The sequence below is a fragment of the Alosa sapidissima genome, chromosome 5 (assembly GCF_018492685.1).
Source record: "Alosa sapidissima isolate fAloSap1 chromosome 5, fAloSap1.pri, whole genome shotgun sequence".
NCBI classification, from domain to species: domain Eukaryota; kingdom Metazoa; phylum Chordata; class Actinopteri; order Clupeiformes; family Clupeidae; genus Alosa; species Alosa sapidissima.
In genome coordinates this window covers 28,795,355-28,939,533 of record NC_055961.1, presented here as the reverse complement: position 1 = coordinate 28,939,533, position 144,179 = coordinate 28,795,355, and the positions used below count along the sequence as shown (strand labels likewise).

The 144,179-nt window shown below is 43.9% G+C and overlaps 2 protein-coding genes across 2 annotated transcripts; one reads left to right on the top strand and one right to left on the bottom strand.

The window, feature by feature from the left end:
- The first annotated feature begins 350 nt into the window (after positions 1–350).
- On the top strand, positions 351–1,355 carry LOC121709761 (trace amine-associated receptor 13c-like). The gene has a single exon (XM_042093364.1). The coding sequence runs from the start codon at positions 351–353 to the stop codon at positions 1,353–1,355; it is 1,005 nt and encodes a 334-aa protein (XP_041949298.1).
- Positions 1,356–71,571: 70,216 nt separating this feature from the next.
- pcdh1a (protocadherin 1a) lies at positions 71,572–138,939 on the bottom strand. The gene is made up of 5 exons (XM_042093678.1): positions 138,316–138,939; positions 132,151–132,972; positions 128,330–130,513; positions 93,257–93,476; positions 71,572–73,716 (listed from the first exon to the last, which is right to left on the bottom strand). The coding sequence occupies exons 1-5, from the start codon at positions 138,382–138,384 to the stop codon at positions 73,307–73,309; spliced, it is 3,705 nt and encodes a 1,234-aa protein (XP_041949612.1). The 5' UTR covers positions 138,385–138,939; the 3' UTR covers positions 71,572–73,306.
- Between the last annotated feature and the right edge of the window lie 5,240 nt (positions 138,940–144,179).

Genomic DNA, 144,179 nt, shown 5'->3' with positions numbered 1-144,179 from the left:
ATACTGTGAATATCACATTGCAGTTTTCTGCTTTTTTGCACTTCTGGTTAGACGAAAAATGCATTTTGTTGTCTCTGTACTTGTACTCTACACAATAACAATAGTGAATCTAATCTAAATCTGAAAAGAGTGTAGCAATGCCACCCAGTGGAAACTAGGAGAGCATCATTTCAATAATTCATTATTATCCTAAATGTCACACGCACCAATTGGGTGGGGATTATGTCCAGACTATAAAAGCCATGGACTACAGGCTACGAAAAGATAACAACACTGAGGACACTGATGTGTAGGACAAATGCACTGTGAAATCATTGTAAAAGCTACGTGCTAACTTTTTTCATTGTCAAATGGAATATTATGATGATAAATATGACATTATAGAATATTGTTTTCCTCAAAGTAATTTATCTTGTACTCGGAAGGCTCGGACAAGAAGTGAGTTTGTTGTAATGTATGTTTTCTTTTCATCAATATCAGTGTTCACAGTCTTTGTAAACTTGCTGGTGATCATTTCCATATCTCATTTTAAGCAGCTGCAAACTCCAACCAACCTCTTCATCCTTTCCATGGCTGTTACAGATTTATTGATCGGTGGAATTTTGATGCCAGTCGAAAGCATGCGACTAGTTGAGTCGTGTTGGTTTCTTGGGGAGAGCCTTTGTAATTTTTACCCAGCTGTAATGACCATACTTGTGTCAGCATCACTTGGGCATTTAGTGTTTATAGCTGTGGATCGTTATTTAGCTGTTTGTGAGCCCTTGTTCTATGCATCCACAATGACAGTTGGAAAATCTGTGACATGTATAGTAATATGCTGGCTCAGCTCTGTTCTGTATAACTTGACTCTTTTGAATGTAAATGGGAATATGAACAACCCTCATAGACAGAGTAGCTGTGTTGGAGAATGCTTGTTAATTATTGACTTTACATGGACCATGAGTGATGTTGTAATCTCCTTCATATTGCCATGTTCCATATTGTTCACTCTATATCTAATTATTTTCTTTGTGGCCAGAAATCAGGCAAGGGTCATAAATGCCCAATCAGAGAGTATTTCAAACAATGCAAAATGTGTCATCTCAAAGAGCTCTGACAGGAAAGCAGCCAAAACACTTGGTATTGTGATTTTTGTTTATCTCTTGGGCTGGATCCCATATAACATCAGCATTCTCACAGTAGAGAGTGATTCTGTTGCAGCGTATGTGTTATCATGGCTCCTGTACATGAATTCATTTGTAAACCCTATTATCTATGCCTTGTTTTACCCATGGTTTAAGGTGTCAGTTAGATACATTGTTACTTTAAAGATTCTGCACACATCATCATCTCATCTGAATCTGTTACCGTCATGATCCTACTTGTTTATGTTTTGGGAATTATTCAATTGTAATAACAGCTGAGTATTGTATGCATACATGAAGGTGCCAGTCTATGTGGTAGTAAGTATGTTATTGCTGTGGCTTGTAGTCTATTTAGTATGTACTGTATGCATTCTCTGTTTACTTTGAACCATTCACTGCCAAAAAGGGGTTTCTAAAGTAGCTTTAAAAGATTAATGTAAGAAACTGTACATTTCAACAATAGAAAAGTGAGTATGCTGGAAGCATTACATTTATGTTTATGTGAACATTATACATTCTAAATACATCTTTGTAAAACTGCTTGTTGGCCTCCTTGTAAGCACATGTTACACAATCAGGTTCTATACTTAGGGCATGAAAACCCATTAAACATTAATGTCCCTTGTATGTATTTTAGCACTATCATGGTTATTATTATGTTTTATTTACGTTTATTTGACAGGGACAATGCTCAATATATACAGTTATTGGACCAGATTATAGCCACAACAAGGCTAATTTACATCTGTTGTCCCTGGGGAATGCATGTGGCTCTCATGAGCCACACAATGAGTAACACTGGTTTGTTGTATTGTATATTGTTTCAGATCAATACTGAGTTCACTACTACTTCTCCAGTCAAAGTTTGTGCCACAGTTTGACTAACACTCTGTAAATCTGCTGAGGGTACTTGCAAGGTGATCTAGAGGGCAGGGCAAGAGGTGGAGAAACTACAGTGGCTGCCAGGTGGCTGCCATGATGACTGCAATGGCTTGGGCACACTGGGTGTGTTGCGTATAAGTATAAGTATAAGTATAAGTATAAGTATATATACTTTTTTGATCCCGTGAGGGAAATTTGGTCTCTGCATTTCACCCAATCGGTGAATTAGTGAAACACAAACAGCACACAGTGAACACACAGTGAGGTGAAGCACACACTAATCCCGGCGCAGTGAGCTGCCTGCTACAACAGCGGCGCTCGGGGAGCAGTGAGGGGTTAGGTGCCTTGCTCAAGGGCACTTCAGCCGCGGCCCACTGGTCGGGGCTCGCACCGGCAACCCTCCGGTTACAAGTCCAGAGTGCTAACCAGTGGGCCACGGCTGCCTGGCTGCGTGTGCACCATGTTCCGTTGCTTTACCAACAAAGAAAATAAAGGAATTAGCAATTGCTGAACTGCAGACATTCTCATTGTTTTTGTCCCTACTGAACGTTTGTACCCAAAAAAATAAAAATAGTAGCCTAGAAATCTAGACACACCTTAGCCGCAGCAAATGTAATTTGCAGTCAGGGTTGTCTAGCAACTCTCCAATGGCTTGTGAGCTGGAAAAATTGAACTTCAATCAGGCCAGTCACATTGTGTATAGAGTGGGTGGGCGGGCTTAACATAATGATGGCAGAGTTGCGACGGTTCCATGTGAATTCCCTGCTTGAAAACAAAGAAGATGGATGCTGCTGCTGGTGCAACACTAGTTATGTTTTTTTTAAGTTGGCAAAATGTGGGAAAACGCATGGGACTCATAAGTTGTAGTGCTATCCTATCACATGCAGAGGTAATCTGAAAGACAACCATTTATCCCTCCCCTCGGATTGAGCACTGCGAATGGTGAGTTCCAAGACCTTACATCGTGATGTGGGTCTGGCTTGTCAGGCCATAAAAATAGGGCCAAGGTTGTAAAAAGATTGTCCTTTAATTGTCCTCATACGATAAAGATAGGAAAGAATCCTGTACAATTTTATGCAACCAATGATTCATCACTCCATCACCATTGCAGCAAAAAAGCCAGTATGTTGTTAATAAAAGATGCTTTGAAGGCTATGGACTCTAATAGGTACAGAGGCCAGGTCAGGGCCTATGACATACCCAAGGAATGAGAGGTGTTGTCTGATGGAACTCACACTTTGGTCTGGCAGCTGCAGTGTGCTGGTGTGGCATACTGTACATTTCTAAATGTATTTTTGGATGTATTCTCATTTTACTCTCTCTCTTGGGTGTTTTATAATTAAGCAATATAGCACGAGTGAGATTGGTCATGGATATTCCCACGGCTGTTGTTGCCTGCGCCACTCGGCCTCCGGCCTCGTGGCTACGGCCGAACAACACCCGTGGGAATATCCATGACCAATCCCACGATCACGAGTGCTATATTGCTTTTATACAACAATTCTACAACAAACTAAATAATCTGAAAACACCCCATTATTGTTTAAAAATGTTAATTTCGACATCGTTCTTACGCATCAAAAATAGTTCCCTTTTCAATAGACAGCATCTTGGTTGCTAGGTAGATCCCTCGTTACGGGTCTTGGTGGTTTACATTGTTTTCTTGAAAGAAATGTTGAAAGTCGGGCTGAAATCACATTCATATCTAGGTTTGCTGAATGCATGTTACAAGGACAATGGGCCATGTCATGTAAGGGACATGGTACTGCAAAAAAACGGAAACATTGTCTACATTGCAGAACCACTCAACTTTATTAATTTATGGTGAATAAATGTTATATTACTGTGCACAACCTGACGTGACGATGCTCGCACGTTAGCAGCGGTTAGCTAATTATGCTAACGTTAGTCTCCTCCAAGTGACAATCATATTATACACAATGCTGGCAATGCTAAGAACAATTAGCATCCTCGTTTATCTTACTTACATTGAGTTGACTGTGTGGCTTAATCCACAGATGAGGTGAAGCACTGTTTCGTTATGGTTTGCTAAGGACCCATTGTTTGAAATAGTGGAGAGCTGGGATGAGAACATTGTGTCAAATCTTCGCATTGTATCGCGGAGTGATTTATTATTAGCTGTGCAAAGTCTGAGTTGAAATGTCCAGGGATATTCCAACTCATGGAACGTCTCTCGGCCAATCAGAAACAAATAAATAGTTCCATAGAACCCAATTGTTGTATAAGAACAGTCAAGATCACATTAAGAGCTGATTTATTTTCACTTGACAAAAAGAAATACATGTCTTATAGTACACTGACATGGATAAACTGCAATTAATAGGTTAAAATAAGTTTGAAATTCATCACTTGCTAAATCATTTAGAATTAGCAGCATTGTTCATTTGAACTATTGCACACCAGTAGCAGGCTATCCCCCCATGTTTAAGGTTAAATTGTCCTGCCTAATGAAAATGTAAGCTCAGATAATGATAATGAGCCTATTGGTGATGATTAGCATAATCACCTACTGTATATTGATCATATTATAGGAGCTGCTTGGCCAAAATGGACAATGTTAGTATGTTTTTAGGGGTTACTGGAGATGCTGAGTCCATATCTGACATTTTCAAGATTCAAAAGCACTATTTAAACATGGTTTGGTCACGTTCTTACTCTCATTAAGCTGATTTTGCTTTGAGTTTTTGGGGGCAATTTAGATGGATTTTTGGAGGATAAAAATGTTCAGTGTTTACTGTAGGAATAATTTGGATCCTCAAGTTATTTCTGAATTCCATAATAATTTTGGAAATAGCTATTCACTGGCCCTCTGCTGTGACTCACAATTGAGTAACAAAGGGAAGAACTAGCCTCTAATACTCCTCACTGTCCTCATCCGTTGTCCTGTCGTCATCTTCTCCAGAATCTTCATCCCTGTCCTTCTGCTCTTTTTGCTGTGTAAATATATTGCCACATGTAACATCACTGCCTTTGCAGAAACAATAGCCTAATTAGTACAGGCCAGGCCTGCAGCTGCACAGCTGCACTTTCCAAATGTACACAGTTTTAACCCGGCTTTGCAGTTACAGCTGATAACATCTAACAAATCAGGAGGAGCAACAGGACTTGAATCGAGGGTGGGCGAGTTCCTCTCCTTTCTTCATACCTGTCTTCTTACTCCATCCAAACGCGATGATATCCACAGCCGGTGGATCAGGACGGTCTGCTGCTTTCCAAAGCAGCACCTGTAGATGGGCACGTTTTTCATGGAGGAGCAAGTTGCATTCTGTAGGAGACAGTGTCTTCAGTGCTGGAGGAGCCGGGAGTGGGAGACCTCACCGCCAGGGATGGATTACTGCACGGGCCTACCGGGCCCAGGCCCAGGGGCCCAAGGGGTGAGGGGGCCCTGAAGCCCAAGCCTTTGCATGAAATCATTGCCTCAATATCAACACATAAGGATGTAGGCTATGAATCTGATTGAATTTAGTATTGGCCATCCCCAAAATGCACTAGAATACAGGAAATCACATCAAACAAATTAAAACATTTCTGAGGGAGAACCCCCAAACCCCCCTTCTACATATGCAACAATTAGTGGGGGGCCCTTAATACATCTGGGCCCAGGGGCCTGAAAGTTCATAATCCGTCCATGCTCACCGCTAGGTGGAGGCCCAAGCAAAAGGATCCGAAGAGAGCCCTTGTAAGGGGTACTAAAAAGCTTACAGAGGCCTTCAGTAGAAGCCGCAGGAGGAGACCAGCTGTCGCCTGGGCCTAGCTACGGGAGAAATGCTTGCCTGAAGAGGGTCTCGATGCAGTGGCCACGGCGGAGAAGGACTTCATGCGACCTGGAGAGCGGCCTGAGGAAGCAGCCTTGGAAGATGAGGTGGTGACGCCGGCCTGGGCGCTGACTTCACCGAGAGAAGACCTGGAGCCACTGCCCCCGCCAGGCGGCTTTAGGCTGGAGTTGGCTGTGGCCCTGGCTGCGGAGCAGAGCATCCGGGTCACGGCACCAATGTAACCTGCGTTGTGTTGAACCTGCGCGATTCAGCCCTGCACACGCCTGGACTCGAACCCGCGAACAGCAGCACCTCGGATCGGGAGGCGAGCGTGCTAACAATTGAGCCAATAGCCCAGGCTACTGGCTCGCATGCCAGCAGCACTCTTGAGGAGTGAGGTTTACCAACGTTCCACAAGCACAGCTAAGCTAGCTGGCATCCGTTACACCTTGAGGACAAACGGTTGGTGGAGCATGTTCGATTCGGCCTGTTTGCCAGCGCTCTTTAGAAAAATAAGAGGAAAAAAAAGTTTGTTGTGTGAAATCCGATGGTACGAGCCAGAGAGAAGGTCTAGGCCTTGACGCGACCGTGGCGGAGTGGAGCGGCCGGAACAGCGGAGGACAGCTCTGCGACAAAGCAGCAGAGGAGTGACACCAACGTCAGTAGCTGTAGCCTGATTGCGCAGCGTGGTCAGGCTGCGATGGAGCTGGAGTCTGCTGCCCCGACTGGCGAGACGACGGAGTGGAGCATCGGAGGTGCAGTGCCAGTTACGGTGCTCAGTGCCGGGGAGTCTGTGGCAGTGGAGGCTAGGCCCCGCCAGGTGTTGGAGGAACGTTGCGGTGGTGCACACTGCGAAAGTGCGACATGAGGGCGTTCGCTGAAGGAAGCTGGGGACGAGCGGCGACGGCCAGGTGACTGCCAGCACGCCCGCATTGGGCCGCTGGTGGTTGTGGTTCCCCGGGGTGAGTAGGGCTCTTGCGGTGTGTGCACCCCACCTGCTGTGTGGCAGTGTCAGAGACTTTGCTGGACTGAATGTGGGAACGCCCGCGCCGAGGACGGCAATGGCTTGTTGGGGGAGCTGTGTAACGTCAGCTTGCTGGACTGTGCTTGAGATTCCCACGATGTTTCGCGCTGGGGATTCTGGAAGAACTTTGGGGTTGTTATTGTGTGTGCTTGTGCCTGTGTGGCTGCGTCCAACCCTATGTGTGTAAGATGCGAGTGTTCTTGACTTCCCTAGCGTGTGCTATTTTTGTGCCTATGTCCCTGCTCCCGACCTTTAATAAAGCTTTTGATTAGACAACGCTGTCTTATCAATCGTTACACTATTAAATCTGCTTAGCATCATTAGCATGCTGCACATATTTGTTAAAGCTGTTGCATTCAAGTTGAATGATCATCTCAATACCAATGTTTCTCAAAAGAGTTTCCCAACAGTATTACCTTAAACACACATGAGGAAACTGAACAGTCCAATCAGTAGACTATGATAAGCTAGCCAACTATGCTACTTTGTTTACAATATTTCCAGGCTTCAACCGAACAGCTGAATGTAGTTGTAATAGAAATAGTAGGCCTAAGCTATAGGCTAATCTGCATAAAGTGTGCTGTCATAAATATCAGACATTCAGTATTCTCTCTTTATATCAGGATATAAAATGATACAGATATATTATATTGTAATCCTCTGGTGTTCTAAGGTAGGCTATTGAAATGTCTAGCCCCCTTCCAAAAAAAGGAAAAATCGAGGTTCGTATCAAACCGTGGGTCAAAAATCGCGATACTAATCAAATTGTTAGGTTGGTGTATCGTTACGGCCCTACTGTATATCGCTACAGCCCTATCTTCCAAATATCTGTCTAAATTGGACCAAAAAACTCAGCAAAATAAGCTTAATGAGAGTAAAAACGTGACCAAATCAAGTTTAAATAGTGATTTTGAATCTTGAAATGTGAGATATGGACTCAGCATCTCCAGTAACCCCTAAAAATAAACTAACATTGTCCATTTTGGCCAAGCAGCTCTTATAATATGATCAATATAGGTGATTATGCTAATTTATGCTAATTAGCTCAATTACACAAATTGCCCAACATATGCAAATTAGCATCCAGCAGTTTCTGCATGCTGGGAACCCATACTGTATATATTTCCATCATAAAACTTTGGTGTACTCAACATTTCTGGGTCCACAATGGGGCTCTATGGGCTGTCAACCGGACTACCAGGCTATTTTCGTTTTTTAATAGTAGGCTGAGGCCTGATGGCCTATATTTTTTGCCTAAATAGCCCAGCTTGAAGGGGTGAAATGTAACCAGCTGCTGGGAGCCGGGCTATATTTGGGCTATTGGGCAATATTTTCTCGCTTGGTGTGGACTATTTTATTATACGTTTGAACTGCATAGTCTCTTAAAGGTAAACTATGCAGTATTAGCAATTTCCTTACTGTTTTCTTGGTTTTTGCTTCTTTTTCATGACGAATGTCTGAGAAACTCCATCGCTACCTTTTTCTAGCCAGTGCCTGGCGTGTATGTGTATGAATGCAGTAAACCAATTTGTTACACTCGTTATACTTCCTGACACTGAGGCCGTCGGCCTGCCGGCCCACAGTTGCAAGGGTGTTTTTTTCCGCTCACAGGCACTAGGGGGAAGTGAGACGGCCACCATTCAACCCGAAAAAGTGCATATTAAGCTAAAAAACCTGCATAGTGTGCCTTTAAGCATTGCCCATGGCGGGTTAAATGATTGCAAAATACATGTTTAGGTTAGTTTAACAAGTGTAATTTCATGTGCATATTATTCAGGACTAGCCTACTAGATGGCTATTTGCCAAGGCTACATAAAGACCAAACTACCAAAATCTACATATTTTATCATCACAATTTCTATTAGGCCTTCCTTATTTGGTGTGCTGAGTAGGGACAATTAATTAACAAAAATAGGCTATTCATCACTATTTCAGTATCTAAGAAGGCTAAAGTAATTATATATATATACCTCCCTGAAATGGCTTATTGCAGGTTGGGATGTCTGCAAACATCTTAATCTGATTATGAATTACCATGGAATGGGCAGTTCGAAAATCACACACACACACACATATACACACATATGCACACGCACACGCACACACACACACACATACAAATACTGTAAGTTGAAGCAGTGCACTCAAGTTTATACACACACACACACACACACAGGAATGCACACACATAGGAGCGTGCAAACACACACACATGCACACACCACATTACCCCCACACACTCACTCACAACCGAATACACACACACAGAGAAGCACACAAAAGCAAACGCACACATGCACACTCTCGTTTACAAACAAAAAAGTTGCAAGAGTAGGGGATGGAGTAGGAAATGGAGATAAATTGACAAAAGTGATTTATTTTGGCGGAGAGAATGTGCAGGTCTGAGCGGCGGTCATATGTTGTAGCGCTTTGAGGTACATCTACTGTAGTTCAATTTCTTCTCTACTCTTCATGAATATGCTCTCACTGTTGCCCTCTAGTGAACCTTCTGATACTTTGTTAAAGCATAATTTAACTGTCTAACAGTACTTGTGCAGATCAATTGCCAGTTCCAAAAACATACTGTATCCAATTTATGTATCTCTTTACATGACAAAAAGCACTAAGATACTGATAAAAAAAAAAAACACACTGCTCCATTACTGTACAGTACTTTTAAAAAAATATATGGAATAGAACTGAGTTCAATGCAAACAAACCAGCTAATAGGCTAACTGAAAAACACACCATGCCAATCTCTAGGTATGGTGAAGGGTATGTGATGATGTGGGGTTATTTTAATTCCAAAGGTCAAGGGAACTTTATCAGGATGCATATCCTGGATCCATGAAATAAGTGGCCTTTAAAAATAAAAAATCTGCCTGCCTCTATGGGAATTTAACATAGGGGTCAAATACTTATTGCCCCTGTAATTTAAGGAAGAACATTTATTTATTTATGATGAATACATTCTTCATTCACTAAGAAAATTGGTATCCTTAAAGGTTGGATTTTACTAATTTTTTTAATTAAGGCATTAAGATAAATTTCTAACAGATGATCAAAGTCAACTTTAGCATGGGTTCAAATACTTATTCTCCCCACTGTATATATGTATATATATATATATATATATATATATAGACAGAACAAAACAGAACAACAGATAAATAATCAGAGGAAAGAAATGCCACTGATTACAGCGTTTATCTGCCTGTGAGTGCTTGTGAGTCTCCTAATGATCGGTGGCGTGCAGAAGATCATGGGCTCAGGGGCCGCTTAGAGCTCTGAACTGATCTGGAAGCCGGGCCCCACTCAGCTGCTGCGCTGTGCTGCACCACCTCGTGTCGCACCGCACTGCCCTGACTCTGTCTCATGCTTGGCTGAAGCCCAGGCGGAGTGACATTTCACTGAGGCCCGGGGGCAGGGGGGTCACCGAGAGGACCCCTCACTCATGGAGCGATGACAGGGGGACAAACCTGCGAGAAATGTCACTGAGAGCCATGCCACGCTGAACCGTTCAGACCACACACACACACACACACACACACACACACACACACACACACACACACACACATACACACACACACACACACACACACACACACACACACACATTTTCACCCTCTCTTAGTCTGCTTACATCTCTCTCCCTGTCTGCTCCCCACTCTCTTTGTCAGTCATCGTGAGGCAGATTGCCACCCAGGACTCCCTGCCCAGCCCAGCCTCCAGTCCACCTGCTGTTGCGGTTTGTGTCGCCAGTGTAGGCTGCATCCCTGAGATTAAATGTCAATCACCCAGATCTCTGAAGTTAGGTTGTTGTGGTGTGAATTCTGCATCTCATTTGGATCAGTCACATCAACACAATGTGTTTCAATATAGTCTCTCACATAAAATTAACTTGATGTACCCAGACACACCAAAAAAAATCTTTATCTAAAGTTATTTATCTCTGAGGCCCTCTGTGTGAAGCGATAAAGTACATATAGATGGTAAACATGCATGTCCATTTGTGAGTTTACATGTGTAAACATTACAAATGCATACTGATGTTGATGATGTCATGTGAGTTGATACCATAGACATAATAGAGATTCTCTCTATTATGTCTAAGTTAATACCAGTGCAGTGTGGAGTGCTCTCAGTGCCGTCTCTCATGGAGTGCATTTTGCTCGGCTGTTTTTTGCTTTCAAATACCAGCTGCCAGCTGCAACCTATGTGACCTTTCTCACCCCGCATCTAATCCCCCAGAGCAGTGGGAAGCTGACATTTCCAGTGCTCGCGAGCCAGGAGCCATGTTCGCTCCCATATTACAGCGGTGGGCTTTGTGATATTTAAGCTAGAAATGAGAAAGCCTTGATCTTTGACAGACAGACGTAGTGTAGAAGATGGTCTGTCATACTTTTAGCTTGGCACGGGAGGGGGATGGTGTGTGTGTGTGTGTGTGTGTGTGTGTGTGTGTGTGTGTGTGAGTTGAACATTTCTGGGAAAAAGCACTTGGGGGTGAACGTGTGCCACACTGTGAGATAACAGCTGGCCAATAATTATGTTGGTGTATTGACAAGAGATTACCATGTTGAATTGAAAGACCAAGCTGCCTTTTTTGATTACTTATACTTCAAAGTAATAATTAACGCATACGCTGATACAATGATTAATTGAATAATTCCAGTCCACTAGTGAAGAGGGGGCGGCATGGTTTTTAGATTATTTTCTCGTCATATGCAGCAAATTCTTTACATTTTCCAGAGGATGCAATGGCAACCCCAAATCCACTAGATGGCAGTCAAAGAAGGTGTTTTGTGTAATCCTCTTGATGAGGCTGGTCAAAGGAGCCTACCTTCCTCATCTCATCTCCATGGCAATAAGTGTGGCAGCCTCACTGCATAAACTACGCCAGATCTGCCTTGCCTTTTATAACACACACCCCATATTTTTTCTGTTGAAGTGCAAATCCATCACTGAGGAAAAGGGAACCAAAGGGTAACTCAGCCAGCCAGTGCAACACTCATGATATTTTTGGATACTTCAGAATGATTGCAGCTCTCGAGTTTGGGTTGCTCAGATGTTAGCGATGTCTGCCGCCAAAAGTAAAAGTGCAGCTCCGTCTGCAATTATTTTGGAGCTTTGCAATGGCAGAGAAGTCACTGATAAGTCAATTCATGCTGGACATTAAAAGACCACCTCAACCAGTCTGCTTGCCAGTTCACTGCCCTTTGTTCTGGTGAGGAGAATGGAGCCCTCTACCACAAGAGGCTAGAAACTCTCTTTTTGTGTGCATACATTAGCCACCAGCAGTAATTAGAGTAATCAATAAATTCATTGATGAGTGTCCTGCTGAAGGTTCACGCAGCAGAATAAATAGGATCCTTTGGGCAATAACCTGGAATTAAGAACTGGCTACAGGGTAGTGATTGATCCCAAAGACTGGTGGGAGTTCAGTATGAGTGATGGCTTTATCTGATGTCATCTTCCTTGAGTGAAGGTACTTCTAAGTTGTTTTTTTTTCCTTACACCAACCTTACCCATGTCACTTTAAAAGAAGATAGAGAATTTTTAACCATACTCACAGAATAATGTATAACTATGATGTGGTTTTGCGATGTAAGGTAATAACAGCAAGAAGGCCATCACAGGAGCCCAAGTGGTGAGCTCAATATTTAGTGGCAGTTGTGTAAGAAAATGTTTTATCCAACAAAAAGAGACAGAGGAGAGAGAAGGAGGGTGTGTGTGTGTATGTGTGTGTGTTTCTGTGAGTGTGTGTGTTGGTGGAATATTTCTGTAATATTTGCAGAAGAATAAAACTGTTGAATAAAAGCTATGTTTCCCCTCTAAAACACACTGACATAGTTCCCTAGCAACAACTGCTGATGGGTACAGCAGTGCAGTAAACATTTGAACCCCCCTCCCTCCCCCAGAAACACACACACACACACACACGTGCACACAAACAAACACACAAACACACACACCTACACAAACATACCCCTTACATTTTAGCTTAAGGTTCAGTGTGAATCAGTAAACAGACTGCTGGAGTGAGTACATAAGTACAGTTGTACACTGGTTAACAGCCATAGGTTATGCCAAGTATCATGACAGTACATTCCCCCCCAGAAAACTATAAGAATAAGTGCAACATTACAAACCAGCATTCCCCAACAGTACATGCTGTTTGCAGACACACTGTGCATATTTCAGGGAAAGACATTGCTCTAAGGGGGAAAAGCATGGAGGTATACACTAATAATAACATAGCCCAGAACAGTGTTTTGGTATGATAGAGAAATTCAAAAAGACTTGGTAAGGTAGCACTATCTACCTCTGATGATGGCAGACACTAGGGGCTTTTTGAATGCCTGCCTTGCACAACAGAGCCTGTCAGCTTGGAAGGCATTCAAGGTTTGATTCCCCATCTCCCTCAATGCTCCCCTCGCTCCCCCCTCCTCTATCTCTCTCTCTCACTCACATACACACACACACACACACACACACAGACAGACACACACACACATACAGTAAACACACACACACACACACGCACACACACACACACACACACACACACACCAATCCTTCCATCCAGCATTTTGTTCAATTTGAAAGTTTTACGCCACAGTGCTGCGGGTCGCATGACTCGAGGGAGAGCCCTTTGGTCGGGGCTCATTCAGGATGAAGAAAGCACAGACAAAACAGAAACAAATTGCAGAGCAGAGCATTAACACTGACGAACACAACATGACAAGAAAATGGTAGAGAGCCGCGCCTCTCCGCTCCGATTCCCTGCCCAGAGAGATTTAAATAATAAAAAGCATCAGCCTCTGAACAAACAGGATAATTATGGCCCCCAGCCTTCCTGTCGCGCGTCCAGAGCCGCAGAGCAGAGCAAAAACACTCCATTACTATCTAAAGGTTTCTTCACCAGGAATTAGGGGCCGTAAATGTTCTATTGAGGTCTGAGCCTTTTTGGATGGATTTTTTTCTCTCCCCCTCTTCCTCTCTTTTTGTGAAATTAACACATTGTTATCGGGTCAGGCTTAGCCCTTTTAGAATTTCCCGAAGAGGGGAAGAGTTATTCTCGTCTGAATTGTGAGAAAATAGCATTTTGGTGCCTTTGATTTCCAAACTGTGGAATAAGGGAAGAGAAAGGGAAGAGGAGGAAACATGTAATTGAAAATGTGTGCAGAGACAAATTAAATAAGAAAATTATGAGAATTTGTAAATACCATATGAGTTTGAAGTCCATGTAGGCATAATTAAGAAAATTAATCTGAAATAGAATAGGGCAAATATTATATAATTGATGCCAAACCTTTTGGTGTACAGTTTGTGAGGACAGAAGTGTTGAACAGTGCATGCATTCCAATTATTATCTTATTCATGAGAGAGACTACAGTACAGTAACCTGAAGGCAGTTGTCCTGGCAAACCGTGTACAATAGAGTAGGCAAAAGCATTTTGCATTTAGATTATTGAAGGGATTTCATTTTTCATGACTAAGTAATTACCATAGCCCTGCATATTTGCTCACTGAACATTGCCAGAAGTAGAATTAAAATACCTACAGATTGTTGGGGAAAAAGAAGAAATCTTCAAAACTGGAATTTGAATTCTGACCTGACCTTGTTAGCGAATTGTGGCTAAATGAATCATTCACACAGATATGTCCAGTTACATCTTCTCACGTCGCACTTTAATAATGTATACACACTGACCTGGATTATTCATGAACTAGAAGTGCAAATATTTTAAATGGCACTTAATGTGATGTAAATGGATTTATTTTAAAAAGAAGAAAAACAGTTATCAAAATGGTGGCCCGTAATGAAAAAGCGCACAAACTATGATGGTAGAGAGTTGAAAAGATTGTTGAATGAATAATAAGGCACAATGAATAATAAAACAAATTCCAATCACCAAAGTCAACCGATGACCTCCTGACCCAGTAGACTCCCTGAACTAACCACTAACTACCATTGCTTAGGCTACAGTGTATTGGCAGGGGGTTAAGTCCATCAGGGAGGACTTTGGACAAATAATTGGACCCAGAAGGCTAATCCTTTTCCTGGTGAGGGAGACAGTGCCAGACCTGGATCAATCTGACCCCTCTGAAACCTGTCTGTCTGGAGTTGGTGGCTGCGGTCTGGATCCAGCAGAACGTGCCTGGCTGCCGAGTGCGGCGCGGCACTCCAGATGGCGTCTAAGAAGAGCGATTGGGTCCCTGTCGCTGCCACCCATCACCCGTCTGATGCCTCTGACAAGGCACGCCGACTGTTGCCATGTTAGTGGCAGCTCTGTGGAGATCACAAGGTTCCGCCAGCCAGCACTGCTGTAGCGTAAAGAAGCTATTTCTGACTCTCCTTCTGTCTCTCCACTCCAGACACCTATTCATCAGTCATCTATCCATCTATGGATTCCTCAGACATCTTCCTATCTACCTACCGACCTACCTATCTGTCTATATTGATCTATCGATCTATCAATCCATTTGTTGATCTATATCTATCATAATATTTCCATGTAATAGACACTTAATTACATGACAGAGTAGCATCAAGTGAACTTAGGAACTGCTCTGTTTGTCTGTTACTAAGCAAAGGGAAGAGCTGTCTATCGGTTTTTACTTTGTTTTAAAGTCAACATGATGTGGCAGTTGAAAAGAGCCATCAAGACAGACAAAAGAACAGTCATTTCACTTCAACCGATTGTCTTCATGGACTTTGACTATTTTACAGCTTGTCTGACCTTACCTTGCTTTAGAACTCTCAAAAATCTTTATTGTCAAGCCAGCCCTAAACTAATTCCAGATCACAGAGACAGTTGGAATGCTAACCTACTGTAGAAACAGCTGCGTCATTCCAGGAGCGTAATTCCCATTTCCTGAGGGTGAAACACCTTCACCTGTTCAATTGGCTGCAGTCGGCATTCTGTACCTGTGCTGATGTCTAAGTGCCAACTTTATGTTCGTAAAGTAGTGCCACAAGCAAGTGAAAAAAGCAGGGTACTTTGGTCCTTCATATATTCAGCTGGAAGCTTTGCAGAAAAATTGTGTTAAGGCCTTACTTTGAATTTAAATGAATATTGCATGCTCTTTTTCAAATGTCATCTTCCTTGCATGCCAAGTTTACATTTTCTATTGCATATTTAGCCAAAGGAACACGTACAGACCTTTCAATCAAGGAAAGGCACCTTCCTACGGACTTTGTATTAATTATGAAAATGCATTCAGGGCAAGGCCATCCAGATGTCTAGTGGCAATTGGAATTTAAAAGCTTTTTTGCTTGTTATTTTCAGCTTCAGACTCTGGGAAATCCCCAATGCATTACGAGGGATTGCTTCCACAGACCAATTAGCATTTTGGGTAATTACAGCAGAAAAAAAGGCCATGGTCATTTCTGCAGCAAAAGATGTTTTTTTCTGTCAAGTGTCAAGAGAACTTGATGGGACAGGAGGATCTGCTTGAGCTTGTGGAAGTAGACTAAAGTGGACTATATGGAAGTGAGTGGTATGGCATGGAGTCAGATAACCAAGAGGGGATTGATAAGTTACAGAGTATGTAGTGATGGCCAAAAAGATGCATCATTGTAAAGGATGTAAAAAAAAAAAACTCATTAGCTGTACATCTGCTGTGTTCTCACTTAAAAGTGCAGGGAATGTGTGAGTCCACACTCTGGGTTTGGCCTTGTCTAGAATGAGGCTGCCATCTTAAGGGAGTTGACAATGTGTTGAGTGCTGAATGTGCTAGGAACATATCCATGGAGACCCCCCACCACACACACACAAACACACACACACACACACACACACACACACGCCTCCTTCACATCCTCCCTCCCTCGCCTGCAGTGTGCTACTTTCCTCCTTTTTTCCACTGCAATCTTTTCTTCCCCTCTTCACAGCCCCTTTTATCCACAACCTATCAAAGACCTGTGTCTCACCCGTGCTCTGTTCGCCTGCTCCTGTCCCCAAATGTGTCTGTGTTTTATTCAGGAGGAAAAAGAAGAAGAAGAAAAAAAAATGAAAAAGGGATAGAAGGAAGGGAGTGGAGAGAAAGAGGGGGGGGGGAGGTGTTTTAATTGCATTTCCATGTAGGCGTTTACTGAGGCCGGGTGGCTCTCCCCTGGCAGTGGGGAGAGTGCTCCGAGACCGAGGGGGCCACTCCCCCGAGAGGGCCTGAGCGGCCGGTTCTACGGGGACTCCAGAAAATGGAAGAACAGCCAAGGCTATAAATACATTTATGGGCAGAGCATTCTCCTTGTGGACACAGAGGCTTTAGACCATTTTTCCCTATCCCAGGGCTGGTGCCACACACTGTAAATGTATGAAATATATTTTAGATGGAGGAAGAAGAGAAGAAAGAGGGACAGAAGAAAGAGGGACAGAAGAAAAGAAAAAGAAAACAAAAATATCTATCAAGCTCCCAGCCCCTCTCATCTCACCCTTTATTTCAGCTCTTTAGGAGATTTACTGAAAATGTAGGGACATAGGACTCACTCTCACATTTCAGAGTTCTAAATAAATTTCATAAATATAGCAACGTATATTTAAGATTTATCATTAAATCAAATTAAATGAAACATCTGTATACAAAAACACAGTAATTATCTGAGGAAACTCTCTGTGCGATTGTTTTAAACCACTATGCATCCCAGAATCAAAACAGGTAATTGATTCATTATTCTGTAGTGAAAGCAATTATAAAGTTTACACTGGCCACATTAGAGAGAGCAGTGGGGTTGTTGATTGTGCAGACACAGTTTGGGCATTAGGCAGGATAATTGCTCATTAGGCATGGACGTGGTGGTGAATTTGCAGTCCGTCACATGGACTGAGTGATCACAGAGGGAAGGGGGCTGTAGGATCAAGGGGCCTTTCAGCTTGACCCTCAACCCCCACGGTGCCTTGCTTGATCCGACAACAAAACAATTAACAAAAGTCCCATGATTACCCGCAAATCATCATTTGCAAGTTGTTGGTAGTAGTGGTGGTGGTGGGGTGGTGGTGGTGGGTGGGGGCGGGAGTCTTGGTTCAATCAAAGCAATTAGTTTCAGTCGTGTCCTAAACCAAAGCATTTTAAGATATTTTACGTCAGTGTGTAGGTGTGATATTGAGGTGGTCGGATATATACACCAGCAATGTATTTTGTATTATTATTGACCAACAAGGAGGTCTCTGGCCATGGTTAATGCCTGTTTTGTGCCATTTTCTGAGGTATTGCTTATAGGACCCCCTCGCCCCTGCTGGTAACACTCTCTCTGCACGTTTCATCTAACTAACATCACCACTACTTTGTCAACGGCTTTTGTCCGCAGTGTAATAAAGTTGATGCCACATAAACAATGATGCACATGCTGAAAGAGAGTACAGACTCCACCACATATTGATGAGGTTCGGCTGAATGTTTAATGGCCTTTCTGGCTGGTTATCTCAATATGAAATTAATGACTGCCTCTCGGGGTGGATAATAACGCGTCGATAAAAGTCCTAACCCTGGGAAAGAAGCATGATGCACATCGCCGACAGGTCGATTAAGATGTAAAAACATTTCATCAGGCATTGAGCTCCTTCATGTCTGATTCCTCATCAGACTCATTCATTCCAATCACCAGGGAGCCAGGCCTGTGAATGAGAGATTGAAGATCACGGAGGAGAAAAAAAGAGACGTGTTATTGGCAGGTCTGCATGCTTAAAAGTGAGACATTTTCCACCATTTTCTCACGTTTAAGCATATTAGGATATTAGTTCATATTTGTCTTCAAAGCTCACAGTATTGCTACTGTAATTTTAATCGATCAACAAAATATAATATAGTGAAACATGATGTGTATCAAACTGAGCTTTATGAGAGAGATTACTTAGAGTACAAAGAGATTACTATCTGCTTAATATCAATGTATTTCTATATATATAATATAATTAGGGCTGTCAATCGATTAAAAAAAAAAATCTAATTAATTACATACTCTGTGATTAATTAATCTAAATTAATCACATATATATTTTTTGCTGAGAAAGTATTTTAAATATTTAAATTCAAATGAATCATTGAATAATCAGCATTAGTGACATTAAAGTTCAAAAACTATTTTATAATTATTTTCACTGTTCAAATAATGACCATAATAATCTATGATATGACCTAATATGCTGAGGAAATAAATTCAAAAGTGCTTCGGGAAGAAGTTTTTTTCACATACAAGGCATTTCATGCCACAGATATAACCTAGGGGATACAATGAACAATGAACACTCCCATCAATGTCAACACTATTTCGGTCCATTGATGTGCGACTTTAGAGTTGACAAACTCCAGTGATATGCAAATTCCTTGCTGCAGACATTGCAGAAGACTTTATTTTAATCAACACTTTATTTTTGTCAACACCATCAGGCCGTTTTTTAAAAGTAAATGTTCCAATCAATGATCTAGGCAGCACATTTTCTTCTCTCTCCTTCATTTTACAGTAATGGTTACTAACTAGAACGGCTCGGGGTCAAAGGTCATACGAAATCGATTAATCTGCGCAATTTTTTTTAATCAGTTATTTTTTCTCAAATTAATTAATCGAAATTAATCAATTATTTTGACAGCCCTAAATATAACACATTAATATAATTCATATATGGACTGCAGAAACATTACTTGAATGACATAGTGTTAAATTGTCATTATGTGAATGATCCAGTCATCTAAATCAGCTAAACACTATATAATAATGATGTGGCACTGTAATTAACCATTTAGCTGCCATTCAGATATTCACTCTCACATGCAATCAATGACAGAGTGCCTCTTATTTGATTGTTGACATTACCAAGATGTTTCAGATGCCTTATTATATGGAAGTGGGAGATACAGTAGGAGACAACAGATCATTTTAAACCTGGTTATCAGAGATGCATGAAGCATCAAGCAAAGCTCCTGAGCTCCTTGTTTCAACTCATCGTACTGACGCCTGTCATGCTTGTCATATCATAGACATAGTTATTTAGTCTCACTTGGGAAATGAGCAGTTTGGTGTATCCCTCATCTTCTGCTTGAGAAAACACTTATTAAAATAAAACTAAAGCACGCACACTTTCTTTTCCGTCATTGTTGAACATAATCATGCCTTTAGACTCCTGCCCATCGCCAGCAGACAGTACTTGGCATCTGGTGAGGTCTTCCCCTGACATGTGCTGAAAACAATGTCTTGCTTGACTGACAAGAGTAATTGAGGAAACAGGACATGAAGGAGATATTCATTTGAGGAGCTTGATTAAGCTCTGCCAATTTCACACACGCACACACTGGTGAACGTTTCGATTATGTGGGAGGTGGGGGTGAGCGGAGGGGTTGATGGGTGGGGGTTGGGGGGTTCTCACCTGTGTTTTGGTGTTGTCTGCACCCGTCCCAGGTGATTTGTTTATTTGTCAAGGAGGCACGTAAACAAATTGAAACATGGCTCTTTGATGACTCCACATTGTTACATCAACATTTCTTGCTATTTGTCAAAGTAGAAATGTTGAAATTGTGTTTATGGTCACGGTAAATGAACAATGAAACTTGCCAATGCTCAAAAAATGAATATTCTGATATTGGATCTGATAAAGATCAAAGTTAACTGAGCCATAAAAAGGAGCATTCTAATGACTTCATGTGAAGAAATCATGACTGAAAACTTCATACATCTTAATCTTTATTGGCTTAAATTCTTTTCTCAGTTGTTTTGGGAGCCAGCTTCGACTGGTTGCCAACTGTTGTTTGGCAGACTCATTATTATCTAAAAGTGAGAAGAAAATGGGGAACAAATATAATATATAAATTTGAGCAGTGCTGCCAAAATAATGAAGAGTACTTCAACAGCTATAACTTTGGCAGCAAGAAATACAGCCATTGCAGCAATGCATTCTGGACTCACCTGTCTGATTCTTGAAGGTTCTGTTCAGGTTTGTATTCCTCAACACAGCAGTTGTTTTGGACATTCTAATTAATATTTCATTTACAGGGTTAATGTCAGACACTGGTATATGCCCTTTTTCCATCTAGGCAAGGTCAGTATAGCCTGACCACGTTGGACTTGACTCAGTGAACACATAGGCTATAGCTTACACTACAAAATGAGCAAGGGAAATGTCCCCAGTGTGTTAAGACTCTAATTACAATGTGTAAGGCAGACTGCTGCACTGAACTCTGCCTAAAGAAATAGGGTAAATGCCACCAAATAGCTTCTAAAATATCAGAAGTGAATCATTAGGCAGCCTCACCAGCGGCCAAGTGAAAAGCAACTCAACTGTGTCATTTCATCCTAGGCCATATCGTTCTCTATCAGCAAATAGTCAAATGGAATGATATTGTTAAGCAGTTTTGTCAAACTGTCCAATATGTGAACTTTTACTAGCATTTAGTCAGTCAGCTGAAAAAATAACATAAAATTTAAAAATAAAGCAGTAATCTTTTTATGTGCTTTTATGACTTGGCGAAGGAGCTAGGATGGACTCCAAGACTGTGTCAGAATGAGGTGCTCAAGTGTCCGTATTACGAGCCTCTCTCCCCCAGAGCTGCTGAAAGACATCCAGGACACATTGTCTGCCCGGTGGTCTAAATTTGAGCACTTCGACACTCTATGAATCCCACGACTGTCTCTGTCTACTTCAGGAGGACGGATAATGGGACTCATGCATATGTGTGTATGTTGTATATACATACACGGGGGATAGGGAGCACTTAATCACATTGAATTGTTTTGACAGAGGTGTTGTACATGTTCGGTCTCATTCTGAAGCAATTAGTCCACCATGTAGTTTTCCAATGATAACCTTGGTGTTAAGACTGCGGACTGCCAGACACAAGCCTCTGGAGTGTCTACCTTGCTTGTAATTACTACTGATGTGATTGTGGTTTTTAATTATCCACCTCTTAGTTAAAGGTCGCCTGTAATTATTCAGCGGCATCTACTCCAGTGCGATCACCCACAAATGTGGCTGCAAATTATCATCTGTCCACACCGAAAGCAGACATTGCACTCAGAGGCATTAAGGCTGACTCATTTGTCCCCATCCATGGGATTTTTTGTCCTTTAAAAATGCATGGAAGTCCTTTGATTTTCACTTTCATTTATTTATATTTTCACGTGTTTCCTCAGTCATAGCAACAGCCAAGCCTTGAGATGAGCCTCGAAGTACATGTAGTGCTCAGGTGAAATAGTTATGCGTCGCATTTCTGGAACTTTGATCCTGTCAGCATTGTCACCAAACAAAATCCCATTTCCTGCAGATGGTGATGGCGGGGACACGACAGCCATGTCACCGAACTACTCATACTCATTACCTTTAGGTCAGCGGAAGGAAATTGGCTTCAAAATTGATTATATTTTATCCAAAAAGGGGAAGAGAAATAATCGACCTAGCTGGCATCCTTGCTAATGTGTTTCCTTATTGTGTCTCTGAGCACTTATCTACTTTGTTGAAAGAGATAGACATCTTTAAATGTGGACCTAATGATTGGGATGTGTGTACATTGCGGGGACATAACAGTTTAATAGAATAAAACATAATAAGAGAGGACAGCACTTCATATTGAAATCAACGACTCACCTCCTCAACCATTTTCCTACTGTTCTTTAAAGGAGTTCTAAGCGATGCTGGGTAACGTCACTTCTGTTGACGTTCAAACAAAACAGAAATCTAGCTCGCTACTTCCTTCCCCTCCCTCCCGTGCAATTGAAACTCTCCTAAACGTGCATCTTGTCTGTGATTTGCTGAAACAGTTTATGTTTTTATGGGGAAGGTTTGCACAAGTTGTTTTGTGGCTGTTTATGGAGCCTGGGTTGTCCACAGAGATCGCATTTTTTTTACAGTGTATTCAGGACACAGGCAGCTAGCGGATGGTGAGGTGACGTTTGCTTTAAGTGACAAAAAATGTTTTACCCCTAAAAAAATGTATGACATCGCTTAGAGCACCTTTAAGTTGATGCTTCATGACCATATCTACATTATCAAAGTTAATATTAGCGTTCTACAAATCATCATCAAGATCTCACAGAGGAATCAGTGTGCACTGTGTGTAACCTGTAACCCGTATTTAATGACATGCTCACAAAATCTCTTTCAAGAGTATTATGTTCTATATTCACTATTCATTTCTCCAAGTAAGACTCTGTAAGGCATAGCTTCAGTATACAGTATCATGTGTTGGTGTACTACTTCACTGGGAACTGAACTCAGCATCCACCTTTATTAGTGGACATAAAATAACTTTTTTATGATAAGCACTCAATACCAATAATTTGCATGGGGAAATACAATGAACATTGTTTTGCAAAGGCGAGAAGCTTAACTGGGTTGTGCAACTCAGCAGTGTTGTAGTCAAGTCACTATGCCTCGAGTCCGAGTCCAGGTTCAAGTCCCCAGTGTTCAAGTCCGAGTCAAGTCCAAGTCATTAAAAAAAAATTCCAAGTCAAGTCCACTACTCATCCGAGTCAAGTCCGAGTCAAGTCACTATTGATCCACGTCGAGTCTGAGTCGAGTCCCTATTGATCAAGTCGAGTCCAAGTCCAGCACTAAAGTAAGCATAGCCTACATGTCGTTCCATTTTTTCCCATTGCAGATGAAATCCTTAAAAGCAAAACGGACAATCTTCTGTCTCCAAGCAGGGGTGCCATCACTTGTGTGAAAGTAGTATTGCCAAATTTCTTGCCAAACCCAATGTGTTGTATTTATTATATCGGAGAGAATACCATACCATAGCTATACCATAGCCTATAGGCCTACTCATAATAAATTAGCAATCCACATCCCAATCACACAGGCCATTAAGTCACATTATGCTGTTACTGACTGCTGACAATTGTATAGTGTTGTAGAAGTTCATACTTCACAAGAGCTAGATGGACGTTGGAGTAGGCCTATTTTGTTAGCCTGGTCCTTACCGCCTGTGACTACGTTTCTCTTCGTCATACAGTCTGGAACAAAGTAATAATAATCTGTCTCCGTAATGGGCGGATGCTTATTTTGAGGTTTAAAATCATTGGAGTTCCCTTAACCAATCAGCAACGTTTGGTAATGACGTATGCTGTGCGCCGGAGTTCAGGCTCTTACGCTTCCCACTTCTGCTCTCAGTAGTAAATAGACCGCTGGCTAGTTTGTAGGCTACCTGACCGCCAGGGCAGTCTCTTCGTAGTGGATATATCTCTAACTTGCGCCAGCCACAGACCGAGAGTTGTATACCAAAAGCGTCATGTCGCGTCACACGCCAGTTTTCCCTCTTATCTCTTCTCGCCACTTATCAGACGATTGTTGTTCTACGCAGCCCGGTGACTTCGTCAGAGCTTACTTCGTTCTCCACGGGCTGTTCAGACTACACTCTCGGATAAGTTGGATTGTACTGATGACCTACGTGTTATTTAACCTGGAGCTTGCTCAGTTAAACTAACAGTTGTTCGGCATAAAACAACGCAGCCTACCTTGAGCCATGCTCGGTGACTGGCTAACGTTACTGTCCACAAGCACGGTAGCCTCGCCTGGAGCCCAGCTCAGCCACAGGCTAGCCTCTGTCAAACACAAACACGGAGCGGTTTACCTTGAGCCCAGTTCGGTTCCGCATCATCACTCAACTGTTCGCTGATTGGCGCGGTCGTACGCGAACCGCATACTGTGGGTTGGGCCAGATTACGTGCGAGGCTGAAATCAAATTTTGGCCGGAAGTACGTAGGATGGTAACACCAGGCTACTATTTTGTAAGGGGTAGTGTGGCTCATAAAAGGGCCACCCCCAGGCATTTTTTAAAAATTCTGGCTGTTAAATAGCCTACACAATTTTAGCGCAGTTTGGGAGGGACATAAACAGAGCAGGGCCCGTCTTGGTAGCTTCTTTCTGACTCCCATGACGTGGCTACCTGCAACTGCATAATGTTATCACTTCACTGACACTATGGAGACATATTTCACGTCAACAATAGAGATGAAAACTAGCTTTCGGTTAACGGAGATGCCGATCATCTGCCTAATTAATTTCTTTGCGCAACAGGCCACATTCTACGTTCATTTCCGCGAGATGAGTGAAATACATGTTTTTTTAAGCTGCCATCGCCATAGGCTAGCCTACTATTTGCTACGATATTCACCTGTTAGAAGTAGAACAAGTTGCTATTTCCTTTTTTTCGTGCAGTGGATTAGGCTATCAAATCGCTCGTTTGAACAGTAATTCGTGGTTTTAAATACAGTTGTTTCTGGCCTACCCACGAGAGGTTCAGTTTGTCAGTTTCACTTGCGCAGACACGTAGGCCTACATTGACACTTTACATGGACACTCTACTAGGCAATTTAATGTTATGCTTCTATATTTTATGACACCAAAATTAAGAAGTATGCTATATCTTGATCGGGAAAACTTTCAGTTTATTTTTCTTTCATCCGATAATAGCCTGCTGCAAATTAACAGACAGAAGCATGGCAGGGCACGCCCCAAATGAAAATGAATGAATGGAACTTCGCTCCTCGCGTCAGTCAGGAAAAACACTGTTCACCAAGTCACGATGATCAGCTATCCAGCAGCAGTGTGTGATGTTTAGCCTAGGCTGAGGGTAATCTAATCTTACGTAATGTCATGTCATGTATGAGAACTAATATTGCCTGGCAATACTACATTGAAATAGCGGCGGCCATGTCTCCAGGCATTTTGGTGTTAAAGTTAACGTTAGTTTGCTTTGCATGTGAACATGATGTGACTTGCGATGTACTATGACACGAAGCAGTAGCCTAACATTCCCTTGAACTAAAATTAGTATTACAAATAATTTAGATATTAAAACCATATAGCAAATTATAGCCTAATGACATACTACAATTATAGCCTTATGATATATTACAACAAAAAGTCGAGTCCTCGACGAGTCATCGCGAGTGCGAATGCACGACTCCGAGTCCAAGTTCGAGTCATTCAGTGCTCAAGTCCAAGTCAAGTCACGAGTCTCTAAATTTAGCTAATGACTCGGACTCGAGTTCGAGTCTCGGACTCGAGTACTACAACACTGCAACTCAGTTCACTATAAAAAACAGTACAAATAAAGGATTAAACAATCATGAGAACCAATTAGTAAACAATTATTAAGTAGAGTAATCGGATGACTGCCTCCATTGCCCTGAGGAAAGTTGTATTAGCCATATCAGTGCAAGAAAAAAATAATACAAATTAGGAACACTGTTGTCTGCAAGCTTTTGCTTCAAGTTTTTAGCTTCAAGCATTTTGCTAAGCCAACTCATAGATATGCAGATATTCATTATGTGTGTTCCATTGACCTCATATGAGCACAGTTCCCTACCAGCTAGGCGACAGGAATGCATACAAAGTGGGCATTAGTTGTAGGGGCAAAGACCTTTTTTAAAAGTATTGCCCTTTTATGCTTTTTTATGCTTATTTATATTTTTTTGTTTACGTAAAGCACATTGAATTACCCCTGTGTATGAAATGCTCTATGTAAATAAACTTGACTTGACTTAAAAATGTATTTTATTGGACTCACAACCACAACCACCTACTGCCTTTTTCTTTCAGTGCTCCCTTGTTCCTACCCATCATGAAGTGAAACGTCAGGCTTAATGATGGAAACAAGTACTGTGTTCACCTTATAGAAAATTCTCTCTGAGGTTTCAAAGAGGATTTCATGGCTCCCCCCCATACACTCTTCCCTTCACTACACCCCCCCCCCCCCCCCCCCCCAAAAAAAGAGAAAATTGACATAATCATCCTTAGCCCTTTTGATCCAACAAAACGTACAAGCTATTGATTTCCAAACAGGATAAGTTCCGTGTTAAACCAGAGCCCCTGTTGGGGGATGAGGGACATTTTGGTATCTCAGCGTAAAGACCCCTCAGCAGCAGTCCCTCTTTTCATCATGCTTTCAAGCAATGCTGCGCCAAGGGCATTTTGCCACAGGCTGAGTAACAAACTATATTATTCATAGCCCTTAGGAGAGATGACACAATAGCCCATGCTTCTGGGCGGGCCAATTGTGTGCAATCACATACGTTAGACCTCTTCCTCTCTCCCCCCCTCCCCCCCCCCTTTTTATATCCGGCACGTTGCTGACACCCTGTTGACAAATCTGGGTCATTTTCGTAACGCAGTGCAGATAAGTCTTTGTGGCGAGGCTAATTTTCGCTCCACAGGGCTCAGGGCCCCGATCTCAGCATCGCAGGAGCTGGCCAGCCGGCCAGCCAAGCGGGCAGGCAGCGCCTGTTCGTCGAGCCCCGCTAAATAGCCCCCGACAACATTTCAATGGAGTGTCTGCCTTTCAAGGCGAGGCGGTTTACAATGGCACTTCATGTGCTGGCACACCTCCGCGGGGCCTGGCTCTGCAGCTGAGCAGACACGAACAGAAAAGCTCGCTGCGTGGCGGAGCCCACACAGTGGATAACATGTCGCCCTGCTGGGCCCAGGCCAATGCAACCCACAGCGCTATTCAAAGTTTCAGGAAATATCTCGAAGCAGCCGGCCCACGGTGAAGTGCCATGAATATCATAGCAGACAGGCGACCTCGGGCAGTCTTTATCTGATTTCCTGATTATTGCATTTATGATTTTGTTTTTGGCATCCTATTAATATTACTGCACAGTTCAAATAATCAAAATATCATTCAAATAATAACATTAAAAATACATGCACAATTTATTGATACATTTTATTCAGACAAATAAATAAATAAATAAATAAATAATAACAAACAAACTACATTTTAAGACAGGAAACTTCACTTGTCACATCCTTTTTTCCCTCTTTCGTTTCCAGACAGGGTTTTCAAAAGGTATGTTAGGCTGTCTAGACAGCCATCTTTCCCAGTTCCACTGTTGAACCTGTCGCTGCCGGTGACTGTCACAGGCACTCTGACACTCTAATCAACTTGTGCAAGAGGTGCAGCAGTAATGGAGGAGTGAAGAACAGAGAGAGAACAGGCTGAGGCAACTGTAACGTTGACATGCAAAGCAAACCAAAAAGACAAGGTGAATTTGGTACACGTATGAACAGTTTTTGGAATTCAAATTTTTGTCTTTTTCATGCAATTATAAAATTGACAGTGCTGTTCTGCTTGGTGTATTAGGTGTATCTCTGTCAACCATACTGTTGTGTGTAGACTTTATCAAGCCCCTGAGTGGACACACAATACTAAAAACATTATTAAATACCTGATTGTTCAATTTCAAAGCTGATGTGTGTTTTTTGCATTATACTATTCAGTTCTGTGACTAGTGGTCTTTTGGACATTTTGTGTCAAGATGTTTTATCGATTACAGCTTTTTGTGCTATGTTTTTATTTCATCTAATTGTATGGTGGAGATGACTATCCTTGAACAAAAACCCAAGTGGTTGCCATGGTGAGCTGCTTTATTATTGTTGAAAAGCACGAAAGACGGGAAAGACAGGAACATCACAAGGTTATGGTAGCGTGGACGTATGAAATGGGCCTTTTTGTATTTTTTTTAAGGAGCTACATTTAGAATATCGCCCATTTCCATTCACACCTCCACCTACCTTGTTTCATTAATATTGCATTGATTCCATGAGTAGCTGTTCTTGTACTTTCTGGATAGGGATGATGCATTTAGCCTAAAAGTTTGAGTAAGGTGCCGGGGTGGGATGCTACTAAAATCACAGTGCCCAGTATTGATGAGCGTCAGGTTAAGCCATGAGCACTGTGCCAAGCCCAAGTGTTAGATATCATCCTAGACAGGAGCGACGTGTCAGAGCGTGGTCAGAGTCCAGGCCTGACTCAGGCCAGATCTGGCCCACAGCACAGCCGTGGAGTCTTGAGGAGACTGAAGTGTAACAGAGAAGAATGAGACAGCTTAAGTGACCATAACTCATGTGCTGTGTGATGCATTTGATGCTACCACCACAACTTTGAAATTTAACATTTCCTGATTAAATTTAATCTCATCTATAACAACCTGCCATTTTGCAATGTCACATAGACAGAGACAAATAGAATTTTGCCAACATTGTCCTCAAGGGACGACATGAAAGATTTTAAATGAAGTCATAGCAATAACCGCAACTTTCACAATGCATCAATGCACTGACAAAAAAATGAAAATGTAAATCATCTACTATCTATCTAAATCAACATAATTTGTGTCTTGTCTCAGATAGACATTAGAAATGAGTAAAGTTTAATGCTTCAATTACTTGAATTTTCTCATGTAAAACCAGTCTGTCCCACACACATCCATGTAGTTATGTATATCAAAATATACCTCACATGTATAGCTTCTATATTTGAAGACCCTGTTTTATCAATATGCAAACTTCCAAGTGTGTCTGCAAGAGCTGGTGTACAAAGGGGCAAGAGTTCAGTTCCAAGGCAGCTAAGACATAACAGTTTCTGCCTTGTAAACTTATATTTGTAGATACACTTAGTACTCTGTTTGGCTTGTTCGACAGAGCCATCTTACTTCTACTTTCCCTCAAAGTTCCCTCAGAACAAGGTCAAGCATTTAATTGTCCACTCTGCCCACATATCCGGGCAGTCCTAAAGGCATGCTTTTGTCTGTTTCAGAAGTGAACGGATGAATTACTTGAAATAACGGGCCTTATAACGACTTAAAAAAAAATAGCCTTAGTTGGTGGATTTAGACATCAAATTTGAAAAAATGAGCTTTAACACAAATTTGATATTTAGACTGTAAAAAAATGGGCTTTGTAGGACATTGTGTCCATGGCTCCCTTTGCTCTTGGCCATTATGATTTTGGAGTCCTGCACAGAGCAGGACAGATCACCCCTGCAGCCATCCAATCTGCCAGCTATGAACTGTGGGCCATTAGCATCTTTGGTTGATACTGTATATGAGGCCCTGCAGGATTGATATTATTTTCACCGTTGATGTTAAGAAGATTGCTTATACATATTATCTCTATACTGAAATATGCTGTGAGGAAGGTGAAAGCCACTTCCTCCCTGATTTTAACTGATGTATCATCACATGTCTGTTTGAACACTACTCTCAACTTTTTGTAAACCTCACCTGACAGAAAGCCTTAGCCTAGTTTTCCGCCCTCATCAAAGGCTCACAGAATCTGACTATTTAATATTTGACTATTTCATGTCCCACTAATTTAAGAAATCATGCCTAAGTAAATCATTTGTATGCTGAAGTTTAACTTTAAATACTCAATGTGACCTAAAAAGTGTTTGTTTGAGTGAATGTATTTCCCTTTAACATGCTGTTGCCATTAAAAAAAAAAAAAAGAAAATGGTGCAAAGTCTCATTTGTCAGTGTTGTTTCTGGACCAGAAAATGGACTATCAGAATAAAATGGGACCAAATGCGTTGCTGGTCTGGCACAAGGTTTTCATGTTTTGCTTTCTCCACATTATTGACTGTACACTTTAAAAATGACCATGAGCCTACTCAAGACAAATGCAGGAACACGTATACCTGTTTGGTATTGGTGTAAGCTAGATAATGAGTAAAAACGGCGAATATCTTGCTCTACAGATCTCTATGAATCAGTCACAGGTCATTGGTAAACAGGTAACCATCATTAATGTCTTGTCCCACATGCTTGCTTGCTACTAAATCTATCTCCTATTGATCCCCCTTATGTGTGGAAATCGACAGCTGGCCTTGAAAGTGCAGACAGATCTGCACCATGGTTCTTGAAAAGGTACTGTTTGGATTAATAGTGTCTAAAACCTTCCTGTGAACTCATTCTAACCTGTTCTTGGAGTGTAACCAATGTTGACACAAGCAGTTACTTTTTTTTATTGTATCCTGCTCACGTTACATGGTTTGGTGAGAAACATACGAAATATATTTGTTTTGAGACTTATAAATAAGCACTATCCAGTGCTTTAAATGTGCATTAAAAGTATTTGTATAATTAAAGAATAAGGAATTGACGGATGACCATGTTTAAATTACTGAAGTTAATTTGTTGAGATTACTGTTCCTAAGGTGTGTGTGTGTGTGTGTGTGTGTGTGTGTGTTGTGTGTGTGTGTGTGTTCCCATAATTCTCACCTGCTAAAAGCAAACATAAATAGCTCTTTCTGAAACTGCAATTACAGTTCACAGTACAATCACTTGATATTGGGGTAAACCTGTTCCTCATGTAGCGCTTGTTTTCACATAGTTGAAAATTATTAGATACCAGGTCATTATGGGCCAACTGACTCGTGATAAAATGCCATTGACATAGTCATGGATGCTTAATTCCCAATTATTTGATTTCCGAACTTCAAAAAAAAATAAAAAATGGAATAGTCATGATGCGTTTATATTTTAACTTGAAAGCTACCTTAACTTGCTTTGATGAATCAGACTGGACTACAGTATATCCAGTAATTTATCCGAATGTCCTCATGTAACACGCAAAGCATTTATTCCTTGGCTGCATCTTGGCTGCAGTATCACAAGAAAAAATGAAACCTGAATAGTTCCTGTCACCGTTGACCCTTTTCAATGTGTCCACGGCGCCTGTGGTCATCCATGATCTGAAAACATGTCATGGCCAGGCTCCTTCCATCCTGTTGCTGAGGAGGAAAAGATTTTTTCATTTTCATAAGTAAAGCAATAACACCACCTAACTGCAGCCGGCTCCACCAGCATATGTGTTATTAGCAATCCCCTCTTGTCCGTGAGGAGGTGTTACATGGTGAAATTGGATGTATAGCTCGGGTTGAAATGAAAAGCAGAGAGGCGCTGACCCCGGCAAGAGAATCGTTTTGACACCTGTGATATGAGCAGTTGTGTACGTTTTTACCTCGGTGTCGCCTGCCCTCGCTTCCAATTCTATTTCGCACCAGCTGACCCCCCGTCGTGCCACGCCACCTGTCTCTGTGTTCCTGTCTGAGGTGGATTTGGCAAACACTCCTGCCCTCTGGATCCCCAGGCAAAAACACCGCACGCGTGGCGAGTCAGTGCCAAGCCGTCGGACTTTGAGCACTGTGCCCATGCCAATTTGATCTCCATTTTGGATCAATAAATATTTTGGAAATTGATTAGACATGGTGGGATGAAAGATGTGGTCCATTCCACTGCGGCAAGGAAGGAAAATAAAAATCAGATAGTGGCGTTACACAAACCTGATACAGTAAATTCTCTTAATTTCATATACCATAATAAACTGTTCTCTTCTCATCTCCTCCTATTTAATATGCAGCTGCTGGGTGCTTGATGACCCGTTGTATTCTGGCATAAAAATGCTCATGTGCTATAAAAAGCACGTACTTCATCTAAACTTCTGATCTTGAATTGTTATGGCATTTGTGCGTTATTATTTGGGTGAGGCACGATTAGACCCAAGGCAAGGCTTTTCGTCAGCGTTGTAAAGATGTATTGATGTATTTCCATACAATGCTGGCAATGATGTGATTCACACGGTCAGAGTCAGATTTTCAGCTTTCATGGATTCGTTCATTACGTTATTTATTATAGCATAAAAAATGAAGGTATTTCAAAAGGCTTTTGTGATAGTAGATTGTCTGCATGTCACTGGGAGGCTGAATGAATGTTCTCTTCTCTAAATGGATTCCTCCAGCTCCCCTGTTGCCAATAGCAACAGTCCAGTTCAACAGTCATAGCATTGTTCCATTTATTTGCATATGAAATATCAGAGAATTGCAGTTTTAGCCTAGAATGGTGCCAAAACATGGGATTATGTGGTGCACAAATACACTCCGCACGACAAGGAAGCATTCCGGTAGAATGCCACAGGTCATGAAATGATCCAGACTCGGAACTTCCTCCAAAAACCGATATCCGAAGGGATTGAAACATCCTAAAAAATCATGTCCTTTGCCATCTGAACCACTGTCTCAAATGCACAGACCTTAAACAATTATTTGACTCTGGCTACACTAAATGGGCGAATAAATCTGCTTTATTTATGAGCATGATCATTTTCACAATTTATTACATTTATAGCTTTAAAATTGTACCCATTGTCGAGAAGATGTTTAAAGGCTAAATCCATTGAATTGGATTTCAGGGTGTTGTTATTCTATGCTAAAGCTGTAATAATTACCCAAGCAAAGTCTAACTGAATCATTCATACTCGGATAAGCAATTAGGCTAAGCGGTGAGTGTGATGGAGGAAGAATGTACCATAGCCTCACCCATTAGCTTGTTCTGGTCTACGCAATTCACAGGGTGCTGTGAGTTCCCAGGACTTCCTAGTCCAAAATAAAGCCTTCGTTTCTTACCTTCTCTTTTTTTTTATCTCTCATATTCTCTGACATTCTCCTCAATTTTTTGCTCTCTCTCTCTCTCTCTCTCTCTCTCTCTCTCTCTCACACTCTTGCTTTACCTTCTCTCCTTCTTCGTTCACTCTATCAGTCCCTATAGGCAATTATATTGAAAGTACAGGGCCGGAATTGGAGAGCAAGTGTTACTTTGAGCCAATGTAATTCACACTGGGAAACGAACCTCTAATTGGCACACATCCAGCTGCTAGTGAATTGAATAAGGATGTACTATGTATTCAGTCACAGAAGCTTTCTCTCTCTTTCTCTCTCTCTATCTCTCTCTGCACTTCCCAGTGTCACAAGGGTTGATGTAAACTCAAAGGAAAAGATGTCATTTGTCCCACATTCATGGTTCTTTCTCGTAATGATAAAGGGACTAGCATTTGAGGAATAATTCAACCTTTGCTTCAGAATTTTAATACCTCCTCCCATTAGGATGCTTCCTTCTTCCTCAGCTCACATGGAACGAGAGAGAGAAAGAGGGAGAAAGAAGGAGACAGGGAATCCATGAAAACATTAAATCAGTCCTTCAATCTTTTAACGCCGGAGTTTGGCAGCCCTCCTTGACAATTCTGACAATCACAAATTACCATATCAGCCTCTCATAACCCATGGAGAGGCGAACGAGGAGAAGTCAGCCAGTCGGTGTGCTAAAAAGTGTGTGAGGGGGGAGCACCGAGACACAGTCTAACAGCTTCAGGTTTTTGGGCACACCGGGCTAATGTTGTGGCCCCCAGTGGAAAATTTATGGTGTGCAGCAAGTGTCTTTAAAGTCATGTCTAAACTGTTCCATGTCTCCATTTTCATATCATAGTTATCCCCTGTCTGGCCTCCCCACATGCTGTACGGCAGTCTCTCAGATCTCATACCACGGTGTGCATGAACACGCAGAGCAAGGCACGGATCACAAGCAGATACACATATTATGTCCTGTCTGATACACAAGTGTTCACACACACACACAAACACACACACACACAAACACACACACACACGCACATATCAATAACTATGTATGATCATCTGAAATTCATTCAAGTCAATTAACTGGTCCCAAGTACAGTAGGTTGCATTCCTTCTGTGTTAAATCAGTGCATATATGATCACTTTATCCTGCAACAAACGACACGCACACACACACACACACACACACACACACACACAATGTCAATGGCCATATAAGTTGATGTGAGATACTGTGACTTTGGACCCACTTTTCACACCCTTTTCTGTTGAATTAAAGGAGCAGACCCAAGTGGTGGCAAATGAACATGCCTTAAACACAAGTACCTCGCCTCACGCCTGTTTGTAATGGGATTTATCAAATGGGGTGTGCGTGTGTTTCGGCAGAATCCACATAAGCTGGGTTGAGTGATGTATCGGTGCATAAGGAGGCTCAGAAAAATGAAGACTCGCTGATGAGGATTAACTTTCCCTGTCACCCCAGATCTTACCTGACTCTGGCTCATATGCCAACGCCTGTGTCAGCACTCCCCGGCGATTATCACTCATATGTTAACTAATGTCACATTACCCTTGCACTTCTTCTCCTTGTAGACATACTTCTTTTTTCATCTCACCACCAGCTTGAATGCTAATGTTATGGGTTTCTGTCAGATGTATTGTTATGTGTTTTATGTACTGTATCTTGACCTGCATTAGCAAATGCGCACAACTGTACACTGTTGCACTTCTACTCCTCATAGATATACTTGTTGTTTGTTTTGCCACCAGCTTTAAAGGCATCCTAGGCCATTAAATATAACAGCTTCAAAGTCACTTTGATGGTAAACTCAATAGGGAGAAGGGCATACCTTCCACAGCCGTAGCTTACCCGTGTACGGAGAATCAGCTTGCGACTTCACTCTCCCCCGACCCAGAGATTCACAAACTGTTTTACGGCAACTGTGGAATACTGTGCAACTGTGATATTGATGGCTTTTTGGAGATTATCTTTGCCTCCAGCTTCAAAGTCATTTTGATGGTAAACTTACTTGTAACCGACCCAGAGAATTCAGAGTAGCAAATTGCTTAACAACAATTCTGCCCTTACAAAGCCAAAGAGCAGTATCTGCAAAAATGCCAAACTGAGAAAAACAGCTTTTTGTGTTTTTCTTACACCAAGTATAAGCATCAAATTATATTCAACAACAAGGGGTATCATTAGATAGATGAAAGTGAGGTGAACATTAAACATTTTGTTTTTTGACATTTAGGCAAAATTTGATAGTTTTATAGGCTATACTGTGCTTTGCCTTTGCATTACTGCTTATACTTACATGGCCATACAATAACATTTTGCAGTAAGTGTAGCAAGTGATCATAATCACTCAGTTTTTATATTAATTGAGGAGGTACTTACTACATTTTTAGTGAAGATATGCTGCTTGATGCCTTAACAATGGCAACTCTGTCATTTATAAACATTTATGTAAAAATGGAACAAAATCAATCGGGTATTCTTGTAGACTTTCATGTCAAGCAATATTGCATTGCTGCACACCAAAACCTAACCTTTGACACCTTTGCACACTGCTGCTTATATTTGTCAAAGTATATGTTAATTACTTTTTGTAAAATCTGACTGACTATTTTGAATGAATATGATACTTTCACTGGCATTTAATATTGTGAGACTGTATTATGATAGACACCTAATGTGTGTGTGAGTGTGAATGGTAGTGTGCCTTTTTAGAAGAAAGTCCAGGGCCTTTTTTTAGTCCCAGTCTGTCCCTGTGCACACACACACTCACACACACACAAACACACAAACACACACACACACCCTATTAGAGTAAGGGCAAGTGAAACAAAGGCAGAATGCAGTAATGGCAAGTGAAATCAAGGCAGTAAGGGCAGATACTGCACTCTGCCTTGGTTTCACTCTACTTTTCTATACAAACTGCAAACTAAAAATGTAAATTTAGCTAAGAAATGTATTAGGTAGCCATATGAAATTTTAACAGATTGAAGAGCAGATCATGTACTTCTTATTTGTGCAATTTTTTTTTTAAAAAAGTGCAGATACTGCTCTTAGCCTTTGTAGGGCAGAATTGTGCAATAGCCTACTATTTGTACGAAATTGTTTAATATTTGTATGCATACTGTATGTTGAATCAACTTCAACAAAAAACACTGGGAATTTATGCTGAATAATAATGAAGGTTAAACAGAAACTGTCCATAATTACCATAAACCATAAAAATAATGCTGTTTCTCTTTTTTTCTTTGAGAATGTTGACTTTTAATGTATATGTGAATAGCTTCTCCCATTTGTGGACAATTATTTTTTTTTTCTTTTTTTCTTTTTCTTAATTGATGGGCTCATTGCTTATAATTAAAGGGTTGAGGGGGCTTTTTGCCATTCGTGGTACAAATATCTAATCTGCTTTTTGTGACCTTGCAGTCCCTTTACAGTGCATTGTGGGTAATTAGCATACCAGTGTTTCATTTTCTGCTTGTGAATGGAGAGGTCAGTCCAATGAAAGAGAAGCAACTTCAATTACCACGAAAAAATATGTGGATTTAGCCTTTCAATTAGACTACTTCAGTATTCTATCAAGTGATAATGAAATGCTCCAATTTGAACAGGAGAGGCAATACAATGTGTTTGGCTGTTATCATCAAAATACTGATTTGCAACAGTGTTTTGTGGCTGCGTGACAAAATGGACAAGTATGGAGATGATAATGGGGATTTTAGATTTAGCGCAAATGGGGCAAAAGGGCCAACAAACCCATAATAACAAAAATTGTTGTGTTATTCCTGCAAATGTCCTTTTACAAGTTTAGTCATAGTTATCATTCATTTAACCACAATCAATTACGGTGAACCAGAGGAGTGCAAAATGAAAATTTCATGCAACTTGTACAACATACAAATGAGAACTCAGGCTCATTTGAGCACCCAGGCCTTTGCTTTAGACATATAGATCACTTGCAATGCTGACATCATCTTACAGTACATACATACATACATACAGTACATACATACATACATACGTATGTAACACTTGCCTTAAAACCCTGTCCTTTAAACCCACTCTGGCATTGATTAATCAGCTTTGTGTCTCAAAATTGCATATTTACATACAAGTTTTAATTCATTTATAATAATTCCATCATGCCCATGAAGTGGCTTGGATTTAACTCTACGCCTTTGTCTCATTTATGATTCATTTTGCTTATTAGCCCTGTCTCTGTCAACAGTCTCACTCCAAACTTGTCGTATACGAACCCTTTGGGCATCCCACGTCCAAGTGAACAGGATTTGTTCCTTGTTTGTGACATAGGAAATCCAGGCTGTCAGATATTTTCATTGGATCACTGCACTTCCAAAGTGGAAATACTCAGCCAAGGACTTGACTGCTCATTTTGCACCTGTGTGCAAAAACAATATAAAAAACATCATATGAACATGTATGTTAACAAGATTAAAGACTTGATTTTCACCAGGGGGTGAAAAATATGAGGCGAGAATACATGGTGATCCATGAGTTACTCAAAAATGCTCATTTTACGATAGAGCTTATTGAAATTCAGACTGATGGCAGCCTTTTGATTTCAAAATGGTGATAAAAGCCTGCAGATATATCATCCAGCATGTAATTTCCTGGGTCATCCAAAGATTGCATTAATGCTCAATACTGTACACAACAGAAGTGCCTAATGCTCACGTCTGGTAAGGAAGAAAATGAAGGGAAGCAGTTTAAAGAAAAGGGTAAATGAATATTTTTTTAATTGCACAGAGAGCTGGTTTGGAATTCACTCGAAAAGCCATTATGGAGAAGAAGGTGTTGGTGCAGTTATCTGAGTCATCTAAGTTATCGGAAAGAGCAGCGCCTCATCCGTCTGGGTTTGTATGCAAGGATTAATCCACAATCTCATCTGCTCACAGGGGGCTGTGGCCTGTGAATCTCTGCCATCAGTCATCCAATATCTCGCAGACCCACCCACAAACACACACACACACATACACACGCCAAACTTCAGTATCTCTCTCTCTCACCAAACACACATAAATACACACACACACACACACACACACACACACACACACACACACACACACACACACACACATGCCAAACTTCAGTATCTCTCTCTCTCACCAAAACACACATAAACACACACACACACACACACATGCATGTGTGTGTGTGCATGTACACACACATATAAATACCCCCACCCACAGGTCAACACAGATCACCTCCTGCACCAGCACACACAGAAGCCAAGCCCATGAAAGGAATAAACATATGCAAACAATGTTCAGCCATGCACGTATGCACACACGCTCACTCACACTCACATACAAAGGTACACTGAAACACATACACAACCAAAACACACACAGACACAAACACTTGCGTGCGCGGTGACTGAGAGAGTAGTCTTATCACTGCTGCCCGTGCTAGTGCAGCGCGGGTAGCAGTTTGTTTACCTTGTTCCTCATTTTCGCCTGTCACTCCTGATGTGACCACACACTCTGACATATGTTTGAGTGTGCATTCTCAAGGGAAACAGTGTGTTCACACACACACACACACACACACACACACACACACACACACACACACACACATACACACACACAAACCAGAGCTGCCTACTTTCAGATTACAAGACACTTTTCAAAAATAAAGGGAGGAGGGGGGAATGCTTCTCAAAGTCAGCTCTCCCACAAAGGATGACTCCTTCAATGCAGTTGATTGACAGGAGTTTGCCGATGTTGCTGATGTAGATACAGTCAAAGATAAAGGCATGTCAAGTCATATTCAGTTTGCTGGGATAAATAGAGGCATTATGCCGAGGGAAAGGAGTGCAGAACATGTTTAGGCACTTTCTTTCAAATTGCACATTTTGATAATAAGTATGAAAGTAAACATTTGGCCTGACATTTACCGGGAGTTAATTAGTTTCAACTGGATGATGGCATCAATTTGTGCGCTGAATATTGATGCATGGTTCACAGCTGCGAAATTAAATCCAAATTGTAATGACTGGTCATTTCTAATGTGTTGCAGGAAATTGAGAAATTGAATATGAAATCGTCGGAGAGTAGGCCAGAAGTGCTGTCAGCTGAAGCTGAATCTGTACAATGGTGGATCTGAAGGCCCTCTGACTGAAGACTGGAAACTGACATTCCCTATTGTATTGGTATTTTTTGGCAGATTTCACAAACAATCACTGACATGGTTAGGGTCAAAATTGTCAGGTGCGATGCAACTAGCATCAATTATACTGTTAATATCAATAAATAAATGCATTTACTTGCATTATTCCCTTTTAAGTTTGTCTTCAGACAGCATGTGAACATCTGAAGACTGAAAGTAAAATGTCAGGAACTGTGGCTTGTAGGACACAATGTTTTTGCCATCCAAACAAATCTTGGTAGCGAAAAGTTTTCTTTCCTGTGCTAAATGTTCTGACAGTGGTCCGTCATATGACTAGCCTGGTTTTATCAAACCCATTCCACAATGGACTATGTATCAATGGGGAGGAGGTGGAGAGGGTGGCAAGCTTTAAGTTCCTGGGAGTATACAAAGCCCAGCAGAAGATGTTCTTCCTAAAGACCCTGAAACGCAATGGGCTCCCTCAGGAACTTCTGACACGCTTCTACCGCTGCACAACTGAGAGCACCCTGACATACGGCTGCACTGTGAAGCACTCCAGCTGCACAGCAGCAGAAAAAAAGCACTTGCAGTGGGTTGTCAAGATGGTTGAGAGGATCATTGGCTTCCCCCTACCAAACCTGAGTGAAATATACTCAAGCCATCTTCTCACACTGGCCACAAACATCAGGCAGGACATCTCACACCCTGGACACTTCCTGTTCACCACTCTCCCCCCAGGTAGACAGAGAACCCCCAGCACACGCACAAACAGACCCCGAAACAGCTTCTTCCCCAGAGCTGTGAACATATTACAGAAATCATACACACATCCACACATACAATCATAAAAATATACACACACCCTACCCCCTCAGTGCAATCAGACTCTGTGTAATAACTGCTGTGTTTACTGTTTCTGTTTATTGCTGCTATTTATTGAGAACATGGAATGAATGTGTAGGCTATGTGCGAGATGAATGTGTATGTGTGAGATGTGCTTGGGTGAGAATGTGCTGGTGTAAGTGTGTGTATATATATGTACATCTTTTTATCTTACTCTATGCTGCTATGTGGAGAAGATGGCTCCAACAGAATTTTGTTGTATCACATACAGTGACAATAAAGATATATCTGTCTATCTGTTCACTTTGTGAAATGAGTTTGAGAACACTTCTCTAAGAAATGTTTCCAGTCGTAGCATTCGAATGAGCATAGACTTTGTGTTACCGTTAATTTTGAAATCACATTGATCGGGGATTGGAAATCTTGGTCCAGAATAACCAGTCACATTGAACAGTGATTTGTTGAACGTGATTGGTTTGTGAATGATTGTGGGTGGCTTTTTTTGGCTTTTTTTTTGCTGCCTATGTGTTTACTGTGCAAGTGTGCAAATGTGTAAGTCTGACTGTATGTGTAAATGTAGTCTCTAATTTGTGTGGTGCATGCACTGATCCTACCGTGGCCCAGAAGGGTCATACATAATTTACATTTCAGAAAACAAAATGACAAAACTAAAGACAAATTTACATTTCAAAATGACAAAACTGAAGACATATTTACAAACTACCATGAGCGGAACACATTTACATTCAGAAAACAGAAATACAAATGTAAAAAAAAAACAAATGTACAAGATGTGATACACTTTTACCAAGACGAACAAAAGGTATTGGTAGGTAAAGAAAAGGTAACATGTGTGTTAGCCTCCTTAATTATGAAAGGTAATTCAGGCACCCATTACCTCCTGGCACTCGAAATTTAGCAAAGGCTACAGCTACACAACAGAGTTTTAAACTATTGTGATTGGCTCAGCAGCTAAGTAGAAGGGTGACATGAATGTATAGATCTCTATTAATTGACTAGGTTCGTTTAGAGACAAGTTCTTAATGTCAATTTGTTTGTTCAGTCTTTCAATCCAGTCAATCAAGTCTTTGTGTCTTTTGGAGAAATTATAAACCCAATGACATGCAATTCTGTAATTTTTCTCATGCCATAAAGTAACAAATTAACTCTCCAGTCTTTTATAGCCTACCTATTTGATAATTATTTATACAATTGGATACTATAGAATGGAAAATAACATTTTAAATTAAGCAAATGTTAAGAACTGTACTGCATTTTGGGGCCTTATCACCGCATCGTATCGAAATATACCGAATCATATTCAAATGTATCGTTTCTGAATCGTATCATAGCTTATGCACCTAGATACAAATTGAATCGTCCTATAAGGGAGAGATGCACATCCCTAGATGGTAGGCCACTTCCTACTTCACATCACACACACATTTACACATTCTTCCGTGTAAGGGCATTGTTGTCCCTGGAGCAACTCAGGGTTAAGCGTCTTGCTCTAGGGCACAACGGTGGAGGCCTGGAATTGAACCCACAACTTGTCTGGCTACTGCATGCTACCCCACTTTCTTAACCACTATGCTACCACCGCCTCAACATCTGTCTCTACCTCTGCCACCACTTTCAATCTCAAAAATGCATTGTCATCCCCACTGGTCAATGATTGGTCCAATGGTGGCTTAGTGAACGCTTATATGAAGAGGATTTCCAGACTGTAATCTGTTACAAAATTAATTGAGTTACAGGCAGGCGCAACCTGGCTAAACTATGACAACTGAAGGAACGACTGGACTACCCAATTAAAGGTGCATTGCATGATCATATATCAGCATGGCATTGCCCTCTGAACAGTAGCATTCAGTCACTGCAACCTAAACTGAATGGGATGAGATCATTGAGCCACTGACACCAGAATAGTTAAAGGACCAAACAAATGATCAGGAAATAGATAACATGCTAATAAGTTCTCACCAATTCTACACCACTCAAAACAGGTGCATTAGATCACAACAGGACGGACCTCATATTGAGCCATGAAAAACTCTGTAATTTGATACATTATGGTACCTCGTGTACTTATTTTTCCTTTATTTAACCAGGGGGGTCATATTGAGACTATAGTCTCTTTTTCAAATGGTCCCTGGCCAAGAAAGATTGTGTGTAAAATATAGTGTACAGCCGTGATTTGTGCTTTTATCACCACACTATAATACCTCATTTCTATTCAATAAACCTAAATGAACCCAGTGTGGCTGATTAGGAAAAGAACTGGAGGGTAGATCTCGCTGAAATGACTGGTCAGACACCTTTGTTCCCAGCTGTGTACCTTGATGAGTAAATTGCTCGGTTATTAGCGCAAATCATGCGTGTGCACAACCTTGGGGTGACAAGGGAGCTGTCTTATTTTTAGTATAGTGGTGGAACGAATGAAATGATGCAAACAAGGACAGATAAACACCCTTGTAATGCACTATACTGGCATGTGGTCTTCTGGTGTATGCCTGTGTGAATGTTTTGTGTGTGTGTGTGTGTGTGTGTGTGTGTGTGTGTGTGTGTGTGTGTGTGTGTGTGTGTATGTGTGTGTGTGTGTGTTGGGGTGGGAGGTTACAGTCAGCGAGGTGGGTGTTTTACCAGGAAGTTACGGTTCAGTGGAGATGTAGTGCAAGTCCTTTATTTGGGATTACTTCATTAAGAGGAAGTGAATGGATGGCTGGACCTGGTCTTCAGGTACATCCCTCCCAGGGATTATACAGTCACTCTAATGGATTATGGCTCTTGTCAAGTGCCCAAATAACTATGCTCTCAAGTTAATACCCTGGAATGATGTAACTGGGATTTTACATGTTAAAAATCAGAATTTTTAAATTAAGCAAGTGTCAGGGGTTTTATCATCTCGAGTGTAACCCTGTAGGTTATCGTGCTGTTACGCTTATTACAGTGTGAGTGAAGAACTTTATATAGACCCCCCTAAGTACGAATTGAGTCAAGCAGCATAAAATAGCATAGCCGAAAGTCATGTGTAGCAGTTCATTGAGGGCTCCTACGCATTACAAAGACAAATGCTAAACGGATGAAATATTTGTGTAAAAAGGCAGAAAATAGAAATGCAAGAGAAAGTACCCAAAGAGAAAGGAGGAAGGAAAAAGTTTTCAAACATAAAAAGCACATCTTTCTGGGGGGGGGGGGGGGGGGAAAGAGAAATAACAAAAAAAGAAATGTGGCTGAGCGGTGGCAAGAGGGGGAGCCAGATGAATATTTTAAGTGGAAATGCTTTAGTTCTGCTGCGGTGCAGAAGGCACTTGAGAGTTTAAACATGTTGTGAGTCAGTCCGGCAGGGACTCGGGGGCTCTGTGCTTGCTTGATGTTTCCCAGCACTTTGGCTTTGGCGTGAGTGTGGTGTGCATATATGTGGTGTGTGCATCAGTGTGAGTGTATGTGTGTTGTGTGTGTGTGTGTGTGTGTGTGTGTGTGTGTGTGTGTGTGTGTGTGTGTGTGTGTGTGCGGGCACGTGTGTGTGTGTGTGTGAGTGTGTGTGTGTGAGTGTGTGTGTGTGCGTCTGTTGTCGGTAGAAGGCAGTGGACGCGGTCCAGCTGAGATAATGGAATTGGTGTGTTCTCCCCGGGTGTAGCTCCTGGCAGGACTTAATTCTGTTAATAGCATGAGTTTCCAACCAGCAGACCTTTAGCACAGCTCAAGCCTCAGCTCACTGTGGACACACGAGAGCACGGAGGCCAGGTACAGTGTACAGTGTGGCGCTTCAGTGGATGTATAATGTATGAAACGAACGGGTCGTAATTGCTCCTCGAGCCACTAATGTGTGGTGAGAGAGCGCAGGGGCCCCCGCCTCTCCATGGGAAATGGCCCCTCGACACAAAGCCATCAGGAGAAGGCAGAAAAGACTGACTGCCCACGCCCCACACCAGAACAAAAAGAACTTCTGTGCTTCTTTAGGATCCCAGGGGCTTTACCTTTCCCGAAAATGACATATCCTGTTTTTTTTCTATTTTTTTCCTTTCTGTCTCTTCTGGTATTGGCTCTCTCTCTCTCTCTCTCTCTCTTTCTCTCTCTCTCTTTCTCTCTGTCTCTCTCTCTATCTCTCTCTTGCATACATATATCCTATTAATGCATTTCTGCTACATACTTTTAACCTTTATATGAAGACTACCGAAGGCTTAGAGAGAAGTTCACATAATAACATAGCGCATATATGCGTCATACCACCCACTCAGGGCCACATGAACAAAAGAAATGCATTGAGTGTGCAACATTAAACATGATTATTAGGAGCAGTGGTGTAGTCTACATGATACGCAGGACTGCACAGCATACCCACATACAAGGCATCACCATCTCAGTATACCCACTTAAAATAGGCAAGGGTATACATATTAACATTTGGGGTTGATCACAGTATATCCACTACAGCTAAACACCACTGATTAGGAGAGCCACCACTGATAAGCGAAAGCATCACATTCGGCTCTCGCAACTGCAGCCAGTTGGAAAACTCCTTATTCTTATTTTCCATTTTGTTCCAATTAAAATTTTACTGAAAATAAAAACAGCACAACTCACTTTATGTGTTGTGTAACAATTCTGTCAGGCATCCTAACCAGAAACTTGTTCTAGAAAACCTCCCCCATTGTAGCATGACACCTCACATCACCAGTTGATCTGCCTTGAGGCTATGTTCTTAAGTGCTAGGAGAACAGAGACAGACGTGGTTTTTCCCCAGGAATCAGTTGCCAACTGCAGAACGGAACCCTGCTTCATGTTGTGGTGATGATTAAATTTGCACAGCCATGTCTTTGTAGTGTATCAGCTTTTTATGTTTTATTGCCTGCCGTACTAGGTTAGCTGGTCCACTATGCGCCACACACACACACACAAAAACACACACACACACACACACACACACACACACACACACACACACACACACCACAGACACACACACACACACACACACACACACACAATGCTCTCCCCCACATATGCACTGAGTCATTGCCTCCACATGAAGGATATGAATTGATCTACTACCCAATGCTCTGAGAATGACTCCTCTCCTCACAAACTCTCTGTGCTGGGCATGTGTCTAACCTCACACAGTCACACAGTGTACTGTAGATCACATAGGCAGCGCTGTGATTAAAATCAAAAGGGTCGGAGTGCACAAATCCACTCAAAGCGCAGTGCCCGTCAGTGGCCATGAGTCTAAAATGACATCTCTCCTGGCATGTGACTTGACTGCCTCTAGTGTACACGAGTACACTATGAGCTGCGGTGCTATTGTGTTTTAAAAAAAAATAAAAACACAGGAAGAACAGAAAATGGAGGGAAAACTCCAGCATATCCCCCACAGCAGAAGAATGAAGAATCAGCCTTCCAAAGCATGTCTTGTCAACCTGTTGGCGGTAATTAAATGATAAATGTCTGCCATAGAAATCATAGATTGGGCCTCTCCCCAGTGCGTACAAATGGGCATGCCAGTCTGATGGCTGCTCTGCTGCTGTAAATATTGACAGGAAATGCCAGCTGGATAGATTAGTATGCATTCCTGTTTGTGGTCAATCCCATTCTCCCGTCTGTGTGGGCCGGGGCTACAAATGAGCATCATTGTCTCAGGGCTTAACGCCCGTGTATGAATCCGATATGATTCACGACGAAGGACAGAGTCGTAATCTTCACCTCCGGTTAATTAAAGCCACTAAAACAACCATTATGGACCACCAGTCAAGGCTCTGCGACCGGATGGGAACTGCAGGAGGAGGAGGGGGGAAAAAGAAAAGGAAAGAAACAAAATGAAATATTGAAATGAGCACATTTACCCTCCAGTTTAATTGATTTAAATCACAAGATGTCTTTGTAGAAATAACAGACACCAGATTTCATTATCAGATTTATCCTTTTTCATACATTGAGTGATCTGCGTCACTGTGTGTCTGTATGTGTGTGTGTGTGTGTGTGTGTGAGAGAGAGAGAGAGAGAGAGAGTGAGTGTGTTTACTAATGATGCCATTATTTATCCATGAAGATCTAATAAGTGTGCAGTCTCGCACAATGTCTGTCTCTCACTCAATCACACCGCATTCTCGTCGACTCAAAGGCGAGAATTCCATAGCACATAAAAGGGATATTTGTCTGCTTCATTTTAAAATCACCATAATCATTTTGCTTTCATGAGCGTGTTACTCCGAGATGGATATGTGGCCTCCTTTATAAGCAGGGCTGTTCTCCTAGGGCCCGCAACTACTCCATTTTCTGCAAATTAGCTTGTGTTTGCTGTGGAATTAGAAAATCACCCACTTTTGAAAACCAGGTCTGTTCTATGACTAACTTTTTTTTTCAAAGATAAGGAAACAAGAGAGGTCAGGTGGTTTGTGAGGTTGTTGTCTTTATTATGAGAAGACACATGTTAATTCTGCAATCCAAACAGGACACTGCTAATGTGACCATAAAAGTTTGATGATTCATATGGCACAGCACTTCAGAAGCAAGCAAAGCACTTGGCTCTTGCAGTTGTAATGTTGGTCTGACATCTTCATTTAAACACAAAATCTACAGTTCCCTCACATACAGTAGCACCTGAATGGTGGGGGAAATATTTTTTTTCTAGGAAAAGTCATTAATTAATAAATTATGAAACCGCTGAATAATTCATGGACAAAAGTACTACAACAATTTGTCAGTGCTGAATGCCTCATTTGAACATTATGTTTCCTCTAGCTCTCCCCAGCTTTCTGTAAGGTTAAATCTACAATTGTTTTTTTTTTTAATGGAATCGTGAATAGTTGATTTGGGTTACAGTTCATGCACCTCAGAGGGGAATACTTATATTTCATATTCAAAGTATTAAATTTAACCCAAACACAAAAAATGTTTTCAGTGTTATGAATGGACAGACGAAGAAATATAAAATCAGTGACAGAAACAACCAAAACCAGGCAAAAGAAGTCAACAACAGATAGCATGAAGCATCAGACAGAGGAAATCAACAACACCCAATTGATAGCATAAAGCACATGCTGGACAAACAACTGGCCTTTGGCAAATATCTCACTAGATTGATCTACGTTATTTAGCAATGTTAATAGAGGTGTTGACTTCATAAGTACACAGGTTACACAAGCCCTCTGTGATGTACAACATTGACAAGCTGCCAGGGTACACTAATTGCACATGATACGCCTGGGCAGTTTTCAAAAAAAATGGAAGCCATAAGTAATACTTACTACATCTTCTAACTGTGGACTTTGGGCTGAGTCCAGATGGTCAGACACATAATAAAACATGTGTTGTATATTTATCTGAGTACTCCCACTGTCGGCTGATATAAATGATTTGAATGTGGATATCAAGAGCATTGTACCTCCCCATGTTCAAAGCCTTCATGACCTAACATGAATTAATGTCTGCAATCTTTATTTCAGCCTGTACAGTATAACAAACAACAATAAGGTGTTAATCATTACCATATGGTATAGATACATGAAAGAACATTAGTGTATATCTAGCCTGCTGTCAAATGTTGTCTAATCATGCTGTTCTGCAGGATTTGATATATCTCAGTTGCTCACAGACGGCTGATATGGTAATACACACACCCTTAAATGGCTTTATAGATCTAAGCATCCCTCAGTGTAATCAAGTCCACCAAACTGAGCAAAAAATAGGTTAATTTCATCATCATGAGCAAATCTCCCCTCAGAGAAATCATAGGCTGCATTTGAATTGAAATAGTAAATTACTTCATACACCAAGCCAAGCAATCTTGGAATTAGCTGATGGCGGTATGATACATAACTATTACAGCCTTACAGAAGAGAGGGGAACAGAGCTTCGCTGAGCCACATGTGGAAACTTCCTTGGCTTTGTGGGGGGCTGAGGCCATCTGTCCCCTGAGTTTTTTGCAGTATTTGCGCCATTTCTATGCACCGTGTCACTTGATGTGTCCAAGTTTGCCTTCCCATCATAACCCATCAGATGAATATGCATAGTAGTAAACAGTTTGTGAGCAGCTGATAGTGCAGTTGGGTTCAATTAAACTGTTATGATCAAATTAAATTAATGAAATTGATTTTTTCCTCCTCTCTTCTCCGCTTCTCAGAAAACATAAATAGCTGTCTTTTGCACGGATTCGGAGAGGCCATGGTAAGACTCATGAGAGGCCTCATTTCTTCCTATTTAAACCACAACGCCTTATCCTCTCAAGAACACCAATTAAATGTGTGTGTGTGTGTGTGTGTGTGTGTGTGTGTGTGTGTGTGTGTGTGTGTGTGTGTGTGTGTGTGTGTGTGTGTGTGTGTGTGTGTGTGTGTGCGCGTGCATGTGTGGGTGCGTGCATCATGTGTGTGTGTGTGTGTGTGTGTGTGTGTGTGCGCGTGCATGTGTGGGTGCGTGCATCATGTGTGTGTGTGTGTGTGTGTGTGTGTGTGTGTGTGTGTGTGTGTGTGTGTGTTTGTGTGTGTGCGGGTGCATGTGTGTGTACTGTTTGCTTGTACAATAAGCATCTGGAGCCTGCTCCTAAGGCCGCTGGCATTGTTTTGAACACAGATCGTGCGCTTCACCTCTCACTAAAGTTAAGGGACTGGAGGCGCCATATGGCGATGTTGAGGAGAGCTGTGTGTACGTCTACCGCCCCCCCCCCCCCCCCCCCCCATACCCCTCCCCGCCGTGAGAGAGAGACTAAGCAGGGCACATTAAGCAGCATGGCGTGTGACACTTCACCGCCTGAGTCCCTTTCGCCCATCTCCGCAGTCATTATTCTCCCGAAAAACGCTGACCAAAGCCAAAGCTCTCTGGCCTGGGATCGCACCACAAACAATGCACAAACTTCCACCTCGCCTGTGCCAGACAGAAGAGAGAAGATAAAAAGGGTAGAAGAAAGATAAGCAGTGTATGCAATGAGAATTATGTTCACTAGTTTTGTCAAAAATGACCACTGTATTATGACTTGTTATAAATCCATAGTAACACATATATTATCATCTAATGTTGTGATAGACCTTTGTATCAACTTATTTTCAATTGGATACTACCAGTTTTGAACTTCCATTTGATATTTATGGCCTGCAGGCCTCATTGACCTGAGCTCATGCAAGTCAGAATGGGGAAGATTCTATTGGGGAAAGGTTCCAGTGGGGGCTGGCATAGAAGCAAAGAGGGGGAGTTCAGGAGGGGTTTATGTGAATGTGTGAATGTACAGAAGCACAAATACAGTCCATCTGACCAACAGGTATGTTCCTGGACTCAATTTTATACACTGACCATTTTCTCACCCATTCATTTCTAATGGCCGGTCATTTTTGACCAGAAACACAATGGGTGTTCTAAAGTTAAATAAAACACTTACCGATAAATTGTTACGAAAATTATCAGAATTTGCTTTGTGTGTTCAGATGCCTTGTGTTAACAAAGTCATGGAGCCTCAGAATAAATGAACAACATTTTTGAGAGAAAAGAATTGTCAATTGGACAAATTTAACTGCAAACACAACAGGAGGGTTAAGAACATGTGTCCATGTTCTGATGATTGGTTAATAACTGTGTCCATAAGACGAGCTGTGGTGATTAGAAGAACAACAGTAATTGGATAATATGAGCACTTGACTATAAATTCCACAATATAGCCTTTGGGGGAGTTTAATTGCATGTCAAATCCATAGCCTGTGATGTATATGTTGCCAAAACAACAAAGCCACTCATGCTCAGATGTAATGATTAGTGCCCAGCATGCAGCACTTAAAACCATCATCTGATGCATTTCCCGTTTTGCCTTTATTCTGAACCTCTGGTATGCTGTACTCTACTGTACAAACAATGAAACATCTGCAAACCTCAATTAACATGCAAAACGTTTGCATGCGTGCAAGGGACACAACAAAAAATACACAAAGAGACTGTGGATTCCGGCATGAATGGCATCTGCAGCCTCTCTCCAGGACTGGTGTGCGTTGAGAATAATAAAAAAAAGGCTTCCTAGGGTCAAAATGAGACAAATGCACCCAGCATGAAGACTCAGTGTGATACTAATGCTAATAGCTTTGGCCATATAGACGGGAGCAACCGAAGCCTGCATGTGGACACCATGTGCTGTGAATGTCAAATTAATTCTATAGAGTATAATCTTTTCTTCATGTATGCGCAAATACTGTGAAATTACTTGTATTCTTAAAACTGTGTATATACATACATACATACATATTCTGCACTTATATGCTATATATATATATATATATATATATATATATATGAAAAAAGGCATTTAGTATAGTACATTCTTGTGTTAAATGTGTCCCAGAGAAACAGCTTTGGGTGTAACACCTCCTTGGGACGGAGGATTGAGAGCATTTCTGTGTGCTGTGATGTGTCGGGTGAAGGCCTGTCTAACCCAAGTGCTGGAACTGCCCTGGTGGACTCCCGCACTCCCAGTTTGTGGTTGCTTCATTGCACCCTGGGAAATATTTCATGAGCTTTAAGTGACTAAAGTAGGAGCAGCATTTTTGATGAGGGACCTACATTTTAAATGTCTGAATGAGATTGGTAAACTTGCCCATTAACTGCTCCCCCGTATGCATAATGAATAGTTGGGCCGCTGTTTTTGAAGAATGTTTGTTTTTAGGGGTCTTTTTTTGGTCAACGCTGTCTTCTTTTTTTCCCAATTTCTACATCTGCCTTAGTTTAACTTGACATGTTTTACTATTTGTTTAAGGCATGTGGGCTACTACTGGCATGTAGGCATGTATGAACCCTTAAAGGTGTAGGTTTTTGAACATTCTAAGTTCCGCAACAATTGAAGGTTCTAAAATTCTATGTTGAATTCAATGAACCCAGATATTCTTTAGAATGTTCATTTCCCAACATTCCCGTCACACCGGTGTGACGGTACTCCTTTAAGGGTTAAAATATTTTTCCCACCATGATAATGTACTGTACTGTATGTTCTGGATGGCATCTGTCTCTATCTCCAGTACCTTTCTCTTGAGCTCCCTATCTATATCCTCCTATTGTGGATACTGTGTACATACTCAAACTATAATGTAAGACCAGTTTTTCCCAAGCAGTGGTTGAGCAAGCCGCTTACTAGTTTATAACACCATCCCGACCGTGTGTATTCTGAGGATGGGGCGGCCTGGCGTGTTTTGTGCTGGCAAAGGCAAAACAAAGGGCACTGCATGCCAGGAAGACACGTACACTCAAACACAAACACACACACACACACGCGAGCACAGGCCAGCATGGTGATGGACCGCTTGGCCGCCATCTCGTGATCAATCTTCAATCAGCTCAGCTGTCCCGGTTCTCACCAGGGACCCCCAGAGAGCAAGACTCATCGATTCCTGTCCCAAAAGGATAAGCCGTGTTTGCAAATTCAACCACATCTTTTTAAACACCCAGGGATGAGCATGGCGAGGAGAGGAGAAAAGAAAAAGAAGTGAGAGAGAGAGAGAGAAAGAAAGAGAGAGAGAGAGAGAGAGAGAGAGAGAGAGAGAGAGAGAGAGAGAGAGAGAGAGAGAGAGAAAGAGAGAGAGAGACATGGAAAACTTTCAGAAATGGCCCCTGAAGTTTCCAGCAAGGAGATGCCATGCTGCCATGCTCTATGTATCTGAAGAGACAGAATGTTGAGGAAAATCATCAAAAGGTTCCTTTTTGGAGAGACGAACAGCCCACATGATGGAGGTGATGAGACGCCGGAGAAGATGATGCTGATTGAAACTCATCCGGGGGGGGGGGGGGGGGGGTGTGGTGCTTTGGAGTGTGGGGTTGGGGTGGTGGCAAAGCAGTTGGACCACCACCCCCCCCCCCCCCCCCCACACACACACACACACACACCACCACCTCACCCTACCCAGCCACCCACCCACGCAGTCTTCTCTGATCGAGTCCCAGCGCTCTCTGCTTGCTGGCTGTTTGAAATGCACATGTCTTGAGTACAAAGGGCTGGGGTTGGTGCCAGCTCCACCAGCAGACGCCAGAGAGTGTTGAGTCGCAGCGATCCTGCTGGGGGACTGCTTCGTCAGCTACCTCACACACACACACACACACACACACACACACACACACACACACACACACGCCACCATGCTGCTCACCATAACATCTCATGACCAAGTCATGAACTTTACATGTACCAGCTGTGAAATTACTGTGATCTGGATGTTGTGTGTGTGCGTGTGTGTGTGTGTGTCTGTGAAGGAGTTGGCTGTTTTAATGTTTTTTGTCAGTCAGTACTATAGAGACTTACCAGATCCTGTCCATTTTCCTGGAGAAAATTGTGTTTTTATTGCCTCAAAATCGACATGTAAAAGCCTTGCAGAGACATCTTATGAGCAAGTCAGGCTTATTGTTAGGAAGCACTGCAAGACGAGAATTAAATGCTATGGGATATTGTTTCAGGAGATTCTCAGTCTTGTGCATTTTATAGGTGATAACATGATGTTTGTACATTGTAATTACCTTGGAATGAACTGCAATTTGTGTAGGGAATCATCATTGACGAAGCAATTTACACCACAGCTAATCCTTTTATTTCTCTCAGATACAAGTAACAGCTTCTCTGTATAAAACACTAAACTCTCTTTGCAGCCGATCAGCTATATGTGTTTCGAGGCAGAGCAGTTACCCAACAACAAATGGATTGCCAGACTGAATGGGGTGCCGAGATTATATTGTCGAATGTTGTGTGATTGGACATAACACAGGCATATATTCCTCAGTACAAAGCATCTTGGAATAGTCTTCAGCTGGCTCAGATGAGAAAGAATGAAAGCAACCCCATCTGAAAGGGCAGACCTGAATAGCAGGTGCTTCATAATAGACCTGTCAGCTAATTTACCTTACACAGCACACTCTATGAAGCCAGGGCAGCCCTCTCTCGCTCTCTCTCCATTATTTAAATTCTCCCTTTTTCACATTTGCCATCCGTTACTGAGGACTGATTCTTATCTAGAGTGACCCAGAGCTGTCATAACGACACAAAAGCACTGTTATTGTAACTGGGATGGCATTGTGGGATAATGAAATGGTGAGAGGATATTGGAGGCATTTTGCAAGGATAATGCAGGGAATGTTTTGATCTGAATACACAGTGAAAGGACTATAAAAATGTATTTTTCTGTTGCTTTCTGTGAACACCTGTTTGCTAAATTACATGTGAGTGTTTGTTCTGAAAAGGAACTAGACCATTGGTTTTGGCAGTTATATTTTCTCTGGGACAGATAACAGTCTCTTGCCACTGTTCATTATGTCTTTTTGATGTGGTGGTGCACATTTCTTAGGGGCTGCCAGTCTCATGCATTTTAACAGAGATGGTTTAGAGTGAAGAGGTAGTTACATACATTTTCATTTGATTTTAGAGCTTTTTGTATTACTGGTATGCTTTGTCACTTTTGAGGTAAAAAATCTGTACTATTGCATTTTCACTTTTTTTGTTATGCAAACACATTTTCTATACAAATTCCTTCCTGATGGAAAAGAAATCCTGATAACAAACTATTCTTTCACTTGGCATAATCATGTCAAGTATTCCTGCATACATTTGGTCTGAATTGCCTGGCATATCTTATATTGGTCTGGCATATCTTATATTGTCTAAATCCCTCTAGCATTATGAGACAGTATGTTGAATCCTTGTTTAGCTGACGCAACAATCACACTGCCAATTCTCTATGCCACCCTGCCCCGCTCTAGTAATTCACCACAGTCCATTCTGTATCACGTGGCACTTAAGACTTTCACACATTCGCAAAAATGGGAATTGTTTTGACTGCGCGATCTGTTGTGATTCCGACGCATCTAACAAACAAAACAGAACAACACCGTAAGAGCAGCAGGAGGCCGTACTGGATGGCTCGGTGGGTCGGTGGGTGGGTGGTTGATGGTGGAGGCGGTGGTTCTGCTGCTACTGCTGCTGCTGGGGACGGTGGTGGTGGTGGCGGCGGCAGTGTCGTGGGCGTTCTAGAGAGAGGCCCATCAGCCCCAGCAGTGCTTTGATGAGCTCATCCATCAGCCGCGGCGTGGCGAGGTTCCCGTCAGAGCCGGCAGGGCTGCGGCAGCAGTGGCGGGACCGGCGTGGGGCTGCCGCAGGGAGGAGAGGTGTCACTCTTAAACAGGATGTATGGCCTCTCGCCGAGACACAAATTACAGAGTAAATACATTACAGTGGACTCCTCCACGTCGACATCTCTTTGCTGGCGCGGAGTCGACGCCAATCATGCAGCAGGCTTGTCGAAAGGGTTGGTGGGGTGGGGTCCTTCTCTTTCCTTAATACGCTGGGCAGAGAGGTGTACATTAATACACACACACACACACACACACACACACATATATATATGCATGCATGTACAAAGGCACAAGAACACATACACATTCAAGCATGCACACACGCGCGCGCGCGCGCACACACACACACACACACACACACACACACACACACACACACACACACACACACACACACACACACACACAAACACACACTATGTGCAAATGCATTAGAATTGCCTCCACCTCATGCGCTCCCATTAAACTGTCCAACACCCTGCCTACTGTCACTTCAACACAGGCAATCAACATCCCCAAGGCTGTGCAGATAGACGTAGAAGGAGGTATTGAGTTTCCACATACAGATTAGTGTGTAGCCAACGGTATCGACCCAATTCCATCAGAATATCAATATTTCATATGCAATTATAATGCGAGATACATGACTATTCATAGGCCAGACGTGCCAGCAATTCCATAGAACCAAATTACCAGTTTCGGCAGGGCTTTGGCCTGAGTCATCTGCTAATTTAAGTCAACAACAGATGCGCTGCCATTTTTTTACTAATAAAATATAATGGCGGCACAAATACCACTTAATTTCCTACGCTGATGCGGCAGAGTGCTGTGATTGGTATAGCGTCTGTCTAACCGTTCTCTTTGCACACGTTAAGTACACATGCCAGTGCTGTGTTCACCATTTGCTGTGTAAACGTGCAGACTGAAGGGTCCTTACAGCCTTATGCCCATATCTCTATCTTAAAGCTATCTCCGTCACAAATACCCCCCCCCCCCACCCCTTTCTGATTTGTGATTTTGCATGCAATGACAAACCACACCCAAACAAGACATGAAGAAAAACAGTAAAGCAGAGAAGAGGAAAAAGAAGAAGAAGAAGCAAATGAAGTAAAAGCTAGAGGAGGAGTAGGGGGAGGCAGGCTGCTAAGACACCACAGCCACAACATCCTCTGTTCTGTCATAACATGGCATTTTGTACTCCTTAATAATCAGCAAACAATTTATCGTTTGTGAGATACAGTATTCTAACTTGGGAGCTGCTTGACATGAGTAATGGTGCGTTTGTTTGAGGCACAGCTATAATTTTCATAACTACTCCCACTGATAATAAACTGCCATGGGAGGTTGTCTGTCACCCCACTGGAGGACTTTGACAGATGACATCTACACCGCTTTACTGTTTCTCTCTCTCTCTCTCTGTCTCACTCTGTTTCTATTTCTCTTTGTCTCTCTTGCTCTCTTTTCCTCTGTCTCGTGTTCTTACTTACTATCTCTCTCTCTCTGTCGGTCTCTCCCTGTCTCAGATCAGGCCCACAGTGACTGAAAATATCATCCAGCACAACTGGATAAACAACCTGAATGTGAGATTAAGCTCCTGGCATGACATGTTCGTAATTAGAGAGACAGACTGTGAGGGTGTCAGCCTGTCTCCTCAATGGACTGATTATTCTAATTGAAATATATGTTTGATCGACTTCTCAAGTTTATACATAATTTATTTAATTGCCAAGGTTTTAAGGCACTGCAAAACAAAAGTGGACATAATTAGACACTACATATACTGTAACTGTCAAAGCACACCCACTGTCTCAGGTGATTGCTTTTATTATTAGTTGATATTGCAAAGGTACTTAGTATATGCAAATGATACTGTATATGGGTGCCCTGCAAACATTCTATAGTAGGTTGTTGACAGTTCATATGGATGCTTTACTATAGATATGGGTAATCACATAAAGTGTGAAACCCACAAAGTGCTAATTTTACACTCATACGCCATGAGCAATTGTCAATCACCTGACCTCCATACATTCATGATCAAGGGACAGTGTGCAACAAATTGTCATAGCGTCACTCCTGGGCTATGATGGATTTGCAAGCTGCTTTTGATCGAGTCTCCATTTATTGACAAACTGAAGAGAAAAAAAAATCTGCTATGGTGAGCATGTAAGAATATTGAAGAACAGCCAATTTAAACCGAAGATGTATGACCTGAATTCCTCAGTTCATCTTCACCGCCTCAGCTCAGACGATGTGGGCTGTGTCAAAGACTATGAGCGCAATAACACTGCCACCACCGTCAACCAAGAGGAAGTTTGTCATCATCACTAACAGACAGAAGTTGAAAAAGCACTCAAAGTCGACACTTAACAGCAAGAGCACTACCTACTTTGTACTTGAAAGTCAGAATGACTGGAGGAGTACTTGAGGTGCTGAAGTGTAAGCAGTTTTGTAACCTGCTAATGTCCCTGAGGAGTAAAAGACAAGAAGACTTATGAAATTAAGTTTAATAAAAGAGCAAAATAGAAAAAAAACTGATATTAGCTCAGCAGGGTTTTGAGTCATGGCTTCACAACTTTCCAAGTTTTGACGGGGAAAAAAAGAAGACATTTTGAGACTAGAAAGCACATCATTAAGGGATGGTTGTGGTGTTTGAAATGTGTGACTGTGGAAAATAGTGTAAACTGTGTTCAAAAAGCAATGGTTCCTCACCCTGCCAACGGCTAATAGACCAAACAGCTATGGTACATGCTGTTTGTTGATAAAATGTCCCTGAGATACAGCGTTTTGGAACCAAACTCTTCAAATGTTATCATTCTTCCGAATGCAATTTTTGATGTTTGTAGGCGTTGTTACTACCGTTTATCATAGCCACTTTCGATTTTTAAAACTATACCGTCATCACCAGTGGTTAAAGTGGGATTAGGCAGGTGGGGGAACCCTAAAATCCAGTGTCGGTGCAACGGGGAAAAATGACTCACTGTTGGACAACATATTGAGTATTGTGGTGTAACAATACTTTTTGGACAAGAATTGCTAGACAGCCATTTTTAAATGAATGTGAATATGATACGGTGGTCTAGAGGTGCTCTAGTGTGCTATGAAAACTATTTTTTACAAAAAAAGAAAAATGTTGAATGTGGGTAATATCCTAAAGGAACGTTTTAGCACAGTGCTATAATATGTATGGTGGAAAAGCAAGCAACCAGTCACTTTGTGGATTCTTTCTCTTTTATTCTGGCACGGAAGATAAGCGATGCCACACACATTCTCTACAGCATACTACAGCCAAGATGTCATTGTGATTGGCTCGTACAGTGTGTCATGCCACACACTCCTCAGACTTGATACTAAGACTGCTGCTAGAACTCTATTCCCAGCAGACTGCAGAGCACTACTGGCATCCTAATCATGTCCAGATGAGTGTCATTACGTGATACACGCGAAAAGGCTCCTGCTAAGAGAAAAGAAAATAGCCATTTCGGCAGTGATTGGATCCACATTCTTTCTTAATGTAATCTGTAACCAAAATACAGTCTTCAACACTGATGATATTGCAGATGGGAAATCATAATGTTTCACTTGTTTTAAATTGATTTACTCTAAAACCTCTTTGAAATAATAATACTGCTATGAGACGAGATATGAGATTTTTTGATGAGGGTTTACCACAAATACAGAACCTAATTTAAAGGATTTAATCACTCCTGTGGAATTGTGCTCTAATTACTTCTCTAAGTGCACCACAGCGCTATGTGACTCCATCCCACCAAAAACCAGGTGTTGAACTAATTAGATGAAGTTTAACCTGTGCTTAATAGTTCACACCCACGTTTTTTCATTCCGTCGCATCCCAAAGTTAATTCAGTTTCATCTCACATGTTCATCCATTCTGCATCATAAAGCTTTATGGATGCACTTAGTGATACCCACAGCACCATTGCTGAACATTACTTAATAATTACTTTTCCTTCTCTCCCCCTTCCGTAGGCTACGCAAGGCACCATAAACTAAACACATTACAAGGGAAGCACTTGGGGACTCCTCTCCACCCACCTCCACCTTCTGCTTCCAAAAAGCGGTCTCAATCCTGAAGCACACCCCTCTGACTCACGGAGCGCCCGCAGTCCCATGCGACTAATTAATGATTCCTTTTAGGTGGCCACCTGCCACAGGAAGTGACAGGAAGAGCAGGTCCACTTCACGCAACACAGCTTGTCCCTGCAAATTAAGGCCTTGCAGCAGACTTTGATAATGGCCCCCCAGTCGAGACACACAGTCAGAAAAGTCAACTTGGCTCTGAAAAAATCCTTATTAGCCCAAAGAGTTTAGTCTTCTTAGAATAAGAAAGAAGTCACCAGAACAAAGGTAGCCTACCTTACACTCAGCCACCACTTTTTCAAATGATCTTTGAGTGGGTTGTCTTTGGCTCATCGCGTTTGATTTCATTTACGTTTGAGTTCATATTGAAATATTTTTGTGAAAAGGTGTACTGGCTTTTTAATAACAGCTCATGTCATTGTTTCAATGGACACTGAGGATTGTTTGCAGTCTATTACACATTGCCTATTGTTCATTATCCCACTGACTCACTACCCTGGTTAACGCAGCAGGTCGGAGATTTCCTCAGAGTAAATAAACTGGCCAGGGCGCGAGGCACAGAAGTGGTCATATAGAACAGCCTTTAGCATATCTTTCCCACATTGTGAATATGAGCCTGGCTCCTATCTACAGAACTGATTGCTACAATAACTTGCTGCAATGTGGGGAAAAAAACAGACAAGACTACACACTCTGCACACATATCAGTCAATCATCCTGGCGAAGATCAATAGGTGGAAATGGAGTGCAGTGTGTTATCTTCAAGAAAACACATCACCGAGGTAAGGAAATGATAAAACGATAAACTCGTCGCAAATTAGGACCCTGTTGCTCCATTGGTTTCCTGTGCCACCCTACTCTCCGCATCATCTCCTTAAGAAAAGGAAGAGTGTGATAGAGAGACGGAGAGAAAGAGAAAGACATTGAGGTGAAGCGTCAGTAATGGGCCTCCTTGTCTGCCCTGGCTATGAGCGTGAGTGTTCGCTCCTGACAAGAATCTCATTTGGAGGCCCAGCCTGCGACACTGCTTTGCATGAGCAGACATATCGCGGTGGGCTTCCTCGTCGCTGCAGGCGCGCAACGATTTGTCACCGGCATCCGCCGTCTCTCGCGCTGAAGCGCCGCAAAGGCCTCGTGAGTAAACGAACGCTCCATATCGGCACGCTCTGTCGCCACGGAAACAGTCTAAACCACAACAGCCCATTAAAGTTGCTTCGCCATGGAGCGAGATTAAACCACAAAAAAACAAAGAGGGACAGAGAGAGAGAGAGAGAGAGAGAGAGAGAAAGAAAGAGATAGGGAGAGAGAATAGAGAGACAGGCTTGTGGAGGGAAACGTTTTCTTTTCTACAAAACCACAAAGACTAGGCTAGAAAGCACTCCATCACATAATGTTAGCACTTAATAAATAACTGCTTCTTTGTCACAACATCCATTTTAATTTCAAGGAAACACAGCTGCAAAGCAAACAACCGGTGGGCAAGCCATTGGCTCTAGGTGTTATCGCTTTATTCATTTTCATTTCCACATATTATCAAGGAAACCTAACCGCTTCTGTCGGGTCTTCCTCAGTCACACTGATGAGAGAGCGAGAGAGAAGAGTTTGAGGAAGAGAGAAAGAGAGAGAGAGGGAGAGAGAGAGAGAGAGAGAGAGAGAGTGGTGTGTGCATGAGTGAAAGAGTGAGGCACACAGAAAGAGAGAGCCAAGACATCCTCCATTTCACAAGGGCTGAGAGGAAATACAAGTTTAGTCAAGTGTGAAGGAACAACTCATTATAAAAGTGAAACATGTCAGTTCTGCTGTAACAAAAAAAAAGATAATTTAAAAATGAATTTGGACTTCACATTGTCTCTAACAATAGAGCACTTTGTGGATAAATGATTAGTGTTACACAGGAAAGGAGAACTCATCTCCAGACTTTTTAAACTCTTTATGCAGGCAACTTATCCTCAGGGGAGCAGTTTCTCTTTTCCTCAAAGAACACTTAAAACGAGCAGACCAAAGGTTATCAAGCATTTTCCCCTTCTCTTTCCCCAGTCTTTCCATCCCACTTAATGCATCATTTTAAGTGTAGCTAAATTAATATTAAAATGCAATGTTTCTTTTTTTTCAATACGAGCCAGTTGTTATCTTAAAGGGCTTTCTCTAGGTGCTTTAAAATGCAGCATCATTTAACATAAAAAACATTCCTCATTTGTCAGGAAGGTAAGTAATACAGCTAGCAAGGATGGTAGTAATTTGAGATGGATCTCTCCCAGAACAAATGCAAATTAAGACTGGGCTTCACTTAGAAACAAGCATTGCAATGTTTTTGTACTCTTGGGACATCTAGCTGAGAGTGGTAGCAAACAGGACACAGCGTGAGATTTTGAAAACCTCAACAGAAAAGGAGAGACAGAGAGACAGAGAGAGAGAGAGAGAGAGAGAGAGAGAGAGAGAGAGAGAGAGAGAGAGAGAGAGAGAGAGAGAGAGAGAGAGAGAGAAACAATAATCAGGATTGGTCAAGATTGGGATAGAGAAAAGCATTGTTGGGACATTGTGAGTTTTCAGTCCATGGGAGGAGACAATGATCTTCAATTATCAACAAGTCTCTGTCCAATTTACAGGGGGCATGAGATGAGGCAGAGACCTACTCTGTGGGGAAGATTGTTCCCCTCTTCCTTTAAGAGACCTGTAGAGACACAATAGGTGAGGGCTTTCTCTCCCCCCACTGTAGTTAAGGCGATCGACACTGAGACAAAATGAATGGGAGAGTTTTAATTAGATGACAGACACTAAGAAAGAGACTTTTAATTAGATCGGAATCGACTTAGGGGGAGACTGAGTTTTATTCCAAGCGAGGAGCCTGGTAAAGATTGCCTGAGACGGAGAGGGTTGTACTGGAAACAGATAATCAGCTAACCAGGGAGGGCAAAAAACTACGTACTGATGTAGTGTCTCATCACATGCTACCTACCTTTGGTATACGTATAAATCACACCTCTGGAGACACTAGGTTTGGCTGCTGTTATATGAAAGGTATTAGCATGTGAGAAGTTGGTGCAGTTCTGAAGAACATGTATTTTTAAAATGTGTGTGTTAATATGTTAAAAAGACATGTTTTCGTGGGAGTAAAATAAGTCTGAAAAACAAAACTAGGCTACAGCAATTTCCTGATCTGAACAAAGTTTCTGCTCTGACACAAAAAGCGAAAACACAATGTTCTACTTTGCAAAATTTTTTGAAAGCATGCACAGCAGGCCAATTTGTAAGAGACAAAAGATATAAGTAATTGCACATCCGGGCGAGCCAAACAGTCATTTCCAAATGTGAGTGGCTCTCATTTACCGCGAGAAGAGGACCACGGCAAAAACACTGATATTTAATTGCCGAGCGAGTTCCCCCAGCAGATGTCACTCAGCAGCTCAGGTGTGCAGTTAATCAGGGATGCCTTTCCCTTAGATTTCAAATTGGACAGAAGGATCAGGTCTGCTGGGAGCGGGCTGTCAGCATTCATCTTCTAAATGAGAATCCCTTCCACACTCCATCATGTAGCCTGTCCGGTCATCTCCAGGAGCTGCCAGCTCGCTGCTCCTTTGGCAGCTATGCCGTCCTGAAGCCAAACACTGGTCCTTCCACTTGGGCCTGCCCAAACACCTTTACAAACAAACTCATCAACCAAGCCGTGTGTTCCTCCTCTGAACTGTGGCAGGTATTGTATCTGTGAAGGAAGGGAAACAATGTAATCGACTATTTTTGGTTGTTCTTCTGACAGGTGTACGCAATGTGTAAGACAGGTGTAAGACATTTTTTGTTTGTCTTAAGAGGCATAGAGAGGTTGATACTTCTGGATTTGCACATTGTATGACTAGCTCTGCTTAGACGCTCTGCAGATGCATTACTGAAAGGCACTAACTCCTCGTCATCTCAGTGGAGTCAATTTTTATCAACGGGTTATCATGAAATGGCCTCTCATTTTCAAGCATGGATCCACTTTAAGGGAAATTCATCACAGAATTGCTCTTAATGGCTGATCAAAAGACGGGGCCCTCTAATCCCTCACAATTTTTTCTCCTAAACACCTGGTATTTTTCTCCGTCTGCCTGTTCTCTGTCTCACTGTCTCCCTCCCGTCTCCATCTCTGTCAGATGATTTCAAGATCCCCAAGGAAACCCTTTTCTCTGACACCCTCTCAGCTTCTCGTTCCACCCCATGAATAAAAAGCAGCCTTCACTGATTAATAATAATAAAAAAAAACTTACATTTAAAACTCACACTTCATTTTACACAACCCTTTGTAGAGTCCAGCTGATTAAAATGGTTTAACGTATTGTGTAGGTATTGTGTAGCCAAATGCAAATTAATTGCAAATTAATATATTTCTATGCACATTGATTAAGATTCAAGTCAGGGGTATGTATAAGTAAAGAGTATAAATGTATTATATAAAGTGTTGGTAAAAAAATGAAAGATGAAAATAATTTGCTATTCTTTTCTATTCTTAACAAGAAAATGTACCATGCATGGCAAAGAGCCTGGGTCACTGTTGTATAGAGCAGAAATAAAGTAGGCGACCACAAGACCAGAAATAACCAACTGACCACAGAGGCAGAAACCAATGACAAGCTACCGGAGTGGAAATAAATGATCGACTACGAAACGGGATATAAACAACTGACCACAGGAGCGGGCTTGTAATATGAGCGACAGCCCTGTGCAGTGAGGTCACAGCCCCAGAGGCTCAGGGTGGACTTCCTCAGTCACTGACCTCAGCATCTCTGTTTTTTATGTAATGTTGTGTACTGCAGTCATTTATCCCCCATACACCACACCCTCCCCCCACCACCAACCTTAAAGATACGACTCTTCCGGCCGTGGGGATTATGTCCCCATAAACTGTCTCTTTTACTGTATACGGATGATATTACCAAACCAAATGCAAAGCTTCAGTGAATGAACTGGAGCATTAGGCCCTAGTGCGTGTATGGGTGTGTAAACCTGTGCGAAACAGTTTGTGCATGAGAATGGCAACTCTGAAGAAACTCTTCAGTAAGGCGGCTCGGTAAGGCATAAAAGACGAAGGAAAGAAGCTGAAAAGACGTGCCATAATAAAATACAACCTAGACACAGCAGTGGCAGCCAAAGGCAGTCACTTTAATTGTCTGGGAAGTCAATATGGATCACCTCCACGTCGCAATTTACACAAGGGTAAAGACTGTGCTGAAGCACAAACTGACACAGAATGTCATAATCTAGAGCTCGTTTCACTGAATACTGAGACACACAAAGCAATTAAAAATAGAAAAAACAGCGACATTCACAACACATGGTCCTCACTGACAATTTCACAAGGCTGACGGAAAGGAGAAGAGGAATCAAAACAAGCCTTGTGTGTTTTTTTTCCTTCCAGCAGATAAGACGTCTACCCATGTTGTTTGCTACGCTGCTTCTAGAACTCTGAGAACAGGAGATACCGGGGCAGATCTGGCGCTGATCCGGCCTGAAGGCTGATGCTCCAGAGTCCACAGCTGTATGGAAACTTTGTCAGAGGCTGTTTACTCAAATAAACACAGCCAGGTAATTAAAGATGTGCAAAAGTCCAGCAAGTATTTACAGTGGTGGCGCACAACCTTTCAGCTATCAAAAATAACCACCATTATAGTCCGAATTGTTCAGGCTTGACCGTACCTCATATTGATTTTGATGGATTATTAAAGGCCACACCTGCCCATCTCGTAATATCCTGATATTTCTGCCACTGATTTTTATCGCAGAGATTACAGTAGGCTATTATCAGTATTTATGTGGTGGACTCAAGGAAAGCTCTCAGGATAAAAAGAATCTTGCCTCCATGCGCCCATGCCATTCTTAAACTGTCTTCTATAATGGTGATTTACATTACAATAAAGGAGTCCCCTTCTCAACCCCACAGAGACTAATGTGTACACACACACACACACACACACACACACACACACAAGCACACACACACAAGCACACACACTCACTCACTCACACAAACATACAAAGACACACACAAAGACATAAACACACACACACACACACAAAGACATAAACACTCACACGCACTCTCTCATCAGTAGGATGCAGATTAGAAGGTCAATCCAGCCATAAACTCTAATCTCGGTGGCTTATACATTATCAGCATTCGAGGGCCGTGGAGGGCTGTGCATCTGGCTGGGTTATAACAGAGGCATCCTGAACAGAGGGCACGTCATGTATATGCTGCTGGAGAGTGACGGACTGCACTTTAAACAAGCCTTCATGCCACAGCTGATGAAGCATTACATGACGTCCCTCCAGAAAGCCGCTGCATTATCGTGCATTTTCAAATCTATTTTTGCCCTCTCTATCTCTTGAGTCATAATATTGTGTTGTGCCCCCCCTCCCTCAACAGTGGCCATCATGACCGATGTCTCTTGGAGAGCTGAGGAGGCTAATTCATGCTTTCCGTGGAAATTAACAGGATCAAATTAACAGGGAGGTAAGGGCCACCCGGGGGAGGGATTAGGTTTCTCCCAAATGGGCGCCACACAGCGCCATGTTGTTAAAACAAAGGGTAACGTCCTTCGCGATTGCCAGCAGACTGTGAAGCAGTAGATTATGTTGTCTCTAATAACCTTTTGTGTTTTCACTAACACATGGACATAAGGAAGAGGGAGTGGAGTATTAAGACACAAAAACATGCTAGCACAAATTGAAACACAAACAACCCACAGGCCTCTTCTGCCAATTAGCCAATTACTGTAAGCGAGAATGCGAAGCCTAACAGATGGTTTATTACTGTAAATGTCTGTGTAGCACATCATTTCTCATTTAGATACTTAACCTCCATGTTTATGTAGGAACTCTCTGGATAATGGATATGAGCTCTGGTGTGGTTGCTATGTGCTAGCAGGAGGAGCAGGTAGAAGTTTCTTTTGGCCTGCACCGTGACCCTGCGCAAGAAAAATAACAAACAAAAAATGTTGCCTCCTCCTCCACAACTGTCAGAAGTGTGTGTGTGTACAAATAAGTCAAACGCATTTGCATGTCTTAGACAGCCTCACCGCGCACAAGCTTTGCAGGGGGAAAGACGACAAACTGTGCTAATTCCATTTGGACAGTGAGGCAGAAGCTAATTAGATTAACGTTAAAAAAGTGTCATGTTTTCTTGGATTGTGAAAAGGGTGGTGTGTGTGTGTGTGTGTGTGTGTGTGTGTGTGTGTGTTGGGGGGTGGGGGGTGGTGAGGGAAAAAAGCCTCTTGCCGCGTATCCAGACATGGCGGGTGGGCCGTGTAAAGCACCGACTGAGCTTCCCTCTGTTGCCACGGTGATCCAGTAGTGTTGGATCTCCGTCTGTGGTTTATTTAATCTGCGCTACCTCTGTGCATTAATGGCCCCCACGCGCTACACTTTTCAACGTTGTAACTAGCGCTGTATAAACAAACAGCATTGGGAAATACCACTTAAAGCCTCCCCTCCTCTCCTCTCCTCTCTTTTTCCTCTCTTCTCCTCTCATAGCCAGACACCAAGCCATATTATGCATAGACTTTCTCTTGAGTCATCTCATTCACACTGAATTATGAGTTATTGGATGATCTCATCAAACATTTATTGCAGAGTCTAGAATGAGTGAAGATCAGTGAATAAATAAATGTATGTTGGAAACGAGGATATGACGTGAAAAAAGACGACTCACACAGTGACACTCAAGTTACAGTCTAAGAAGATGTGTGAGAGAGGAAACTAACTGACCAAAATGGCTAAGTGATAGATTTTTCATTGTCAGTGAAGAAGGTGGTCAATATGAGTTAGGATGACAGACATGCACACTCATACACAATACATTATGATCATTGAGGGCAATAAAAGTACTTCACACACTTCAAAACCAACATGCACATGCACATTCTACATACACACAATCTTTCAGCCTTATACACACACTCCAGTTTGAAATGAGTGAAAATCCATGTCTAAGATAGAATAAAAAAGCTAAGCAGTTAGAAGGTGTGTGCCTTCAAAATGGCTGACTGCATGATAGATTGTTCCCTTTCAGTGACGAACGTTGGTCAATAAGCTTGCATGCACGTCTAGTAAAAACAGATATTTGAAGCCGATGCAGTAGCCGCTCCGTGTGAAACTGCTCTCTTTTTCGCAGGGTCTGGCAGCACCTTCTGGAAGAGTCTGCCACCACTGATGGATGGCTTACAGGTATTTCTGGAATCAGTGATGATTTGGAAATTGAGTTCAGGTGGGAGGTAATAGGGTGGTAAATGAGTTAGTGAGACGTTTCATAGATACAAGCGAGCAAGAAGAGATATCATTCCCGCACACTTAAGCGCAGAGCACCTGAGTGTGTGTGTGTGTGTGTGTGTGTGTGTGACTGTTAAATCTCTTTAAAGATAAGTGTGTGTGTGTGTGTCACTGCAGTTCTGTGAATATGAACGTGTGTGTGTGTGTGTGTGTGTGTGTGTGTGTGTGTGTGTGTGTGTGTGTGAGGGCTGCAAGATTGTGGGTGAATGTGGATGTGCAATATAGCATGCATTTTACTTCTGAAGTGTGCATGATTGCATGTGTTTTATGCCTGCAAGGGTTGTGTGTGTGTGTGTGTGTGTGTGTGTGTGTGTGTGTGTGGAGTGTATGTGCATTTTAACTAATGAGGTTTGTCTGTGTAGAACATGGGGTGCAGAATCCTCTCAAGTGTTCATATCGACTTTACACACAAACTCCTTTAATGATGATGCTGTTTAAATTGCTCCATTGATTTTAATGCAGCAATTACATCTTTAGTGTATGAGAGTCAATATGGTGGAGAGAAATACAAATGGATGAGAGTGAGCAGGCTATATTCCAGTGATTTTTCTATGCGACTTAAGTGCTTGGGATCTGTGAACCACCACATTTCTCCAAAACATATTCAATCAATATCACTGGGAAAATCTTTTTAAGCCGTGATATATTGCTTACACTTACATACATTGAAAGCAAACACATGGTACCCCCCACCTCACAGTACACACCACACCATGCCGTTTGCGAGGCTGCATCGTTCCGACCCCCACCACGGCAGAAAAGTCCTTCGGACACGATTCAATCTTGCCATCGATTTGCACCTTCCTTTTTTTCCTGCCTTCATATATATATATATATATATATATATATATATAAATGAGTGTCTTCGGCCTCATCCTTTCAGAGCACTTTGAAGCTGCTATCGGAGAGTGCTGAGAGTTGTGAGACGTGGCTTATGGGCAGATTGTTTTATTACATGGGCTGTGGAGGTTTGGAGGGGGGAGCATGGCTAGCTGACAGTGTTTAATTGGAGGGAGCACTGAAAGGCAGCCGTCCCTGCCGCTGGTTTTATTTCTAATTGCCAACAGCACAGCGCTTAACGAAGCGAGCACAGAGAAAGAGCGTGGGTGAAGGGAAAGTGAGGCCAGGTTTCCATGGCAACAGCAGATCAACAGCGGCAGTTGCCGAAGGGGTAGTTTCATCTTGAAGGAGGGAGAAAAAGAAAGTGGGGGTTATGGGCGCGCGTGCACACACACAAACACACACGCGCGCACACACACACACACACACACACACACACACACACACAGCGTAGTATGTTACTGCATACTGATGCAAAGTAACAAATGACCCCACAAAACTGCCATTAAAACTCATTAACTTTTTTTTACTCTCAGTGGAATTTTTCATTTTCTTCCTTTATTGTTATTATGATTATTATGATTATGAATATTATTATCATTATTGTTATTATTAATAATAATAATGGTAGTAGTATTAGTATCATTAGTAGAGATAGTAGTAAAATAATAGCAATGCTGGAATAGTTTGTAATAGCTGTAACACTAATATAATTATTATTTTTGTCAGTAGTGTGAGTATCGTCATTAACACATTGCCTGTTTGACTGTTTATGTGAATGTGCCTAAATAGCTAAACGGCAGTGGTTGCTCACAGCATCACTCTAGCCACCACTGTGCCTTAGCCACACACTAATGGGACCGTGCCTGTTTCTGTAAACCCCTATCTCCATTATGCACCCCTCCACATCTCTGGCTGTTGAGCCCTTACTGAAATCCAGCTCATCAATCTGTCAGCTTCCCAGAGCCTTGTGGTCTGAGATGGAGCTGCGTCTCGCAGGAGCATTAATGCCTTTTGCGTCATCGCCTAGTAGCCCTGCTATCGAGCACGCTGCAGTTTCCCCTCCATCCAGAGGGGGTCAGTTTGGACCTCCATAAATTCCAATGCCACACGCCTGGCAAATCCCAGGCTGCAGTACGCCTCCGTTTTTTGGGCTACGTTTCAAACATTTCAGCCAACCATCTATCACAGAGGCCCTATATTTATTTATTTATTATTTATGATGTTATATCCCTGACAATGTGTTTCCCATTTATAATGCCGATTTTATTGCTGTTATTCATCTCTTGGTCTCGGATTTCTTTTCATCTCTGTGAGTTCGAACATTCTCATACTATGTGAATTACTCCCTGGGAAGCATCAGTGCCAAATGAAATCCACACTGATTTATTGTCTTTCATCTCTGTGGCATCATCTTTACCGTAGGGTGTTTATAGCACTGTAGAGGATTGCCTGGGCCCTAGGTCTGCACCTTCTGTCAGCTACGCTTTTCTTCACCCGCGACGTGCACGACTGATGCAAGCATGTAGATGCCGTTAAAAAACAAACAGACTGTTCCGGAGAACTACATCAGCAGATGTGGTGGCAAAACGGAAGTCCCTGGCTTTGCCATATGACACTAGCTTCTTGCAAATCTTTGGGCATTCTGCCCTTTGACATTATTAAACCCCCAGTAGGTTTAAATCACTTAAGTTCCATTTTTGAAAAAAAGAAAAAAAAAGAACTTGTAATATGCTGCATTCATTCCAACTAAATGACAAGTTGAGCACTTTCATTATGCAGTCCTTCAGAAATCACTCACTTGCCACAAATACTTTTTTTGTTTCCAGAGCTCATTTTATTACAAATTCTTTCTTCTTTTTAAGGAGGACTTATTACAAGGGTTCGTTTTTTTTTTCTTCCTCAACATGCGAAAAACAGAACAAAACAGAACACGTGGGAATCAAACAAACAGGTAGGATCCGACAATCCACTGTTCACAATTAACATAAAATCCAATAAGCCCTCGGGAGGAGTGGGGAGCCAGTGATTGACGACAGTGCAGGCATAAGACGGCCACATTCACACTGACTCTGCAAAGATCAATCCAACCAAGGCAAGATGTGCACATTTCAATAAAACACTTTTACATTTTTTATATGCCATCGGCTTTTTGTCATAAGATTTTAAAAAGCTTCACTTGCATGTACATAAAACTGTACAAAAAAACATGGCATCACAAGCAGTTTTTTATCCTATATAAATATAACCAACAATTAGGATTATGAGTGCGTACACTCCTGCGAAGACATACTTCAAGGCAGCTGTCTTGATTTCAGGTGAACTGTGACGAAAATGGATTGTGCAGTGACGTTCAATTCGTTTGGGGGGAAGGGGGAGGCGAAAGAGGGGTGGGAGGGGTGGTGAGGGTGAATAGGTGGGGTGGGAGTCGGGGGTGGTGGGGGTCTCTTGGAGAAAGGAGGGGGGGGGGGGGGGGGTCTGTAATGGGAACCAGCACTAACATCTCAGCAAGAACAGTAAACAATTTCTACCAATTATTCTTTGGAATTCATGCTAAACTCACTGCCTGCCTGACAGTGCACACGGGGGACATGGAAATCTATGTACAGTACACCTCCAGAAGATGCTTCGCCACAAATAGCTTTTGCTTCTGTTTTTCCCTTCAAGGAACCCCACTCTGGTAGCCAGATAAAGGGAAAAAAACTAAATGCGATCAGATCACATCCTCAAACTAGAGACAGCACAAAGTCAAAAGAGAAAATACACTATTCGAATAAACAACAGCATCAGGTGACTCATTATAGATCACTCTGTCCTTCAGATGCCTTCAGGCATCACGTGTGATTGAGGCGCAAGTTGGATTTCATCCCAAAGTGAAATCCCAGATGTTTAGGCATGACTTCCAACATGTGGATGGAAAATGAAAGGCTCGGGCTGGAATATGAATCGAAATCAAAGTGAACTGATGATTTATGAAACTGGCCAAAGCCATTCGGATTGGGATGGAGGCGAATGACAATGAGTCATGCCTCTTGACCCAAGACATGGCCACTGAGCTTCAGCTCGAATTGAAAACTGGGCAAATTAGGCTTGACTGTTCCAAAATAAGTTTGGAAATAAATGATTCCGACATCAGCTGAGTGAGTTGAGGGGGAGTATTAAGTTGGGTCACGATCTTCTGCAGCCTGCTGGTTCAGGTCACTGATCTTCAGGAGAACTTGCCGGCCTCGCGTTATGTGGGTGTCAATCCTCTGTGAACTGGCCTGAGACTGAACATGGAGGGTTAATTACCAAAGTATCATGACTCCGGCTGGATTTCTTTTTACTATCTCAGTCACTAAATGGCTTTGAAAACGGTATAATGTGCTTTATGTCCTCCAGGCAGGATAATCACTTGCCTTATTTAATCACGGCCCTGTCCAGTAATTTCCATATGCCTCGGCTTTAATTATTCGCCCGCGCGGTGCCGTGGGCAGCACGATGAGGTGAGCTTTAAATGATTGTGGTGGTTTTGCTGATGGACCGGGATTATCCCGGCGCTCTGTGTGCTCGCTCGAGGGGTGGCTGCCGCTCGCGAGTGCCCCCCACGCTGGATTCATCACTCACTCTAATTAAGAAAACGTCCACCCAGGGCCTCCCAAGCATCAGACGCCAGCCAAGCAACCCCCCCCCCCCCCCAAACCTGCGGACCTTTCACAGCTGAATAAGTATGCACTGGGGGCTGATACGTAAGGTACATCCGGGGGAGAGAGAGCGGAGTTAGTGATGCTGAGAAGGATACACACTTGACTGCTGCTTGCTATGCGGAGGAAAGAGCTAGCATGATATGATAGCACACACATAGTCACCTACCAACACCACCCCACCCCCCCCTTTCACGTGTGCACTGGAATACATAAGCCTTAGAAAACACATAAGGAGCCCATCATATGGGGGAGGATTGAAACAAACCATATTTATTTCATTGTGTTTCATTGTGTTATAATGGCATTGAGAGAGGCTCTGTTTCCTGATCCTAATTGCACAACTAGTCACGATACACTGGAGCACCAGCCCACAAAGACGTCCTCTAAGTCCTATTGAATAACCAGGGGTACAGTGAGAGCTACAACCACTGAACAGGTCAAAACGTCCTCGCCATGCTGCTTACTTAGATGGGTGACCTCCTGACTGTCTCTAAAGGAAATACACAATGGTGAAGAGAACTGTGATGCGTTTCTTTAAAAATCATCAATGCACTCTATATGCAAAAATATATTACGATCTTGTATTGTTGTTGTATTTTTTTTTTCGTTTTCTGTTCAAATTTTTATATTTTCTGATTACCTTTCATGCAGACTTATGACATGCCAATGAAACCGAGCGAGGTTATTTGTTTGAATTTTTCAACATGGTCACAAAAGTACATATTTTTAAGGCAGTTATTCATTTGTCCTATTTAACAAAAAAAGGCATGTTCTTTTTTCCCTCAAGACAACAAGTCCAACCATTGTGTCTTCCCTTTTCACATGATTCAAAGTAAAAGAGAAGTCGATGATTTTCCACACATCGCTGTTCACCATGCTCACAGCAGATCTGGACAGGCCGAGGTAGAGTCTGTGAAACAGTCCGTCGAGCTTGTGTCCTTTCAGATCTGAGCGAGATGGAGAGAGGGACAGAAACAGAGAAAGAGACGGAGGAGAAAAAACAAGAGTGTTCCATGGCCCCTTGGATTTTCCACAATTGGCTCACTGGCGTCGGGCTTAGCCAGGAGACGTGTTTACATTGCAACACTTAAATCACTCTAGCGGAGATGTGCCATACTGCCATGGCCACTCCTGACTGCAGAGCAGCCTGCAGAGGCGATTAAATCTGCCGCCCAGTGTCCATGTGGAGGGAGAGGAAAAAGACTGATAGGGAGTGATAGAGAGAGTGAGGGAGAGAGACAGAGATAGAGGAAGGGAGAGAGAGAGAGAGAGAGAGAGAGAGAGAGAGAGAGAGAGAGGTCACAGTGTTTCAGCTGAAGTGCCAAACACCCACATTCTGCGGCGAGGAAAAAGAAAAAAAACCGAACAGGTCTGTCCACAGGAAAACAGAGATGAGTGAGCATCAAGTCACCAAGCACCTCTGTCAGCAGGGTCAGCCAATGAGATTTCATCAGAAAAGCCATCTTGAGTCACCCGCCCTGACCACGGCTAAAGGTCCTACTATCACCATAAAGAGCGGGCACAAAGAAAATAAAATATTGTTAGAAAAAGAGAGAAAGAGAGCGGAAGGAATGCTCAGGCCTTTGATGTTTTGTTTTTTTCTTTTTCTCTCTCCTCAGTTTGACCCTGACGTAAATATACTCTATGTACAACTTACAAATATATTTACAGCACTGGTCTACAAACAACACCTCATCTGATGTGATGAACGACAAAGAGAGAGAGAGAGAGAGAGCATTTATCTTCCTTGATGCGTCACGGCACATTGTCCTTATAGCGTCTCTAACATCTTGCTATGGCACTACAGAATTCACCACACCACTGCCAGAAAACATTCCACTGGGCTAGTGAAGCTACAGCAGAACAGGCTAAAATGTTGGTAAAACGTTTTTTTTTTGTCCTTTTTGTGTACTTTTTGATAATATTGATTTGACACGTTTTATTCACCATAATTATTAACCCAATAAAGAAACAGAATACTCCAATAAATAAATAAATAAATTCATTAATCAATACATACATAAATAAAGACCAGAAATGAATAAATAAATAAAAAAGAAATCATGTACATGAGGACACGTTGGTCCGGTGATTCAGAGCCAACTCGTACTGCTTTAGCTGAAAAGCCATAGCAATAGTTTGTGTTTTTGATGATTAGCTGATGATGTTGTTATTGTTGTTGTTGGCTTAAAGAGAGCTCGTTTCCCCTCTGTGTATTTGGAGGGGGCGCCCCTGGCGGCCGTATCCGTTTAAAATCACGACTGAGAAACGGGTGGAGCTGTTGTTGTTGTTGTTGTTGCTGTTACTGCTGCTGCGTTCTCACAGGTAGATTTCCCGCTTGGAGGTGTGGCTGGAAGGCGGGCTGGTGGGCGGGTAATCGCTGGCCACGCTCAGCGGCACCTCCTCCAAGGGGCAGTCCTGGCTGGGGGCATGGCCGCCGACGCCGACGCCGCTGGAGTAGGCACTGCGGGAGGGCGGGATGCGGGGCCTGGGCTCCTCCACGCCCCCGCCTCCGCCCCCACCACTGGCCAGCCGGGCGCTGCCGTTGGCCAGGCGCCCCAGACTCCCCCTCTCCTGGTAAGGCACAAAGGTGGAGAGCTTCGGTGGGTTGCGTGTCTTGCGGATGGGCGAGGGCTGTCCGGGCATCCAGCAGGCGTCCGAGTGGCCGAGCTCGCTGCACTCCTGGGTGCAGTTGCCCGTCATAGCCACGTCTGGCAGAGAGCGGATGTCTGTCAAAGAGACAAGAATGATAATAATAAAAAAAAACATTTACTTCATTTGAGATGACACTGGACATACATGAAGACATCTTATACATCGACTGACTGCAGAGACAAGACATGTTTTTTATCCTGTCCTTCTTTCCATCAGTGAACACTTCCGTGTTCTTGTTACGAGTGATTCACTTTTTGCTTCCTTTTGCGGCGCACTGGAGTGAAAAAAGGGTTATCACAAGCGACACTTGTTACAGTGCACTATGCAGTGGTTGCTATGAGCTGTAGTGGTTGTGAAGAGATGTGTAGTGGTTGCTATGCGCTGTACAGTGGTTGCTAGGGGCTGATTAAAGTATGGTATGCTCTGTGTAGTGGCTCCTACGACCTGACAGTGTTTGATAAGTGTTGGCTGGTACTTTCCCTTTGTGGTTCCTAGGTCTTGAATAATGATGCCATTAGAAACAGTTGCTAGGTGCTATGGTTGCTAGGTGTGGGGCGGTGGTTTATAGCCACTGATAAAATGTTGTTTTGTACTGGAAATTCGACAAAGTCATTTTGGTACTTTGTGCTACTTGCTGTGTCCTATTTAAATGGCACACAGCACACACACACACACACACACACAGATAAATAATATTTTTTGACTTACACACACACAAGCATAGGGATGAACTGCAACTGGCATGTGTGCATTGCCACACAAAGTTACAACTAATACACACAGACCACTCACCCAACACACACACACACATACTGATACAGTCTCACTACTGTGTGGTATTAAATGGGATCCATCACCCTTAAGGCAAATCCAATGTTATGGGTTATTGATTGGCAGGTCTGAAATTAGTGTATGTCCCCGATTGCCATCCATTATTCCATTCCTCACTCTGCAATTAATTAAATCGGGCCAAAACCCAGTGACCTCATTTCTGCACCCAGATCCACAGACCCCCTCACACACTCTCACTGTTGCTGCTGCTGCTTCCTCTCACTATTTCATGCACAATGTTTAGGGCTCTTGCCTTACAAAGTTGCCAGACAGAGCCGCTGCCTGACAGCCTCCTATTTCTCAACCTTTCCACATATTATGGTATTTGCATGATGTTATGAATGCTCACGTATAGTATGTGTAGGGGGAAATGGCAACACTACAGAATGAAAATACACTGTGCTTACAAGGTTTCCACACATAACTAATACGGGACCATTAAAAGAACAAAGAAATGACAAGAAATTACAGAATGTTATAATAGGCACTATGCTGGGGGCTATGCACAATCACAGTGATCAGTTGTCAGTAAGTAATGGACAATACAAATATGCATTATAGTATAAGTACATACACTCGGTTGATCCCGCGAGGGAAATTTGGTCTCTGCATTTATCCCAATCCGTGAATTAGTGAAACACACACAGCACACAGTAAACAGACAGTGAGGTGAAGCACACTAATCCCGACGCAGTATGCTGCCTGCTACAGCGGCGCTCGGGGAGCAGTGAGGGGTTAGGTGCCTTGCTCAAGGGCACTTCAGCCGTGCCTACTGGTCGGGGTTCGAACTGGCAACCTTCCGGTAATCAGTCCGAAGCACACAGCCAGAGGTGGACGCTGAGCTTATGGCCAGATGATGGTTAGTGATATAGCCTTTCAGAGATTCCAGTATGACAGTAGGGCTCATTGGCTATTGGGTGAATCATGAGCTCCATCACCATCACCACCTCACAGGTTTCCCCTGCCATCCAATTGAAATTCACATTCACTGTCTCCATCTCCTTCAGACAGGACTCTCATTCTCCTCCTCTCCTCTCCTGCTGCATGGGGAATGGCTGAGGTGAGAGAAGTGGAGGAGAAGGGGAAGGCAGGAATGAGGATAAAAGATGAAGAAGCAGCGAGCAGGAGTGTGGAGACACTTAAGTGTGTTAAAAGCAATGTACAGATGGCTGCCTGTAGGCAAGGGGGGTGGGGGGGTGGGCAGGGAATACGCCTCTGCTTGCCTTGACCCCACATGCAGCATTAATGAATTCATAAAAAAAAGAACGAACAGTGTGTGTGTGTGTGTGTGTGTGTGTGTGTGTGTGTGTGTGTGTGTGTGTGTGTGTGTGTGTGTGTGTGTGTGTGTGTGTGTGTGTGTGTGTGTGTGTGTGTGTGCAACTCTACAAGTGTGGCATGACGGATGGGCTTGGTGCAGAGCCGCACAGGAAACCACTTCGGTGAGCCTCTATCAAATAAAACACCAACCGAAAACGACAAAAAAAAAACCTTGCCTTCCTCCTTCCAAACAACAACAAAAAAATAGTTGAGCAAACGCATGGCGGACACTGTAAATACATCAAAAGGAAGTCCAGAGGAGGTTAACGGGGAAGACAGCCGCAGCAGGGGAGCATGGGAGCTTGCTTTATTTCCTCCCAGAAACCTTTTCCTGTGGAATATAGCCTAGAATAAATCAGCTCTGCTCGTGGAACAAACACATTAGAGTTCTTGGCCATGTGTGTTAGTGACGGGGAAGCATGTGTGTGTGTGTGTGTGTGTGTGTGTGTGTGTGTGTGTGTGAGTGTGTGTCAGCCACACACCACACACTCATAAGGCTTTTGTAAAAAGGGATGCCAAGGGGAACGAGAGCGAGCGAGAGAGAGAGAAAGGGAGAGGAGGGAGAGAGAGAATTGGGTGAAGTGCACAACTGCCAACTCTGGATTTAAGGAGGAGGCTGATTGGATTTAGAGAGCAGGTGATTGGGTTTGGAAGAGAAGGTGACTCAATGGCATTTTCTCTTCCGTTGAAGCACATCCTCAGCAAGCTGCTCGCTCACATTCTTGACACACAAATACACACACAATGCGTCCCCCCTCCAACCACCCCCCCCCCCCCCCACCCAAACCAGAAAATGGAAACCCTCTGTCCTTCTTTCTGAAAAAACAAAAAAAACAAAACAAAACAAAAAAAAAACAATAAACCAAAAACAAAAAACTGAAACAATAGACAGGTGCTTCATATCTCTTTCTTGTCTTTCACTCAATCATGCAGGAGTGGGAATCATTTCGTCTCTCCTGATTCTTCCCGAGTTCGTCTCCATTTTCCACCGTTCCGTGCCTGACCCCAAAGCCTTACCGCCTCCTGCTGTCCCCAGTGATGGACACCACTGTGTGTGTGTGTGTGTGTGTCTGTCTGTGTGTCTGGGTGTGTGTGTGTGTTCAGCCCGCCTGGCACGCTTCAGAGTGTGGCGGCTTCTCGCACAGCTGGCTTATCCGGCCGCTGGCTCTTGGGGGCTCGTGTGCTAACGTGCGCTGGGGTTTGCACGGGGCTTGCATCAGAGTGCCTGTGGGCCACAGCCTCCATGGCAGGTTTCCTCTCCTCTCCTCTCCGTCTGATCCTCTGCCCATGGGCGCGCGCGTGTGCGTGCATGCACACAGGGCCGGCTCAAGAAGATTTTGGTGGAGGGGACTCAGGGTCTGTGTGTGTGTGTGTGTGTAAGTGTGTTATGTGTGTGTGTGTGTGTAAGTGTGTTATGTGTGTGTGTGTGTGTGAATGTGGGCAGGTGGTGGTTTTGGCGGTGTAGGTGGTGTTGATGTTGTTGGATTTCTGTAATGTCTCAAAGGCTGTCTATGTCTGTGTGTGTGCGTGTGTGCGTGTGTGTGTGTGTGTGTGTGTGTGAGTGTGTTTGTGTGTGTGTGTGTGTGTGTGTGTGTGTGTGTGTGTGTGTGTGTCTGTGTGTGTGTCTGTGTGTGTGTGTGCGTGTGTGTGCGTGTGTGTGTGTGTGTGTGTGTGTGTGTGTGTGTGTGCGCGCATGTTTGATTTCATACACCGTCTGCCTGCCCCCTCTCTGCCTACCTGCAGCGCCTCAGTGCACCAGTGCACACTAATCAAGTGGAAATTACCGGACACTTTGTGGATGAGTGCGCCAGAGCGGGATAAAGAGGCGGTCAGCCACAAGATCACTGGACAGTCCTTGCACGCTGTAATCAGATGGACTAAATTGGAACGAAACACTATTTATTTTTTCAACCAAATTCGGCACATCAGTTTTTAATAATCAGGTATCCCACAACTGAGAGTCATTTCTGAGCTCTAGCCTATGCTAGATATCTTTGTGTGTGTGTGTGTGTGTGTGTGTGTGTGTGTGTGTGTGTGTCTGTGTGTGTGTGTGTGTGTCTGTGCGTGTGTGTTTGTGAGTGTGTGCACACGCTTCATTCTGCCTTTCATTTTCCTCCATAGTTGTCTCCCAATGAGGAGACGCCTGAGAGTTATGACGTGCCAGATCTGCTATCACATTGTGTCCCTCAGTGTAATAAAATGGGAAGAGCTTGCACATCATATTTTTTTTCAGCGCTGAGGACAAAGAAAGAGAGAGGGAGAGAGACAGAGAGAGGAAGCGGGAGATTGCTAAGGGTACAAAAGAACAGAACACCGGCTTGATTAAAATATGGCTGCGATTCCGTTGTTTTGATTAAACCTAATTTGATATTATGACTTGATTACACACAAATTCACAATGTGACAAATGGAGGGGAAGAGAAGGAGAAATAAATCAGAATGGAGAATGAGGTGGAAAAGGAACAGACAAGTAAGATCCTGCCGACTGGTGGCGGCAAGGAGGAAAAGGAAACGTCATCAGCAGCAGAGAAGTGTTACGACATGTCATTAGAAAGCAGACACAAGCCCACTAAGTGACGAACGAATTAATGGATGGATGGATGGATGGAGGAATGAACAAATGAACAACATAGACATCCAGACTTCTTGATAGAACTTTCGCATAAGCCATTGTTGGTGTTGAACTCAGCTAATCTGAGTGTGTATAATGCAACCACAAAAAGCGTCTAAGTGTATAATGAGCAAAAAGTTCTGGCAGCACTTTGGAACAGCAGGTGAGCACTCTGCAGAGTTTGTAATGATATGTGAGAGCTGATTTGTGGGAGGTGAGAGAGATGTCCTGAAATGCTCTACTGAGTCCACGGGAATCTGTGCACACACAGACGTCACCATCATCCACTGATCGGCGTGGCACTCGCCGCAAATCCTTGCCACTTCTGAGAAGGTTTTTGTCAAGCAAATCTCCTTGCCTGTGAATATTTCATGGTCATGAAGAAATGAAAATAAAATGTAGAAGGGCCTTAAAAAAAATTCTAATTTCTAATTGCACACAAGTGTGGTCTGGTCTTTTTCGTCTTGTATTGCTAGTAAAAAGGCAGTGACTTTGGTGGGCTCTGTTGGGGCTGTCTGCTTTAGGGTTTTCAGAAGGCCAGATTCCCCCTTCCTCACTGCTCCTGTCTGAAGTCTGATCCCCCACCTCCCCCCTCTAGCGTATCTCTGACAGACTTTTATTCTGAAGTGTAAGAGGTTAACACGATTGCTTCTTTCTTTTTCCTCTTCTACAGGAGGCCTTGGTATCCTCTCGGAGATAATGGGAATAACAAAGGCTGGTTGATAACTGAGGTGAATTAGGGAGAAAACAGCAGCGAAAATCCCCACCCTCCACTCCGCCTCACCAACCGCCCCTCTCTGTTCGCCAAACCGCAAGAAAAAAGGTTGAGCAAAATGAAAACAAACATTCTCATTGTTTGATCATGTTGTGTTTTGCTCAAGGCTCAACATCTTGTGAAGCGAAAAGTCTGTGGAGGGGAGAAACTCTCGTTGGCTGAAAAGCGCTGATAATTGGTGCTGCAGACTCTCGGGTGTTGGCTGTAGCCGCGCTGATGGCTTGGCGATGCGGTGGTATTATTTGGCCGAAGCACAGTCGTATCTGGCGACAGCATGGGAGATCTTGGCAGCGTCGGACTTAATTTACAACAGTGTTATTTTGATTAGGCGCTGATTCGGTGAGCTGTGAAACGCGTTGTCGGAAGCTTGCCTCGCTTTGGAACCATGCTTGCTTCCGCCATCTCTCCCAAAACCCTCTATCTCCCGCCATCTCTCTCTCTCTCCCCCGCCATCTCTCTCTCTCTTTCTCTCTCTCTCGTTTCTTTTTTTTCCTCTGGAACTGGCACATGGCTCACCTCCTTCTCGAGAAGGCAGGTGCCATGAAGCAGAGTGAATTGTGGGATACCCTCCACTGGCTGAGAGAAACTGTTATGGGGCCGGAGCGGGCCGGCTCTCCTCGGAGCCTGGCCGCAGAAATCAGGAAGTGCGTGTCAGACCCACACAGTTCCAGTCCCTCAAGTGCCATCTATCATGGCGGGGGCAGTGAACTAGTTAGACTGTGCTCCAATGGCTTTCAGTCCGGCAGTCACACTGAGTGAGTGAGAGAGGGAGGAAGAGAGAGAGAGGGGGAGTGAGGGAGGGAGAGGGGGAGTGAGCCAAAGGACTCTAAGGGAGGATGGGGTGGACTGGGCAAGTAGAGGGAAGGAGAGAGGGGGCAGTGTGTGGTGGTGGATGAAGGTTGGGAGAAGGGGAGGGGGGGCGGACGAGGAGGGGGTTCTGGGCAGAAGGAGATGGCTTTGGGGAGGAGGGGCCACTAAAGACCTCTCTGGCAGGCCTCTGCCCAGCGGCACCAGGCCTGGGTTGAAGCTGAGCTTTAGGCAGTCGAGGTTCTGGAAGAAGCCTCAGCAAGGCCTGCTCACTACCTGCTCTGTGATCCCAGTAAGGGGTCTGGGACTCCCAGTACAAGGCAAGATGAAGTGAGAATGGGATAGGAAAAAACAAAGTGAAAGAAAAGGAGAGGAGTGCAAAAAGAGAAGAAAGAGAGAGAGGGAAAGAGAGAGAGAGAGAGAGAGAGAGATGGGGGCAGAGACCGATAGAGAGCAGAATTGCCACATGCTCTTTCTGATCCTCTAATTACCCTCCTCTAGCTCGGCAGGACCCCTTTGGTGGAACTGCATAGGAGATGCATGGCAGTGAGTGTGCACCTCTCTTTCTCTCCTCTCTCCCCCTTTCTTCTCTCTTTCCCTCTCTTTTCCCTCTCTCTCCCTCTCTCCTCCTGTGTGTGTGTGAGCTGGGGCGCAGCGAGCTAATGGACACATTATTTTCCCCTCCTCATTATCACCCTCATGCTCCCTCTCTCTCGCTCCCCGTCTCTCTCTCCCTCCATCTCCATCTCTCTCTCCATCTCTCCATCTCTTCCACTTCTCCCGCACCTCATCACATCCGAATCGTACGGCTTTGGCCAGACTGTCCCTCTGGACACCCCATGCATATATAAACCCTCTCTGAGCTCCGCACTAGACACAGCGCTGAGTGATGCTTCTCTCCTCTTAAAAGCAGTGCAAGTCCACCGAGGAAAGCCTCACGGCCCTGCCGGTGCAGGCAATGATCGACTACTTTTTTCCCTGTTAGGAATTCTACCTAAAAATCACACCTAAGAGTCTCAAAAGCATATTAAAGGGGCCTCATTACACACCAGGAGACTAGCGTCTGTTGCTTTTACTCGCTGTCCCAGGCCAGATACTTCAAATAATCAGTCATCCTCAATTCTCCTCTTTGAGACGATTTCGGAAAGGTATTAATTTAACAATTGTACCTCTGTACCTCTTTGACGGCCTCAATTGCTCACTCTCAGAATGTGTAATATTGAAATTTCAGAAAAACGGGGTGCTGTGTGTGTGTGTGTGTGTGTGTGGAGGGGTGTGTGTGTGTGTGTGTGTGTGTGTGGAGAGGGGGGGCTGTTCTTTGATCAGTCCTCTTCATCCTGTAGTCGGTGCCTTGAATACCTCTGCTCTAGCTGTGATGCCATCTTATGGATTCAGCGTACAACAGGAGGTAACCCACCAGCCGGTGTATGATGAAACGTTGGGAAAATCTTTTGAAGGAAATAGCGTGTAAGTAGCAGACATTGTCATGAAAATGCATGTTTTTGTGCCACTCTTGTGCCGCGATCAGCCGTGAATTACAGAGTTAGAAATGGCTGCCAAGGCGTGCAAGAGAGAGATAGACACAGAAAGAGAGAGAGAAAGCAAGAGAGAGAGAGAGAGAGAGAGAGAGAGAGAGAGAGTAAGGGCAAAGGAAGAGCTCCTTGACTTGCTGTTGATCCCTTCCTACAGAGATAATCATTTGATTTTATCGCGGCACAATCTGACAATTAGGGCCCTTCTTCTCTGTCCTAAGTCAGGCAGTTTGGATGATATTAAAGCTCCTCGTATTGCCTGCTATCTTTAGGGCACATATATCTTTTTACAGCCATTTCAGCCTGCTCTGAAGTACAGCACATCTCTTCCTGTGTATTACAGAATAAGGATTGGGTGAGTTCAGGCTCTTATACGAATGCAGACTCGGCAGAAAGGAGTGTGGGAAATCTACGCTAACTCGAGGGCAGGTGTCGGGGAAAGAAGGGAAAAAAGAGCCACCAGGAGACCTCCAGAAGCATTAAAATATATCCATAACGAGTCGGAGCTCTCGCTTCAAATTCAATTCCCCTGTCCCATTAATGCTCTCTAAGAGAAGCTATGTTGAATCATTATCCTTAATGTCAACGGTTTGAGCCAGAGAGGAAAAATATTTTAAATTCTGCTACTGTAAGGTGCTTCTACTGTCCTGCTAGCACTGCAGTACTGCTCTTAAATCCCCAGCAACCCACACACCTCTGAGGGTAAATAAATAAATAACAGACACAAGACACAAATAAAAGCTAAAATATAACCAAACAAGAGGTAAAACAAACGACCGCTGTTGAAACGGAGCATTCACAATAGGTGTGTGTGTTTGTGTGTGTGGAGCACGCTATGCATTTGGGCCAGATTACCAGTGACAACGCACCTCTGGGGAATCGGTTGCCTGGAAGCGCATTGTTCACACATTTTCAGCAGCAGCCTGTCCTAGCAGCAGCCCCTACCTATCCCTTCTTTTACCACACACACACACACACACACACACACACGCACACACACACATATATATATATACACACACACATACACACACACAACCACTCGCACACATACATACACACGCACACACACCATTCCTAAACTGAAAACACAAGGTGCAGGTTGGGAGGGTTGGTTGGTGGTGCTGGTGGTGGGAGGTGAGTGTAGTAGGTGGTGGGTGGAGGCGGCTGTCACATGGCCCGGTCCCCTGCGGTGGCTCCTGCGCTCTGTCGTGGGAGAGGGGCTGGCACGGGCCTCTGCAATCAATTCTACTAACAGGCAGGGACTCTGACAAGGCTCAGCGCCATCTGTCTGAGCAAACCCATGCCCCGCAACGCCATGCCACTCTGGCACACGGGCACAGTCCCAAACTGGCACCCGCAAGACAAACAAGCCCCTTCAGACTCACACTCTGTTCCTGGGTCTGTCCCTTTCTCTTCCTGTTTCCCTCTTCAGCAAACACACACACACACACACACACACACACACACTATGTCAAATATACCCTCACACACAATCACAAACTATGTACTGGGTGTGCACACACATTGACATGCAAAACCAACATGCCTGCTCAGACTTGTTAACAGATATTGAGATGACAAGCCAACACACAATACATAAAGAAATCTCAAATGCAAATGTCAACAGACAGACAGTCACACACAAACACACACACACACGCGCACATGCACACACACACACACACACACACACACACACACACACACACACACACACACACACACATACACACAAACTCTTACACAAACACACACACACACACACAGTCAAAACTCTATACTCCCTCTCAACACACAGACACACATAGATATGTACAGACACAGACACACACACACACAGATTGGCCAATCTGTTTGTGCACATACAGACACACAGACCCACAGATACTCATAACCCAACATATTCTGTAGTAATTAGTCACCATCAATTGTCAAGATGACTGAGAAGAACACCACACAGTGATGACACCAACAGACTCGGAGACCCGGGAGACGGCTGAAAACCTCCGACTGTCAAAACGGACAGACACATAGAAGAGCTGAGAAAGTAAAAGTGAAGAGAGTGAGAGTGGACGAGAAAACCTTTGACAGGGGAGTTCAAAGGATCTGCCACATTATTAGGGCCCCTTCCTGCAGAGAACATCAGAGAAGAAGGATGAGAAAAAAAAAATCATCACATAGCATGGCTAAAGTTCCTCATCATTATGCTAATGCCCTTTTATTCCATTTTATCTCACTCTCCCTGGTCCATATGTGCAGCCACTCCAGCTATGGCATCAAAGAGAAGCCTTCCTCTGGGCAGCTTCTCCACATGTAAATATCGCCATCTGGGGTAAATACTGGTGTCACCCCCCCACCCGCCAAACACACACACACAAACACAAACACACACACGCACAAACACACACACACAAACACTCACTCACACACACAAACACCTACACACACACACACACACATCACACATTCCCCCAGCCTTTCTCTCTGGAGCATGCCGTTCGGACAGGAACCCGGCGCTGCCAAAGGCAGCAAGGACTCTGCCCCGTGGCACACACCCCAGGGACTTGGATCTGTGTGCGACGCCGGCGAGGGCCTTTTGTGAACAGGTTTGGGGGAAGCCATCCAGGCATCTACACTGACACACAGACAGACACCCACCCCCCTCACACAGGCATATGCACACAGTCACACACACACAGACACACACACCCTGCTGAGTGGGGTCAGTGGACCCGTGTACCGACTCCCACCGGGAGGGTTCACCTTGGGCCGGCGCGAGTGTCTCGCTGAGACTGAGAAGGGAGTGAGCGAGCGACGAGTGAGTGAGTGAGAGAGTGAGCGAGCTCTGCCACCACCACGGCTCTGCTCCTGCTCATTAGTGCCCCGGTTAAGTGTCCTAATGGAGCGCTCCACTTATCCAGCTCCGGGGCCAGGACTGCTGAATCACCCCTACTGTGCTGGAGCTGAACTCGGCCAGTGGGGCAAACCAATCCAATAAATGAATGAATGAATTAATGAGTGAGTGAGTGAGTGGGTGGGTGAGTGAGTGAATGAATGAATGAATGAATGAGTGAGTGAGTGGGTGGGTGGGTGAGTGAGTGAATGAATGAGTGAGTGAGTGAGTGAATGAATGAATGAATGAATGAATGAGTGAGTGAGTGAGTGGGTGGGTGGGTGAGTGAATGAGTGAATGAATGAATGAGTGAGTGAGTGGGTGGTGAATGAATGAATGAGTGAATGAATGAATGAGTGAGTGAATGAATGGATGAATGAGTGAGAGTGAGTGAACAAACACATGAACGAATGTGCTATTTGGCCAAGTAAAATATGCTATGCATTATTCACAATAATGATTCTACTGTTCAGCAGTGCTGTGTTGGCCTGACTGGGACACTCTGAAGACACATTGAAAGCTAAATTATGCAACAGTTTTCTTGTTTGAACGCTCCTCAATCAAATGGACACAAAAAAAGATGGAGAAAGAGGATCTTTTTTGATAAGTATTCTATAAAGAGAGAATTGATCAATGAAGGTTTTAATCTGATATTTCAATGGTGGATTCTTTTTTGCATGTGACAGCACAACAAATTAAGCACCTGACAATGAAGGAAAACACTACAGAAGACATGAAGGTGAGGGGGAAGAGAACTGTGTGGTTTGACAGCTCAGTGTTAGATATAGACATGTCTTGTTATGCCCTTCATAAATGAAAATGAGCAGTTCTTCCTTCCCAACCACAATCAAACATCCTCCCATCAAAATATATGACACATCACATAGACCTTTTACATATTTTTATCCACCAAATCAACTAGGAACCATGAAAGGGTTTTTATTTTATAAAGCAAGTAGTGTTTCTAAGCACTGTTTTTCTGCTTGCTGTCAGTCTGAGGAGAAAGAGGAAAACGGATCTGTACATGTTTCTTACACCTTAACCTTCCCAAACTGAGTGAAGTTTATCGACGCAGCCTTTTGCTGTCATGATTCGGCAGAAGGCACCTTAATGAGGTAAATAAATAAACAGGTAAAAAGGTCAGCCAAAATGATCCCCGGTGCGGCATACAAATTTCCGTATGCTTGGTCTCTTAATAGTTCAGATGTCCACACACTGGAAAGCATAAAAGGAATACCTCACTCTAAATAAGCATCAGGTTATATACAAGCTGTTTACAGCTTTACAGATGTTATAGATGTGTATATGTCAGGTGATTTGTCCGACCTGAAAAAGGTCATAAATAGACAATGGGCTTTGTGGTTTGATGAGCTTAACTCTGCTTGCCACAAATGTTTCTCCAATTAGTCAATGTGTTCTGAGGCATTACATCCTTAAAATAAGGACGATGCTTAAAGGAATCTCCATTGAGTTAGTCATGCTAAGCTAAAAACAGTAGTCTGTATATTTGCATGCCGCGATTTGTGCTTGATTCATCATACTGTATGTGCAATACATGTGGTGTATTAATGCTATTCAAATACACTTCACATTTAATTCCATTAATGCAGATTAATTCTGGTTTATGCAGCATTTATCGCAGTAAAAAAGAAAGTGTATTTTTCAAACAGCAAATATCAGATGAACTTGGACATTACCTGTAAGGGAGTATATGTTAATTTAAACAAAAATCCTCAGTAGTGACCACGTGTAGGAGACCTTTATGTCAAAAAGTGTTCACTCCGAGCTGGAGGAAGCCAATTAATGGAGTTATGTGGTCTTTTCACAAAGTTACTTGAGAGTTTTAAATTTCTCTAGGACTTAACTGTCAAGGTTTTCTCTTTAACTTGCTTCTCTTGACATTTTCTCCCACTGAGTACACTTGAATCTGTGAGTGTGAGAGAAGGAAAAAGGCTAGCGATATTTTTTATATGAAATTTACACATTCTCATTAACCAGGGTTCAAAGCAATTATCGTATCATATAAATGTATATGTATGTATATGTATATGTATATATATATATATATATATATATATATATATATATATATATATATATATATATATATATATATATATACATATAATGAAGAGCACTAACATGACATTGTATGTACATTGCAGCTCACAGTATGAAGCAGTTAAAAAGGAAAGAACTAAAGCACTAAGACAACAAGCGCTCAGGCTTGTGCCAATGGGGAAGCTCTGGAAATCAATAGCTACAGATCATATAACACGAGAACCAAATATGGTATCAGAGATACCATGAAAAAGACGTCTGTGCCTTCCCCTCAGAGGGAAACAACCCAGCAGGAGATGTAGGAGATGAGATGGGGGTTGGTGCAGGCGGTGGTCATGGTGGTGGTGGTGGTGGTGGTAAGGGTGGGGGCAGATGTTTCCATCCGCAACTATGAACCAGAGTCTTCAACTACACAACCTTCAGCCCCTTGCTCCCTCCCTACCACTACATTTCATCAGTCCCGGGACTCTCATTGGTGATCAAAGACACAACGTGTGAAGATAACCCCGGCCCGGGAGGTAGAATATGTAGCAAACAGTGCAGGAAGATAATAACAGATTGCAGGAAGCTACAGCAAGGTGAAGACACAAGAGGCAATACATTGACTTAGATATGTCAATCTAAGTGGGCTGTTTTGGCAAGCAGCCATATACTGCTGATTGCATGAGGTTATGTACAGCTAGCATCATCACACGCAATATTTGAGCAGAGTTGAGCAAGTTGTTGAATAGAGATGCACCCTGAGAGCCCATAATAACGAATATACTGTAATTGATTTAATGGAAACAATAAACTCATAAGCTGACCTTTGAGTAATGTGACCGTATAATTGGATGGCAGTCTAGGATTTGCTCTCACACAACCCTACTTTTCCTCTACAGGTACAAGTATGGTTACAGCAGCTGTATGTTTTTGCTGATACATCTGTGCAATGTTTGTAACATTGTAGAAGGTGACAAAAACTGCTAGGCCCACCATTCCTTCAGACACAATAAATCCTTAGTCTCATTGTTCAGAGAAGGCCTGGTCATTTCTGGATACTAATTAGCTTGGCACCTACAAATATATTGACCGTCCAACATCCAACTCTGCTGAATGCAAATTTTTAATTAGTTTATCTGAAAGCTTGCCAACACAGACATGCCAGGTGGAATTCTGTAAATGATCCTTTCATGATAAATAATCAGCAATGAATTGAGCTGTCCAGAAAATCATTTGTTTGTTTTCTTTACTTTCTGTCTCTTAAAGGGGCTATACGTAAGCCTGTCTAGTTGTCGGCTGGCGAGCTAAATGATTTCATACTACCCACCACAAGCAGATTGGGTGCCGTGGATTACAAGGTTTACAAACCCCTACCACCTTTCAAAGAAGTAAACAAAACGTTTAGTCAATTTAAGATATGGTGGATAAAGGCAACATGTAATATAAAGACATTAATGATTAAAAGATCCTGTATGCTTCCATTAGTGTCTCTATCAACATCTATTGATGTTTATGTTACATCAAGGCAAACAGACCTTCATAGGTCTTCATAAGCACTCAAGCTTTTGAGCAAGCTAATAATTAACGTTATTCAATGAGCCTCTGGGCGACTTGTTGCTAGCAACTACAGGAGGCCTGAGGATATGCTTACTTGTTACTAGCAACTACAGGAGGCCTGAGGATATGCTTACTTGGAGTGTGTTCCTACTTTTACTCTGTAGATCAACAAATATGAGCACCACATTTATTTTGTTTTCACTACAGTGAGTCGCCTTTTCCTCTTGAGGTAGGTAAGTGATACAATATAAGAGTACCATTCTAGCTTATTAGTATGCTAACTACAGGGTTGAAGATAACAAGATTTGTACAAGAAATTAAAAGAAGATTACAGGATGAACACAAGAAGCTATATGCAGACAAGTTCCAAAATGTGTTTTTACATCTGAATAGACTTCTTTACTTCAACAGAGATGGTAACAAAGCACATATTAGTACATTGATGAAAATGACACATGGGGGCAATATTTTAAGTTTGTAACTGAGAGAGCAGTTTAAAGTTTCTGTCATTGAAAATAAGCAATGCTTTGAAATCAGTGCTGTGAGCTAAAAGTTGAGTTTAGCTATGGTGTAAGCAGTGAGAGGTTGTTCAAGGTTGTTTTTAAGACTCATGGAAATAGACTGTGGAAGTATAAGAAACACAGAATGAAAGGACTGCAGTAAATCAAAACAAGGGAAAAAAAGTCATAGCTATCTTCATCATGTGACTGTACAGTAGACACACTCCATCGTGCTGGAATAATAGACCATGAAATGAAAACATTTTGACTTTGACATGGAGGAATGGAAAAGAAAAAAAGAAGAAAAAAATGTGTGTATGAATCCCTACATGAATATTTGAAAGAAATAAAGAAAGATATTTTTTTGCTTTATTTATCTTTATTTACTGTTGTCCCCCCCCCCCCCCCCCCCCCCCACCCCCACCCCACCCCCCCACCCCACCCCACCCCATCCCCCAACATTACAGGATGACAATATGCTCTGAAAATGGAGATTTCACATTACCAAAGGCCACCGTGCCTTGTGCACCCCGCGTGTTGTTTGTCATTCCAGCTGTGGGCCACAGACGCGGAGGTACAGAGTGAGAGTTCATATATTGCTTTTTCATTTTCGCTTAAATGCGGTGACACACGGAGCACTCACCGACCCCCTTTTCTGCTTGTCAATCACCGGCACAACTGTGCACAAAAAGCCTCCACCAGCTCCACCTGTCACGCTGTCAGTCTTCTTCAAGTGCAAAAATAAATAACAGAAGACAGAAGGGGAGGAAAAAGCAAATAAAAAATAAAAATAAATAAACAAGCAAATAAATAAATAAATAAATCGAGTGAGCGAGCGACACAGGTGATGGTTAGAGGGAGGGATAATATCCTGTCTTTCTCTATCCATTTCTCATCCATCTTTCAATGTGTGTCTCTCACAGTAATCTCCCTGGGGTAAAAATCACATTTTAATTAGGTCTATCTCTGGTTAACAGTTCCTTTTCCCAGCCTACGAGTTGTACGTGCCCGCCTGTCGGGTTTTTCATCCTTGTCAGAACTGCTCAGTTCCACATCAGACTCTGTCAAATCAAAGAGCCCATTTCACCTCAATCTGTCTCTGGGTTCTGCAGTGAGCGGCTTCAACCACAGACTTGTCCTCCTGACACCAACAACAAAGCCAATTCTGTGTTCTTCATGGGGGCGTCTGATCCAAAACTTATCCGAGCGGTTGGACCAAAGTGGAAACAACAATGGAAGGGGAGAAAAAAAAAATGAAGACGACAGAAAAAGACGACAACGAAGGAGAAGAAAAGAATCATTTATAATACATAATACATCATACGTGTAAGGGGGGGGGGGGGGGGGTTGCAGGAGATGTGGGGAATGAGGGAGATAAGGGATAAGGAACTGAATGCAGAGGCTCTGATGGGAGATTTGCCAGAGCTCTTCGTTCATCATTCATTTCCCAAGCAGAATTGCAGAACTACAGCCACGCTACCAGCTGACATCCCAGCTCCGAAAACGTTTCTCTAGTTCCTGACGCATTCTGTACGACTGACAGTCACCTCCCTCTTGGGGGCCCCCGACTCTGACTAAGAAATCTGCAGGATGCCATGTTTAACTCGGAGGTAAAACTGTGAGGTAAAAAAAAGAAAAAAAAAGAAAATACACTGAGGGACACTGTGTTCAAAATGAGACACTGACAAACTGACAGGAGGACTTGTCGAGTAGGTGTGGGGTGAAAGGTTTCTGTGATAATTACACAGTACATGGGACTGCCATAATGGTGGGAAAGCATGGAAGCGTGATTCACACAGATGTGTGTAGGCAGGAGGACCTCGTGAAGGGAGAGTGGAATTTCCTTGAAGGTGGCTGCCACATCAGTAGTTCTGGTTCAAAGTAAGAAATTTGAAGTTGAATTTTCAACATTCAACGTTGGGCCAAGCATATGGGCTTAGATGTGATTTCTGTCCCCATGGCAGATTTCCAATTCGTGCTTGGGTACAAGGGAAGAAACAACAACAAAAAAACATTTCCTGGTTGCACTGATACAGCAGTTATTCCAGTCAAGTAAGTCGAGCAGTTGGAGCATTCTGTGAATGCTGATGTGGAGGCGATTCACATTTTTTTTTTGTTACTACATAAATAGAACTGAAAAGGCACATTTGTCCGAAACATTCAGACTTTTTTAAACCGTACATACTGGATTAAGTTTAAATATAGGTTCATACAGTATATAGGACATGTAGGAGTAAATCCACTACACAAGGTTTCTTGCCCATAGAGAGAGAGAGAGAGAGAGAGAGAGAGAGAGAGAAAGAGAGAGAGAAAGAGATAGAGAGAGAGAGAGAAAGCGAGAGAGAGAGAAAGAGAGAGAGAAAGAGATAGAGAGAGAGAGCGAGAGAGAGAGAAAGAGAAAGAGAAAGAGAGAGAGAGAGAGAGAGAGAGAAAGAGAGAGAAATGGATACATTCTTTAACCTTGTGGGGATTCCTCTCTCACATGGGACCTATGATTAAGAGGCAAAGAAGAGAGCAACATCCAAGCTATCTCTAGAGAGTGCGCCAGGCCCACCAGAGTCAGCTCACTAGAGAGCACAAGAGCCTCGGCATCAGCCCCGTGTGTCTTACCAGTCATTAGATACCCAGCTGGCATACTAATCTGGCCAAATGAAGATAGGGAAGCTGCTGATATCGAGATCCTTTCACAGTACATGGTGGATTGTACCATCATCTCGACACCGCAGGCAGACCAGTCAGAAAAGAGTGTGACTGGGTAATAAATGAGTGCCCAGGCCACTGTGACCCATTCAACACGAAAACGTTCACACAGAAAAACTTCTGCCAGTGTGTCTCTGACAGTCGATTGTAGAAATGTGGATGAGGTCAAGACGGTCCCATGAGTGGAGATTGTCCCCATGACTAGACAAGCCTATCTAAGGGATGTACCACTGACGGTCAGCGGGAGGCCTCACACTGGTAAATCCCACCAGTAGCAGGGAAAGGCTGGATTAACGGAGGGCACTGAGGCACTAATCACAGCTGCCGCAGAAGAGAAGGCGGTGACCAGAAAGGGCTCAGGACGCAGCAAGTTAAAGAGGCCAGAGCCGAAAATGTTGTTATAATAGACAAGGACTGAGGAAATTACAATGGTGATGGATGGAACGAATAATATTGAGACAAAAGAATATGAGAAGCTGGTGAAATGCAATAGAGTAAAATAAGGATAGAATATAAGCAAAGTGAAGGCAAAAAAAGACCTCCCAGACTTTGGACAGAGGATCTCTGTGTGAAACTCGGAAGATAAATATTCAGTTCAGTTTTCCTCAGGGTTCTGCACTATGCCACCTATACTGCACATATGTGCGGCAAAGACACTTAAAGTATAACACTCATTTGTTATGAAGTTTAAAGTGTCCAGATGATTGTTGTTTTTCTTTAGGTTGTCAGACTTAGTTTTCACACTAGCAAAAATTAACAATGTTAGCAGTAGTGTTAGCAATGTTAATCATGATAATACAGTCAGGACACTGTTTGTAAACACAAAATGAAGCCAACCACCAACCATGAAAATCAAAAAGCAAAACAATTTTATTTATGGGTTAAATTATCCTAACCAATACAGCCTGAAGTACGCATGTGTCATGTCAGGGCAAAATCACACTCAAAGTGCTGTTACATTGTGTGTACAACACAGCTCTGATTCTGCTTGGCTCTCAGCCTACAGCCATGTGTCTGTAATCAGACCAAAGCCGTTCCGATGTAGGCCTCAGCACACCAGCGTTTACTCATGTGTGTCCCTGTTTAAGTTAAGCCAACAGTGTCATATTTGATATTGATCAGTTCCAAGTTCCTGTCTGACTGATTTAAGCTTTTTCTGTCATTACAGTTCATTTGCACAGGCAGCCCAAAAAGTCAGCTAAATCTGAAAAAAAAAAAAAAAAAAAAAAAACATGCGGTTGCGAGGCCATGTGTGCATTAAGGCTTTGGCTGAAGTCAGGGAGAAATGCTTGGCATGGAGGAGGAAAAATGTTTACTAGCAGACCACTGTTGTCTAGGGGAGATGTCGGGGGCCAGATTTATTTGGAGTCCGAACGCACCATTAGTTCAGGTTTTTTAATTAGCACACTTGTGTGAGAGGGTCATTAAGAATGATTTGGAGTTGTGATGGAGAGGTTGCTGATGGGACCTACACTGACACTGCTGACTCAACACCTGACACAACATACATTCATTTGCCTCTGCCAAAACAAACAATACAAATGGAGAGTGGGAAAGACACAGAGAGAGAGAGAGAGAGAGAGAGAGAGAGAGAGAGAGAGAGAGAGAGAGAGAGAGAGAGAGAGAGAACAAACAGCAAACAATTAGGAACATTTCAGTGCTAAACACAGCATCTCCACCACCCTGCAACAAGAGCTCACTACCACTCTGAAGAATCAAGGGGGCGGGGATTGAGGTAACAGATGAAGATAGAAGACCAAGAGGAAGTAGAGAGAGAAGAGGCCAAAGAATACAGGGATGAATTAGATAGAGAGGAAGAAAAGGAGGAAGAATAAGAGTTGAAGAAGATGAAGAATATGTACCAGTGTTATTAGTAGTAATAGAAGAAGAAGAAGAAAAAGAAGAAGAAGAAGAAGAAGAAGAAGTAGAAGAAGAAGAAAAAGAAGAAAAAGAAGAAGAAGGAGAAGAACAACAAGAACAAGAACAACAACAGCAACAACAACCACAACAACAGCATTGAGATACCAGAAAGCAGAGTCTCCTACCATTTTCCGGGTGCTCCATCTCTCCGATGCTGCCGTCGGGGGTGGTCCTCTCGTAGTGGTCCTCGGGCAGGGCCAGGGGTCCGATGCGGGGCCCGGACGAGCTCTTGCTGCTGGGCGTCTCCGACTCCTCCAGGCCACTGTCATAGTAACTCTGTTGAGAGGAGTCCTGCAGATCCTGCACTGGATTGGTCGTGGAGAAAGTCACTCGGCGATGAGGAAGCTGAAAAAGAATATGGAAAGAATAAGGCTTGGCACTTATTCTCATAATCTAATTATAACCACGGACCCAAAGAAGTGGGCTAATTGACCATCAAATTTGTAATATCACCCTTCAGGAAACACAGTGGTTGCTAATATTTCACTAAGGGACTAATAACAAGGCAGATATCAACTAATTTGCTCACTCTTACATAAAATGTAAAACAGTAGGAAGGTTCCCCCCTGCTAATTTGAGCCGGATTGTGATTGCATCAGTATTCTACAAAGTACACAGCTTTAGATGGATTCTGCTGTCTGTATGGTGCACACGCAGGCATCCACAACCACCCACACTTCCACACATACACAGTCATCCCATCTACACTCACACAGACACACAGTCAAGCCTTCACACCCATGAATAGACGCCACGCACATCCGCACAGATGCACACACACACACACACATACACGGCTCATAAACCTGTGGAAATCACTGATACTGCAAAAAGGAGGTTCCATTTGCCTTGTCCGACTTTGCTCCTGTGCAGCAGAAGGCCAGAGCCGATCGATAACTCACCCCCATTCCCCTGCGTAGCACCTAAGCCCCCGACACCCTCTTCACTTCCACCTCACTCCTACTCCCATTAACACCGCCATTTCCCCGTACATATAAAAGACTCATTAACACATCCATTTAAGACACATACTGCCACCATTAACACTGTGCTGTTAGTCAGGCCAAATGTGTTCTTGTCAATGATGCCCCCTCCCCCCCCCCCCATGTTTATCCATTTCCTTATTTGGGCATTAATATGCAGAGAGCTTCTTAAATTGCTACATTGCTGCTCTACTTCAAGCTTGTTTCTTTTGTGGACAAGGGTCTCATTATTAAATCATTTTGAACATTCAGAAATATTGCTGCCTGATAGTTTGATCTTTTTGCCAAATGAGTCTGGTGTGCATCAGAGATCAAAGTGCTGGACTGCCAGCAAAACATACAATGACCTGCCCACTACTGGTAATTACTTTAATGCACCTTTCTCCAGTTAAATAAGTATTCTTTGGCAGTCCGACAGGCTTTGTTGTCAATCAAAGCTCTCCTTTTCTCTCCAACAGTGCGTGTGTTAGTTCGCAGTGCATTGCCTCTCTTTTCTCTCTCCTAGGTGCATTTGTGTGTGTGTCTGTGTGTGTGTGTGTGTCTACATGTATGTGAAAAAGACACACATTGTCTTCGGGCGAAACCTTCTTTTAATTTTTAATTTTCTTTCTTTGATGTGTAAAGATGAATACAAACAGTGCGCACCACACTTGTAACATCCAAATGCAGACGTTCAAATGTCACTGGTTTATCTTTCGTACAATGTGCTGGGTGGAAAATGCAAATGACATTGCTTCATGTACTGTGAAAAAATGTTTTTCTCATCTTCTACCGGATGCAAATGACATTTTCCCAAGTGCTCTCAATAAGATTTCCACATATTCTATGATACAACCATCTCACCTTATTTTGAATTACACTGATAAGACCTTGCTTTTCCTAGTGCATGCTCTACAGATGTGAACAGTCATAACATTTCAAGTGATCTTTTAATTAAAAGAATTAAAGATCTCCAACATCTGCAACAGTAGGGCCAACAGGTAAGTGAGGGGGAAGTAATGGTATTCTCCAGGAGAGCTCAGAGCATGTGATTAAAGGTCTCTCAGCCAGACACATAACTATTTAAATGTAAGGGGGGGCATTTAGTTGTTTAAATATGGATTCTTGCTAAAACGGTTCCTCTAGGCATCGCTCCAGAGAGTCAGCGTTTTCCCTGAGTACTCAAGCTGAAGCGCTCCAGATGGGAATCACATTCCTCCCTCTCCCTCTCTCTTCACCCTCTCTCGCTCTTCCTCTCTTTCTCACTCTTTCTCTTCCTCCCTCTGCTCTGCACTGCTAAGCGAAGGTCTCCTCAGACTAGAGATTACTCTCTGGACGCCAGTGTCCCAACTGGACGGAAAAAAAGGGGAGTGAGTCTGGGGTTTCTGATATGATCTGATCAAATCCATGCAATAAAAATACATGCAAAAAGGGGCTATAGGAGTGAGAGTGGGAGGGTAATGGGAGAAGCAGGTCCGCGAGAGCTGTAACAAAATCAGGGAAGCTCAGAATAGCGCTGTGAGGAAAAGTCACGGACATTATTCCCCATTATGAGGCGTGCCAGCGGGGGGAATTTAGATTTGTGGTCGGGATGCGGGGGTGATGTGTGGGGAGCTAAAGATTAGGGAAGAGGGCCTGGACTGCTACTGCACTCCATGTACAGATCAAAACAATGCATTCCCGGCACCTGCTTCCTGCTGTTTGCTTTTTTTGGCATCAGAAAGAGACTGTGTCATCAGTCTTCCCACTGGTGCAACAAGGAAGGCACAACGTTTGCATTAAGCTGATTACTTAAATCTAGCCATTAGGAAGACACATTTGTCCACAACAAAAGCAGAACATAATTTAGCTATAATTTGAACCTATTCCTCTCCTATTTCAGCACTAAGAGGGACACAGAGGAGAATTTGAGAGAGAGAGAGACCATTTGACAAGGATGAGGGTGTAAGACTTGGAGAATACATGACAAGTAGACTGACAGTTGGGAGAGGAGGATTGGGGTGATGGGTGAGCTGAATGAGCGTCATGCTGCTCGGGGATGGATGTGGTGGTGGTGGGGTGGGGTGGGTGGTGTTGCTGGGGAGTTAAGATGAGAGCCTGGCAGGAGAGAGAGAGAACCTTGGAACCGGATCCTCGGAGACAGGATGAAGAGAAATGCCCCAGGGCCGTGGAAAGGCCAGAGGAGCTGGCTGGAGAACAGGGAAAAAACACAAAACAAACAGAAACACAACTGACAGATGGGGAATGGTCCAGAAGATGCACAGCTCTGAATTCCCTATGTCACTGAATTAAATATATTCTGGTTACACTTTACGTGACAGTATTTACATAAGAGTGACATGACATCGTCATGAACATGTCATAAAAAAAAAAGAAATATTAACAAGTCATAAACGTAACGCTTCTGTTATTAAGTGTCATTCAGTTTTTGTCATGATAAGTTAGTGTAGGGTTAGGTTTGGGCCTAGGGTTAGGGTTAGAGGTTAGGATTAGGGATAGGGTTCATGTGTCATGACAGTGTCATGTGTTCATGACAGTGTCATGTCACTCTTATGTAGATACTGTCCAGTAAAGTGTTACCTACGTATATATTTTATAGAAACATGGATTCTGAATCCACTGTTTGAATCCACTGTTTGGCTCATACAGTAACTGAACATAAAAAGTATCATATGCGTGAAATAAGAGTTTTTTATTTCTCATCAGCTATTGCTGCTGAAACAGCTTGTCTAACACTTCAGCCCAAGTGGCGATACAGTATTTTAACACATCATGATATCGCCAGTGTGGTTATGGCCAAGTTTTATATGTGTCATATTTATGTCAACAATTTGGCACGGTGATCGCTGCCAGGATGCGCACACACTCTTACAAGAGTTACACACTGAATCACACTGAACGTATATAAAGACCATAAATGGTATATTGTGCCTTTCACATATTGACGTGTCTTGTGGTCAAATAACCCATTGGTTCCCAAAGACTGGGTCGTGACCTAGGCACTATAGATATGGCACTGTAGAATGGTTAGGGGGAGGGGGCATAGAAAAGGAGGGGGGGGGGGGGGGGGGGGGGGGGGGGGGGGGGGGGGGGGGGTTGAGAACCTGTGGCCTAAAACAATATTGGTGGTTGCATGTTAGTTCTGAAGTGAAATGGGTCGCGATGGTCTGTCATTTTTAAAAAGTGGGTCCCAAGAAAAAAAGTTTGGGAAACACTGATATAACCTATTCTTTGTATGGGTGATGCAAACAGAAGAAAAAGCATGGGTGGATGGATGGACAGAGAGTGAAAGAGAGGGAGCAAGAGAGCGAAGGAAAACAAACGAGTGGTGGAGGATGACAGGGTGGAAGTGGGCCTGCCTGCTGCTGGGGTGGACAGTGATTTAGCCGCGAAGCCTGGTGGGTTTTCACACCGCCGCTGCCTGCCGTGAGTGTAGGCTGAGGGGTGTCCATCCATCATGCCGCTAGGTGTGGTCCGAGGTGAGAAGTGTTCCGCAAATGGATGGAGGGAGACATGTGCTGCTGGGGGAGTGGGGAGAGGGTGTGTGTGTGTGTGAGTGTGTGTGTGTGTGTATGTATGTGTGAGTGTGTGTATGTATGTATGTGTGAGTGTGTGTGTGGGGGTGGTGGTGGTGATGGTATGGGTGACTGACTGGGGGTTCTGCACTGCAGGCCATGGTGCCATCGAGCAAGCGTGCAAGCAAACGGACGAGTGTGCGAGCAAATGAGGGGCCCAAGCGCTCCCCCCCGACGACTGATTCATTCGCACCATCACTCCTGCATCCTGTCATATTGAATAGTGCGAACAGCCAGCTCCGTCATTTGAAGTGGCAGCTAGATACCCCCCATCTGAACCGGGCCGCGTTCTAATGCAGGGTTTCACTGTGACAATATTGCAGTCTTTTTCCCGAGCCCTGAATCATCTCTAAGTGCATGCTTTTTCCCTGGCTAAAAATAGCCACGGCGAAATGGCTAGCGTTAGCGAAGGTGTCGGTAAAGAGAGACGGGAAATAAATAAATTAATAAATAAATACTTTAAAAGATTTCCTTTTCTTCTTCCTCTTCTCGGTGAACCAGCGTGCCCCCTTTTTTTTCTCTCTCTCTCGAGGGCGCACGCAATCCAACTACATTTCATCTTTGCTGGTTACCTCAACGCATCTCTCTGTCTGTTTTACGGCGTGACTCCCTTCCTGCCAGCCCAACCCAGCTAACCTACCGCTTCTTCCGAATCCCCCTCCCCGCTTTGCCACGGGTCCCCTCCCCCTCGTCTTGTCCTCGCTTCTCTGGTTGTAGCTGTGTCTCTTTGATAAGCTCGGAGTCTTTGAAGACTCCAGTGCCACATTGCTTGCCTCCAAGCTACTGCACCTATGAAAAAAAAAAAAAAGAAAGAAAAACAACTCCAAAAGGAGGAGAAAGAGTGCACGGGTGAGAAGGAGGGAGAATGAGAGAGAGAGAGATGGAGAGAGAAAAGGTGAGAGTAGCACAGAAAATAAAAACAGATCCGTGTGCAATTCTTTCTCTCCTCCGCTTCACTTTCTATGATTTTATGCGTGCTGCGTCTCTTCAGAGGTGCACTTCTTCATTGTCATATTTGTTCCCGCAGCTCATTTTTCCTGTTCTTTCGCGTGCCTTCAGACGAGTCGGCTCATTGATCCCCTCACACGCGCCCAGAGAGCTGGAGCCAAAGCCTGCTTACAAACGCCTTAACTAACTGTGAAAACCAAAGTTTACACAGACATTTTAACGAACTGTGAACACCAGGTTTTCTCCTCTCTCTCTCTTTCTCTCTCTCACTCTCTCTCTTTCTCACCCATTTTGTCAATTTGGAACTCAAGTGAAGTCTGAATGCTTACATTTTAGATTTTCTCCTCAACATGAGCTGTGGTGCAATTTCACCCAATGCAATTTGCGGCCAAGCTCCACTAGATTGCGACAGTACGAGTGTGAATATAAATGATTTAATGAACTGTGAACAGTTGTTAGTACACGCTTGGTGAGCTGTGAATGTCAAGATTTACAAAGGAACCCTGTCTGAGTTGGGACCAGGGTCAATATCATTTCAGCACAGTCAATACTGAAAATGAATTTAAATTCAACTCAAACAAGACTGAAAAAGTGCCTTTGTATAAACACGTTGACACTTATTAACTTGCGATAGTTTGAAACAAAAGAAAACGAAACAAAAAATCCAATGAATATCGAGTGGCCCTGCCCTGGACGTGAACTTGTGACCTTCGGCAGTGTGGTCAACCTTGCAACACCTCGGTCTCCTATCCATCAACCAAGACAAGGAGCGAAGAAGAAAACAGTTCTAATCACACAATAACGGACAGCTGTTGTTACACCTCTCTGTCACACGTCCTCCTCCTCTCCTCCTCCTCCCTTCCCCCTCGCTGTCCCTGTTCTCACTCTTCCCCTTCTTGTCCTTACCTCTGTCTTGCTCTCTATCAAAGTCTCCTTCTCGTTCACCTGCTACCTTGTCTCCCATTTCACTATCTCCCTCTCTCTACCTCAGACAGCCACCAAATCCCTCCATCCCACCCCCCCTCCCCCCTCAACCCCCCTCCCACTCGCTTTCTTGGCACAGTAGCTTGCCATTGGGATTTAGAGGAAATTGAATTGAATTATGAAGGAATTTCTCAGCGCCACGATTGGCATCATTTCCCGCCTCACAATAGAACATCATTCTCATATCGCTCGGTGTGAGGGGAAGAAAATAGGCCATGTGCCATTCTTTCTCTCATCCTGTTAAATTGAATTTTTCATATCATAGCACCGGGGAGACATCTGCCATTTCTTTAAAGACGGAGAGAGAGAGAGGAAGAGAGAGAGAGAGAGAGAGAGAGAGAGAGAGAGAGAGAGAAAGAGAGGGGAAAACCTATTTCATAACATCTGAAAAGCATACCTGCGACTCCATGTGAGAAAAAAAATCAGATTTCCTGCAAATGCATATATATCTATACACTTCCGTGCTCAAAGGTGACAAGAAAACTTACCTGGATTCCTCAGAAAAAAAAACAATATATATATATATATGGGGGAACGCAAGGCCTGTGCAAAAGTCCTCACAGTTCTTTTTTATCAGGGGTGTTGTCATTTTATCCACATAGATTACACAGCCTTTTCGCCAGCTTCCCTTTCTTATCCCTCCCAGCAGCCCTTCTTTCCCTCTCTTCCTCCCTCTCTTCCTCTCTCACTCTCAATCTGTCTCTCTTCATTCCCACTTCACCACCACCACTTCCTTCTCTCTCTCCCACTCTACCCCCTTTCATTCCCCTGCCACTCATCCATTGTCTATCTCTTTCTGTCCCTCTCTCACCCCATTTTGTTCCATTCTCCTAACTGATCAAGCACCATTATCTGAGCTTTGAGATATATATCTTATCCTATGATGTGTATCTCTCATGTATGAAATGTTAATATGTCTTTAATGCATCTATGCGTCTATGCATCTGATGGCATAATGCTTGGCATAATCGCCAAGCACGTTTTTCTCTCTCTTTTTCCCTCTTCTGCCTTTTAAAGAATGGAGACCAGCACTGTAGGGAGAACTTAAATATTAAGCCTCAAAATACATTGAAAGGGGGATGAGGGAATCAATAGTGAGTGGGGTTGGGAGTGGGGGGGGGGGTAAAAAGATGAGAAGGAGAGGATGAGCAGGGTATGGAAGGAGGGGAGAAGTGCGGGGAGAAGAAAATTAATCCTCGCCATTCCCTCCCTGGTGGCTACCTTATTCCCCTCTCCAACTTCCTCCTCTCCCTCTAGCCTTTTCTCTTGCCTGCGTCTTTAGTTAATATCTCTATTCCTAAAGTGTCTGGCTGGAAGGCGTGTGACGGGCTCCGACTCCAGCAGCTGTAAGGCTGCAGGGCATAATGGGATTGTAGTGGGAGATGACAAAGCTTTCAAGCATGCTTAAGACTTGCCAGGGCTTCCTCAAGATCTGTTGCCCCCTCCTACTTTCCTGCCGTTTTCTTTCTCTTTTTTGCATTTTATTCTCTCTCTTTTTTTCCCCCTCTGATGCTATTAATAGCTGTTGATGGTCTAGCTGTAGGGGTGGGTAGATTTCATGGCCCACCACTCAGTGCGCTCTGACTCGGGGCAGATCGTTCATTAGACAGAAAATCAATTTTAACCACCCCCCCCCCCCCCCCCCAATACAAAACCAAATTTGCACCCTTCGTCTATGTAATGGTGGATAAATCAAACGATTCCTTGAGTTGCCTGCTTTACCATGTAAAACGAGGGAGCAGATATTAAAAAATAATGTTTAATTAGAGGCGGCCGAGGCCTTTCATCTGGCGCTGGGAGTATTCTGCCACTGCCATGGAACTAGGACATGTTTTCTCTATTGATCTATCAGTGTGGCACAGAAAAAAAAGTCCAGATCTGGCACAGGCCTCACAGAACTCAATGAAGCAGAAAAATGATGATCAAAAAAAAAGAAAGAAAGAAAGAAGGGGGGTGCAGGGGAGAGGGAAACATGAAAAAAAAGAAAGATTCAAGAAAACATTTTATCTGAGGCAACTCCGCCCCGAGTGTCCCAACCAACCCCTCGACCCCAAATACCGAAAAGGCCCTCCCTCCCTGCTAAGTACCCCGCCTCACAACACCTCGCCATAAACACCCCCCCCCAACACACACACACACCACCCCCAGCTCCCGTCTCCCAGACCTCCGCCCCATCACAGACCGGGGCTGTCTTGGATTTCGGTTTGAACATATCAAAGGGGATGTAAGCCGCAAAAGGCACCAAACAAATCGCCTGCCCCTTCATGTGCATTCTGCTCTGGTGGGAACACAGCAGTGTGAGGCAATGTGCAAGTCTGTATTTCTGTGTGTGTGTGTGTGAGTGTGTGTGTTTGTGTGTGTGTGTGTGTGTGTGTGTGTGTCTGTCTGTCTGTGTGTCTGTGTGTGTGTGTGTGTGTGTGTGTGTATGTGTGCCTGTCTGTGTGAAGTTGTCTGAGAGGAAACTGACGATGCTAGCGAATCCTCAGCCCTTCTTGCTTTCCGTGTAATGAATTAAGAGCTGATTAGTGATCGATGGTGGGCGGCCTTGATGACTAGGGCCGTCGCTGGTTCATGAGGGCCTCTGAGAGGATGTTCTTGGAAGGAAAGGGGTAAAGATGGCGTTGGAAAGCACTTCTGTAAGCCAGAAACTACCCATCTCCTGAAGCCTTGTAATCAGTGTGCATTGATCCGACATTTCCAATTAAGTGGGAAGGCATGTTGGGTCTGGGGAGAACGTGCTCGGACACTTGTTTGTACATCTGTGTGTCTGTTTGTGTGCGACTGAGTGCATATGGCTGTGTACACAGCCAGTTGTCTATCTGTGTGTGTGTGTGTGTGTGTGTGTGTATCTGTTTACGTGTCTGAGATCAGTGATCTGCGATAAATGTTTAAAAGTCAAGAACGAAAATGCTCTTTCCAAGTTCCTCTCCCTCCCTCCATTGCTCACTCTGTCCTCCTCTGTCTCCCTGCGACTCTTATCATCTCCTGTGGAAAATAAACGTGCCTATTTCTCTTGCTCTCATTGCTTTGTACTTTTGGTGTCTCAAAAAAGAAACATACAAAAATATTATTCTATTTCTTCACTGCCAAAGTAATTACCCTTCGATGCAGTGAAGACACGTGCAGCGTGCAAATTGTTAATCACGGAAACCTCTAGAAAACAGCTTTCTAAAATCAGATCATTAAACAATAGTAATTACCAGAGTAGAAATCTTAAATGACCATATTAATAAATTGATGATATCTTACTGAATAATGCAAATTAAACAAAGCATAATGGCTTATTAGGTCTGTGAAAAACAACAAGATAAAGCTCAACGTGCATCTATGTTGGGCGCCTTGAAGTAATTGGAGAATTTTTTTTTTTAAAGCACACCCAGCCAATACCCCACTTCTTGGGGCTCTTGTGAGATTTTTGCAGCTGAGAAGAGTCCCTCTCCCTCCCTCCCTCCCTCCCTCCCCTCTCTCTCTCTCTCCCTTTCTATCTCTGGGCCTCTCTTTGCTCTCTTGGCTTGGTTGGTTTGGGGATATCGACTTGGCTCTGTGGGTGTTTATAGGTCACTGGGCTAATAAAGAGCCAGAGGTGATGCGCCCGGGCTGAGAGTGACCCCGTTTACCCAGCAGTGGGATACAGGGCGTCCCACTGAGGGGGGTGGGGGGGCAGTTGGCTCTGTCCATGCGGGGTCTTTTGGTGGTGGGGAGGGGGGTGTTTCGGGGGTGGTGGTGGTCTGCTGACCTCCCCCCAATAATGGACAGGCAGTGGCGGCCGATTCGGCAGCGCATCCATCACCGCGCTCCAACCGTGTGCCGGCCCAACGCAAGAGGGACTTCATTACCCGGCTGATGATGTCAAGCGCCTAGCCGAGCGACGAGCTGCAGACAGACCCCTGAGCCACAAATCCGCACAGTCGGACAAAAGAAGCACACGTGGCACAATAAAACAGAGCGGGACAGAAGAGGACTCTCCGGCTAGAAGACGACGAGCTGAAAAATGTCCCTTCTCTGGCCGACTGCCCAAGAATTTGGGGTCAGAGTGGAGGCATGTTATCGCTGATGACAAATGAGGACATTATGGCGCAGGCTAAACCACGCCCTCACTTAGTGTGGGGGGGGTTATGATGACTGAGAAACTACAGAGTGATTCTGTTTTTGTTTTGGTGAGCCAGGCTTTATATGATTGTGTCCTTGAGTGCTAATAAACAACTAAGAAATACACTGTGCTTTAGATGTAAGTCAAATTATTAGCCTACAAGATCTACTTGGCGTAGTAACATGTAATGGTATGTACTTACCTTGTAAGAATATAGTTTAATTTAATACCTATTCATTTACTACTTATACACTGTTATTAAAAATAATAACTTAACACGTAGGATCAGCAACATGTACATGATTACTTATATATTAACTTCAGAAGCGCGTAGTATATTTCATGTTTTGAGTAAGTGGGTCCATTTTTTACACTTATAGAAGGCAAACTCGAGAACCCTTAATCTAATGCTCTAAGGTCAATGCACTGAACTCCTGGTATTGTAGTCTGATCAGTTTATGCTCCCAAAACTGTCAAGGCCTCAGAAAAAATCTTTTGAAGTGCTGATGAGCCTAACAATATGATACAACATCCTGTTGTATAGGGTAAGTAGGAAAAGCATCACTCAGCCAAAGCCTTGAATTATTTATATGTGCTAGTGCATGCATTGAAACAACATTAGGTTATTTTCAAATTTGCCAGTGGCCGAGGAAAAAAATGCACATGACTAAACTATAATCGATCATGGCCCTCTGCTGCCTTTAAAGGGTGAGAATGCTGTGCACATTACAGCACTAGTGCGACCTTGGACGCGATCCGTGATTTAATGAATATGAAACTTTCTTGAATTCGTTTTTGGAAATGCATATAAAATGGCTAGGCCATTTTGTTCTTCCTCTTCTCTGCTGTTTCTCTATTTGCTCATTTCCCTTACATTTACTAGATGTTTGCACATTCACCAAACCACCTATACAGTACGGTGCATATGAATTCAGTGGTACGAATGCTGCTACTGTTTGTATGGGTCCCACTTATTTCTCCATGAACCAGTGCTAACGGTTTTGTCACAGCGGTAGGAATGAGACACTGATTGAAGATGGATAGAGTGCTCACCCAACCCTGCACACAGCCTCTCAATCACACAAATGCATGATTAATACATCAGACAGCTTGGCTCCGCTTGCATCTGATTATTATACACACATACCCGGGCACACTCAGACAAACACACACACCCATACCCACACACACACACACACACACACACACACACACATAAATATACAGAGACACAGACACACAAATAAACACACACACACTTAATGCACTGTCTTTCTATTTTTCCGTTCACACACTGATGCAGGGAGACACACATACACAACCACCCTACACTCACCCACCCATCAACCAACCCACACCCACACAGACACACACACACATCCAAACACAGTTCCCCCCTCCTCTTGGTTAATACATCAAAAAGCATTAGTTTCCTGATTTCGAGGAGCGCTGACAGACACGCTTCTGACAGACCGAGCCTCTTCCCTTCCTCACACCCGCCTCCTCCAACCCCCCCCCCCCCCCCCCCCCATTCCTCCAGCCTGCCCGGCTCCTTTATCTCCTGTGATGTCGAGTTGGGTGGTTACAGAGCCTGCTGCCAGAACACATTCACTTATATATTACCTCTGCTTTTGTAAGCCTGTGTAATGTCATGTTTGAAAACAATGCTAACCATAACCTGTCAGTGGTTGACTGCAGCCGAAGAGTCGGCGGGAGAGTACGAGACGCAGGCGGCGTCCCTCCCTGCCGCACACGTCAGGACGGATCGTTTGTCTGCTGCTGAATTTGGAGGTCTAAATTATCAGTTGACAGAGAGGGAGGGTGCAGTTTTCCTTATCCTGTACCCACCAACACCCCACTATCACCACCACACACAGACACACACAAAATCATCAGAATATCAAGCTATGGGTGATTTTCCAGGGAGAGGGTGAAATTCAGTTCCATTTACCATTTACCAAGAATTTATTCAACCCCCCACCCCCCCCCTCTCATTTTAATCAATTGTATAAAAAAGATCTGTGAATATGGAGCAGACACCAGGGGAGGATTTGACTGCAGCAGGAGGCTCATCAATACAATGGCCAGGTGGCCCATTGTTGTCATTCCTAAAATGTGGACATTAATTAGCTCATCAGATGAATAAAATGCAGCGTAATTAAAACAGCCTTTCTGTTAGCCACTGCAGTGCAGGTCTAAGTGGCCTCAGTCCCCATTCATACCACAAAAGTGTAATTATGCTACTGATGCGCATTAATAGATTTTATAAGGCCTTTGTGGCCAGTACCACCGTCGCATAAATCGAATTAGGGATGAAAAAAGGGGAGAAACCATGACTGGGAGCACTCGCTTTGATGCCGCCAAAGCACACAGGAAACATATTCCAGCCACGGCTCGTGCCTTCTGCGAATCATCAGCGTCTATTAACTATTTTCCACATCAAATGCATGAATAAAAGAGCTATTCACCTTGGTCCTTCATCTGTCCGTGCCATTCCGATATGCATTAGAAAAGAATATTCAGAATCTATGACGTTCCAAATGCACCTTGACAACCCGAGACCCAATTATTATGCCAACTTGACATTAGCACTGACACGGTGGTATCGGCGGACTGAAGTGGCGTTATCTTCAATTACCTGATCATTTCCTGAGTGAGCAGGTAATCCGTGAAATAGACTGTTTTGGTGGTAAGGACAGAGATGCAATGGCCAACTCGTTATGTCTCTTTTTCCTCTTCTTCCTCTTTTTATAGACGTTCAAGACATTTCATTAGCTTAAAGTGCCACTTTTTCAAATGGTGCTAAGCGGATGTACTTCCTCAGTTTGAAAGGCATCCTGGGAGAATTACCGCTCATTGGCCTTCACATTATCTGCTTGACGGGAAGGGCTAGGGAAAGGCTGGTTTCAGTCTGTTGGGTCCAATACCATTTGGGTGGTAGAGGAAGGGTGATGAAATCCAGGGCTCGGGTGGGACGGATGGGTGCGCGCAAAGTACAATGCAACCGCGCGGCAACAGACGAGCAAAACTAAACAGCGATCATCGTCTTGGACCGCGCCGCTCAGTGCACCAGGCGACACCTTGGCGATGTGCAGATGTCTTCCCTGTGTGAACCCACCCACTAACAGCCTGTTCTAACTGTCAGCTAATGGAGCTTGCTTAGCATGTGCAAAGCACTCACTCTTAATAACAGGGACATCAGCGTTTTTTTTTTTTCTTTTTCCTTTTTTTTTGGGATGAGGAGTATCAGCGAACAACGACGACCAATTTAGTTGAACTACGGTTGCCTGGATTCTCCATAAATCGGCCCAGTCATTTGCTCCTGCCACTGTATCTTTATGGGGACGGTAAAGAGAAGCCAGTGAATCTCTATGGGCCTATTTGAGATTCTCTCAGCTGACTCAAGGTGTTTTGTGTTTTCAGCATGCATGATTGTGTGCATGTTTAAATGTGTACATTCTTCTGTGTGTGCGTGTATGTGTGTGTGTGTGTGTGTGTGTGTGTGTGTGTGTGTGTGTGTGTATGTGTAGAAGAGCTGTCTGTATGTGTGCCTGTTGATGTATGTGTATACGCTCACTTGTGTGCGTATGTGTGTGTGTGTGTGTGTGTATCTGTGTGTAAGAGTGTTTGTTTATGCCTGCGCGTGCATCTCTGTTTCTAAAATAAATCACGACTTCGACTCTTCTCTGTGGTGTTTACCTCTTCGACGCCTCCTATCTCATCCAACAAAAGCAAAAGCAATGGCACATCTCTCTCTCTCTCACTTTCTCTCTCTTTCTCTCCTAATGAAAAGGCTAGGGATGTTGTTTCTTCTCGGTTTCCGCCGGTCCTACTGAACTGTCACAGACATCTTTCGCTTCTTTTTTCCCCCCTCTGGTTTTGTTTTTTTGGACGCCATCTGAGCTGTGAAACCAACACTGACATTTCCAGAGCTTACTTTTATCAATATTGCAGTGACATCCACCTCTCCAGAGCGGTGCTTTGCCATAAACACATAAGACAAACATATAAAGAAGACACAGCGGCCTTCTTGTGCTTCGCCAGAGTTCATATCAAAGAGCCCTCCAACACCCCCAGAACCCACATTAACTTGTCAAGATAAAAATAAATAATGTATTGAAATAAAATGAAAGGGAAGAGACACCTCCAGTGGCAGCCAACGATGGCTCCGCTTTGATCCGGTTCATCAAATATGAAGCGTGCTGTTTTCCCTCTGTATTAAAATCAAGTCCCAGTCAGCCTCATTGTCTAGATGACATTCTTGAGAAAGAGGGAGAGCGAGAGAGACAAATAGAGAGTGAAGAAGAGAGAGAGAGGGAGTGAGAGAGTGAGAGAGAAATGAGAAAAGGCAAGATGTGAAGCTTGATTTGTCTTTCTTCCTGCCTTTTCCTTCTCTTCTCCCTGACTCTTTTCCTTCTTTTTTTCTGGAACCCATGCATTACTTTTTGCAGTGTCTGGTGAAAGTGGGGATGGGCCAGCGCTGGCATTTTCAGGTAAGATAATGAAGGAGCTCTCGAGGAAGGCTGCCAGTGTTTCTCAGCAGTGAGGTGCGTGCAAAGAGAGAGAGAGAGAGGAGAGAGAAGAGAGAGGAGAGAGAAGAAAGAGAGAGAGAGAGAGAGAGAGAGAGAGAGAGAAGAGAGAAGAAAGAAAGAGAGAGAGAGAGAGAGAGAGAGAGAGAGAGAGAGAGGAGAGGGGCTGTGAATAATGCTGGCCATTTCCCTGCTGGCATTTTCGTGGCATTTTGATGTGAGAGTCTAGAGGGTCCCCATGAGAGCGAAACAGTGAGAGAGACAGAGTGAGTGAGAGAGAGAGAGAGAGAGAGAGAGCAGGAGACAGTAGTGCTGAGATCCAATAGAGATAAAACACTCTTATGGCACCCAGATAGCCATCCCCAAACATCTCAGATCGATGCTAGGATCCTGAGGTGACCATCTCGAGGGAGACTGAGATAAACAAACAAACAAAAAAGAATGTATATAAATAAATGGAGGATGGAGGTGTTGAATCGCTGCCATAAATATGATAGATATTCAGTCTTTTTTCGCACTTGAATTACAGCGCATGACTAATTCTGTTGATGTGGAAAAAAAGGTGTCTCATTATATACTGTGTGGGGGAGAGTGGTGGGTTTCTGATGCTAGTGGGGATGTGCCCAGAGTCAGTATCGTGAGGAGGCATTTTGAGTATAACTGTCCGTGTGTGTGTGAGTGTGTGTGTGTGTGTGTGCACAATTGTGTGTGAGTGTGTGTGGTCCCCAGCTTGCGGTAGTGGTCTCTGCGGTGGGTTTGCAGGGGCTTGCATTGCGGCGTTACATAACGGAGACGGAGTGGTGCCTTGTGGCTCGGTGGCAGACGCTAGCGCCTTGCTGCCTTATTTATGAGCGCTGGTGCTGTTCTCCCCGCTGCACCTCTGAGCCAGTGTGATTCATGAATGGAATGGACCGCCTCTGCCTGCATAACAGGCCCCGCAATGTTAGCAGTCTCCAGGAGGCTTCAGCAATCACTCCCTCCACACTGCCGCGCTTCTTTTGTTTACTGGGTTTCTCCCTCTCTATGCGCCCCCCCCCCCCCCCCCACTTTCTCTGTCATCCCCCTCACCCCCCCCCCCCCCCCCCCCCCCACACACACACACACACACACTCACCCCCCTTCTCTTTCTCTTCCTTGTTTTAAACTTTCAGTTATTTTCCCTTTCAGCTCTCTCTCTCTCTCTTTCTTTAGTGCAGTCATGTGGGGTTTCAGCTGAGTGGGTTGTGTCCCCTCTGTCCAAACTACTTTCATCGAATCACTATTGCCCATAGAGCTGACAGTCAAGGCAGCGTAGCGTAGCTGAATTGCTGGTCTTAATAGCCTCTGAGATGAATATGATCTTTTTTTACTGAATGCGGCAATATTCCAGATGTTAAGAACCAGGCAAAACAAACCAATCTCTCTCTCTGTCTCCCTCTCCTCTCTCTCTCTCTCTCTCTCTCTCTCTCTCTCTCTCTCTCTCTCTTATTCCCTCTTTCTCACAGCCAAGTTCTGGGAGTGGTGAGTAACTTGAGAGAGCACAGAGTCCCTTCTGTCGTCTCCGAGAGCCTTTAAAAAACGAGACAATCAGGTGGAGTGCCGCTGCTAAAGCGGCCCAGTCCAGCAGACTCTCCTGACAGCCTCGATTCTAAAAACCCTCCCAGCACTGCCTCTCATCATGACATCTTCATCTGAGCACCTCTCAACAACCCTCCCACCACCACCCCCCCCAAAAAAAAAGAAGAAGACTTGTCTTGTCTTTCACTCTCGCTTTTCTCCCCCATCAACCAGTCCCCCCCCCCATTCTCCTCTCTCACTCGTTCACTCTCTCTCTTCCACACATCTTCCAGTTCACCTTCTTGTCTATCTCTCCACCACTCCTTTTTTTTCTCCTTTTCCACACTCCTTTTGCGTCATTATCTCCCTCTCTCCCCATCCCTTTCGTTTATCTCTCTCTCTTTCTTCCTTCTCTCCTCTCGGCGGTAAGTGTTCCTGTCACTCACTGTCTGCTGGGTGGAAGCTCATGTCCGACACGCTTCCATTAGTGAGGAGACTGTTCAATTACCTCAGCTCAAGATGTTTAAACCCTGCCAATTACTGATACATCTTCCCACTAAATTATGCATACGTAGGGGGCTGGTCGGCTTGTGTGTGTAATGACTTTCTCCTCTTGACACTGCACCATGTGTGTTTCTCAGTGTCAGGTTCAATTTTTATGATTGTTATGCATGTGTGTGTGTGTGTGACTGTGTGTGTGTGTGTGTGTGTGTGTGTGTGTGTGTGTTGAGAGAAAGAAAAGCATGATCAGATCACAGGTCTCCAGTCGGACACTCATGACATTCCTATGGCTCTCTCTTTTGCTTTCTTTTCTCCGTCTTTATTCCTTGCCTCCGTGACTGATGTCCATTTACATGTAGTGTGATGCCTTTTCAGGTACTAAAAACAAGGAGTAGCCAAAGGTAAAGAGCCAGACCTCTTCATGTTGTCTCTCTTTCCCTCTCTCTCTCTCTCTCTCTCTCCCTCCTAGCACTTCTCTTCCCATTTCCCCTGTCTCCTAGCAACCTGCACTGTTTCAGCGGCCCTGCAGGCGCCCCTTCATCTCTGCTCAGCCAGCCCTGGTCGCCTTTTCTCTAACCTCTCCCCTCCTGCTTTCTGACCTCTCCCCTCGCTTTACGTTCCTCACCTTCTACGGGAGCGCTCCCTGGCCACTCTCCATCTCTTCAATCCACTCTTTCTTTGTCTGTCTTTTTCCCCCTGCACCTTCTCTGTGTCTTTCTTTTACCCCCCCCCCCCCCCCGTCTTTCCCCAATCCATCGGCTGACTGCTTCACTCCCCATCCATTTAACTCCTCTTCGCTGCCAAACCCCCTAGACCATTTTCTCTCTAGTGATTTAGTGTGTTTTATAACTTCTCCCTCTTAGCCAAAGTTGGGGCGGTCTGCTTTCTATATGTTATCAGAGAGGGCCCTCCTTGACATTCCATGCCATCACGCTCTCGCACGACAAAGACGGAGAGTGCATGCAGTGTGCCAGGCATTATTACAAGTGAAATCAAGGGGAATTAATTGAATTATTTTCAAGTCATCAAGGTCCCCCATAGGTAATTGTTTCTGAGTCAGTGAGCATGGCTGACAGCAGGGATGCGGGCGGAAACAGTGCGCCAATGAGGAGGGGTTGGGGAGGTGGGGGGGTTTAAACAAGCCTGCAGCCCCAATCATAAATGAGCAGTGTGTAGTAATAGACAAACTCCATGGAAATATATATATAGAGAGAGAAAGAGAGACAGAGGGAGAGAGAGAGAGAGAGAGAGAGAGAGAGAGAGAGAGAGAGAGAGAGGAATATCAAGTCGAGGTCAAAGGCAAACAGAGAACAGAGAGACGAGGGGTTGCTAATAACATAGACTTCGGGAGCAGCACCAGGACTTCCCATCAAATGCCCTGGTTTTTAAAATGCCCACAGAACTCAGATCACAAGTGCAAGTTCAATCATATGCATCTGAAGCCGGCTTCCAACAACAGACTCGACACGCCAAATGGATCCATGATCAAAGATACCGGTCCATCAAAATGAGAAGTGGACTATTATCAAAGACAACAGTCTTTGTGAGACACGCAGCTTGAATCACACACAAATAGTTAATTCATACCAAACTTTCAACATTGTTGCCACGGAGACTGTGTTAACATAAGACAATATCAAACTCACAATCGAGTTGTTTCATGTCTTCTTTTTTTCTAAAAGTACAAACTACTTAAGCAGGGTTAATTGTGTGTGGAGGAAACATATCATTGCTATTTGATGTCCTGATGTGGCCTTAAACATAAAAAGGATTGGTAATTGACTGAACACATTTAACTCTGCCATCTGTTTCAAAAAGCTGTTCTCCAACTACTTGTCAAGATGCATCCCTTATCAGAATCTAACCTTTTCTGAAACCAATAGCGTCCAATAGCCCAAACAGACCTGCCGGAACAGACCCGTTCCAAACAAGCAAACATAGTAACTGATGGTTCCGACACCCTTGCGACTTTCCTTCCCCCAAAAATACAATCACGACTTTTCTCTGGAGTGACGCTTTGAAGTGCTTACAGGAAAAAAAAGATCAACTTTTTTCAACTCTGTTCGTCTGTGCATTGTGCTTTGCGGCTGTTTGAAGTTTACAGAGCTGCCGCGCAGAATCGCTGCAGAAAACGGGGGCAATCGCCTCCAAGACTTGCTCCCTCTCCAAGCTCCAGCAGTGCTAGCCTGGCAGAGTCAACAGGGGTTGTTTTTTTGTGTGTGGAGGGGTGGAACACGGTGTTGTCAATACACCAAAATTATGATGTCAATATAATGCCTACCATAAAAAACTCAATATCATTACTGATATAGCATCACACCATACTCTAATTCATAAAACATCAAAAAACAAAGTAATGGAATAAATATGAGGGAAGTTTTCACTAAGGTTGTCATGCATTTCTGTGAGGTGCCTAGCCATGTTCAACATGTTGCCTCTCTCCTTGGCTTAAAAATATTTTTCTACAAGCAATGGACCATCAGCAGGCGCACTCGTACTTGCAGTCACGCCTCTCGTTTGGTCACATGACAGCTGCGGGGTTCATGTTGGCTCTTATCAAAACGCTTGTCATTCTTCAAGTGCGCTAATAAAATGGAGAATTGTAACATTTCTAACAGCAGGGTATCGCGATACCCGTCTAGTATCGGTATACCACACAACAGTAGAGGGTCTGCGCCGATACCCCGTTCCTCCAGCTGTGCCGCTGTGATGGGGGTGGTGATGGTGGTGATTTTTAGGGCAGGCCAGTGCGGACAAATTGGGAGACCCAGCTGTGCTGCTGCTATGGTGATAGTGGAACGTGGGACAAAGGGCGGCGTATCCATGTGAACTCCAGCTGTGCTGCCATGGCAATGGCGGAATGCAGGAAAAGTGGCAGTGCAGATTGATTGGAACCCCAGCTGCGATGCCATGGCGATGGCGGAATGTGGCACAGGGCCCTCGGCAGATGCTCTGCCCCCCAGCTGTGGTGATGGCGGAATGGCGGGGCAGAGGGGGTCGTATCCAACGAGGCCATTTCACATTTATTTAGATTCAGTCACCAAGGAAATTAAGGAAATAGGAAATTAAGCAGTTATAGAAGAAGAGAAGAGGTTTTTATGAAGTTCCAAAGTTCACATTAAGATAATGGTTGTAGACTGTTTTTTTTCCGAGCGGTTCAGTACTTCTCCAAGCCAAAAAGCAAATCTTTTTTTCAATCTAACAAATGCAACATAATGGCGTAACATCAATCAAATTGTCCTCACATAAGCTAGCTTTAAGAGTTGAAGCTATTTGCAATTAGCTATGCCAAATAGAGAAAACGACAGCCTTGGCTTGGCCCAATGCTTGACCTGTCTGAAAGCACAAATATAAAAAAATATGTATGCTTTTTCTTCAGAATGGTTTGCTTCTTAGGAATGTAAATTCTCAAGGGCATTAACAGTAACTGGCACCTATCAGAGTCTCCTTGTTATCCACTTACATCAAAAACACATTCTTCTCCATTATGGTGTTTTTTGAAGGCTCAAAAAACACACACAACTTCCACTCCCGCAACTTCAAAGAGGACCATACAAAGCCTCTGCTCAAGTCAATGGCTCCATGCACAGCATTGTTTTAGAACCACACAACACAGATTCCAGCTGGGCAGCCATTGAAATTGAAATGCCAGAGAGCATGACAGAGTCTCACTGTAGACACAGAGAGTCAAGGAGACACATTCTGTCAATGTCTCGCAAAATCTCATCTTGTCACGAGCTGGCTGGTAGACAAATACGGACAAAGAGATCCACCGTCAGTTCCATGGCTAATAATTAGCTTTATCGTACAATGACATGGGTCAAACAGGAGGGTGCCTCTCTTTCTGCCGACTGAACAATGGCAGACAATATGCCTCGGCTCAGACGAAATCTCTGACGGGAATTGCCTGCTTCACATACGTAATACTCGTCAAATCCCAGTTGACATTTCATATGGCTCCTAATCAGACACAATCCGTCCCTGGGTGGGTCCCTGCGGTTTCAGAAAATCTTTCTTTGTGTGTGTATGTGTGTGTGTGTGTGTGTGTGTGTGTGCGTGTGTGGGTGTGTGTGTGTGTGTGTGTGTGTGTGTGTGTGTGTGTGTGTGTGTGTGTGTGTGTGTGTGTGTGTGGGTGTGTGTGGAGAGCACAAAACCCACAGCCCCACGGTTCAGACCTCGGGAGAAGAGAAGTGCTTTGTTTACACTGACATTAATCCATTAGGGATAGGAAAGAGGGGGAAAACACTAAACAAAACTTGAATTTCTAAACTGGTATTTTCTATAAATAAGTCCATGAAAAGATTTTCTATGCAGAAAAATGTCATACTCAATTATGAATCAGGGTAGTGAATGAATAAATACAACAAATCAATACAGACAGGGCCCACTTTGATTCTCAAGCAACAGCAACACAAATTAAATGTGCTGTTATCATCATTTCATTAATATTATTGTCAGAAGAAGTGTTATTTTTGGCTCAGCAGCTTAGCGATCCATTGGGGGCTTTCCGTGAAATGATTTTCATGATACTCACCAAAACACATTTCCAAGCATTCTCTGATTTCACGCCTTATTGCATTGCGATATTGACGATTAGAGCTTACATTACAGATGCAGATAAATAGATTTAGCCTGGTCTGCCCTCACATCCTTAAGAGTGACGTGCAAATGTGTGTTTGAAAACCTTTACGTTTTATGAGCCACTTCTTTCTGCGCTGGGTCATGTTTAATTTAGGCCATTAGGTGCAAGTGTGTGGCTCTTCATAGTGAGACTGAGGCTGATACAGTGCTCATTCTGTCCTGTCTGCATGGACTTGTCCTTGCAGGTTTATTGTCTGGGAGTGAAGTGGGGTTGTCTGTTTTTTTGTGTCTTTTTTAAGTGAAGTGGGTATCTGCAGTTTTAGTATGGAGGCCAAGTGAGTGGCAGAGAGATAGCTGCTCTGCCTGTCACATGGTGGCCCTGCTTCCCCCCTCTTTCTCTCTGTCTCTCTCTCCATCTCTCTCTCTCTCTCTCTCTCTCTTATCAATCCCCCTGCCCAAGACAGTCTGAATAGGAGGTGTAGAGGAGCAAGACAGAGAAAGAGAGAGAGAGATGGAAAGAGGGGGATAGAGAGAATGGGGATGTGATAGAGAGAGTGTGAGTGAGTATAGAGAATGGGGTGAGATAGAAGGAGAAAGAGAAAGAGAGAGAGAGAGAAAAAAAAAGGGATAGAGAGAGACAGAGAGAGAGAAAACAAGAGTGGAGGAAGCCAAGCAATTAATTGTCTTCTCTGCCTGGCATCTCATTTCAACAGTCAAGCAAAGAAAGTCCATTACAGGAACAGGATAATCATTAAATCCCACCACTAATCAGTGGAGGGCACATACCTTCATCTCTCTCTCTCTCTCTCTCTCTCTCTCTCTCTCTTCTTCACTCCCTTCACCTGCTGTGGCCCAGCATTTCCCAGACTTCCTACACCCCCTCCTCCTTCAACCCCTTGCATTTAATGCCATTAGACTGTGACCATGTTATCGAACAATAATAAAACTGGGAAGATCTCCTGAGGCAGTGAGCTGGAGCTTTGTCTCTCTTAGGTGCTCTTATGTTTGGGGGTTATTGTGTGTGTGTGTGTGTGTGTGTGTGTGTGTGTGTGTGTGTGTGTGTGTGTGTGTGTGTGTGTGTGTGTGCGTGTGTGTGCGTGTGTGTGCGTGTGTGTGTGTGTGTGTGTGTGTGAGTGTGTGTTTGAGTGTGTGTGTGTTTGAAAACAACACAGGGGGTAAGAAACCTCCTTTAATTTTTAGAATTCTCTTTGTGCCAACAGCCGCTGAGGAAGGAGACCCTCCCTAAAGCATGACCTTTATGAAATACAGCGAAAAGAAATGGCTCCCCATGTATAGGGGAAAAGAAGTGGACTAAATCAGAGAGGAGAAACAGAAGTGGGGCTGAGAGGATGGAGTGACTGTTGGAGGGTGCAGAAAGGAGAGAGTGAGAGAGAGATGGAGAGGGAGAAAGAGGGAGAGGGAGGAATGGTTCATTTGTCTCTGTCAGATTGCTTTGCCTCTTCTTCATAACAGCGAGGACAGCACCCTGCACCCTCGACCCCCCCCCCCCCAACCCCCACTCCACTCCTCCCTCACCCCCATCGAGCTAGGGAGGAGAACCGCAGGAAATGCTTCCCATGCCTCCCCGCATGGCAACAGTCGCTCAGCACATAGACAAGATACAAAACACACACCATTAGTTCAATTTTAATGCATGATCTCCGAGGGAGGTGCGGGATTATCATACATTACCACTTACTGAAATACCATCTAATAATAGAGCCTGCCACGGCAGCTTCCGTGTTATGCAAATACAAGGATCCACGTAAGTGCAAGACATAATATTGCATTAGTGACAAGGATCGTTGATGTTAAAGATAGACAGGAGGATAGGAGAAGATGATGCATGTGAATAATGCTGGCTGGTTTAGAGGCATATGCCCATTTAAAAGACTAGGTTGCAGTTTGCAGGTTGCAGTGTGCTGTTTTTTGCAAGTATGGCTGCAATGTTCATCATGGTCCACACACACACACACACACACACACACACACACACACACACACACACACACAAATCCAATTACCCAATAATCCAATTTTTTAGTGGTATAAAAAAGGTCCTGTGTATATGCAGGAATACTCTATCATATCTGTATTGGCTGTGGATTAAGAACACAATGCTGGCAGAGACAGGAGTCAGTCGTTGGCCTGTGACCCATCTCCCCCAACCCCCCGTCCAAACACAAACACACTCTCTCTCTCTCTCTCTCTCTCTCTCTCTCTCTCTCTCTCTCTCTCTCTCTCTACCTCCTTCCCCCCTCCCCTCCATTGAGGCATCAGGATGTGGCTCTTGTTGCTGGAGTGGACGCTGATGTAGCACTCCAGAATGCATCGCAGGCAGAATTGGACAAACTCATTTATTGGCTCCAGGTCCACCACAACCAGCACAAGTGTAATGAATGGCAGAGAGCCTCAGCCGCTTCCCCGCTAAAAGCTCGCTCTCTCTGCCCCTGAACACCCCCACCCTTCCCTCACTCTCACTCCTTCACTGCCTTCCTTCTGTCCCTCTCTCCTTCTCTTCTCTTGTCTCTCCCCATCTGCCTTACTCAATATTTTCCTCTCTTTCTCTCTCTCTCTTGCACTCCCTCCCATCATCCTCTCCCTTCCCTCTCTCTCTGTACATCTCCCTTACTCTCTCTTTCAACCCTCCTCTGCCTCTCTCTCCTCCTCTCCCCATCTTGCCCCCCTCCTCTCACTCCCTCTCTCTCTCTCTCCACATCTCCCTTACTCTTTCAATCCTCCACTCCCTCTCCTCTTCCCATCTTCCCTCTCTTCTCTACACAGCTCCCTTACTCTCTCTCTCAACCCTCCACTCCCTCTCCTCTTCCCATCTTCCCTCTCTTCTCTACACAGCTCCCTTACTCTCTCTCTCAACCCTCCTCTCCCTCTCTCTCTCGTCTCCACATCTTGCCCCTCTCCCCTCTCTCTCTAACAGTTCACTGACTCACATGGTGCGCAGGCTTGGTGGGAGGGAGACAGGTGACCTGAGGGGGCCCGGGGTCCAGGCCCGGCTGGGGACAGCGCCGCCGCGTCGTCTACCCTTGGGGGAGATAATTAACCTGAATTCCTCAGTGTGTGCCCAACTGAATAATGGATAATGAGATGAAATCAGTAAGCACTGTCAGCCACCCTAAACAAGGGCATCTGCTAGGGAAAACGCAACAACACCACACAACGCATGCAGATTGGCGACCTTGACATTAGGAGCTTTCCATTGTTCGTATTAATAACTAGTCATTGTTCTTCTGTTATTGCTTTCTTGCTTCTGTAGTGTTACTTTGTTGATATTGCTACTATGGCATAGTAATTCACAATAAGGTTACAGGATGTTTAGTAATTTGCTACACCTTTATCCAAGGTGACAGACAATTGTACAGATATCCATTCCAATGTGCCGGTATGTTTTCTCCCAGGGAATGAGACCCATGGCCTTGTTGAGTTACAGACATGCCAGGCATGCCGGTAGTTGTTCGACAGTAGTGCTTTTTACATCAAACAAGCGAGTACCACACTTAACAGACCGGGCGAAGACGAGGTCATTTCAAACCAAACATGCCTATCAGTGTCCCCAACAAGGAGACAGGCGAGCAAATTACCACTCCCCCCCCCCCCCACCCACCCACCCCGCTCATTTAAAAAAGCCCTATCTGCTCATCACCTTCTTTCGCACTATTTATCCAATTCTCTTGCTTGTTTTAAAGCGCTTTAATTGGATTTCATCATCCAGACAAGTGCTTTTCGGACAGATAATTATCACGGCTGCTCTGTCCAGTGCGCTCACGTCCTCTCCTCTCTGCCCTTTTTGCTGTTTGAACATGCTTTAAATACAGAGATAAGAGCACCAGAGCGGCCATGGAAGTAATCACGTCCAAGCGGGCTGCCGCTCACTCACTCGTCCACCCGCCCGCCCCGGCGCCTCTTCGCCGAGAGATGAAAGGGGTCAGAAATACGAAGGTCCTGTTCTTTCATTCTACATTTCTCATGTTCCTTTTTTCCCCTTTCCCCATCATTCATTCCCTCTTTCTTTTTTTTTCAAATCCTTCCTCTGATAAGGGATTCCACAGCCTCTGCAAATATTGGATTTGGATAAAATTTCACTGGCCATCGTGAGCAGACACACCAGAGAGATTTTCTCCTCCTCCCCTCACCCCAGGATCAATGTTGGAGCAAATGTCCTCCATACAGACTGTCATACGAGCACCCTACACAAACCAATATCTCGTTACATGTTAAAGGGATGTAATTCCGGGGAGGATTAGGCCATGGAGAATTTCTCTACAATTAAGAAGCAATATCTCCATGCCATAGAAGGGGTGAAAGGCCCATGTATTGTCTAGACCCATTCAGGGGAATTCTTTTCATCTATCCTCGAATACATTTGGCTTAGCACCCTTGCCTATGATTGTAATACGCGCCGACACTTCAGAACAATTCGCCCTGTCAGGGTTCCCTCTCTTCTCCGCTCCCCTCTATCCATTTTCATGGACTTACGCAATTAAGCCGAACTCTTTTTTTAGTGCCAACATGAAACAGCGCAGAACATCTTTCAGCAGTAACCCAGGAGCCAAAAGGGTTCAATATTCATGGAATATTCTAATATCTTCCGTCCCCAGTAGGCTGAGCAGTCAGTGCAAAATAATGATCATTTCTCCTGTCAACCAACACAAGCAGGACTGGGAAAAGGAATTATGCAATATAATACTTCAGATGAGGGCTTTTTAAAGATATTTTCTCGTTTCTTTTTGTTTTCTTTTTTGGGGGCTTCTGAATAAGTGGATTATTATCCCAAGAGGTGTCCATGGAAATAAATGTTCCAGCCAAGTCGGGTAGTTGTGAATCTTTTGGCTCTAAAAAAGAAAGGCACCCAAACAAAAAACATTCCGCCCCCATGAATCGGTGGCTATGGTTATTAAGATGTGGGTCAAACTCCTCAGATGCAATTAGTGTTTTGTTAACACACATCACAGCTTTGCACCATTCTTTTCTACCCCCCCCCCCCCCCCATCCTATTCCATCTCTGAGAGAAGGGGGCTTCTTGGTTTGACTGTTAAGGCAGTGACTTTTTGGGGGGGGGGGTGTATGGGGGCTCGTCGGTGGAGTCTGCACTGAGTGCGGCCCTTTTCAAGTCAGCTGAGGCAGCAGCGGCGCAGACCAAAGACTCAGAAACCAAAGCCCCCTTCTTGGCTGCGCTAGGATGTGAAAGAACTCTTTGTGCGAAGTCTGATTAATTATTTATTGGTCGCCTAGTTGTTACTAAGGGTATTTCTTTTTCCAGGGCTGACACTCCAGAGTGTACACACACACACACACACCAACACGCACACACACACACACACGAGGAGTGAAAACTCGCTGCCTAATCAGCCAGACAATAAATTCTGAGGAATCGACTGTGGTCAGACACGAAACGTCACTTCCAGGATGGCTTGATGCAACTTTCCATGCATCAACTTATGTCATGTACTAAAGTTGTTATATGTCTCGTCTCATGGTCTCTCATTGGTTTCCCGATAATTCGGGGTGTGCATGGGATTGTTTGAACCCCTTGATGGCTCACTAATGAAATATAGAATATGTTTCGGTATGGGTCGATTACCCAAGCAATTGCCCTACAGTTACCTTTGGTGAGGTGCAATATAAAAAATCTGGCATGTCATTTCTGCCTTTTTTCATGATTTAATGTGAAGGGCTCTCAGCACCTCATGATTGCTCGAGCAGATGCGATTAGAGATGTAACCGTGCACCCGTCTGCACCTCGGAGGTGTCGGCCGGGGTGATGGTATACCCTCCTAATGGAGCCTAATGGATCGCACCATGGCCCTTGCTGGTGCTCTAATGGGTGTGATGTGTCTGCGGAGGCCGCTGCTTCTACAGGGCCCTCTCCTCCTCACGCAAGGGGCTCTGCACTGGAGAGAGACTAGCCTGCAGTCAGGAATCAGTCTTGCTCAGTCTCTCTCTCTATCTCTCTCACACACACTCCTGATGCAGAGGAAAGATGATGCTACCACCAGCCCAATATACCCCCCACCCCTTTCACCCTCGCTCACCCTCAAACACACCCAAGGGGTTTCTGGAGCTTCTCCACAAGTGCATCCTCCATTGGAGTAGTTTATCAGAGTCTGAGCACTGCAGTTTTCCTTACATAGAGAGAGGGAGAGAGAGAGGGGGGAAGAGAGTGAGAGAAAGATACAGAGAGAGAGAGATTTGCATGAATTGAGACAGTAATTGGAACATTTATGTTTTTTTATGTCATGTTTTTTTCTTCTTTTTTTGAGTGACACTCTAAATCAAATTACCACTGTCTAGGACTGTTTGGGAGTCATGTTCGAGAAATTAAAATAAATCAGTGGCAAGCCGCACGGCCGTCTAGTGGGGATTATACGCTTATTTCCGGAATTTTCCTGACTTCTTTCCCTTCAAAAAATGGTGACACTCTGAAGTCTCATTGGTTCCCTCGCCATAACAACACCCCTGGCTCTAATGAATGTCGCCCACAGAGCACGTCGCAGTTAACATTCCAGGGCCGTGATGGCACAGACGTGTCACGTAAAGCTGACCTCTCATTAGGCTGGGAGAAAGAGGCCTCTATCTTCTATCCTCCGCATCTCGAAGCAGTCGCTGGGCTAAATAAAAAAGCCAACAGAGCCTGTCAGTGAGAAGAGCCGCCGAGAGAGAACAGAGGAAAAGCACGAGAGATAGCGAGAGAGAGCGAGAGAGACGGTGAACGGAATCGAGATGGGAGAGGAACGAAAATGATAGCGAAGAGAGACCAAGGGAACGAGACCAACTGGAAAGGGTTTTTGTTTTTGAAGACGGTCGGAGGTCGGACGGTCAGATGGCGTGGGGGGTGAGGGGGCTGAGAAGCACACGGACGATACATAGTAGGAGGAAGGAGAGGCGAACGAGAGGAAAGAGAGAAGGAGCGAGAGAGGGAGAGACCCAGAGGCACCCAGGAGTTAAAGTAGACGGAGAGAGAAAAAATACCGAGGCACATTATTGAGGGACGCTTTGGCGCTAAGCTGCTTATTGATAAAAGCACTAATCTGCCTAGCAGAAGGTAAGGAGGCCGGGATGTGTGGCGATAAAATATCTGAGCTCAAGGCCATGCCAGGCAGTAGCTGAGCCTCCTCGCAGCTTTACCTAAAGAAGCTTCTCGTTTTTTTATTTAATTTTTCGGGTTTTTTTTTTTTTTTGGGCTCAGTTTTTAACATAAAAGTGTGGCTGTGACCACGGGCGGTGAGCTGAATGAGTTCCTGCCCACAGAGAAGCCGAGGAAGGGTGCAGGGCGAATGAAAGGGCCCGGCTTTCATCATCGGCGTGGCCACGGAGAATATCACTGTTTGAGTCGGACCTTCATCTCCGATTATTCCTCGGCCGCGTCGGCGAGCGCGGAGGTAATTTGATTAAGCGTGATATGTGGCCCATGTGGCAGGTGAAAAATAGACAGAAACATTCTGAGAAGTCTGACCCCCTCGAGCCATTTGAAGAATTATGTTTTGATGGGCTGGCGTTACAAAAAACAGAGAGAGAGACAGAGGAAGAGAGAGACAGAGAGAGAGACAGAGAGGGAGAGAAAGGCTGTCAACTCTAGATAATTATCATCATCATCATTATCACCATTGTAATTCTTATCACCATGGTAATCATCATTATCATCATCATTATTCACACATTGCTATGCAGTAATGCTGTGTTGCCATGACAACGTCTGATGGTAGACGCCGCGAGCGTACAGTTGGCGATGGCGGAGGGACTGGCCCTTCCCCTGAAGCAGCTCTCCTGGGCTCTGGCAGAAATCCCTCTTAACAGGTAATCAGTGGGATATTAGATCCAAATCTTCACACATACACTCTCTCTCTCTCTCTCTCTCTCACACACACACACACATACACACACACACACACACACACACACACACACATACACAACACATACAGTACACACAACACATATACACCACATATATACACCACACACACACAGAGCACCTGACAGGGAAAGGAGAAAAGGGGATTGACTGAACGTTCCCCCCCCCCACTTCACCTAAACTTCCAGGATGGGCTCATCAGTCCACAGATACTAATCCATACCAGTCAATTCCAGCTGTATCAATTCCAATGTGCTTGTCAAGATAATGAAACTAAAATGGATGGAGAGAGATACGCTCACCCTGTCTCCTTAGGGGCCCTCCTCCTATATGGTCGTGAGGCTGAGATAGCATCCTGTGACAAGAGAATGTAGAATTCTGACAAGTCCACAGGTGGACATCTTCTCTCTATGTGTGTCTGTGTGTGTCTGTGTGTGTGTTTCTCTGTGTGTGTGTGTGTGTGCGCGCGTGTCTGCGTGTGTCTGCGCGCATGCACACAAGAGACAGCATATAGGAGAGGAGAGGAGAGGAGGGAGGGAAAGAGAGGTGTGTGTGTGTGTGACATCTTCTCTCTATGTGTGTCTGTGTGTGTGTCTGTGTGTGTGTGTGTGTTTGTGGTGTGTAGGTGTGTCAGAGAGACACAGTATGTGTGAGTGTTTCTGTATGCGTGTGTGTATCTCTGTGTGTACATGATGTGTTACCGTACATCATTCTCTATATATCTTTCATACACTTTTAATGGCTCTATGACACAATGAGAAAAAAACCTGTGCCGAGAAGCACCACTCTGAGCAGGAAGGATATTTACGACCCACACAAAATATGTCAAATGTTGCCATAAAATGCACACTTTACCTAAATCATCGTGTAATTATTCTTGCCTGGAGTGAACCTAGCCATTTTGCAAAGCCGGTGTCATTTCAAGACTTCATGCCTCATCACTACCCACTGATTACAGGCAATTCAAAGGAGACCGTATACACAGAGCATCACCAATTAATGTCATTTTTCTCTCGTGTCGTCTCCCTTGCCCTTACCAGGTTGACAAGATCAAACCAGCGGGGGAGCGTCGGTACCTTGAGGTGGGTTGAGATTTCTCATTACCAGGCTAATTTCGATAAGACTAGGAAATCATGAGAGGTGTATTATATTGGTGTATTTGTTTATAATTGCTTGCTTTCCTTCAGGGTGTCATTTTGTGTGTGTGTGTGTGTGTGTGTGTGTGTGTGTGTGTGTGTGTGTGTGTGTGTGTGTGTGTGTGTGTGTGTGAGAGAGAGTGGTGGAAAGTGGGGTCTCGATCTCTGAAATTTGTGCCAATGATGCAGAGGCTTCGCTGGCACGCGTGAACCTCACAGCACACCTGGCTACGAGAGGCCCTCCACTGAGATGAGCCAGAGCTGCTGGCGCTGTACTTTAATGAGCCAGAGTGTGAAAATATTATGCAGTGTATAACTGTGTGTGTGTGTGTGTGTGTGTGTGTGTGTGTGTGTGCTCATGAGAGAGAGAGTGTGTGTGTGTGTGTGTGTATGTGTGTTTGTGTGTGCTCATGAGAGTGTGTGTGTGTGTGTGTGTGTGTGTGTGTTCATGAGAGAGAGTGTGTGTGTGTATGTGTGTTTGTGTGTGCTCATGAGAGTGTGTGTGTGTGTGTGTGTGTGTGTGTGTGTGTGTGTGTGTGTGTGTGTGCACATGATGGCGGGAAAGGGAGGGAACCAGGAGGGTGGCAGAAGTGTTGTCGCGAGCAGCCTGTTGGCGCTGGAACGACTGGAAGAGAGCAAAGGTTCCTGGGGATAGCAGATGTTCAAAGGTTCCCGAGCGTGACGGATACATTCTAACGATTTGGGAGGAACTCTTTTCCTCTTCCTGTCCCTGCGCTGTTCATTTTGTGTCTTCGTTTCAAGAGGGGTTTTTGTAAATGAGCGAGAAAGAGGGGTACTGTGACAAAACAAGAGTGAGGAAAAGAGCGAAAGAAAGAGACCAAGCGAGAGAGAGGCAGAGAGAAAGGGATAGAGAGAAGTAGTATATTGAAGGGGGTAGCAAAGGTACTATACATAAAATTGTACAGCTTCAGCCTTCTCTTTCTCTCTCTCTCTCTCTCTCTCTCTCTCTATTTCTGTGTGTGCACAACTGAGTGACTCGCACTGGCATTGGAGTTGACATGCAGGAGAGCATAATCTACTCAGGAGCGCGGGAGAGGAGGGAAGACAAAGTGAGGCCGCACCACAGAAATGCACCGGCGCTGACAACAAATGTGTTCCGATCGCATGCTGTCTACTCACTACAAAAAGAGAGAGAGAGAGAGAGAGAGAGAGAGAAAGAGAGAGAACATGAGAAACAAGTGATGAACATCATGGCAGAGAGATGGAACAAAACACGCTAAGGTACACAAATGCATACACTCTCAGGGACACAACAAGTACACACACATGCACACAAAAAGATTAGGGAAGGGCTACAATGGGTGTTCTCCAGTTCTAAGGCTTCATTATATGCTGGTGACGTTCTTTGTCTTTCATTTCTTTCTGAACTCTTCTTATCCTCTCCTTCACCCATGTGCCCTCTAAGTGGGTGATATTTACAATGAGCCTGCTGTGTGTGTGTGTGTGTGTGTGTGTGCGCGCACGAACACTGATCACTCTGTGTAAAGCAGGTTAAGCCATTGGGGTCCCTCTCATTAAGCCAGAGGCCTAAAATCCCCTGTCACACACTTTCTCCGAAATCTACGGCCTCGGAGAGTGATGAAGAGGAGGTCCACAGAGCCCTTGGGGTGGTGGGTGGTGGTGGGGTGGGGAGGTGCTGGGATGTGAGGCTATGTGTGGAGGGCTATACAGTGGCGAAGGCGATAGCGGTGGGGACAAGCCTCTGCTATCTCTGACTAATAAGGCATTTTAATTGTGCGGATTTAATTTAAGTACAGATTTACGGCTTCACAGGCCCTCATCACGCCCACTTAAAAATAACTGGGAAGGTCTCCGCTTCTGATCTCCTTCTGTGTGCTAATGTCTGCCTTGGACTGTGATGCAAGGTTTTGCTTTCTCTTTTTTCTTCCTCTATAAGGAGGTGGGACGCATCATTAAAATACGATGTGAGCGAAGGTGTTAGATCTTTGCCACCATCGGGCTAATTATCAACACTGGCCACAAGGAGAGGGATAGAGAGCCGGTGCGGCGCGGTGCGCTACCCTCGGAAACTCTCGGTCACATTATCCGAGACATTTGGATGGCAAAGGGGCGCGTTGGGAAAACCCTTTCTTTTGGCTCGCTGATATGTACACTCAAACAAACGACGACACACTAACTCTCTCCCTCTCTCTCTCTCTATCTCTCTGTCTCTCTCTCTCACAAACACAAACACACACACACACACACACAAGGTCACAAAGAGGGCTCTCTCTGGAACCAATCCATGGTGCTCTAAATTGAGCACTCACAGTTTATGTAACCTTTGTTGCAACTGTGACTGATACACAAGTCCTCTTTAATACGATTCTGAAGAGCCGGGACTGAAAAAAAAGGGCAAACGGAAAAGAAGAGAAGCAGTGCGTCCTGCCAGGCCTATGAAGCTGGGATGACAAGGCACTGGCAAAGCAGGCCACTAGATTTGCATGGACAGGGAGCTGGAAGGGAAAATGCCGATCTGCAGTTGACTGGACACTGCTTCACCTGCACGCCACGCTCGCTTGAACACAATGAGTCATTGTTGCCCGTATAACAATCACTCTAGTGTGCTGCATTCACATTTGGCTTGGCAAAAGACTTCATTATTTATTTTGGTCAATCTGTTCCGCCTGATGTGGGGAGGGATCCCCCCCCCGCCCCGCACAAGTTAACATCTGCCGCGACGTGTCACATGAGTTAACATCTGCCTGTGTTTTTACAGCGGCTGTCAGGCTGACGCCAGTCAGACGCTGACGGCTAAGGAGAGGTAGCTCGGTGCAGTCACAGGTGCACAGTCACCTGATGACACACTAGCACTGTAATGGGGGAAGAAGAGAGGGAGTGTGTGTGTGAAAGAGAGAGGGGGGGGGGAAGGAAAATGAGCATAATATGCATAAACTCATAAGCCCGATGAGGACATTTGACAAGTAAACCCCAGCACAGACACACACACACACACACACACACACACACACACACACACTCAAAAAACACCAAACACACTGCATGTCTCCAGTCTATTGTCACTTCCATGCCATATGCTGTCCATCACCGAGACAGAGCTACTGTGGGTGAGCGTTCTCTCCACTGAGTGAGTCCAGAGGGCTTGCAGTCGCCCCAACTGTCATCCAACATCTGTTGAAATTACCAAACTGCTGACTGGTAGCTCACTGCCTCCGAGCTGATGGCGTCTGCATGCCGTCTCGGCATCACTAAACCAACAATTAATTTCACTCCAATTTAGGGGAAGAACATGACACAGAATGTTGCGCACATGTACATGCGCGCCCACGCACACACACACGCACACACACACGCACACACACGCACACACACACACACACCACACATACACCACACATGCACCACACACACACACACACACACACACACACACACACACACACACACACACACACACACATACAGACACACATACACCACACACACACACACACACACATAATTGTTTTCTCTAATACATAGCAATAAACATACACACACATATGAGACCCATATGCAAATGCACACTTGCAAAGAAAAGAAAAGAGGCAGAAGCGATTACTTTATCTCCATAGCCAGTACTGACTATCCACTTGAGGCGGTCCTTAAATGCAGAGTAATGTGCACGACTCCAGATCATGTCACAAAGCCTGCGGTCAGAGCCTCTTCATAAGAACAAAGGGCCTCTCTCACAGCTACGGGCCATCATTCAGCTCGTTTATAATCCTTATTAATTCAAAAGCAGTTGTTGAGGGGGGAAAAAAGTGGGATGGAACCTGTGGGGATGGCCAGAGGTCAGATAAAAGATTTTGTGTGAGTAACTTTGGCAAGAGCCACCCCTCCCCATGCTCCAGGCAGATTAATGAAGCCACAGGGACAATGTGAGAACTGGCAGATATGCACATTTTCCTCTCTACTTAACCTCTGCAGGCCAGCTGACCAGACCAAATAAGCTAAGATAAAAGGGGGGCTTATCTAGGAATGTCGAAGAAAAAAAATAATAATGGTCATAAAGGACACAAACAAATGCCTAACAAGCTGCGAATTTTATGCGGCGAGACAAAATTGTCTACAGAGTACCCAGACTACAAGCATAGCTCCCAAATAACAAACATACTGCTTCTACTGTCTATATATAAATGTGTGCTTTGGATCTCCATGACACTTGTATTCCGCTAAAAAAAAACCACAAAGGTGCACATGCCTGAACTTCAACCCAACAATAATTATTCTGTAAAGCCTCACAGAAAATCAACTTAATATGCATATCACACACTCGTCACAAAAAACAGACCTCTTCTTGTTTAAGAGAATTCTTTTTCTAAGACGCTTACCAAGTCTAGAATCCTCAGTGACCCACATGGGCAACCTAACCAACAAAACTACAACAATTTTCAAAACTAAGAAGAAATCACCTTTCATCAAGATAGTTCTGCATCACTGTAAAAAAACAAAACAAAATGCTCACTGTTTTGGCGCTGTACTTGGCTTGGTTGGCCTTGTAGCTGTAATCCGAGTACTGATCCGAACCAGTGGAGTTGTCATCTCCGCCCGTTCCCACAAAGGTGTTGGTGGCTGGGAGCTCCTGCACAGCTTGGTGCTTCTGGGAGGCTGATGGCGATTGAGCCTGGAGCTGAATGGAGGGAAGTGGCGAGTTGGAGCGGTAATGACGACCCAGGTCGGGGCTGCCAGGGGGGTATGTCAGAGGGAGGTGTATCCTGGGGCTATCGCTGACACCGTCCAGGTTGAACTTGAGGCTTTTCTGGAGACTGACCTCTTCCTCTTCCCCGAGGGGCTTGGGGGACTTTGGCGGCTTCCCTTTCCTCCCCTTCTTGCCTTTGCTGCTCTTGGGTCCCTGCTTGGGAGTGTAGAGGTCCTTGGTCTCCTTTTTGCCGGGCTGGTAGCCACTCTTGGTCTCCCTCTGAATGCGGTGACGGATGAACACCACCACCACTATCACTAGGATGACTCCGGCCACACCAGCCAGACTCCCATAAAGGATATTACTTCTATGAGCGGGGTCAAAGTCAGGGTCACCGGCAATGTCCATGTCTAGCGGGGTGTAGAGGCTGTGTCCGACAAGCGCCTCCACCAGGCTGACGTTTGCAATGGTTTCGTTGACGTAGATGTGCACGAGGGCAGTGGTGTGACGAGTCGGTTTTCCCCGGTCACTCACTCGGACCACGAGGCGGTGCAGGCCGCTGTGTTTACGGGTCAGTTCCTTGGCCAGCGTAATCTCACCGTCGGATGGGGATATGCGGAAGAGTTCGTGAGGGTTGCCCCCAGTGATGCTGTACACGAGCTCTGCATTGGGTCCAGTGTCCATATCCTCAGCCTCGACGACCTCCACGCGACTGTCTGGGGCGGCTAATGGGGACAGGCGCCTGAAGGACGAGTTTGAGGGCTTGATGACGATCGGTGCGTTGTCATTCTCATCTAGGACGTTGATCACCACGCCCACGTAGGATGACCTAGGAGGATCGCCGCCATCTACAGCTTTTAGACGAAATGTGTAGCTGCTCTCTTTCTCTCGATCAAAAGAAATGCTGGACAATATGGTTCCTGTGCCATTTTGAACGATAAACTTCCCAACGTCTGGCTCAACTGAGAGGTGCACTTGAGCGTTTTCACCTTTGTCCATGTCCATAACGGTCACCATGCCCACTGGACTAAGAGGAGGCATGTTCTCCAGTACTGAGAAGGTGTACCGATTCAACATGAATTTGGGCTCATTGTCATTGCGATCGAGTACCTTAACCACGACCGTGGCTGTGCCGCTGTGACTGGGCACGCCTTTGTCGGCTGCGACAACCTGAAACTCGTACTTCTCCCTGTGCTCTCTGTCCAGAGGACTGCGCGCTCGCACTGTACCTGTGATGGCATCAATTTCGAAGAGACCGCTTATAGAGGGCTCAGCAACTATTCTGTAAGTGAGCTCTGCGTTGGTGCCGCTGTCAGCATCTTTGGCGACCACATCTAGAATCTTCTCTCCAGGCTGGTTTTCCTCTTTAAAGTCAACTTCGAAGAGTGAGGGCGAAAAGATGGGGGAGTTGTCATTGATATCTGTCACTTGCACCTTCAGCGAGTTCGTGCTGGACAGTGCAGGGTTACCTGAGTCCACAGCGACAATCTGGACCCTATATTCTCGAATGTCCTCGTAGTCAAGCGGGGTCGTGGTCTGCAGGAAATACTTTTTTTTGTGCTCGGCGGCAGAGTCACTTGCTAAGCGCAGCTGGAATGGGACATCCCCTGCAACCACACAAGTCACTACTGCATTCTCCTCTTCATCCTGATCTGAGACTTGGACTAAGGCAACTGCTGTCCCCACTGGCATGTCCTCGGATATATTTGCGACTCCTTCACTGTGAGTGACCAGGCCAATTCCACGGATCTCCACAGCAGGGGCATTGTCGTTCTGGTCTGTCACTTCGATCTCAACAAAAGTTTTGGACGACTTGGGTGTTGGTCCTTTATCCCGTGCAACCACATAAAACTTTAAACTGTTGATCTCTTCACGATCCAGTGCCCCTTTCACAGAGATAATACCAGTGGAACGGTCGATCCTCAAGAGTTTGGGGACAGGGTCAGTAGCCTGGTGAAGAGTGTACTCAATCTCCCCATTAGGGCCAAGGTCAGAGTCATTAGCTTTAACCTGTAAACAGAAAGAGATTTAGGTTTAGGTTTAGATAGATAGATTATACTGTACAATATGGCAAGGTCAGGGCTGGTTTTTACAAGTGGCAACCAGATGTGGTTGGCTTTGGCAACCAAAACCTCATTCTGATTGCCAACCTGGCAACCACTTTTAACCACTTTTAAAAGTTCACGTTGAGCCTTGGCAAGGGTGCTTTATATTCACAATAATATCCATACATAAACATTCCATAACAGACTGTATATAGAAGGTGCATTCTTCTGATGCATGAGTACAAGTGTACATATTCATATCAATAATATTTACAGTAAAATGCATATCCAAAACAAATGATCTGCATTTGGATATAATAAATCCTGAACACTGAAAGAAATGAGTAAACACTGAATGAGTAAAACTATTTCAAATTATTCAAATCATGAACTGGCAAGCAAGTGGTCAAACAGTCCAGCATTTCACCAATGGCATTAAAAGTGCAGTTTGTGCTCTGTTGGAAATGTGCACCTCAGCAAAAATATCAAGTGCTATTGCTGTAGGAAGGATCAATACAGGGTGATGTGATTATACATTTAAGAGACTATCCTTGTTTTCCATGCTTCTGTTTACTATGAACCTTTGTTTTTTGTTCAGTATGTCATTTTGTTACAGGTGTTTCCTGCAGTATCTGGTTGTCTCTTTAGTTATGGTCATGCCTGGTAATATGTTTTTGTTCACAGTATGACTCATAATTTTCATGATCCTTTCATGATTATGTCTCTCTCTCTCTCTCTCTCTCTCTCTCTCTCTCTCTCTCTCTCTCTCTATATATATATATATATATATATATATATATATATATATATATATATATATATATATATATATATATATATATATTATACACATCAAGAGTTAGATCCAAAGGTAAAACTGGAATGCTGTTCCCTAGGGTAGGGGAAACATCAGTAATCATGAGAAGCACCATTATCTGGGGGGCTATCTAACAGCAACAGACATGCAAAGCAAAGGCACATGAATGACAAATGACTGTCATTTTTGCTTTTGCCCAAAATTTAGCGGTTCAAAAAAACCTCTCTGTAGGAAATACTCTGAAAAGTAAACGCCTCAGGGGAAGCACCTAAAGGCTGAAGGAAGACAATAATTCCTCAGTGATTTAAATAAATGAGTCATTTTGCTGTAATCATCCCAAGGAGAATCAGTGATTCATGCTACACTGTATTGAGGAGTGTCCCTTGGTGAATCTGAATGATCTCCATAAGAGAGCCTTGGTGATCAAACTGTGCTTGACTAGTCTCTCTGTAAATGAAAAACAGGCATATCCCCCTGGGACCCCTGCAGTCCCACTATAAACCACTCAGCATTCAATTTATAAGAAAACCACTTAAAGAAGCTGAAGGCTCACTGCAGATGGGGACTGAGTTTCCCGAAGAGGTCAAGAACACAAAGAGCTTCCATTTGTTCATCACATGACAACAAAGTTACCGAAAGAACCCTAGGGCTGAGCCAAACACTGCTTTGCACAAACAATGCATTCCACACCAGTCATTTTTCACTAAATTGCAGTAGACATTACATGCTGTATTCTTAGTAACAGAACCAGAGAAAGAGGAAGAAGACAGAAGAGCTTAATTTACCTGAAGCACTGAGTGTCCAATGGGACTGTTTTCGGCAACTTTAGCCTCGTAGAGTGATTTCTCAAATCTGGGTGCATTGTCATTCGCATCGGTGACAACGACCCTCAGCAAGGCACTGCTCTGGCGTTGAGGGGATCCCCCGTCCAGCACTTTGATGCTGAGGTCGTACGAGTCCTTCTGCTCGCGGTCAAGGCTTCCCAACACGATGAGTTGAGGCAACTTCTCGCCACGATCCTCGGCCACCTGCAAGCTGAAGAGCGACGAAGACTCTGACTCGGCGGACAGCTTGTAGTCAGACACCCCATTCTTCTCCGTGTCTCGGTCAGTGGCCAGCGGGATAGGGAAGAGCGCCCCGCTCTGAGTGTTTTCCGGGATGGACAGGGTGAGGACGGGTGAGGGGAACTGGGGTGTGTTGTCGTTAATGTCCAGCACCTCGATCCGACCCTCGATCAGCCGGGGGCTCTGGTTCTGGATCAGGTCAGTGACGGACACTTCGAACTCCAGGAAGCAAGCCTTGCCCTTGTTCCGGCAGTTCTTCAGGTCCTCGCGGTCGATGGGGATCTCGGTGGTGAAGATGTCCCCTGTCTTGCCATCGACCCGTAGGTAGGGAGAGCCAACCTCCAGCTTGTACAGGTGCCCGCTGTCTGGCAGGCCTTGGTCCGACGCCAGGCTTCCAATTAATGTGCTGGGAGGTTGCTCCTCAGGAACCCTGTACAAGACTCCTCCCACTAGTGCCATGCCGCGGGGGTCGAGCAGAAGGACCCACAGTAGGAGCGCCCTCAGAGGAAACTCCATGGAGGCCTTGTACAGCCACACCCTAGCCTGTGACACATACAGAAAGAGAGCCAAACACACACGTAGAGAGAGAGAAAGAGAGAGGTTAGCTCCTTATACTATCAGAATACTTCAAAATACTACTACAAAAAACTTAATCTTAACAATTCCTTATCCCCTGAAAAAATACTTTAACTGTGTGTGTATGTGCTTAACAACAAAACAAAACATTGCTCAAATGTATCATTCAGCTAATGCAACAAAAATAACTTATTTATCAAAGATCTCTCCAATTAGTTTCTTTGCTATCCAGGAATTTTAATGCTCACAATCTTCATAACAGATACTGTGCATTCTGTCTACACTCCCAGTTCCAACCCAAACACACGCATACACAAACACAAACAGAAACACACACACACACACACACACCCAACACACACACACACACACACACACACACACACACACACACACACACACACACACACACACACACACACACACACACACACACACACAGACAGACTCACAACCAGACACACTCAGGCATACCAAGGGTCTTAGGGTGCTGGAGTGTTCCTGGCCTCCTAGACAATTCTCTGTCTAGTCATTAAACTAAAGGCTTTCATTCTCAATATCATGCATTATTCATAATTTAATTTTCCAACACCAGACATTTCTATCAGCAGGATGAAAAGCATTTAGGGTATTAAGATGAAAATGCATAAGGACATAAAAAACACACTATATTCAAACTTCTCGACATCTCAACACTGCATTTATGTTTGAATAGTAAACGCATGCTTGTTAATCTTCCTAGTTAAGGGGCATTTTCAGATCATTTATTTGACGTTTCACACTCCGAATTGGTGCTAATATGTCCCCAAGTTAAATCATGCTTGTTAACACTACACCAATACTGCTAATTATCACCCTTTTGCCTGACTGTACAAGCTAAGCTGCTTTTGGAAATTAATGACCAAACACAGCTAATAAGACTAATTAATTCTGTTTTCTTTCAGTGGGAATGTATAAGCCCGACTCTATACAATATCTCAGCACGGAGTGCCATTTTTACAACCACAAATAGACTAACCTGCATTCACATGTTCACTGCTTACTGATCTAATGCATAATATGGACTTAATTGAAAAGCATATTGCTCACGCAAAGAAAATGACCAATCACAGTGGTTGCATGGGTTACAATAGGCTACAGCGGTTCACTGTATGTAGTTTGCGAAGATACAGCAACAGGATGGCTGTCCAATCATACGTCATCTGGAGAATGGCACAGAGCTCCCACTGTGACGACCCAATCACCAAGCTCTGCTTCCTTACTCAGGGTGGGGGCGTGGGGTTGTTATGTAGCAGCAAGGGGGCCTGGGCTGTTATCTCTCCGAGCACAGATTTACTTTAGGGGTTGATGAGATCTCCATCCCCTGCTCTGCCGTTACGGGCTAATTTACACACTGTAAGGCTCATGTTTGATTTCTAACCTGCTAGGCCTTCTCATTAATCACTAGCCTCTATTTTAGCTTCAGCTTTGATCCATATTCCCAAAGCATGCGAGAATTCACTTCTCCTCTCTTGCTCTCTCTCTTTTCCCTCCCCCACCGCCAAGCTGCAAATGATTTCGGGTTTTAATTATTTTCTGAGTGTGAAGACTCCTTCGTAGGACTTGAAAGGGAGCGTAGACAGTTTATTGGGTTGAACTCTCACGTCCCAGGGCTTCGACAAATGCTCTTGTTGATGACCCTTGTATACACATGTTTATACAAAACACCAGTGCCGGAGCGCGTGTGGTAGCCCTACTTTGTACCCCACAAATCAATACCACTCCGCACATGCCTGCCATGTGACATTGCTGAAAAGGAAAACAAACAAGTGCCACACAAAATAGCAAAACTGGGGCAAGCACAGAAATGCAATCAAAAATCCAATTCCTCTAGATGTGTTAAGATTCCAAGAGTAGGTTATTGACACACTAATTGCTAGGGTATTGATGTGACCCTTTTTGCGTTTACAGAGGTAGCCTACTTTCGATTTGATGGGAATGATGGCATGAGAAAAAAAAAAAACAAGAAGCATGTTGCTACTGCATTTAACATGGACAACATGGAGGGATAACATCATACATCTGAACAGAGAGCTGAGTAATGAGGGAAGCCAAAAACGAGAGGAAACAAAATGTGGTTGAATGTTTCCTGACTCACCATTTTTCTGTGTGTGTGTGTGTGTGTACCCTCTGAATCAATACAACCACTGTGCTACCTTTCCCTTGAATGCTAAACAAAAAAACAATCCTGTATGATTTCTATGAAACTCATTCCAAGTATAGTGTGTGGGCTTTGCAGTGGGTGAGTGAAGATGAGATGGAAAGCAGAAAACCTTGGGCCTGTCTAATCGCACCCTCCCCTTTCCTCCTGCTCCTGGCTACCAACCAAAGTCAGTCCATCACAAAGACATTTTAAAATGGCAGCATTTCCTGTGATAATTACTGTCCATTCCAAAGAACAGCTGAAAAAGACTAGTCCAACCTTCTGCATACACCAGGCCAACACGACCTCCTACTGGGGTCAAAGAGTTTCCTTCTGTGTTTCACGTTACATCTTTCATCCATTATCCAACTGTATCTCAAACAGTACTGATTACAGCCACCAAAATATCTCAGTCCTCATTTAATGAGGTATTCTGTCACACCAAGCATGTTTGCTACTTGGCCTATCAACCTTTCCTATCACACCATCTCATTCAATTGAAACACCACTGCAAGGTAGTCTATAAACTTCATTGTAGAGCTGCACTCTAAATTGCCTCCCCAAAACCCTGACAAGTACACAACAATGTCCTCTAGATAAGAGATGCTCCAAACTCCAAACTGTTGGGTTTACGCACCCTATCTATTTCAGATAAGAGTCAATGGACACTCACTACACAAATGAAGTGTTGGTGATTATGCACTCCACATAATATTTCCAAAAGACACAGACAAACAGAAACCATGTCTTTAGCTATGAAATATCATGGACAGTGAATTCTATGACCAGGAATCTAAATGCCATGGGCAGACATAACCAAACACATGCAAAACATGCATGGAAAACAAATCGGACCACAACAATGCCATTCTGTCCCTTCCATTTCTGTCTATTTGCCTTGTCATTTGCATTCAACATGAAAAACAGTCTACTCAAGCAATCTTGCATAACAAAACCTCCAGCATAACGCCAGTGGAGAGTAAAGTAAGAGTGCATATCCACACTTTCTCAATGATTATGAATTATAATTTACCGGTCATTAACAAATACTTCACTTTACTATTAAATGACGTGCATTAATTTAGCGATCACCTGGACCATTTACTCATGCCCTGCAAATTTTTTTATAACAAACAACACAGATTAAACCAATGGATCGTTTAAGGGAAGTCAGCAGGCCAATCATTTCACATTCGGCAGGTAGAAGAATTCATGATGTCATCCCACTATGATGGGAATAGCTAATATGGAATGAGAGAGGGGAATTTCCCAGTAAAGTGCAATATGTCAGATAACAATATGATTATAATCTGGAACAGGTTGATCTGTGAATCCTATTCCATCCCAGAAACATTATCTCTCTTTTAACACTGTTAGAATATGTCTGCTCTCGCTTCAGATGATAGGCTATTTACAGCAGAGAGGCCTTGCATTCTCGACAGGCTTACCTGGGCTCCAGAGCACAGCAGGCTCTCTGGAGGCTCCCAATGTGTTTAACCATTTGCATTCTGAACTATTGTTCCAAACATTAATTTGAATATGCCGGACTTGGCAAATTGAAGATTGCATTCTTAAATGAAGAACTGACTAACTTTAATCAACTGTTTCCATCATAAAATGCCCTTGACATTTTCAGAGAGTAATTGAAAGGCTATGTGATACTTTATATTGCAATGCCTACAGTATGTACAATGTAACATACCAACTACCAATTTGCACATAAATGTACTCAAATCAACAACATCCTATAACTAGCATTAGCATGAGCACACACCATCGATGTGCAAATGACAAGTAGCCTATGCCAATTAACAGCAAAATATCAAAAGTTGGTGGGTCAGGACATTAGTAAAGCCAACGCATGGATGGGAAGCATCCTTGAAAACTGCTTGGTAACAACCACACTTCTGGGCTTGGGGGATTTTTTTTCACCTTAAAAATCAAACCTTATATCATTATTCTTCTTGATCTGTTTAGTCAGTCAAAGCAAACCAAGGAAGTGTGCAATCAAAGCCAAAGCCAATACATCCTCTCTCTCATACATTATGGGTTTCATTGCTAAATAACAAACAGCAAACTCGATAATTAGCATGAAGCATTAAAGCTTTCAAACCACAACTAACTGTATCACTAAACGCCCGTCCTGATTTATACAACACAACTTCAGATAAATATGCTGCCGTAAACGCGAGTCAGAACACTGAGGAAATAAACCTCATAATGTGCAACTGGCTTATTCTAACTGTGCAACACTGGTGCATCAATTCAATTGGGGACATTTGACGGAGGAGATGCAGCTGGGGCATGCCACAGGCTGAATTCACATGAGTTTCTCCAAACACACACACACACACACACACACACAACACGCACACACACAGACACACACACACGCACGCACACACGCACACACCACGACTAGCAACAAGCAACGGCACCTAATATCAAGGCTACATGCACATTTAGAATAAGGCATCATTATAAATGGATCATTTGAATCCCACTATAACGAATTGATAAAATACCGACAAAATCCGTTGTGGTTACTTTGTGCGACGAGTGGAATAATGCGTTCGGTGAGCTTTTTAAGCAAGACTAAAACATTCCGTACATCACCTGATGGCGTAAGCGACTCGCCTGATAAAGTATCAAAACGTTCAATTACTTACTGGTTTAGCAGTCTTGGTCATCCGTTAAGAAATGCAAGACTGCAGTGTGAAGATATTCGGAGGCGCAAACTCATCGCTTCAAACTATTAAACTAATACCCTGCATTATCGCTTCACATATTATCATAGCCTACCAAAACGTCTCAGAGACAGGAAATACTCGACCAATTCGTCTACAAAATCGAAGCTTCTTGCGGTACCGAAATCACAGTTTGACTGGCCTAATAATTCCAAATATCTATCTACTCAAATTTGAAAATCTTCTGCGTATTGATGTGATGGAGTGTTTAGTAGGATATATCAGTTCCCTGGCAATGTGATAGACAAGTTCAAAGTGGACCGTGAAATATTACGCTCAGCCATGAATGCGATGCAAGATTAAGCAACTCTAGGGCTTATTCTAGGTAACGTTGCCACTCCGTTTGATTATTATTTCGAGTCACGTCTATAAAGTTCATACCTTCGGCGAAGACTTTTTGTCAGACGCCAGTTCCCGGCGTTGAAAAGCGAGACCAGTGTTCTCTTTCATGGATAGAAAAATAACGTGTCCTCCGATGATACCCACGGCAGGTGCGTCAACCCTTAAACCCCTGCCTCAAAGAATCCAGACGTCAAGAAAGCACAAAACCTCACGACGGGGAGAAAATCCAAGTAGCAGCAATATTATCTTTCCTCTCCATTTCCAGGACTGGGTGCCAATTTGATTTCACAGTCATCCATCATATATGCTTCTGGGGAAATGGTAAGTCTCAGCAGATGTATCGATAATGTTCCGATTTATTCAGATACTAATAACACAAGAGTTGACGACTGAAGCCGAACACCGCCGCTTCTCTCTGTTTAGAAATACCTCAGATCATTCTCTAACAATCTTTTTTCAGTGTTTCGTCCAAGTTGTCCACTCGTTGCGTGGCAGCAAGCCACCAAAACAGGAAGATATCGTTTGTTTTGCCACTGTCTACTGTACACTTGGGGGTTCCCTTCCGTTTTCCCCACTCACATGAGCGTAGTTTCGCACCGAGATCTTCGCCGCACCGGCGTTAATCCTGTCTGCATTTTCTGTGCATGAGAGCGAATGGGAAGATATTTCAGCGCTTGCTCCATTCCCTCTCTCGCGCAGGAGCAAAGAAACACGAGGAGGTGGGGCTCCACTGAAGTCCTCAGCCTCAGCAACTTCTTCCCATCACTTTCGCCACAGGCTGTTTACTGGAGTATGCACATCGGTTAAGAAAATCATACGGATGTATGAAGTCTGCCCGCAGTTCCACCACATCCCCACTATGTTTTTCTCTCTCTATTGTTTAGACTGTATTTCATAACATTTATCTGCTGGAGCCAATATTGCAGGTGTCGTAGCCTGTTGCAACATTCATTGTGCGTCGGTTTGGGGTCAAAGACATTTAACTTCATATGTGACGGCGAGTGAAATAACCCACAATGCAGTTATCAACCGATAAAACACTTATCACCGTCCTGTGCTTTGACAGTTTCAGTAGCATGACTGATAATCACACGCCATGGAATAGCTAAGGCTGATGAGTATTGATCGATGTGAAATTGCACTCCGTCCAGGCTCTACTGCTGCCTATTCAACAGATAACGAGACAGAGGCGCTTTTCTTTTGGCGCCACCCACGGGCGTATGAGCGAACAGCTGGCACGTCGTATTAGCACGGCAGGGGGCTGCTCTAAGGTTATCAATTGAAGTAGCCCTGTCGTTTCCAAATTGACGTGCATAACGCAAGATGCTGCTGACTATGAGCAGATAGTAATTTGGTATCGTTTGTCTGAGGATTCGGGTCATAAACATTGTCATAATGAAAATGATCCCACCGACTAGTTTATGGCAGAACAGATGGATAATCTCTTATAACGTGGCTCACGCAGCACTGGTAGCCAGTCTGTCCTTGTGTAATGGTGAGTTGTATCCTCGCCACTTTCTAACAACCTATCCTCCACCTGCTGACCTGACAAATAAAAAAATAAATAACATCAAAACAAGATCGCTGTTGTCGAGTGCTGGGGCACCTTTGCAGGCCTCCGTCTCTACTCTAGCAATGTTTGGCTGGAGTGTGGTGCACTAAGCTTGCGCGGTAGTCACGCAGAGGCGGCTGGTCAGTGAAAGGGGCACTCAGCAGGCAGTTTGTCCTCTACAAAGAGCTCCACAAACATTTAGGCTTAGTGAACGGACACCCTCAGTTAAATTAAAACCAACATGCTGTGGGCACGGCTGTGTGTGTGAGCCTTCGCCTCTAGAATGAAAAAGCCTAGGATGGAAACAACCGTAAGACCTCCCTCTCTCTCTGTAGAGACAGAAAGCGGTGGTACTGTATATCAAGAAAAAAGTGTTGAAAATGAAGAGGATTTAACCCAATGTGTGTGACTTGTTGGCATGGTAGTTGTGAGATGCAGTCGTGCCTGTTGTCACACTTTGCTGAACTATGGGAAGCAGCTGCACCTCTGACAAACACAAACACACACCTCAGATGGTGCACCTACCAGTGTTATCACACATCATACTCAAGGGAAGTAAGTTGCGCATGTGATGCAACCTGGGAGGAATCAAGCAGTTGCTGTTTACTTCAACACAGAAACATATTATTTGATAGACAATGTGCTTATTTCAGCTTAAGACTGCGGACAACTTATAAGACTGTGTATTTCACTTAAGACTGTGTATTCACATTCACATCACAGCTGTTACACAAGCATTTTAATATTCCTCGCACCATCACAGGTATAGTAAGTCATGTCTTTGTGAGCACTCCGGAACGAGCAGCGTTTACCAGTCCACCCACATCTCTGCAGCCCCCACACTGATACTAGCCATGATATGTGCTGAGCGTTAGCTGTGGCTCGGGAGCCATCATCCAAGCATACCGCTCCGCCGCCCAGACACCCCAGAACATCTGTCTCTGGAGGAGACAAGATTTTTCCCCTCGTTTTTCCTGAGCACGGCTCTGAAAAGGCAGGGCTTCTATCAAAAGGGTTCCAGTTTTGTGATCCTCACTCCTCCACTGCTCTCTCATTAGCCGCAAACAAACAGCTGTCGGGTTGCCTCTCCTGGGCCCTCATTAAGAGATGCCACTCACCCACCGTCCAGGGCTGGCAGCCAATCTTGTGAGCTGGTGGGGCCCTGGCAGCTCCCGCCCACATGCAACAGTAAGGTCAGAGGTGGGGAATCTGTAAAACGCCACCGCTCTACAAACGTCTGTGAATCTCAGAAAGTCTTTTTTTTTCTCACACAGTGTCTGTAGTCTGTGATGAGAACTGTATTTCTCAGCAATTGGCTAGAGATGCACAATGGGTTGGATGCAAGCTTCTTTGTGGTTGCCAGGGCCTTGGCCTTGGTTTGGGTTCTAATAGCTCTTCTCCCTGCCTCCTGGGGCATTCCTTAATACGAGGTCAGGTTCATGGGATTGACTTTATACCATGATAGCGTCTCATGGTAAATTACCTTGTTTAATGAAAGGTGAGATTCACTGTGAAATCATGGTGCTTTTGTGCCTTGATTGCACGGCCCAAGTGCTTTACTCTCAGCACAATCTGTGATAATGACAGGCAGCCCCACTGTCAATCAGCTGTAATCAAAAATATTAATTGGGGGATGGGGCCCCCATCGTGTCTTCCCTGAGCCCGGAGCAGGGATGTTGCGAAGTCACCACGGTGAATCTCGTGCATCGCAAACAAACCGGTTTGATTTTTCTGTTGTTTGCCGCAGAAGGTGGGTCTGACATTTAAGCATATCACGAAGAGAAAAACAAGATGGAAGTTGTCTCCATGTGGCCTTGGGATGGAAGCCTCCATTGTCTGGCATAACAAGCCCTCATAATGATGAGGATGAGAGTTCAGTGGGAAGAGTTCTTTTTGTACTGAAATGCCGCTTTCAAAGGCTGCCGTCGTCAGGAGCAGCAAGAGTTTCATTTAGATGGCTCATAATTGATTGTAGTGTTGCTAAAGAATACACATGCTTTTTTTTTCATCAAGTAACAGCTCGTTTTCAACTTTATTTTTGAGCCCATTAGTGGTACAATTCTGGAAGGTCGATCAATAGAGCACAAAAGGCTTTATGTAATGTCCATGATTTCTGAATCTTTGATATTTCCTTTGGATGAATATCTGAATTTAACAACAGTGTTTTGCTATCACTGGAATTCAGGGCAGATGCTGCTATTCTTAAGCATTGGGGTCAGTCAAGTCTGAGCTGACCCCATTGCTCTGAACCTCATCAAAACTACAATGAGGGACATTCGGAGGTCCGCAGTGAACTGAGAGATGAAGTGGAGAGAGAATCGGCTTAAAAGAGAGATGGGAGGGAAGCTGATATGAAGAGAGAGAGAGAGAGAGAGAGAGAGAAAGAACAGATGTGAGGGATATAGCTGCAGCAAATGGAAAAAAGAGAGACAACGTGCTGCAAAGGAGACCCAAGCCAAGCAGACATCAGTACGCACCGTCCAGACAATTTGATCCTGTGATTAACACGTTGGAGAGTTGAAATAGGATGAAGCACATGGACACCAGCGGGTCTGATTTCCCCCTGAGCTCTCCTCTTGGGTTGATCTGCATATGAGAGAGGAAGTGCGGCTCAAAAGAAGATGGGGACACATTAGAGCATATGTAGGAGATAAGCTCTGCTCGAGGGCTCCACAAAGCTCTTCAATGACTTCAGTGATGATTATTTGCCTAATGTGACGCCCTGCCTCCAGCAATTTGATTACGTATTGTCCAGAGCCATGGGCCGAACACAAATGCAAGCCCATTGCTCAGCTAGGAGTGGCTGTCCAGGAAGGGCGGAGAGAGAAGGCAGTGCGTAATTTCTCAATCTCATCCGCTTTTTTTAATTAGTATTTCATAATTCCATGGTATTCTGCAACTTTTACATCTAGTAAGCGATGGCTCAAGAGAGGATTGTTGTGCAAATCAAGTCAGTGTTCTCTGTAATCAGGTTTCACTTCACTTAACTGAGATCATCTCACCTCCTTTGCACTCCCTTTCCCTGTCAGATATTTAACCATTTAGCATACCATTTCCCAGTTTGCAATAAGTGATTATTTGGCACAGCAATGAGTGATGGCCAACTACTACAGCCTAACAATGTATGCCTTGATACTGAGGAAGACATTTTGTTTTAGACCTGCATCCTAAAAAGGCTCCCCGTGGCTATTTGGGATGTAAGGTTAAATGCTGAGCACTGTTCAAAGAAAACCACATTTGAGCAGGGGAAACATAGTAGAACACAGAAACAAGCCTTTGGTGACTAAACATGATTTCAGATCAATACCATTTACCAGTTAAATATTGATTGAATTCCTCAAAGGCTTATATACCTCGTATAGTGTCGACTAGGGATGGACATCGTTAAGAAATTATCGATATCGATGCCATTATCGAGTCTGCTTATCGATGCAATTCCTTATCGATTCCCATATCGATTCCTGTACCATTTGCTGAACACTTATAGGATGGCTTTGAGAGTTGTTGGCTTTGAATGTCTAATTTAAAGTGGTTTTAGAGAATGAATACCAAATGTGCAATATCAATAAAGAAGTTAAATGCTTTAAAATTTCTAAAAAAGTAAACATTTCTAAAACAAAGCTTTGTATTGGAATCGTTAGTGTAATCGTTAACGTGTGGATGTCTACGATTCCGATGGATCGGAATGTTTGGAACCGGTTCCTAACCGATACCTGGAACCGATTCCCAAGCCTAGTGTCGACTACCTATGCTATCATTTTTAAAGCAACACGATGGAAGAATTTATATTTATGCCCCTTGGCGTCAATATTCAACGCCAATTAGTTCTAAGATGATACCCAGTTAATCAAAAACTGACTAAATGGCTCATGATTCTACCCGATCAACAATGTCACATATTGCAATCAATGGATGCATACAGCTATTGCAATGTGCAATATGAAGCATTCAAAAATTCTCATGTCGGAGACTTGAAGGCTCTGTCAAGTTTGAGATCCGATATGTTTGAGATTCGATATGATGTGGTTAAAAGTTTGCATGGGTTGATAATGTCTTTGATGTAGCAGTACAGACATTATACTACACAGCTCTGGCACATCAAGTTATTGGAGACTGTAAAACCATACAGTAGGTATTTGTCAATACTGTAATGATATATCAACAACATTTTTCATGCTAAAATTGAGTAATACAAGGTAATTATACACACATTGTTGTCGTATGTATATATGAAAATGGGCTTTAAAAGTGATTTCAGTTAAGAAAAATAACATTTCAAATAATCACTTGATTGTATTCTACCAGAGGACAACACAAACAAGATTAGTGTTTAATTGTCATAGGTGACAGA

Bases quoted from the DNA above. Each gene is read 5' to 3' on its own strand.
- LOC121709761 (XM_042093364.1), top strand. From the start codon at position 351: ATGGAATATTATGATGATAAATATGACATTATAGAATATTGTTTTCCT.
- pcdh1a (XM_042093678.1), bottom strand. From the start codon at position 138,384: ATGAAAGAGAACACTGGTCTCGCTTTTCAACGCCGGGAACTGGCGTCT. The intron at 132,973-138,315 runs GTATGAACTTTA...TATGTGTCACAG, and splicing joins ACAAAAAGTCTTCGCCGAAG to GCTAGGGTGTGGCTGTACAA. The intron at 130,514-132,150 runs GTAAATTAAGCT...TTCTGTTTACAG, and splicing joins TTGGACACTCAGTGCTTCAG to GTTAAAGCTAATGACTCTGA.